General features: G+C 45.6%; 7 protein-coding genes and 2 non-coding genes across 14 annotated transcripts; 6 read left to right on the top strand and 3 right to left on the bottom strand.

Moving 5' to 3' along the window:
• The first annotated feature begins 16,540 nt into the window (after nt 1-16,540).
• On the top strand, nt 16,541-50,560 carry ARPC1A (actin related protein 2/3 complex subunit 1A). The gene is made up of 10 exons (XM_037028409.1): nt 16,541-16,678; nt 21,532-21,624; nt 26,098-26,202; nt 33,340-33,562; nt 37,351-37,458; nt 39,762-39,974; nt 42,152-42,227; nt 42,444-42,637; nt 48,298-48,388; nt 50,138-50,560. The coding sequence occupies exons 2-10, from the start codon at nt 21,561-21,563 to the stop codon at nt 50,174-50,176; spliced, it is 1,113 nt and encodes a 370-aa protein (XP_036884304.1). The 5' UTR covers nt 16,541-16,678; nt 21,532-21,560; the 3' UTR covers nt 50,177-50,560.
• Nucleotides 50,561-54,864: 4,304 nt separating this feature from the next.
• LOC118975483 (small Cajal body-specific RNA 17) lies at nt 54,865-55,005 on the top strand. The gene has a single exon (XR_005064075.1).
• An 86-nt stretch (nt 55,006-55,091) lies between these two features.
• Nucleotides 55,092-55,174, top strand: LOC118975482 (small Cajal body-specific RNA 18). The gene has a single exon (XR_005064072.1).
• Nucleotides 55,175-56,874: 1,700 nt separating this feature from the next.
• Nucleotides 56,875-69,302, top strand: ARPC1B (actin related protein 2/3 complex subunit 1B). Its single transcript, XM_037028369.1, has 10 exons — nt 56,875-56,981; nt 62,687-62,763; nt 63,545-63,649; nt 64,090-64,312; nt 65,050-65,157; nt 66,270-66,476; nt 66,561-66,636; nt 67,610-67,812; nt 68,644-68,734; nt 69,050-69,302. The coding sequence occupies exons 2-10, from the start codon at nt 62,700-62,702 to the stop codon at nt 69,086-69,088; spliced, it is 1,116 nt and encodes a 371-aa protein (XP_036884264.1). The 5' UTR covers nt 56,875-56,981; nt 62,687-62,699; the 3' UTR covers nt 69,089-69,302.
• Nucleotides 69,303-69,707: 405 nt separating this feature from the next.
• On the bottom strand, nt 69,708-81,553 carry PDAP1 (PDGFA associated protein 1). The gene is made up of 6 exons (XM_037028396.1): nt 81,444-81,553; nt 77,916-78,007; nt 76,529-76,639; nt 74,403-74,524; nt 72,282-72,433; nt 69,708-71,173 (listed from the first exon to the last, which is right to left on the bottom strand). Exons 1-6 carry the CDS (start codon nt 81,454-81,456, stop codon nt 71,115-71,117), a joined length of 549 nt encoding a protein of 182 aa, XP_036884291.1. The 5' UTR covers nt 81,457-81,553; the 3' UTR covers nt 69,708-71,114.
• Nucleotides 81,554-81,656: 103 nt separating this feature from the next.
• Nucleotides 81,657-93,358, top strand: BUD31 (BUD31 spliceosome associated protein). Its single transcript, XM_037028397.1, has 6 exons — nt 81,657-81,927; nt 83,455-83,588; nt 84,016-84,136; nt 91,145-91,267; nt 91,496-91,662; nt 93,113-93,358. The coding sequence occupies exons 3-6, from the start codon at nt 84,043-84,045 to the stop codon at nt 93,161-93,163; spliced, it is 435 nt and encodes a 144-aa protein (XP_036884292.1). The 5' UTR covers nt 81,657-81,927; nt 83,455-83,588; nt 84,016-84,042; the 3' UTR covers nt 93,164-93,358.
• On the bottom strand, nt 92,878-109,585 carry PTCD1 (pentatricopeptide repeat domain 1). Of its 3 annotated transcripts, none has more exons than XM_037028357.1 (9): nt 109,488-109,585; nt 107,069-107,561; nt 104,602-104,742; nt 102,167-102,385; nt 100,360-100,461; nt 97,913-98,620; nt 96,667-96,783; nt 95,665-95,847; nt 92,878-93,954 (listed from the first exon to the last, which is right to left on the bottom strand). In XM_037028357.1, exons 2-9 carry the CDS (start codon nt 107,537-107,539, stop codon nt 93,808-93,810), a joined length of 2,088 nt encoding a protein of 695 aa, XP_036884252.1. In that variant the 5' UTR covers nt 107,540-107,561; nt 109,488-109,585; the 3' UTR covers nt 92,878-93,807. The 3 variants fall into 3 exon arrangements, with proteins under 3 accessions (XP_036884252.1, XP_036884242.1, XP_036884233.1); XM_037028347.1 differs by lacking the exon at nt 109,488-109,585 and adding an exon at nt 109,372-109,481 and having other exon boundaries at nt 107,069-107,604; XM_037028338.1 differs by lacking the exon at nt 109,488-109,585 and adding an exon at nt 109,372-109,481.
• Nucleotides 109,586-109,674: 89 nt separating this feature from the next.
• CPSF4 (cleavage and polyadenylation specific factor 4) lies at nt 109,675-123,126 on the top strand. Of its 4 annotated transcripts, none has more exons than XM_037028381.1 (8): nt 109,675-109,934; nt 111,359-111,409; nt 113,305-113,457; nt 115,814-115,909; nt 116,777-116,870; nt 118,046-118,118; nt 119,643-119,813; nt 122,855-123,011. In XM_037028381.1, exons 1-8 carry the CDS (start codon nt 109,832-109,834, stop codon nt 122,921-122,923), a joined length of 810 nt encoding a protein of 269 aa, XP_036884276.1. In that variant the 5' UTR covers nt 109,675-109,831; the 3' UTR covers nt 122,924-123,011. The 4 variants fall into 4 exon arrangements, with proteins under 4 accessions (XP_036884276.1, XP_036884280.1, XP_036884282.1 ...); XM_037028387.1 differs by having other exon boundaries at nt 109,676-109,934; nt 119,721-119,813; XM_037028386.1 differs by having other exon boundaries at nt 109,676-109,934; nt 119,718-119,813.
• Nucleotides 123,127-124,746: 1,620 nt separating this feature from the next.
• On the bottom strand, nt 124,747-131,294 carry ATP5MF (ATP synthase membrane subunit f). The gene is made up of 4 exons (XM_037028402.1): nt 131,207-131,294; nt 126,911-127,018; nt 125,524-125,640; nt 124,747-124,882 (listed from the first exon to the last, which is right to left on the bottom strand). Exons 1-4 carry the CDS (start codon nt 131,217-131,219, stop codon nt 124,854-124,856), a joined length of 267 nt encoding a protein of 88 aa, XP_036884297.1. The 5' UTR covers nt 131,220-131,294; the 3' UTR covers nt 124,747-124,853.
• Nucleotides 131,295-135,651: the final 4,357 nt, after the last annotated feature.

Below are 135,651 nucleotides of genomic sequence, written 5' to 3'. Positions count from 1 at the left end.
TGTCAAGGACGGAATATGTAAAGCCTGTGTGACTTGGCTGTGCCCTAGAAATAATTATTTATGTGGACAATTTTAATGCCTTGTCCCAATGCAGCTTAAATAAAATAAATAGGAAAAATAGACTGACTGCAGATTGCTTTTAAGTAAAGAAGTTTTATTTTTCTAAGATTTCCAAATCCAAAGGCAATTTTTACAATATATCAGAGTTCTGTTGTGTCCCTATATCCTAATTCACAGACTTGTTGCTATAGAAACTATGAAAACAATGCAGCCTTAGTGCAGTTGTTTGCAAATTTTGAAAGGGTATTCTCAGAGATACGAAGACAATCTAGGTTTTATAAAGTTCAGGAAGTTATGGAATCCACTGAAGTGATGTTAAGATCCATCCAGGCCAATAACCCACAAGGCTTCCTAGTGATCCACCTCAGCATTTTCCAGAATGTTCAGACACAGGAAGGTCAGCTCCATGGAAGCAGGTAGTTTTGTGTGTTTTACTCACTGCTATCTCCTGAGCAGTTAGAGATCACCAGGCATAGGATAGCCACTCAGTAAATACATGGGAAGTGAATAAATGATGGAGAAGAAGTTGCTCCCAAGGTAGTCCTTCCAGACATTGGCCAGAAAGTTCTTCCTTAATCAAGCTGAGATCTGCTTGATTAAGGTGGTATCCCCTTAATCAAGTATCAAGATCTGCTTGATACCTGGTGGTATCCCCTTGCTAACTGTGGTTTTGATACTAGGACCCTGCAGAACAATCTTAATGCAAGACAGTTTTCATGGTCCTTCCAGGTTTTCTCTTCTCCAAGCCGAATATTCCTGGGTCCTTCAACCATTTCTAACACTATTCGACCCTGTTCCTCTCCTCAGTTTCCCAGCCTTCGGTGTGCATGGGGTGGAGGGGGCAACTCTATGCGGGCTCCTTGCCAGTTCACAGCCCTCAGAATACACCTTTCCTCAGCTATCTGGAAATGGTGTCTCCCCGTTGACAATTACCGCTTTGACCTTTCTCCAATCCATTGGCAGACAGAAATCACTGTTTGGGCTGATAGAAGAAGGAATAGTAATGCTGTATTGGTGGGTCCCTTTCTATATTCACATGGATCCTTGTCACCCTTGCAATGGGTCCAATTTGCTGTTCTCTAGGAAGTTCCAGAGAGAACCACGTTTGGTTCCTTCTGTGAAAATGGACCAAGTGTGAAGCCACTGCCCCCTAGTGGTAAAGTCTCTAATTGCTGTGTGTGAATTTCCTGGGAGACACCAACTCACAGACTCTTAAGAATTATGTTAGAATTTTAGGGTTCAAAGGCACATTCAGAGGGTGTCTAGTCCAACTCTCAAGCAGTTAGGGATTGCCCTTCATAACAGCTCCAAAAAAAGGGTAAGCCAATGTGTACCTGAACTCTTCCAGTGAAAAAAATGTAGTCCACTGCAATTTTGACCAACAACCATGGTTCAAAAGTCCTACCTAGTATTAAACTGGACTATGGACTATGCCTCCATCTATCTTGCCCTTATTTGGACCTAGTATTCACCTCTTTAATTAAGGCTCATTCCTATACTTTAAAGTCAGACAGATATGGGTTTCATCTTTCCCATTAGTATGACTTTAGGCAATTTAACCTATCTCGCCTCCTGTTTTCTCAACTATTAAACAGGGGATATTAACAGCATTTGCCTCATAGGAATGTGAAATCTAAACAAGGTAACTTGACATAGAGCCTATTGTGCATGGCACTTGGACTTTTGCCAAGTTTCTTCTAGCATTCCATAGGAATGTTAGAACACTTGACCTCCAAAGAGAGGCTTGACTGGGCTGACAGAAGCAGGCATCTTGCTAGAAAAATGCAAGGGGCATTCCATGAGCTTTCGAATTTTTTTACTGTTGTTCAGTTATAGTTGTCCCCATCCACTCCCCATTGCTCTCCCCTGCCCCAACCAAGCCCCACTACCAAAGACAATCCCCACCCCATGGTCCTTGTTCACAGGTCCTTTGTACATGTTCCTTGACTTGACCTTTCCCCTTCTTTCTCCTATTACTCCCTCACCCCTTTCCTCTGGTCACCATCAGTTTGCTTTTTATTTCCATGTCTCTGGTTATTTTTTGCTTGTTTGTTTGTTTTGTTGATTAGGTTCTACTTATAGGTGAGGTCATATGGTATTTGTCTTTCACTAACTGGCTTACTTCACTTAGCAAAATACTCCCCAGTTCCATCCATGCTGTTGCAAAGGGTAGGAGTTCCTTCTTTCTGCTGCATACAATTCCATGAGGTTTTAAGACTTCATCATTGTTTCTTGGAGGCTAGTCCACCCTGTAGTCCCCCACACTCACAGAATTCCAGTGCAGCTCCTCATTTGGGGGAAAGGAGTGGCAGAAGGAGATGTAACCAACTCAGTGACTTGCCCAAGACCATTCAGTTAACGACAGAGATACAAATTCTTTGTAGCATGAGATGAGGTTCGGTTTCTGACCCAATATTTATAAGAAAATGGACTTCACTTAGTCATATATTCTGTTTTTGCCTAAGGACATGTAATTTCAGAATAGCTTGAAGGTCTAGCATGATATAATCACAGCCTTTCAAAATAACATTAGTTGGTATCCACAATAATTAAAATCAGGGCACTGGCACCAAGCTCTGCAGAGTAAATGGATCAAAGACCATTTAAACAGTTTTGCTAAATGTTTTGGGCTAAGTTTCAAAGCTGCTAAATTTTGTGTCACTGATCATATTAACTATATTTTCTTATTTTCTATATTCTTCATGCTCTGGCACCTGGGGCCTCCCTAAGGAGACACTAAGGAGACACTGCCAATTCTTGGAAATAGCAAACAACTTTCATACACAGACCAACCCAATCCACAGCTCATACTCTGAACCACCTCTTCTACCTAGCTCTTATACTCTAGGAGGCAATATCTCCCTTCCCTGCTGACACAAAGCAAGGTACCAGACAACTAGAGATAGCCCCTATGCCACAGAACCCACTGAAATTAGTCCAACTAGCCAAATCCTAAACCTGCCTACCCTGCCTCATCCAGTCCTTCCCACAGAAACCAACAATAAAGGTTCATGCCCGTGCTCTCCTCTCACTCCTGCCTCCTGACGAACCCAGTGCTTTCCCATGTGGCACTGTCATGCCATGCTGTGCCTCCTGCTTCTAGACATGTGTCTGTGGATGTAAAGAGTCCTTCCTTCATGACAATCATTTCCATGTCTGTGTGTCTTACCATACCCTATTAAAACAAATAATGGGTACATTTGAAAACACCAATTACCTCCCCTCTTCTTTCACATGTGAAACAATTCTGGGTCCTTGAAGGGAACCTAACAGGTTCTGGGTCTCTCCCATGGAGCTTATCATTAAGTGTTTCCAGAAATCACAAAACCATCACAAAGACCCCAACCCTTCTACCCATAAGCTACCAGAAATTGGGACTAGAGATTTGTTGTGAAAAAGCCAAACTTCAGTTATGACAGAATCACAACACTGGGGCGTAACCTGCTGGCTACTATAAGGAACTATTCTTCCCTCTACTTCCTGTACTGAATTAGGCTAATGCAAAATGTATCCTGTGGCTTTGGAGCAGTGATTCCATAAAACTTTTCTTTACATTTAAAAAGCCAACTTTTAAATATAGGCAAAAAATAGTAACCAGACATGTAAACCAAGGAGAAAGCTGTGTTATGAGAATTAAATTAGAGATTAGGAAGGCTTCTGTGGGGTAAATACAGAATGCTACAGGAGAGGAACTCAGCCCTGTCTTGGAAGATAAAAGAATCTGTTCCACAGGAAATTAAGTAACAGGCATAAAGTGGAGGAGAGCATATGGAATGAAAGGCTGGAGGAGGGAGGAGCAGCTAAGAGCATGCTTAGTGACAATTAGCAGCACATGAGCCAATAGTGGTGCTACAGAGAAATTTAATAATTTTACACACCAACCCCTGCAGTCACAGTTTTAGAATTAGTGCAGCGTGAAAGACCCAGCTCTCTACCTTTCCATACCACTTTACCCTGGGTCTGTCAAGACAATTTCCACAGTTCTAACCATCATGTCTTCTCACAACCACATTCAAGACAGGAAAAGTATAAAGACTTTCTCAGTATCTTTTTTTTTTATCATGGAGCACATTTTTTCCCAGAAGCTCCCTAGGAGACCTCTTCCTGAGTCCTGGTTGGCAGAAATGGGTCACACATCCCTAAAACAATTAGCAGCATGTGGCAATGGGGTTGGCATAGAAGGCATGGACCAATTGTGGCTCATTCCCTGGAAGGGCCCTGCCTCCCCAAGAGCCATCTGAATAAAAGTAGGGACGCCGAGGTGAGAAAGGTAATGTGAGGATAGCAGGACTGCACACAGAGGATATGCTAAGAGATGAAATTGACAGCCTGAAAGACGGGAATGACTTGTTACGGAGCATGGACTATTGAGAGGGCAAGGGAGGTTTGTCATAAAGCTATTAAGGTTAGGCATTTTGGTCCCACTGCATCACACCAAAAGAACACGATGTCAATTTGTGCCACAAGTTGTGATGTTAATTTTCATCAGCCATTTATGGTGGTGCCTACCCCAACTGAAGATCAGTCTATAAAATAACTGGTGTGGGATCTTTAAAACTATCAATGTCATGAAAGGCAAAGAAAAAGAGTCTGAGGAACTGTTTCAGATCAGAATCAAGAAACACAACTCGGTGCAATAAATGGTCTTGGACTGGCTGTGGGATCAAGAAAAAATCGCTAGAAATGACATTATTTGAACAACCAGGAAAATTTGTATATGAACTTAAACTTATAATTATGTTACATAGTTAAGTTTTATAATTAATTATTATTATAGTAAATAACATTGAATTAATGTTAAATATCCTAAATTTGATCCTTGTCTTATGATTATATAAGAAGATTCTTGTTCTTCAGTGACACATAGTGAAATATTTAGGGGTAAAGAGGCATAATGTCTGTGACTTACAAATGCTTCAACAAACAATAATAATAATCATTATTGTTCTTACATACACAAGAGAGATAGAGCAAGTGAGACAAAATATTAATAGTTGGTGAATCTACATAAACAGGTATATTGATATTCATTAAATTAGTCTTGTGACTTTTATATTATTTTTGTTACTTTGCAAATGATTATGGTAATGAAAGAGTAGGCAACAGACAAGTAGCACACTAATGATAACTAGAAAAGAGGACAAATCATACAAAACAACTACTCAAAGATAAGAGAGAACTAATAAGGTAGTGAATACCACATCAATATTTAAGAGAAAAGAGAATATCAGAGAGTGAGCCCAGCATTTTAGGGCTACCTTACCCCTGATTCCAGAACAGCCCAAGCAGTACTTTTAACAGCCGAAACCACAGAGACAAATTTGCCCAAGGCCCTCCAAGAATAAAAGTCCTGGTAAATATCTGTTGTATTAATCAGGGTTCTCCAGAGAAACAGAACCAATAGGAGATTAGAGAGTTAGAGATAGACAGACATACAAGTAGCTATAAAGAGAGATTATAAGGAATTGCCTTTCGTGATTATGTAGGCTGAGGAGTGGAATATCAGCAGAGCCAATGGTCCAGTTCAAAGGCAGGCAGGAGGAATTCTCTCTTACTTGGGGGACATCAGCCTTTTGTTCTATTCAGTTCTTCAACTGATTAGAAGAGGACCACCCACATTATGGAGGGTATCTGCTTTACTTAGTCTACCAATTAAAATGCCAATATCTCATCCAAAAATGCCCTCACAGAAACATCTAGAATAATGTTTGACCAAATATCTGGGCATCCCATGGCTCAGTCAAGTTGACAAATAAAATTAACCATCACACCTGTGCTTGGGGTTAGGACTCTAATTGTAAGGATGAATTAGAAGATGAACATTCTTCCCAAGAACTAGAGCCCAACTTGGAGTCATCTGAATGGCCTGGGAAAATCTTAAATTCTAAAATTAAATTAAGGTGATCCCAGATTGATGACACCCTCAGACGCCTGGAAAAATAAAAATGAAAATCTTATCTGGGCAAAGATATAATCATTTTAGTTCTCAAATTATTCCTATACAATTTTAAAAATAAAATGTTAGACACACCCTGGCCATTGTGGCTCTGCTGGTTGAGCATCATCCCACAAACCAGAAGGTCGCTGGTTCGATTCCCGGTTAGGGCACATGCCTGGGTTTGGGTGCAGTCTCCAGTCCAGGTGCATACTGAAGACAACCAACTGATGTTTCTCTCTCACACTGTTATATCTATCCTCTTCTCCCGCCCTTCCCATCTCTCTAAAAATAAATAAGTATCTTTTGACAAAATGTTAGACACAACACTGATAAGCAAGCATATGATAAATGAGACAAAAAGATAAATGAGAACCAGTCATAACAACATGTTTGTAATAGACATAATCCCACAGAAACTTCATAAAAATGGCAAATATGTTATATTTACTATAGAATTAAAATGCATGACAAGGAAACAATATAACTAGGGAGAAGGGTAATAATAGAGTTAAGGTACTCTAAGGCCTTTGTATTATCCATAAAGAGAAAATACTGATCATTGCTGGTCTGGTAAATATTTCCTCAAAGGACAAAAGCCCTGCTCTGTAGCCATTGCTACCTTCTATCGTGTAAACATTCCCACCACGGCTGATTTCAAGCTGCCAATAGGAGGTTACTGAACATGGAGTTGTGAAGAGATGGGCACAATCGGCTCTTCTGAGTCAGTATAAGACAGCTCCAGCACATCTCTGAATTAGTTCTTGAAAACTAAATCGTAAAAAATAATCAAACCAAAAGAAGGGAAGAAAGGAGAGAGAAAAAACAGCATGGTAAGGACAAAAATGAACCATATAATAAGATGATACAGTTAAACTCAAATATATCACTAATTACTTAAACTGTAAATGATCTGGATATTTCAGTTAAAAGATAAGCATACCATAAATATAAAATGTAACTATACAGTTTATGAACAACACATCTAAGAACATTGTTTCTTTAGGCAAACACCAAAAAAAGCTGGTGTAGCTATACTAATATCAGAGAAGTAAACATGAAGATAAAAAGCACTATTGGAAGGAACATTTAAAATGAACATTCAATTCATCAAAAGACAAAATAATTTTACAATATAGAGGCACATATAACATAGCACCATAATATATAAAGAAAAAGTGGAGACTTCCACCAAGATGGAGGCGTAGGTGGAAACACTGTGCCTTCTACCACAACCAAGTTTGAATACAACAAAGGTTTGGTGAACAAACACGCAGCCAAAGAACAGAAAATTGAACTATACGGAAGTCCGACAACAACTAACCGTTCAACCGGACTGGTAAGAGGGGCGGAGCCAGCAGTGGAGCGGGGTCGGGCAGGACAGATCCCCTGACCCAGGCGCGCAGGCAGCCGGAGTAGCAGCAGGTGGCAGTGCGGACCCAGTGAGGGTTTGGAACAGGCTGGCCCCGGTCACACATTCGCACGCAGATAAGCCAGCAGAGGAGTGGGCAGTGAGACGGACCACGCAGGCCCCAGTGGGCGAACCCAGTGAGTGTGCAAAGCAGCAGGGCTGACCGTGGTCACACATTCACATGCAGTGGGACGGACGCGCGACCCAGCAGCAGGAGGTGGTAGACCGGACCGCCATTGCTTTCCTTTGACCCCGACCCACATACATTGTCACAACCCAGAGACTGAGTTGCCCTGCCCTGGTGAACACCTAGGGCTCTGCTCCTCATACGTCGTAACAGGCTTGAATAGACCAAAATATGGCTCAAGAAGAACTCAAAGCCCCAGAGCCGATAACGCTAAGCAAAAAAGAAATAGCGAACCTCTCAGATGCACAGTTCAAAACACTGGTGATCAGGATGTTCAAAGAAATGGTAGATTACAGTCACAAATTAGAGGAACATATGAAGGCTAAACTGATTGAAATGAAGGGAAATGCACAGGAAACCAATAGTGATGGAAAGGAAACTGGAACTCAAATCAAGGGAGTGGACCAGAAGGAAGAATGAAACATCCGACCAGAAAAGAATGAAGAAACAAGAATTCAAAAAAATGAAGAGAGGCTTAGGAACCTCCAGGACATTTTTAAACATTCCAACATCTGAATTTTAGGGGTGCCAGAAGGGGAAGAGAAACAGCCACGAGTGGAAAACTTATTTGAACAAATAATAAAGGAGAACTTCCCCAGTCTGGCAAAGGAAATAGACTTCCAGGAAATCCAGGAAGCTCAGAGAGTGCCAAAGAAGTTGGACCCAAGAAGGAACACACCAAGGCACATCATCATTACATTAGCCAAGATTAAAATGAAAGAGAGAATCCTAGAAGCAGCAAGAGATAAGGGGACAGTCACCTACAAAGCAGTGCCCATCAGACTGTCACCGGATTTCTCAAAAGAGACCTTACAGGCAAGAAGGGGCTGGAAAGAAGTATTCCAAATCATGAAATCCAAAGACCTACAGCCAAGATTGCTCTATCCAGCAAAGCTTTCATTTAGAATGGAAGGACAGATAAAGTGCTTCTCAGATAAGATCAAATTCAAGGAGTTTTTCATCACCAAGGCCTTATTATATCAAGTGTTAAAGAGACTTATCTAAGAAAAAGAAGATAAGCCCTGGCTGGTGTAGCTCAGTGGATTGAGCACAGGCCTGCAAACCAGAGGATCACGGTTCGATTCCCAGTCAGGGCACATGCTTGGGTTGCAGGCTGGTTCCCTGCAGGCCAACTCCCAGCAGGAGACACTTAAAAGGCAACCATACATTTATGTTTCTCTCCTTCTCTCCTTCCCCTCTAAAGATACATAAATAAATAAAATCTTAAAAAAAGAAAAAACATATAAAAAAACAGTAGTATTAAAAAAAAAGAAAAAGAAGATAAAAAATATGAACAGTGAAAGGACAGCAAACTCAGTTATTAACAACCACACCTAAAACAAAAGCAAACCAAGAGGACAAATAGATCAGGAGCAGAACCACAGAAATGAAGATCACCTGGAGGGTTAGCAACAGGGGAGTGGGAGGAGAAGGGGGGAGAAGGTACAGAAAATAGCATAGACAGTAGGTAGAAAATGGGAGAATAGTAGGGGAAATATAGAATCTAAAGAACTTGAGACACGTGGTCATAAACTAAAGGGGGAATGGTGGAAGGGTGTGCAGGGTGGAGGGGAATGAAAGGGGGAATAGAACAACTGTAATGGTATAATCAATAAAATATATTTTTTTAAAAAAAGAAAAAGTGACAGAGTTAGAGTAGAAATAGACAAATCCATAATCATTTGGTAGCTATTAACACCTTTCTTAGTAACTAAGAGAATAAGCAAGCAAAAACAAATCAGTAAGTAAACTGGAAATTTTGTAATTAAGGGAGAAATTAGTAACAAAAATATAACAGAACTCCATTTTAGAAATTAAGAAATGCCAACTCTACACAAATTCTTCCAGAAAATTGAAGAGAAAGAAATACTTCTGAATACATTTCATGAGACCAGAATTACTGATACCAAAACTAGAAATTACAAGAAGTAAACTACAAAACAATATCTTTCATATGCAAAGATTTTACATTAAATTTTAAATTGTTAAATTCTTAACAGAACTTTAGCCACTGAACACAATAATGTATAAAAAGAATAATACATCAAGACCAAGTAAGCCTTTTCCCACCAATGCAAGATTAGTTTACCAGTCTAAAATCAGTCAATGTAAAAACTATAAAACTTCTAGAAAAAAATAGGAGAAAATCTATATAACCTTGAATTAGGCAAATATTTCTTGATCATGACACTAGATGAATGGACTTCCTCAAAATTAAGAACTTCTGCTCTTTGAAACACATTAAGAAAGTGAAGAGAAGGCCCTGGCTGGTGTAGCTCAGTGGATTGAGCATGGGCCTGCGAACCAAACAACCGAGGTTCAATTCCCAGTCAGGGCACATGCCTGGGCTGCATGCCAGTTCCCAGCAGGGGACACACGAAAGGCAACCATACATTGATATTTCTCTCCCTCTCTCCTTTCGTTCCCCTCTAAAGATAAGTAAATAAAATTAAATTAAATTAAGAAAATGAAGAGAAGCCACAGACTGGGAGAAAAATACCTGGGGAATACAGGCCTACTCTGGAAATACTTCAGGTTCTGCTCTAGACCACTGCAGTAAAGCAAATACTGAAATAAAGTGATGTTTACATTACACTGTGGTCTATTAAATATACAATAGCATTATGTCTAAAAAACCAATGTACATATTAACTAAAAAATACTCATTGCCAATGAAATACCATTATCCAAGAGCCTTTGGAGACTTGTAATCTTTTTGCTGGTGGAGTGCCTTGCTTCATTGTCGATAAATATGAAGTATCTGGAAAGTGTAATAAAGCAAAGTGTAATAAAATGAGGTAAATTCTGTAATAAATTATAAAAATCATCTTGGTACAATATGTTCAAATAATAACTGCTACAATTTACAGAGTACTTTTATTTTATTTTGTTTTTATTTTATTGTTGTTCAAGTACAGTTTTCTGTCTTTTACTCCCATCTCAGCCCACCCCTCAAGTGCTCCCCACCTCCCTCCCATTTCCACCCCCCTTGGTTGTTGTCCATGTGTCCTTTATACTAGTTCTACAGAGTACTTTTAATATGCCAAGAACTGTCTAGTACTTTATTTACATTTTCTGTTTTATTTTTTAATACATTTTGATTATACTATTGCAGTTCTCCCATTCCCCCCTTTTATTTCCCTCCACCCTGCATACCTTTTTCCCACCTGCATCCCCCTACCCCTTATTCTTGTTGATGTCCATGGTTCATACACATAAGTTCTTTGGTTTCTACATTTCCTATAATATTCTTAACCTCCCCCTATTTTTCTACCTACTATTTATGCTACTTATTCCCTCTATCTTCTCCCCCATTCCTCCCCTTCCCTTCCCCACTGTTAACCCTCCATGTGATGTCTACTTCTGTGATTCTGTTCCTGTTCTTCCTGTTTGCTTAGTTTGTTTTTGTTTCTTTCTTTTTAGGTTCAGTTGCTGATCATTGTATTTTTTGTCATTTTACTGTTCATAGTTTTTATCTTCTCCTTTTTCTTAGATAAATCCCTTTAACATTTCATATAATAAGGGCTTATTGATGTTGAACTCCTTTAACTTGACCTTATCTGGGGAGCACTTTACCTGCCCTTCCATTCTAAATGACAGCTTTGCTGGATAGAGGTCTGTACCCTCATGACTTCAAATACTTCTTTCCAGCCCCTCTTGCCCTCAAGGTTTTTTTTTGAGAAATCAGCTGATAGTCTTATGGAAACTCCTTTGTAGGTAACTGTCTCCTTTTCTCTTGCTGCTTTTAAGATTCTCTCCTTATCTTTCATCTTGGCTAATGTAATCATGATGTGCCTTGGTGTGTGCTTCCTTGGGTCCAACTACTTTGGGACTCTCTGAACTTCCTGGACTTCCTAGAAGTCTATTGCCTTCACCAGATTGGGGAAGATTTCCTTCATTATTTTTTCAAATAATTTTCATATTCTTGCTCTTCCTCTTCTCCTTCTGGCACCCCTATGATTCAGATGTTGGAATGTTTAAAGTTGTCCCAGAGGTTCCTAAGCTTCTCCTCATTTTTTTGAATTCTTGTTTCTTCATTCTGTTCTGGCTGAATGCTTATTTCTTCCTCCTGGTCCAAACCATTGATTTGAGTCCTGATTTCCTTCCTGTTACTGTTGGTTCTCTGTACATTTTCCTTTATTTCACTTTTTATAGTCTTCACTTTTTCCTCTATTTTGTGACCATACTCAACCAATTCTGTGAACATCCTGATTACCAGTGTTATGAACCCTGCATCTAATAGGTTGGCTATCTCTTTTTCACTTTTTTTTCTGGAGCTTTGATCTTTCATTTGGGCCATTTGTTTTTTTGTCTCAGCGTGCCTGTTATGTATAAGGAGTGGAGCCTTAGGTATTCACCATGGCGAAGCAACCCACATCACTGCACTGTGGTGCTGCATGTGGGAGAGGAGTCTGAGAGGGAATAATGCCACTTGCTCAGCTCTCTGCTGGCTTTCAGTCACTTCCCCCACTACCCACAAAGAAATTGGGCCCTTCTGGTGCTGATTCCCAGGTGGGAGGGTTTGTGTACATTCTAGGACCCTGTGAGTCTCTCCAACAAACTCTCCTATGAGGCTGGGAGCTTCTCCCACCACCTCGACCTCCACAGGATTTTACAGTCAGAAGTTTTGAGGCTTTATTTCCCTATACTGGAACCCTGGGTTGTACGATCTGTCTTGTCCTCCAATTGTTCCTCCCAGTTTATCTGCATGCAAATATGGGACTGCTCAGTCTGCCAGCTGCTGCCTCGCCCGGTCCACCATCCCCACCTTGCCACTAGTCCTCTCTGCCCAGCTGCTCCTCCTACCCTCCTACCAATCTGGATGAATGTTTTTTCTTTAACTCTTTGGTTGTCAGACTTCCATACAGCGTGATGTTCTGTTGGTTCTGATTGTTTTTTGTTTTTAAATTTGTTGTTGTCCTTCTTTTGGTTGTGCAAGGAGGCACAGTGTATTTATCTGCACCTCCATCTTGGCCAGAGGCAGATTGCACATTGTCTATTTTAATCCTTAGAAAAACCCTGAGAGGTGCAAATTATTATCCTCATTTGACAGATAAATTTAGAAAAGTTGACTGGAAAAAAAAGTTGACTGACTTGACCAAAGTTAGTAAGCTGCAGAGTCAGAATTTGAACCCAGTTCTATTTATATTATCAAACTCAATAAACTTTCATACACACTCCATTATATTTTCATTAAAATAATGTTAAAATCAGTCCCAGCCAGTGTGGCTCAGTTGGTTAGGCATCGTCCCACAAATGGAAAGATCACTGGTTGATTCCCAGTAAGGGCACATGCCTAGGCTGCAGGTTTGGTCCCCAGTTGGGGCACATACAGAAGGCAGTCAATATTCTTCTCTCACATCAATGTTTCTCTCCCTCTCCTTCTGCCTCCTTCCCCTCTCTCTAAAATAAAAAATAAAAATAAATTTTTAAACATAATCTAAGATTGCATAACAGCACAGAAAATGTGTTAGAAACAAAATGTATAGTAAGAAGGGGCCCTGACCTCCAAAAGATTTACAGCCTAGAGGGCTACAGATTTCACTTATCAAGTTAGGAAAACAATACCTGGTATTCAAAAGTATGCTTGGGTGCTTGCCTTGTAAGTATGGTTTTTGTGATAGTATGCTATTTACATACCATCTGTGACTACCTTATGCCCCTACATACCCAATACACTGGTTTTATCTCCATGCTATGGAAATGAACTGGGTCAGCAGCCTAGAGCAGAAATATCCATAGCATTTTTCAGTCCCTCTGGCACCGAATTGTACTAGATCCTTTCCAGAGGAAACTTTTCCTCATTGGACCATACCATAGCAATTAGGACACAAGGATTATTATCTAAAACACAAGGATTATTAAGCATTAATACAGTATCATTTATGTTTTTGTTCTTTTGTTTACTTACAGCTTTCATAAGCATTGATTCAATGACATTACCAACAGTTTTTGTGGTAAGTAGGTGGCAAGCATTAACCCATGGAAGAAACAGAAATGGGAGATTGGCAGAGTGTTCACTGGCACAAATAAGAACCAATCTGCTTACTCTCCACATTTTACATACTAAGTCAAAGCTCTCCTGATCAGAAGGAAATCATTAGGCCTTTGAAAATATGTAGTCTTTCCAACCTATGATTGGTTATATTCTGATGTATCTATACAAGTTCCCACACCAATTAGCAGCTGGTGCAACCTCTGTGTTTTTTGCAATCCTAGACTATGTCCTTCATTCACTCATAGTATTATTTACTAAACATTAACTAGACCCCTCCTGGTTTGAGGCACTGTGCATTTCCTTATAGTGGAACGTTGGTTCTGGAACTTAATTTGCTCCCAAAGCTGTTTGAAAAGCAATTTGTTAAAAAACCGAAGTTTCTTTGTTTGTCACCTGAGAAATGCATAACTGATCATGTATGTGTCAGCATGAAAGGGGTATCAGGTCAAGAACTGAAGTTTGGTTCAACAACTGAGAATTTTTTTCCATGAACAACTTGGTCAAGAACATAATTGTTTGAGGTGGGAGACATTCAAGAACCAAGGTTTGACTGTATATTTAAAATTATTTGTGAACAGATCTTATCCTAGTCTCTAAGTTCCCCGAAGAGCAAGGGATCTTACTCAACTCTTTCCTACACTGCAGGAAATGGCTTAATACAATAGTTGGCACTTGGTAAGTACTCACTAAATATCTGACAACTTGAAACTTGACCAAATTCTAATTCAATCCTATTCCAATTCCAATCAAATCAATAAAGCCAACAAAAGTCATCCAAAGGCAGTATCCAACCGTTCACTTCCTCCCATTTACCATTCTAAGTGCCACTTACCCTGGAACAAATTTTTTATAAGGCAGAGTCCTCATTTTGGATACCAGATTGGTGTCATTATAAATCTAAAAAACAAACACTAAAATGTGTTCCTCTTTGGAACTCCAAGGGCTCTTACACAAGAGCATGTTGGAATAATGAGAAATGCTCTACACTAGGCATCAAGAGGCCAGACCCACCACCGACATTCTCAGGTCCTGTTCCTCAGTCACAGCATAAAGTGGATACACTTAATGGGCCCGCTTTAGAACTGAGGTCCTATCACCAGGAATGACTCACAAAATACAAAATGAAATGCACCAAATGGTAACTAACATGCAAAATACTAACTCAAAAGATAGAATCAGAGATTAATATTAAATGCCTGTTACTTTTATAAGGCTATTTCTTTTCTTGTCATTTATTATAAAGAATTATAAACTTCAAAGAAGGAACTATTCTTTGTAAACAGGTGGGATCTAAATAAAATGCTGTTGGTATTTTGACTCTGGGTACCAACTCTACATACTTCCAATTGGTTCAGGTAACTTGCAGACACAGGAATCCTTGCTTCCATGTGCTATCCTTCCTTTGCCGAGATTTTGTTTCTGGGAGGGAGGAATTACTTTAAAATGATTGTTCTACTCTCTCAGTCTGTCCTCAATCTCCCTAGGACCAAAGACTTTGTAGCCATGGGACAGAGTAAAACCAGTTACTTCCAATACATTAATCCAGTGCTCCACAGTCAACTTGATTAATTAACCCCAGAGAACATAATGTGGCTCTAAAACTGGGAAATTGACAAGGTCACTTCTGTGAGCATTACCTTAGAGCTAAGCGTGAGGGTCAAATTCACAAACCACTAGAAGGAACAAAATAGGCAGCAGATTAGCAATTTGCAGTGGCTTGGAGGATGGGAGTGCTACTCCTAAATTTTTTAGTCCAAAGAAAGCAAGTCTGGCTAGAAGTGCAGGGCATTTGTATCTTGAGGAAAGCATGTCTAAACCTAAAGAACAATTTTATATGAATCTGGGCCAAAATTTTGGGGTCATGCCTGGAAAAAGAATCTCAACTGAGCATGAGAAAATGCTCCAGAGAATGGCAGTTTTGCAGTTGTTTATAATTTATATTTAGAATCAAAGAAGAAAATGTAAGGAAGATTACAGGAAATCCATTGGTGGTAAATTAAGGAAGCAGCAGAAAGGAGAGTAGAGAAATGTCTAAGATTGGATAAAAAGCAAACTGTAGCACACATTTCTTTTACATTAATGGGTAATAGGATAGTTATAGCACATAGCTACAGTATGCAGGGAAACAAGACAACATGTTTTGTGGTCTCACGTACTGGTGCTGCAGGTTGTGCTTTCCAGGGTTCTGAAAAAGAAATTTAGTCTGACATCTCAAAAGTATGTTATCCTAGGTGCATAAGAACAATGGACAGGACTCGCTTAAAAATTGACTTTTGTTAAGGAAGCTGTAGGCCTGGAGCATGACTATCCACCATGACCTGCCCCATTAGGACTTATTATTATATCATGTAGTTCCTTTCCGGCACTGAGCTTGTTGAGCCTGCCAAGTAGCCTCCTGAACTTCTCTTGTCTACTACAGTCTCTTTTTCTTTAAAATTTGAGAAAGCACCTGCACAGCAAGCAAGCACTGTCTTCCGTGAAGGGGAGGAGGGGACGGCACTTTGCTGAATTCCCCCAATTTCTCCGTCCTGTGGCGCCATCTTGGGAGCAAAGAACAAGTAATTCTGATCCAGGACCGGCCTCCGGTGCTTTCCAGAGGAAACTGGCGGGGGTGGTAGGACGGCTCTCTAAAGGGAGAAAAACAGTCGTTCCTTGGGTCTCTGTGGCTGGAAAGGCCTCAAATCTCAGTAATTCATTTCCTGAAAGCTCTTGTGAATCCGACAAGGAAACACACTTTCAATCTGCAAGTCTGAAGAAGTTCTCCAGGAAAGGAGTAGGACGTCTACGCTGCTTCGTCACCACCTTCTAGCTGCTTTGCGACGACGCCACTTCGTGAGGACTACCACCACTTAAGAAGGACACTGCCCGACCACCCCAGCTCCGGTCCTGCCGTGCACCCGAACTTTGCGCAAGCGCGAACTACCCACACAGCCACCCTGCGCAGGCGCCGTGACCATTTCCGGAATCTGTCAGCCGCTCCCTCTGGGCTTGGGTCCTCCGCCAACACCAGCCGGAGCCTGTTCGCGTCGACTGACCAGAGTCCGCGAATTCTCCGCTCCGAGCCGTTCCACACCACCCCGAACTCAGGTAAGGGGAAGTAGGAGCGAGCTTCTGACCCTGTGGGTCTGGACTTGAACCTGCAGTGACGTTGAGGCAAGGGCTTAGGCCGCGGGGCCCAGAGGCTGAGTGGGGGCCGGGTCCCCCTGGCTGGCCTCCTAAGGGGCGGGGGAGCCTCACTCTCTAGGACCCGCCGAGCCCCTGAGTCCCCATAAAGATCGTTTCTCTCAAAATTTTCTAGTGCCAAGAGTCCTCTATTGCCAGAATTAACGGCTCCTTCTCCCGCGCTTCCATAGCCCTGTATGCACCTCTGTTGTGGCCATTTATCAGTTTGTAAAACTGGTAAATAGAATAATCTCATCCTAATTGGGAGTCACAAGAGACCTTTCGTTTCTTTCTTTAGCCTCAGGAATAGGTCCCTGCACACAGCGTTTGTGAACATTTGACTTCTATCTAGGGCAGCCCTCAATCCTTCATTTATTGGGGACCCTTCTAAACTCGAGGAAAACCTTTTCCCGAGTTCCTTAAGATTCCCCTTCTCAAGTGCCGCTGTCCCCTAAGTCAAAATTAATCATATTGTCTCCGTGGACCTTTGATGTAGCAGCACCTGTCACATTTCAATCCTCCAGACAAACTGCCAAAATCCTAATCCTGGCACCACCATTTCATTTGGATGACCCTGGGAAGATTGCAGTAAAAACATCTTAGGGCTTTCTGGAGAATTAGTAGGTGCTCTGGGGCAGAAACTATCAGCTATAAATATTAGCTATTATTACTGCTTCTGGGCATTCTCTGCATATTTATCTTCGCTTCCTCTCCTAAACCGCCCTCTCTCCTCACTTGAAGACCAGAAAAGTGTCAGATTGACTTATATTTTTGGCCCCAATCTGGTATTTAGTACACTGCTGGGAACATGGTAGGCACTTAAAAAAATGTGGCCTAGACTCTGATTATAAAGCCATCTGTTCTCATACCATGACTTTGGAGCCTTCTTTTATCTATCCCAACTCATTGCGTAAATTTGTCCTCTTAATCAATTTTATCTAACCTTTTGGTTTCATGCAGGCACTGGTTTTTTCAGGTATGTAAAAACAAAAGAGAGAATGTCAGGAGGGTGGTTTTGCCCTGTTAGGGAGTGGGTCTAAATTCTTTCCTAACAGAATTCTTTCCTAACAGAAAGAATTTAGAGAATTTCTGAGATTAATAGATCTACTTATCACAATTTAAGGAGGGGATCATCTTGGAAAAATTAAAACTGCTTGGACAGAGAGTGGCAGTATTTTGATCTATTGGTTGACTAATCCTATGCTGAAACAAATTCTGCATGAAGAAGTTCAGAATGCTCTGCTGGTGAGGCAGGTGCCAGGAGTTGGAACCTGTCTCTGAACTTGTGGAGGGTGTGGTGACCTTATTGGAGTACCTGATATTGCCAGGTTGGGTAATGAGAGCAATTAGAAACAGGGTGAATCACAGCCTTGAAAACTGACTCTAAACAGGGAACTGAAATTTCCACTTGTACAAATACTTTCAAGCTCCAGGGCCAAGTTCAGAAGATAGATACCAACTGGAGCGTACTTCAGAGGATATTAACTGGTGTAACTTCTTGGGATGATTCAAAAGTGCCTGGTCAAAGGAAGAGAGGGGTCTAACTTATTGAGCATCTGTTTTGAGTTAGGCTTTGTACCACATTCCTTCACATGTTATTTCATTTAGTCCTCATACAAACAGCTTTGAGATGTCAGTGATATGTCTGATACAACCATTTTAAAGAAAAAAAAGTGAGATTTAGTGACTTATTTAGTGAGACTTTAATCTCACTTATTTAGTGAGATTTATTAAGTGACTTTCCCAAGGTCTTATAGCTAGTGTATGTCAAAGCCAAACCTTCAAACCAGGGTTCCCATGGCTCCAGAGCCCATGGCAAACCAAGCATCAGAATGACTTTGTACTCAAAGTGATAGGTAAAGAAAGGAGTTTGAAGAGAGGGAGAATTCCTGGAATCATGCTATGCTATAAATCATCTCTCTTTCTCTCTGTGCTGGACAATAAAAGGTCATTAGTAGAAGCTTGTTAAATTTAATGTCAACGTTTTGTCCCTTTTTTCCTCTCTACCCTCATTAAAACAAAGGTTTTCAGATTTCACATAAATATTAATCACAGTTTAGAAATTATAATTATCACTCTATGACAGAGAGTATCTTTTTGGTACGAGAATCAAGCTGCTGGTGTTACTCATTCACTGAGTTTCATGAATACAGGCTGTGTTTACTGAGTGTCTTACATTTTTGACAAAAATATGAGTGTTGTTTTGGCCTACAGACTTAAAATAGCCACATGACTATGAAAGAATTATAGGTGTGAGTGTGTGTCCAAATATGGAGCTTGAATAATAACAAAATTAGAAATGTAGTTTTAGAAATAATTATGCCATTGTGTAAATGTTTGCCTCTTTTTAAGGCTTTGTCACATTGCCTGTAAAACTGAAGAATGAGAAAGCCTTTGTCTGCAGCTCTCCTCTTTTATGTGTACATGAAATATGTGCTTTTATTGCATATAGATTTCACATTGAATTATTTATTTACAGACCAATTTTGTTTCAGTTTAACAAATGAACTTATAAAGTGTGGCTTTTGAACTAAATTGCTTTTGATTAAGGAGATATTTGTGACATTACATGTTGATTTACTGTAAGCAAAACCTGTTGTGGTGGGTAAGTATCTGATATCAAAGATAATCATGCATCAAGTCTGAAAGTTTATTTTAAAAAACTACAAATTATCCGTCTCATTTGAATTTATTTAAAATTTTTAAAATTTTTCAGTCAGTCTTTTTCTTTGTGAGTTTCAGTTTGCTTTCTAGAACATGCAAAAGTAAAAAATTAATGACCTAAACATCTTCACCCTTAGGATAAAATGTGAAACACTGACATGTCTTGGCTAGTTCAAGATATCAGATGTTTTATTCACTTATCTCCCTTTGACCTTTGGATTCCTTTTAGAACAATTAGCAGAAACATTTTTCCTGCTTTCCACTAAGGTTGACTTCTGCTTTGTCTGCTGAACTTTGTTCACTTCACAACGTTCTGGTGGCCCTTCCATTCATTTCCTGCTTACATCAGATTCCTGTCTCACATTTCAGTCTCCACCCTAGGTTAACATGACTTGTACTTAAGTGTATTGAAACTTCAGGGAGTTGTGAGAGTGCCTCTTAGAAATGATAAAACGGGGTGTTTTTGAAAAATTTTCTCCTATTTCCGGTAATGATTGCTTTTTCAATGGATATAGATTTGGGTGCCTATAAAGTAGAGAATTTTATTTGATTTTTTAAGTCAATGATGTTTCACAGATTCCTGCTTTCAAAGTTTAAAGAGTAATATAACAAATGCTTATATACTCTTAGCCTGGACTTACCAGTTAACATTTTGCCACATTTGCTCTTTTATATTTCTTTGTTCTGAAGGACTGAAAGAAGTTATAGATGACATCATGATGTTTCACCCCTAAACACTTCATCATCTTTATCTCCTAAGAGTTAGGACATTCTCCTACCTAAGTGCAAACCATCATAGTTAAGAAATTAAAAATAATTCCATAGTGTTATGTAATATGCAGCCCAAATATAAATTTTCCCTACTGTACAGAATGTATCTTGTATGGCCATTTTATAAATACAGACTACAGTCCTGGCTGCTGTGGCTCAGTGGAATGAGTGCCAGCCTGTGAACCAAAAGTTCGCCAGTTTGATTACCAGTGAAGTCATGTACCTGGGTGTAGAGGCAACCAATCAGTGTTTCTCTCTCACATTGATATTTCTCTGCCTTTCTCCTTCCCTTCCCATCTCTCTAAAAATAAATAAATAAAATCTTAAAAAATAAAGAAAATACAGATTACAATCAAAGTTCATATAGGAAAATTGATCTTCGTAGTTATTTTAATCTACAGTCCCTGCCCCCAACTTGCCTTTTTTTGAATAGTCCAGGCCAATTGTTTTATAGTATGGCATATATTATGGTTTTAATTGTTTATTTCCCTTTGTGTTCTTTAATTCCCATATTTCCTATAAACTGGAAATTGGGTCTGGATCTTGTCTGGATTTAAATATGTTTGGCATAAATACTTCATACCTAGGTTGGCCATGTTACCAGTTTACTTCAGGATAGTCCTGTGACCTATTGTCACAGCATAATTATTAATAGTGCCCCTTTTTGCTCTCTTAAAAGTTGATAAATTAAGTGGTCACTACTTGTAAATGATGATGTACACTTCATGTTGCCTCCCATAAGGAGGCCCCTCAGATTATATTGTTGCACTATTTATGATACAGAATTTGATCACTCAGTTAAGGTGGTGACTGCCAGATTTTTTTTATTGTGAAGGTATGTCTTTCCCTATTTTTAAAAAAGATTTTATTTATTTATCTTTAGAGGGGAAGGGAAGGAGAGAACTATCAATGTATGGTTGCCTTTCGTGAGTCCCCTGCTGGGAACTGGCCTGCAACCCAGGCATGTGCCCTGACTGGGAATCGAACCGGGATCGTGTGGTTCACAGGCCCACATTCAATCCACTGAGCTACACCAGCCAGGGCTGTCTTTCCCTTTTTAATTAATAAGTGATCTGTAGGATAAACACTTGAAACTGTGAATGTCCTGTACCCAGCAATCTTTAACCCATGGTTTTAGAGTCCCTTGCTGACCCTTGACAGAATAAATTATATATTGATGGTTAGAATGCTAGTTGTATTTAAATAATTAAGTTTTGACATTGAGATTGATTGGGCTATTATAGGAAAGTAATGTTTTATTTATCCCCAAACCTTTCAAGATCCCCAGATAACTTAAATATTGGTTGCCTGCTATATTAAGTGCTTTTTGTTGCTCATTGTAGATTTCTGTCCTTTGAAAACACTAAGAATAATGTCCCTGCATCAATTTTTACTTGAGCCAATCACCTGTCATGCCTGGAACAGGGATCGTACCCGTAAGTATGCTATTAATTTTGCACCTTTATTTTAGTACTTATGATACTTTTAGATGTAGGCACTTTTAAGATTGCATACTGTATTTTGCCGTGTATGATATGCAACCACATTTTTGGCTCAAACTTTCAGGGGGAAATCTTTTGTTTTAATTCTTTAACTCAATTTTTTATCTATATTTAAATACTTTTTTTGTATTATAAAGGAATTTTAGCATGTATTTTTTAACATATTATGGTACAAGAAATTTTATGTAGCCTTGGCTGGTGCAGCTCAGTGGGTTGAGTGCCGGCCTGCAAACCAAAGGGTTACCAGTTCAATTTCCAGTCAGGGCACATGCCTGGGTTGTGGGCCAGGTCCCCAGTAGGGGGTGTGTGAGAGGCAACCACACACTGATGTATCTCTTCCCTTCCCCTCTCTCTAAAAATGATTAAACAAAATCTTTAAAACAACAAACAAACCAAGGCCTAGAATATTAGGAGGACTTTCCAGTGGTTATACACCTAATTAATGTCAGAGCCGTTGTTAGTACCCAAGCCTTCTGGCTACTTGTCCACTTCTTTTTCTATACTACTAATAGACAGTTTACATCAGAGACATCTTTCATTGCCCTAAGAATCCAGTATCTGCAATGGTTTCTGCAATACCACACTAACCCAGCATTTAGTCAGAATTTTAGGACCTAGAAATAAGCTGTTTCAGAGAATATGGTTTATTCTTGAGGTACTAAAAGCAGTAGTAACTAGTATTTACTCTGTTACTCATAACAAGCTTGAGTTTTAGTTGTCTAGCGCCAGCAAACTAGAAACGGATGGAGAAGACTCTTAGAACTAGGTATAGTTGTCAGAGTGACAGATAGTATGATAAGGAAGAGGTATAAAAAAATCTAGAAACAAGTGTAGTGTCAGACCCATGAGCTATTTTAAAAGTTTGAATTATGTTCATTTTTTTAAAAGAATAGCTTTATTAAGATACAGTTCACCTAACAAAATTCACTTTTTTTTTTAAAGTATACAATTAAGTGATTTTTTTTTTGTATATTCACAGAGTTATACAACAATCGTCACTGTCTAGTTTCAGAATATTTTTATCACTCTAAAAAGTGATACCCATTAGTGGTCACTTCAGTTTTCCTCAAAACTTCCAGTCAGAGGCAACTACTAATCTACTTTCTGTCTTCATGGATTTGCCTATTCTGGACATTTTGTATAAACGGGATCATAAAATGTGTGGCTTTTTGCATCTGGCTTCTTTCACTGAGCATAATGTTTTTAAAGTTCATTCATGTTGTAGTTTTACTCCTTTTTATGGCTGAATAATATTGTATAGACATAACCTCATTTTGTTTATTTATCAGTTAGTGGATATTTGGGTTGTTTGTACTTTTTTGCTGTTGTGAATATTGGAAATATGAACATTCACATACAAGTTTGTTGTTGTTGTTGTTGTTTTTAATTGGTTGATAGGTCCTCTATTTTCTTATTGATTTTTTAAAAATTTAATTATTGTTCAAGTATAGTTTTCCGTCCCTAACTCCCATCCCAGCCCACCCCCCTATGCTCCCCATCACATACAAGTTTTTGTGTTGACATATGTTTTCGCTTCTCTTGAGTGTATTCTCAGGAGTTGAATTGCTGGGTTATATGGTAATTATATTGAACACTTTGAGAAACTGCCAAACTATTTTCCAAAGGGCCACAACAATTTACATTCTCATTAGTAGAGGGTTCCAGTTTCTCTACATCCTTATCAACACTTGTTATTATCTGTTTTTGATTATAGCCCTATACCCATTATTATCCTAGTGGGTATAAAATAATACACCCTCTTATTGGCTTTTTGTATGTCTTCTTTGGAGAAATGTATATTCACATCCTTTGCCCATTTTAAAAATTGGGTTGTCTTTTTATTGTTAAGTTGTAAGGTTCTTTTTTTTTAATATATAATCTTTATTATATTTATATGTTCTGGATACAAGTTCCTTACCAGATATATGATTTGCAGAATCTCCTATTCTGTAGAATGTCTCCACTTTTTCGATAGTGTTCTTTGAAGCACAAAGTGTTTAATTTTGAAATTATCCAATTTTTTTGTTGTTGTTTATACATTTACTTTTATATCTAATAAACCATTGCCTAACTCGAGGTCACAAAGATGTATACCTATGTTTCCTTGTAAGAGCTTCATAGTTTTAGCTCTTACATTTAGGTCTTGGATCCACTTGTGTTAATTTTTATATATGATGTAAGGTAGGAACCCAACTTCATTCATCCTTTTGCATATAGACAGACAGTTGTCCCAGCACCATTTGTTAAAGACTATTCTGTCCCCATGCAATTATCTTGTTACCCTTGTTGATAGTCAATTGAGTGTAAGTTTATTGGACTCTCGATTTTGTTCCATTGATCTTTATATTTATCCTAATGCTAGAACCACACTGTCTTGCTTCCTATGTAGTAGAGCCTTATGTAGTAAGTAGAGCTCTCCTATGTAGAGTCTTATGTAGTAAGTTTTGAAGTTGGGAAGTATAAATTTCAACTTTATACTTCTTTCTCAATTGTTTTGGCTCTTCTGGATCTCTTGCAATCCCATAGGGATGTTAGGATCAATTTATTAATTTCTGCAAAGAAGCCAGGTGAGATTTTGAATCTGTAGAGTCACTATCTTTTTAAAAATATTATATTTATTTATTTTTAGAGAGAGTGGGAGAGAAACATCAATGTGTGGTTGCCTCTCATGTGTCCCCTACTGGGGACCTGGCCTGCAACCCAGGCATGTGCCCTGACGGGGAATTGAACTGGCAGACCTTTGCTTCACAGGCCTGTGCTCAATCCACTGAGCTATACTGGCCAGGGCAAGTCACTATGTTTTTAAAAGATAGTTCAGACATGTTTCTCATATTTTTAAATCTTTGGTACATAAACAGTACACACCAGGATATTGTCAAGTGAAAATCTAGATATGAGCCTCTATATTGGGTATTGGAAAATATGTTACATGCAAGATGAATTCAGAGCTTCCTAGTTGAGTTTCCTATATGTATCTCCACTTTCCCATCTAAAAATAGGTTTTTGAAATACTTCCAATTTTTAATAAGAATGCAAGTTGTTATTGCCCTCATTTAAACTACTTAATAAACTCAATATATTCAGATTTTTTGTTATGCTACATTATAATGTGAAATTTACAGTGTTTTCCAGGTTTAACTTTGGATTTGACTTTTGAAATCTCTGTATGCATCTTGGAAATATATAACTATTTTCCAGAAAGCATTGAAAGTCTTAGGATTTTAGAGCTAGACGTTTATCTAGTTCCACAGTTCATCCATAAAACAGTAGCTTTCCTAAGGAGGGGTGGGTAGGTAACATAATAGATGGGGAAACTATTAAAAGATTAACCTAAAATTTTGGTCATAGATCCTAATTTTAATTTTAAGAAATAATTTTTAATGGATCAACTTACAAAGGAAAAATATCCAAATATATTTAAAAATTTGTCATATACATATATAGATACATATATTAATATTTTGGATTGGTCCAAGAGATTTCTCTTGAAAACAGAATTTTATTTTGTGATTTATATTGACTTTATTAAAGGAAAGCTTTGATATAATTTATCAGCAGAATCAAGTTTTTTTGACAAACTGTGGTGGTACCAACATGGCTCTGTGATAGCAGTAATGAGAGCCTATGATCTATTTTCAGCATTTCTGAAAATCTAACAGAAAATAAATTGTTATTATAAGTAATGTTGTACAGAGGAGCTAAAATGTCAAATATCTTTACTATGGGCTAAAAGTACAGTTGCCCCTTGAACAATGCAGGGGTTGGGACACTGACCCCCCTGCCAATGCAATTGAAAATTCATGTGTAAGTTTTGACCCCCAAAGACGTAACTTCAGTTAACCCTTGGTATGGGAGGGGAGGGGGTTCCAGTACCCACCTTGGATACCAAAATCCAAGGATGCTTAAGTCCTTTATCTAAAAGGGTATGGAACAATGCATACCATCAGCCCTCCACATCTGCAGATGAAAAATAGTTTTTAGTCAGCAGTCAGTTGAATCCATGGATGTGAAACTTGTGGATATGGAGGGTGACTGTATTTATTGGGGGGGGGGGAATGCTCATATAACTGGACGTACATAATTCAAACCTGTGTTGTTCAAGAGTCAACTGTATATCAGCTAAGTATAGCAATGATGTTTATTTCTTACTGGTTAGAATCTTTAATTGCCAGTTGTATATGTCTCTGATTGAATGAATTTTTTTTAGCTTTTCTATAAAACATTTTAAAATATGGGGTCCAAGTAGAGGTAAAATTAATAAAAGGAATTCTTCGGGGGTGAATATTGAGAACCATTTTTTAAAAAGCAACTTTTCTGTTTCTTCAATCTGTTTTTTAAATGCCAACTATAATATGTCCCTTTTCTGTGTAACAGTTTCAAGTGTTAACTATTGACTTTGCTCTCTAGAGATTGCCCTTAGCCCCAATAATCATGAAGTCCACATTTATAAGAAGAATGGGAGCCAGTGGGTGAAAGCTCATGAACTTAAGGAGCACAATGGACATATCACAGGTAAAAGAAGAGAACTGTGAATTTAGCATAGCATTTTTAAATTTATCACTCTTTTGTTTAAATAAAGAGGCTAATAAGTAAATCTGCCATAATATTCAAAGTTGTACAGCATCTGCTGAGTTTTCCGTAGAAAATTTGAGAAAACAGCATAAGAGTGATCTCAATTTTTAAGTGCTTATTTTAGCCCATTTGGTACACAGCACTCTACTAGTGTTGTGGAAAACACTGAACCTAGTATAAGGACTAAAGAGCTTAGATTAGGAGATGGGACATGAAAGCAAAAACTGGAGAGCATGTCAGCTGTGTGAAAATGTAAGCCAAACTGTGTTCCCAGCTGCTGCAGGAACACAGTGTCTTCCACAAGTTTCTTCTATGTTGTTTTAGGGGCAAGGAAGATATTTCAAAATACTGAAAAGGACAAAGAGTAATAGTATAACAAACACCCATTTTCTGCCACCCAGAATTAACAACAAAAAAGATAACTGTCATTTTTCCTGTGCCAGAGAACTTAGGAAACAAAGATTTAATAACAAGGAATATTATTTTTAGATAATGGTAAAGTCCCATCTCACTACCACTCCTATTCCTGTACTCAGAAGGTAGCCCGTAGATCATATAAACTTATGACCAAGATGGAGGCGTAGGTAGATATGCTTCGCTTCCTTGCACAACCAAAAGAAGGATAACAACCAAAGAAAAAAAAAGCAGCCAGAACTGCCAGAAAATCAAACTGTCTGGAAATCTGACAACCAAGGAGTTAAAGAAACATTCACCCAGACTGGTAGGAGGTGTGGAGACAGGAAGCCAAGACAGTGAGGATCCCCAGCAAGGCTGCAGCTGATGGACAAGGGCAGGCAAGGCAGCGGATGGCAGACTGGGATATCCCACATTGGCATGCAGATAAGCTGAAAGGAACAACTAGGGAGTGAGACAGACTGCACAAACCAGGGTTCCAGTGCCGGAAGCTAAAGCCTCAAAACCTCTGGCTATAAAAATCTGCAGGGGTTGCGGCAGCGAGGGAAACTCCCAGTTTCATGGGAGGGTCCATTGGAGGGGGCCATGGGATCCTAGAACTTACCCACCCACCTGGGAATCAGTACCTGAAAGGGCAAATGCACTTGTGGGTAGCAGTGGAAGTGACTGAAAGCACGGTGAGAACCAAGCAAACAGAATTGTTCCCTTTCTGACCCCTCCCCCACATACAGTGCCACAACACAGTGAAGTGGGTAGCCGTGCCCTTGCAAATACCTAAGGCTTTACCCCTTACAATGTAGCAGGTACGCCAAGACAAAGAAATATGGCCCAAATGAAAGCAGATCAAACTCCAGAAAAAGAACTAAGCAACGAGGAGATAGCCAGCCTATCAGATGTAGAGTTCAAAACACTGGAAATCCAGATGCTCACAAAACTTTTGAGGTGGGTCCCACAATAGAGGAAGAAGTGCAGTCTACACAGAGTGAAATAAAGCAAGATATACAGGAAACCAACAGTGAAGGGAAGGAAACCAGGACTCAGATCAGTGGTTTGGACCAGAAGGAAGAAATAAACATTCAACTGGAACAGAATACAGAAACAAAAATTCAAAAAACTGAGGAGAGGCTTAGGAGCCTCTGGGGCAACTTTAAGCTTTCCAACATCTGAATCATAGGGGTGCCAGAAGCAGAAGAGGAAGAGCAACAAATTGAAAACTTATTTGAAAAAATAAGGAAAGTTTCCCCAATCTAGTGAAGGAACTAGACATTCAAGTCCAGGAAGCTCGGAGAGCCTCAAAGAAGTTGGATCTGAGGGGAAACACACCAAGACACATCATACTTACATCACCCAAGACTAAAGATAGGGAAAAAATCTGAAAAGCAGCAAGAGAAAAGGAGACAGTTACCTACAAAGGAATTCCCATAAGACTATCAGCTGATTTCTCAAAAGAAACCTTACAGGCAAGAAGGGGCTGGAAAGAAGTATTTGAAGTCATGGAAAGCAAGGACCTACAACCTAGATTACTCTATCCTACAAAGCTGTCATTTAAAATGGAAGGGCATAAAGTACTTCCCAGATAAGGTCAAGTTAAAGGAGTTTGTCACCAAGCTTTTATTATATGAAATGTTAAAGGGATTTATCTAAGAAAAAGAAGATAAAAACTATGAACAGTAAAATGACAACCATCTCAAAATGTCAACAACTGAACCTAAAAAAAAAAACCTAAGTAAACAACTAGAACAGGAACAGAATCATAGAAATGGAGATCACATGAAGGGTTATCAGTGGGGAGGGGGAGGGGGAGAATGGAGGGAAAAGGTACAGGGAATAAGAAGCATACATGATAGGTAGAAAATAGATAGTGGGAGGTTAAGAATACTGTAGAAAATGAAGAAGCCAAAGAACGTATATGTATGACCCATGAACATGAACTAAGGGGGAGGGGTATGCTGGAGGGAATGGGGGTGCAGGGCAGAGGGGGATAAAGGGGAGGAAAAAAAATGAACAACTATAATAGCATAATCAGTAAAATATACTAAAAAAAAAGAAGGTAGCCTGTAATTTAGTATGACATTGTCCTGTGTTTAATACTTTTATATATATGTGTGTGTATTCATAAGCAATCTGTAGTACTATTGGCTAGTATTTTAAATGCTACCAAAATAGTATCATATCATATATAACTCTTGCAGCTCGCTTTTACATTCCCCATTGTTCTGAACTCTGTGTTGGTGTATCTAGATCATTTGTTCCCAGCAAAACTTGTGACCATCCTTTTTGCTTTTACCAGAATTTGTATGTAATGCTAGTAAGCATGCTGAGCTGACTGATTTTATATTATCAAACCAGCACCAAAGACATAATTTCTATTTTTGTTGCTATTGCTTTCCCACATCCTTATTTCTATTAGGTTCAGCCTATTCTCATTAGTCTCTTTGCCAGTGACCAAAGAGATAGCCAAAAAAAAATGAATTATTTACTTATGTCCTTTTTTCCCTGCTTTGTTTTTGGAATCCTTTGAACTTGGCCCTGTTTTGTTTTGTTTTTTTTTAATTTATTTATTTATCTTTAGAGGGGAAGGAGAGCGGTAGAGAAACATCAATGTATGGTTGCCTTTAGTGCATCCCCTGCTGGGAGTTGGCCTGCAGGGAACCGGCCTGCAACCCAGGCATGTGCCCTGACTGGGAATCGAACCGTGATCGTGTGGTTTGCAGGCCCTTGCTCAATCCACTGAGCTACACCAGCCAGGGTGAACTTGGCCCTGTTTTTTGTCTAAATGCTCAAATGATATTCTTTTTAGGTCACAAAAAATTTTGTTGGAAAAATCTAAATATAATTCTATGGCAGGAGACCAAGGATCAAACTTATTTCCTCAGAAAGACAGTTAACTACATAAAAAGAAAAATTATCTTCTGAAGCTTTCTAGAAGAAAAAACTAGTTGGTACTGCAGAGAAAAAGAGTATGGCAAACAGCAGAGGGATATCAGAGTCCTAGTGTTTTTTCTGTGAATTTATTCTTTTGTGTTAAATGTTTAATCACTCTTAAAAAAAAACACCATTTTACTATGAACAGTTTTAAACAGATAACAAAAATAGACAACAGTTGTAATGAGCCCCTGTATACTCATCACCCAGATTCAACAATTACTAACTCACAGCCAATCTTGTTTTCAACTCCCTTCCTGTACTATTTTGAAGCACATCCCAGACATTGTATCATTTCATATTTCAGTTTGTATCTCTAAAAGATAAGGACTCTTCAATAACCAATATAATTTTTTTAATTGAGATTCTAAGTTGTGATTATTTGATGTGTCTAAGTCTTTTGTTTATAGGTTCCCTTTCTTTTCCTTTGCAATTTATTTGTTAACAAAATTGAAAATCAGATTGTCCTATGTAATATTCTCCACAGCTTAGATTCTACTGATTGCAACCCTGTGTTGTTTTATAGATTCTCTGTCCTCTATATTTCCTATAAATTGCTAGTTGAGTTAGGTTCTTCCATTGAGGAGGTACACAGTGTTTAGTCATCTTTCTTTCTGTGATGTTAGCAACTATTGATGATCAGTGCCCATATCCATTAACTTAGTAATGGATGCAACGTAGTGATATTCTAAATCTATCATTTCTTTTCTATCAGCTGGAATACATTTATGAAAAATGCTATCTCATCTTCTGTTTAGTTAGCCTGAAATGTAGTTAGTATAGGAAAGATAGGATAGATGCTTGATTTCCCTCTTTTTCTTTCAAGTCTTCTTATGACAGGAAAATGGAAAAAAGATGCAAAGCTAAATCAGTAAGATGAAAATTTGTCTTTTACTGAATAATTGCTCTTCACATCTCTTTAACAAATGTGTAAAGAGCTGAAGGCTATTCTCATCTAAAATATGACAGTTTGAGGCTATGACTCGTTTTACAGCTTTCAAATTCAAATGAAAAATATAGCTATAGCAGTAGACTTGGAACCATAAAAACCCAGCAGAAGGCAGTTCCTTATAATTTTCTAAAATAGTAAGGCTATACTGATTTTTTAATTAAGTACCTCATGTTTAAGCATCTCAGTAATTCTTATCAAACACATATGTGTTTGATTAGAGTGGTGGTTATATGGAATAAGGGGTGAAATTTGAGATTGTCACAATCATTGCAAAATCAATAAGCTTTCTCTTACAAGGCAACGTTCTGGATACTAGAGGATATATTAGGTTTCTATTGCTGTGTAACAAATACTAGAGACTTAGCTGCTTAAGTCACACATTTATCATCTCACAGTTTTTGTGGGTCAAGAGGCAGGGCCTGCCATGGCCAGTATGGCTCAGTTGTTTGTAGCATCGTCCCATGCATCAAAAGGTTGGGGGTTCAGTTTGTGGTCAGGGCACATGCTTGGGTTGTGTGTTTGTTTCCTGGTCAGGGTGTGTGCAAAAGGCAACAACAATGTTTCTCTAAAAAGTTACCAAAAAAAAAAAAAGCCCAGGGAGTGAGGGCCAGGCTTCTCTGGGACTCAGCTTTGGGTCTCACAAGCTATAAATAAGGTGTCAATCAGGTGATTTCTCATCAGAGGCTCAGTCAGCAAAGGATCCACTTCCAAGCTCCTTCAGGTTGTTGGTAGAACAATTCATTTCCTTGCAACTGTAAGATTCATGGTAGAACAATTCATTTCCTTGCAACTGTAAGATTCATGGCAGTGTGAAGCCCTGGCTGGTGTAGCTCAGTGGATTGAGCGCGGGCCTGCGAACCAGACGATCTTGGTTCGATTCCCAGTCAGGGCACATGCCAGGGTTGCAGGTCGGTTCCCTGCAGGCCAACTCCCAGCAGGGGACACACAAAAAGCAACCATACATTGATGTTTCTCTCCCTCTCTCCTTCCCTCTAAAGATAAATAAACAAATAAAAAAAATATTTAAAAAAAAAGAATGAGTGTGAGTATCTCTAGCAATAGGGGTGTGACACATTATGTTTTGTGGGGGTGTTTTTGTTTTGTTTTGTTTTTTTGCGGGGGCACATCCTTATGTAATCTTATACAGTAATCATGTACATCTTATCGCCTCTCCTGAATTCTGTTGATTAAAACCAAGTTGCAGGTCCTGCTCACACATGTGGGGAGGGGACTGCAGAGAGGCATGAACACCAGCAGGCAAGATCACGGGGACCACCCTAGTTCACTGGAACTGCCCACCACAGTAGTTTAAAGACTGGCTTCATGTGGTCAAGAAGCTTATAATCAAGTTAGGGAAACAATACATTCATAAAAATAATAACATTTTGAGTCACACTTCTGGGATTTTTATCATAAAGGATCATTTTAACCAGAGCAAAAAGAGATGTGCCTGAATGTTTATTCGTATTTTATCTATCTTAATAAATGATTGGAAACTAGGAAAATGTTCAACTCTGGGATGTTTGGGGAAATTATTACAATAAGATCAATGTTCTGAAATATTGAATAATCACTATTAATTTGTAAAAAGCAAGAGAATATGTTTGTTAAAATATTAATATTTAGGGAAAGGATGTATGGGACATAAAGAACAGGGGCAGGGCTTTATTGATTTTCCGAATGTTCCATTGTGATTGTCTCATAACAAAATGTGGATTTTGCTTTTGTAGTTAAAAATAAACTTTTAAATCCAGTAAAGAGGGCTGTAAAACTGTCCTGTAATGAATGGATTTATAATGAAAGTACATATCACTCAGAGCACACTCCTCTGTGTCTTTTTCTCTTCAATGGCGCAGAAAACTGCTGGCATTTCCTGTAGGTGAATAAATAAATTCTTCATACTGCTAAGTCAATATGATATATGACTAATGGAGTTTTTTATTTATATTCATCTTACCTGTTCCCATATAAATGTTAAGAATGTTAATTATCTTTAGGGAGATATCTATAATAAGAATTTATTAATATTTATATAACTTCAGTGTGAAATTATATTTATAGAAAATACCTTATCAGTAGCTGTAAAATGACTGAGTCATAGCAGCTTTTACTCTTGAGATATATTACAAACTGACTGATTTTGGGATCCTTCACAGAGGCACCAAGTAAGTAAAAGTCTAGTCAAAAAAGAAAAATAAACTTTACATTTAGATATATATGTAGGTCTCTTCCTTGTTTTAGATACAAAGATACCCAAGGACTCTTTCATATAACCTGTATCATACAGAAAATGTATTTAGGTTCATTTAAATGACCGAGACGTCAGAAGAATATATAATGGAACACAATATATATTTGTCCCTCTAAAAACTAAAAATTATTTTTATTCTGTATGTTGTTTTATTTGGATGTCATTTAGCAGACTTTAGTTAATATTACTGAATTAGGTGTGTTAATGAATAATAAAGGTACTTTCAGACAAAAGAAAAAGATCTTAGAGGGAAGACCAAGGTCCAGACCATATATCTTTAGATATATGTGTCCTCTCATGTGTCCCCTATGAATGGGTGGAAAGAATGTCCACCCATTAGTTTTGCAGCCTCTGCAGTTATAAAACGGTTCTGTTCTGCCTAGCCTCATGAAGGATCCCAAGTTAGAGAACTTTGCAAAGAAACATCCTTGCCCTTGTGATGTGATGGTCCCAGCCATACGAGTGCCTACCCGCCTGTGCCATGTCAGTTTTCATTGACCCAGGCAAAGCAGATGATGCCATGTCTCACTTTCAGGTATCGACTGGGCTCCCAAGAGCGACCGCATCGTCACTTGTGGAGCAGACCGCAATGCCTATGTCTGGAGTCAGAAAGATGGTGTCTGGAAGCCAACCCTGGTGATCCTGAGAATTAATCGTGCAGCAACTTTTGTCAAGTGGTCCCCACTAGAGAACAAATTTGCTGTGGGAAGTGGAGCACGACTCATTTCGGTTTGTTACTTTGAGTCTGAAAATGACTGGTGAGCAACATCTGAGTATTTTTTTATTTCTCTATACAATCATACATTTGGACTGCTATGTTCTTGGTGATGTTTTGAGACACTGGGTGAAGGGGATAACTTCAGTTTTACTTCACCTAGAGGTTTTTTTCCTCTAAACTTTTCCATTCTCTCTAATTGAGCATTTTTCCTTCCTTCCTTTTTTTTTTTTTTTTTTTAAGAGAGAGAGAGAAAGGGGAAGGGAAGGAGGAAGAGTGGGAGAGAAACATTAATGTGTAGTTGCCTCTCATGTGTCCCCAGCTGGGGACCTGGCCTGCAACCCAGGCATGTGCCCTGACTGGGAATCCAACCAGTGACCCTTTATTTCACAGGCCTGTGCTCAATCCACTGAGCTACACCAGCCAGGGCCATTTCTCCTTCTTATATAACACTTTGAGTCAAGTCTCCATCTTTCTCACAGAGAGCTGTGGTTTCCATGTTCCGATCCCCTAAATTGTTTGTCCTGTAAGCTATTACTACTTTTCTGACTCTCTACTGTCCATATTGCTGTTTTCTTACTCTGATACATAAGTTATAAACTTGAAAGATTCTCAGTATCCTGAGACACAATTTTTTAATCTCTATTCACTTAAAATATCTAGGATTCTTACAGATGACAGTGTTCTCCTTTCTTTAAAGTTCATTTGCTAACCAGATCTCTGCCTTGTATAATGATTTACTTGTTTAAGCTATTGAAGTAAAAATTGGCCAGGATCTTGGAAATATAATCAGCCCATTGTGCATTTTTTTATAAATTGTTTATAGCTAAGCTAGTCAAAATGCAGAGGTTTGTGTTACGGTTAAGTAACTTACTTTACTCCTTCTTGCTTTAATAAGAAAACAACTCTACTCTACCTGACATACATTCAGAAAGGGTAGTTACCACCCTTCTACATGGAACTGTCAGTACAAAACTGGCAGTGTGGATTTGCACTGAAAATAGTGCACATTACTCTTTGTGTTAGTGTTGCTGTTTGCCTTCTGCTGAAAAGGGATTATCGTATTATACTTTATAACTTAGTAAAAACCTTGGAAATTTTGATTCTTTGAACAGAAAGTCTGAATTTGCAGCAAGATTGAATTATGAATTTAAGATATGCATTTTTCTTTCAAGCATATATAAAATTAAGGTTAACAAAATATTGCCTGCTAAAAATCATTTAGAAAGTTCACTATAACAAATAGGTAAGAAACAATTTTTCCTTCTAAGTAACCAGTGTCAGCAATTGTTTACATTTTTATTCATTAAAAAGTAGTGTCAGCCCTGGCTGGTGTAGCTCAGTGGATTGAGCGTGGGCCTGCGAACCACACGATCGCAGTTTGATTCCCAGTCAGGGCACATGCCTGGGTTGCAGGCCAGTTCCCAGCAGGGGACTCACCAGAGGCAACCATACATTGATATTTCTCTCCTTTTCTCCTTCCCTTCCTCTCTAAAGATAAACAAATAAAATCCTTTAAAAAATGTAGTGTCAAATATAGGTAAATTGAGCTTTACTGTAGTACACAGTGTCATCATATGAATAAGCTGTCAGGTGAGTTTTTCAGCTAGGGAACAATATTTTACTGGTATGATATGACTACTTTAAAACTACCTCTATCTGTCTGGTGTAGCTCAGTTAGTTGGAGGGTCATTCCGTAGACCAAAAGGTTATAGGTTTGATTCCCAGTCAGGGCTCATACCCAAGTTGTGGGTTCCATCCCTGGTTGTAGTATGTACAAGAAGGCAACCAATCAATATTTCTCTCTCTCTCTCTCTCTCTTTCTTTTTCTCTCTCTCTCTCGCTCTCTCGTTCTCTCTCTTTCTCTCCCTGCCCCCACTGCTCCCTCTCCCTCCCTCCTTCCCTACCCCTCTCCCTTTCTTCCTCTCTCTCTAAAAGCAATGAAAAAATAGAAAGTGGGGATGGCTGGGGCTGGGGGAAGTGGTGGGGGGAAATAGAGATAACTGTATTTGAACAACAATAAAGAACTAAAAAAATTAAATTAAATTTTCTTATAAAAAATCAGCAATGAAAAAAATGTCCTTGGGTGAGGATGTAAAAAATAAATAAATAACACAGCTTCTGAGTCTTTAATTTAAAATAACTGTATTTTTAATATATTTTATTTATTATGCTATTATAGTTGTCCCATTTCCCCGCCTTCATTCCCCTCTACCCTGCACACCCTCTCCCACCCACATCCCCCCCTTTAGTTCATGTCCATGTGTCTTAAGTTCTTTAGCTTTTACATTTCCCATACTATTCCTGCCCTCCTCCTGCCTATTTTCTACCTACCATCTATGCTACTTATTCTCTGTACCTTTTACCCCTCTCTCCTCCTCCCACTCCCCTGTTTCTATTATTAAATAAGTTTTCTGTTTTTCAGAATGAAAATTTTCAAATGGGTTCTTAACAAAAAGATTCTATAGAAAAATAGCTTTCAAGCCCTGGCTGGCGTAGCTCAGTGGATTGAGCGTGGGCCTGCGAACCAGAAGATCGCAGTTCAATTCCCAGTCAGGGCACATGCCTCAGTTGCATGCCAGTTCCTTGCAGGCTAACTCCCAGCAGGGGACGCACAAAAGGCAACCATACATTGATGTTTCTCTCCCTCTCTCCTTCCCCTCTAAAGATAAATAAGTAAAATCTTTAAAAAAAAATAGCTTTCAAGAAAGGGCATTTGGTACAATATTAAGTCTCTCCTCTTGAACAACAGGCATGATTGATTTTTAAGCAGCAGTTTAAGGGCAGAAGTTGATTTACTTATGCCAGAATAATGACTGGTTTTAGACATAAATAAACTCTTTAAATGGACCTAGAGGATTACAAATTAACCTCCAAAAAGAGGTTCTGCTGATTTCTTGGTTGCGTTTTCTCTCAGAACATTTTTTTTTTTAATTTGCAGCTTCAGGAAGTTTATTATACTTAGCATTGGAAACTTAGAAAGGAAATTAAGCTATCTTACAATTCAAACGTAACCTAAAATGAAGTAACAAATCACTGAATATGTATAATAAAAATTCAAATAATTTCTGCCCTGGCCAGTGTTGCTCAGTTGTTTGGAATGTTGTGCTGTAAGCCGAAAGGTCTCTGGTTTGATTCCCGGTCAGAGCATGTGCCTGGGTTGTAGGCCAGAACTCCAGCTGAGGGAGTGCAGAGAGGCAACCAATTGTTTCTGTCCCACATTGATGTTTCTGTCCCTCTCTCCCACCCTCCCTTCTCTCCTCTCTTTAAAAAAATGGTTAAAGTCTCACAAAATATGAAACTCCATGGAACAGTACCAGAGTTTATCCATAAATAAGCTTGCTAAAGAGGATCCCCTGGTAACTGGAAAAGTTCAGAACTGGTTGCCCTGATGAGAATGTCAAAATGTAAAAGACAGGAAAATGGAAGGGACTATCTGTGATTCTTCCTGACTTCCTCTAGAAATGCACCTTCTTTCTGGCAGGAGGCATGGTAGCTACATAAGAACCATTCATTGGTGTTGCATTTTGTTTTATTTATTTATTGTTAAAGAGGGGGAAGGGAACGGGGAAGAGAGAAACATCAATGTGTGGTTGCCTCTTATGCGCCCCCTACTGGAGGTCTGGCCCGCGATCCAGGCATGTACCCTGAACTGAGAAGTGAACCCGCCAGTACTCAATTCACTGAGCCACACCAGCCAGGGTGCATTGATGTTTTTTTACCTATTTGTAGGTAAAAAACCTACAAATTTTACTTATTTGACATATTTGTAGGTCATTTGGGGATTGTTTGATTTGTGGATAAACTAAAATGGATTTTCTCCTTTTGTAGGTGGGTAAGCAAGCACATTAAAAAGCCAATTCGCTCCACGGTCCTCAGCTTGGACTGGCATCCCAACAATGTTTTGCTGGCAGCAGGATCATGTGATTTCAAATGCAGGTGGGAACATGAGAATTGAACAGACACACTTATGCTGTTCATTGTTCATCTTTGAACAGATATTTTAAGGTCCTTTTTTGCAAGTACTCTACCAAGCACGATAAGGAACTTAGAAATATGAAAGGAGCCTGTAATCTAGAAGAGGAACTTAAAGCAAATGCATAAATCACTGACATAGAAGTGGACTTGGAAGTTTGGTAGAAGGGAGATGCAAGAGTGGGGACAGGGAGGTTTTCCTTAAGCAAAACATCCGTGGTTTGAGCCCTGGCTGGCGTAGCTCAGTGGATTGAGCTCGGGCCTGCGAACCAGAAGATCGCAGTTCGATTCCCAGTCAGGGCACATGCCTGGGTTGCAGGCCAGTTCCTTGCAGGCCAACTCCCAGCAGGGGACGCACGAAAGGCAACCATACAGTGATGTTTCTCTTCCTCTCTCCTTCCCCTCTAAAGATAAATAAATAAAATCTTAAAAAATAAAATAAAATAAAATAAACATCCATGGTTTGGAGCAGAAGCAGTGTTCTCCTTCTCTCCCGCTCCCTCAACTACAATGTTATTTCTCATTGTATATCCAGGCAGCAGACTCTGTAAATGCCAGTATGAAAATAAGATTAACAACATAGCTGAACAGTATACTGCTGAGCTGTTACTGTGCTGTTCATTTTCAGTTAAAGCTTTTTGTTAGTAGCATGAGGCTAAAAGAAACACAGCCATTTGGCTAAGAGCTTTAAGGATCATAGAAGTAATTGCTTTTTTAAAAGTTATTCTTTATCAACAAGGCTTTTTTTTCCCTTTAGCCAAAAGGAAAGCAAATAAATGCTGCTTCATGTTGACTCTGTGGTGGGTTGGGAGATGGGATGCATCTTCCTTTAATAGGCAGTATGGAGAATATCCAGAAAACCTAGCTAGTGATTTGTATCCATGAATACCCAAGAATTTTTGTTTTGGATTGTTTTTTGTTTTTTAATGTATGAGGCAGTTTGACTGTGGGAAGGGGATTCAGTAGTGTCAAGGCACTTTTTGGAAAAATATTAATTCTTCTACCAAAGAATAAGTGTATCAGAAAAGATACATTAATATTCTCTAGAGTTTTTTTATATCTAAAACTTTTGTTTTTGTCATGTACCCCAAGTCATTCTAGCTTCCTGAGAAGACGGAGCTAAGTGTTAATGATACATACCACCTGGGTCATTTGGCTGTGTCTAAAAATCTGGTTGTGAAAATAGGTTACAATTCCTTTGTTAACAATAATTTCCAGAAATAAACTTTGCCTTGACTTGTGCTCCTTTGGGAATGGGTCAGTTCAATTCACACTCTCAAGTTTGCAGCTGAGAACCACCTGTTCTTTCCTGGACTCAGATGACTGTGCTAGCCACTGTGATGCTGACATAAAGCACAGTGATTCTAAAATGGTCACGTCAGCAAACTTACAGATAGCTCACTGCACCCTTTTCCTCTCTTATGCCCTGACTCTTCCAGAATGGCTGCTGCCATTGTCATTTGGGGGGGAAATATTCTGGATCATTTAGGGAATCTTTAGGTTCAGAAATGTTTGAAGAGAAGCTTTACAAAGTAGATAGAGCAAACAGGAATAAAAGGATAGATTCCTAGCTGTTCTTTATCCCTTTTGCTTCCCACCTCAAGGAATTAGAGAAAGAGACTGGTGAGCAGGCTGTAAAGGAACCACTTCATCTCAGACTACAGCTGCCACAAAGGCTAGACAGTAAGCCTCAGAGCCAAGTGAGCACAGCCCTCTGCCTGACAGCACTAGGGAAAGCCTGCCTGCTCTTCCCTCAGCCTCCTATGGCTTTTTCTTTGGGTGTCCCTTTAAGTGGGTGTATACCATCGGTTTATTGCAGAGTGGCAACTAGTTTCCTTTCTCCTACCATTTGACTGTGTGGGCTTCCTGGACTACTGTGTTGAGAATGATGGTGAAGTAGACAGAAAGGAAAGAATGCTGTGCTCATTTAGCCAGATCTCCCAGGGGAAAGGGAGAGCAGGACAGCACGATCCTCCCCTAGAATGTACACTCCTGGAGGGAAGGGCTTTTTGTATTCATTACTTCTGTGATGCATCATAAGCACTCTGTGAATATACGTTGATTGAGTATGGATTTACCAAACTTGGATTGGCCTGTAGGCAGCCTGGAACCATTCTGTGTCATTAGACGTTTGTGTACCTGAACTTGTCCATCATATTTTGCTGTTTGTATTCTGGGACACCTTATGGCAGCTGCCTGTGGCCTATTTCTATAGACATATATTTTCATTTACTTTTTCAATTCTCTCCCTGCCCCTTAAACTGCAGAGTGTTTTCTGCATACATTAAAGAAGTGGATGAAAAGCCAGCCAGTACACCCTGGGGCAGCAAAATGCCCTTTGGTCAGCTGATGTCAGAGTTTGGTGGCAGTGGCACTGGTGGCTGGGTGCATGGCGTCAGCTTCTCTGCCAGTGGGAGCCGCCTGGCCTGGGTCAGCCACGACAGCACCGTATCTGTTGCTGATGCCTCAAAAAGTGTGCAGTGAGTATTGCCTTTTGTTTTGAGTTAGGAAGTGGGATAGAATCTCTCACTAGCTGGACTAAAGCTGCCCTTCCCTGGGTACTTATGCAGGACATAAGTACCTGCATAAAAATCAAGCATAAAAATCTGACCGAGAATTACAAGGCAGCCTTTAAAGTCACAGACACAGTTAGTTTGTCCCCTCGGGGAAATTTTAAAGAATTAGGTCTCACTTCCAGAAACGAATTCTTAATGGAAATGCTGATAGTGATTTCTTAAATAGATTATGCTTTCTTGCTCTGTGTAGTCACTCTATTAGTTTAGGACTTCATTCAGTAATACCAAAACCATGAAGCCAGTTCCTCTGATAACAGGCTAGAAGAACTGGAATTGTGATGATTCATTGGTACCCACTCAGCCTTAAAGAGAGCATTAGACATCTTGTTAGACATCACAATTCATATTTGTTCACCATATGTTGGAAGAAGAATCTCCTTTCCTCATGCAGCCTTTTCCATTTACAGCCAAAGGTAACCTACTTTTAAAGGTCTCCTGACTTTCCCTGGTTAGGTGGCTCAGCTGGTTAGAACGTCGTCCCATACACCCAAAGGTCGCAGGTTAATCAAGGCACATACTCAGGTTGCAGGTTCAATCCTCTGTCGAGGCACATAGGGAAGGCAACCGACTGATATTTCCTTCTCACATTGATGTCTCTCTCTCTCTCCCCTATCCCCTCTCTCTAAAATTAATAAGCATATCCTCGGTTGAGGATTTTTAAAAAAAGTTTCCTGACTTAACCTATATACTGAGAACCTGTCACATCAGGTGACTCTGGCTCCCTCTGCTGCCCAGTGACAACAAAGTGACACTTAAGAGAAAATATTTTTTCTGAATGGATTGAATTGTATTTTTAAATTTTATGTTTCTTTAAAACACCCCCTCATTATAAATGGCATAGTCTTCTAGAAGCTTTCTATACACATATACTCATACAGCTTTTGATTTTTAACAGGAATGGAATTATGCTATACATTCTGTACAATAATTTGCCTTTTGTCGTTCAATAATGCTTTCATGTTATAGTTATTTAATTTGTATATAATTTATTATAATGTCTAATAAGCTCTTAGCATATGCTTATAGCAAGCCCCTGTCTATCCTTGTATTGATTTATATTTGGTTTTTCTGGTCCTGCAAGTCGGATAAAGTCTTCCATTCTTCCCTTTCTCAAATGTAAATATTTCATATAGTAACAGGCAGGTATGCCACAGTGAGGCCTCAAGACAAGGTATTATGGCAGCTGCCTGTGGCCTATTTCTATATCAGTGGTATATGAGGTAGAGAGGTTGTCTCTTGAGACAGAGTTAGTTTTCAAAATGCATCATCTTTTACATGAAGTTATATGACCCTAATTTATCAACCAGTGTGTTTTCCTGCACATACCTGTGTAACCTTTTGGCAGGGTACTGGAGCAGATTACTAAATTATATACTTAGTGCTTGTATAAGTTTGCATGTTTGTACATACATACACCTCTTGTATGCACATTCCTGGCTGGCTAAGACTTTGTCTTGTTCATCAGTAGTCCTACTTCTTAACCAGTACCTGGTGGAGCAAAGAGAATAGCCATTCATAACCGTTTGTGATCCCAGCCCTGTCAACCCACAGTGAGCACAGGCAAGGATAAAATAGTAGAATAAGGCATTCAGTCATGAGTGACAGTGAGAACTTTAGGAGGTCAGTTAAAGGAGAAGCCATTTTAGTCTGATGTGGCCCAGGAAAGCTTCATGGAGGTGATCAAATCAGAGCTGAGCTTCAGAGACTGGGGTAGACTTTGGATAAGTAAGAGGAGCAGAGACAGCATGTGGTAAAGGGGTGTGGAGGCAGAGATGAGATAGAACAAGGGCCTGCGGGGTCCAAGCTGTAGACGAGTTTGTTGTGATTTGGGGGGCGTTAGAGAGGAGTGAAGCATAGGCTAAAGATAAAAAAAGCAGAAGGCCTCAGTTCCTGCAGGTTACCTCAGGGCCATCTCATGCCTGAGATTCCTGAAAGACCAGGACATGGGGCTCCTTTTAAACATAAATAGTTGTTTATACTGCTGATGTTCCTATGAGAATGGGCCCTTTGTCATCTTCTGTTCCTATAAAGAAACTGAATGGTTTGTTCTATCTCCATTTAACAAGTGTTCTTGTGTTCAGGGTCTCAACTCTGAAAACAGAGTTCCTGCCCCTCCTGAGTGTGTCCTTTGTCTCAGAGAATAGCGTCGTAGCTGCTGTAAGTATTTCTCTTCATCTTTCCTTGTAATACACTGTATATAATTCTCCAGAACAGGAGTGATGTGTTCTCTAGCACTAGCACAAAGTGGAATGGCCTCTTAGAAGAAACAGCTAGCTTTTAGGAGTAAGAGATGGCTGTGGTGGTGAAAGTTCTGCTGAGGGGTTGGTAGGTAGGCAGTGTACTCTCCAGAGACTGATTAATATCTTGTTTCAGGGCCATGACTGCTGCCCAATGCTCTTTAACTACGATGACCGTGGCTGCTTGACTTTCGTCTCCAAGCTAGATATTCCAAAACAGAGCATCCAGCGCAACATGTCTGCCATGGAACGCTTCCGCAACATGGACAAGAGGGCCACAACCGAGGACCGCAATACAGCCTTGGAGACGCTGCACCAGAATAGCATCACGTAGGTGCCACCCAGCCGCTACCTGGGGCCCCGTGGGCTGGGATCTGATTTCCTGGATGTCACCTGTAATCAGGGCCCTGGCCATCTGGAAAGAAGTGTTTAGGTGACCAAGATGCCCTTCTTTTCCTGTTTTCTGACTGGGTCTCTATGAGAGTTCTGTAATCTGCATGCCCAGACATCCCTTTAGGAATGAGAGCAAGAAGTTTGTAGCTTTCCAACTTTAGGCTCTTTATTTTCAACTCATGATAGGGAGTGAACTACACCCACCCAGTCATTCTGTCCTTCAAGATGCAGACAGGACAAGGCATCCCACTGGAGGAGTGTGAGCTGGTGTGGACTGTCAGTGCAGTCTCTTCCTAGAGCTTGCTTTCTCAGAAACTTGATTGAGAATAAAAGGACTCTAATGAACAAAATAGAAACAGACTCACAGATACAAAGAGTAGACTAAGAAGCAAGGGGGGTTGAGGGGCTGGGTGAAAAAGGTGAAGGGATTAAGCCACAAAAAATAAACCCATAGCCCTGGCTGGTGTAGCTCAGTGGATTGAGCACAGGCCTGTGAACCAAAGGATCTCGGTTCAATTCCCAGTCAGGGCACATGCCTGGGTTGCAGGCTACTTCCCAGCAGGGGATACATGAGAGGCAACCATACATTGATATTTCTCTCCCTCTCTCCTTCCCTTCCCCTCTAAAGATAAATAAATAAAACCTTAAAAAAAAATAACCTCATAGACACAGACAGCAGCATGGTAACTGCCAGAGGGAAAGGGGAGTGGGAGGTGGTGGAAGAGAATGCAGAGGGGGATAAATAGTGAAGGAAGGAAACTTGTCTTTGGATGGTGAACATACAATACAATATAATAGTGTATTATAAAATTGTACACTTGAAACCTATATAACTTTATTAACCAGTGTCACCCCAGTAAATTCAGTAAAAATTTTTCATTCAAATGTCACATTCCTCTGGTAGTGAAAATGACAGAAAAGTTAGTTACATCCTGTTTGACAAGATAATTCTAGCTACCATTTCAACCATGAATTTTAAGTAATGTATACAAGTAAGAAGATTTTTTGAATTAACGAAACAGAATTCCTTAGCGTCATTATGACAAGTTGAAGAGTTTCTTATTTTTCATCAGGGACATGTGGTTATATAAGACAGTAGGACTGTGTTTTGTCCAAAAAGCTTAATTTTTTAAAACCTACTCAGGAAATGCAATATATTCTTTTATTCATATTTTATTTATGTATTTTTAAACAGAGTGGAAAGGAGGAAAAGAGGGAGAGAAACATCAATGTATAATTGGTTGCCTCTCATACACCCCCAGCTGTGGACCTGGCCTGCAACCCAGGCATGTGCCCTGACTGGGAATTGAACCAGTGATATTTTGGTTCACAGACCAGCATGGTACCATAAGATAGTCTCTTTTTGACTATACCTTTTATATTGAGAGACTTTTTTATTTTTATTTTTATTTTTTAAAATATTTTATTTATTTATCTTTTTAGAGGGGAAGGGAAGGAGAGAGGAAAGAAACATCAATGTATGGTTGCTTCTCGTGCATCCCCTGCAGGGAACTGGCCCCTGCCAGAAACTGACCTGCAACCCAAGCATGTGCCCTGACTGGGAATTGAACCGCGATCGTCTGGTTTGCAGGCCCGCGCTCAATCCACTGAGCTACACCAACCAGGGCTTGAGAGACTTTTTTAAAATATATTTTATTGATTATGCCATTATAGTTGTCTCATTCCCCCCTTCACTCCCCTCCCCCACCATTCCCCCCCTTTCATTCATGTCCATGTGTCACAAGTTCTGTAGGTTCTGTATTTCCCATAGTATTCTTGCCCTCCCCACTGTCTATTTTCTACCTACCTTCTATGCTACTTATTCTCTGCACCTTCTCCCCGCTTCTCCTCCTCCCACTCCCCTGTTGCTAACCCTCCATGTGTTCTTCATTTCTGTGTTTCCACTCCCAATCTAGCTGTCCTCTTAGTTTGCTTTTGTTTTAGGTGTGGTTGTTAATAACTGTGAGTTTGCTGTCCTTTCACTGTCCATATTTTTTATCTTCTTTTTCTTATATAAGTCCCTTTAGCATTTCATATAATAAGGGCTTGGTGATGAAAAACTCCTTGAATTTGACCTTATCTGAGAAGCACTTTATCTGTCCTTCCATTCTAAATGAAAGCTTTGCTGGATAGAGCAATCTTGGCTGTAGGTCTTTGGATTTCATGACTTGGAATTCTTCTTTCCAGTCCCTTCTTGCCTGTAAGGTCTCTTTTGAGAAATCCGCTGACAGTCTGATGGGGACTCCTTTGTAGGTGACTGTCCCCTTATCTCTTGATGCTTCTAGGATTCTCTCCTTCATTTTAATCTTGGCTAATGTAATTCTGATGTGGCTTGGTGTGTTCCTTCTTGGGTCTAACTTCTTTGGGACTCTCTGAGCTTCCTGGATTGCCTGGAATTCTATTTCCTTTGCCAGACTGGGGAAGTTCTCCTTTATTATTTGTTCAAATAAGTTTTTCACTCGTGGCTGTTTCTCTTCCCCTTCTGGCACCCCTAAAATTCAGATGTTGGAATGTTTAAAGATGTCCTGGAGGTTCCTAAGCCTCTCATTTTTTTTGAATTCTTGTTTCTTCATTATTTTCTGTTTGGTCATTTTTTTCTTCCTTCTGGTCCACTCCCGTGATTTAAGTCCCAGTTTTGTTTCCATCACTATAGGTTTCCTGTGCATTTTCCCTTCATGTCAACTAGTTTAGCCTTTATTTGTTCCTCTAATTTGTGGCTAAAATCAACCAATTCTGTGAGCATCCTGATCACCAGTATTTTGAACTGTGCATCTGAAAGGTTGGCTATTTCTTGGTCACTTGGAATTATAGGCTCTGGTGCTTTGAGCTGTTCTTGAGTCATAATGCTTGGTCTGTTTGCACCTGTTATGTTTGCGGAGCAGAGCTTTAGGTGTTCACCAGGGCAGGGGGACCCTGGTCGCTGGGTTGTGACGCTGTATGTGGGCGCAGGGTCAGAGATGGGGGGAAAAATGGCGCTTTGCTCTGGTCTGCTCTCAGATTTCTGTCCCCTCTGTGCCTTCCCACAAGCAAATTGGGCCCCTCTGGTGCCGGTTCCCAGGTGGGTGGGCCCATGTACTCTCCAGGACCCTGTGGGTCTCTCCAATGAACTCTCTGTGAGCCTGGGAGCCTCTCCCGGTCCCTCAACCCTGAGAAAGTCTTTCCAGTTGGTGCTTTGAGGCTCTAATTCTTTTCCCTGGGGCCCTAGCCTGAGCGGTCTGTCTTACTGTTCGCTCCTTCACTTGGTTTATCTGCGCTCAAATGTGTGACCACAGTCAGCCAGCTGCCCTGAACCCTCACTGGGTCTGCCCCTCACCACCCCACGCCTGGGATCCACCAACTGCCTCCGCTCCTGGGTCGGTCTGACCAAACGATCTTTCCAGCCTGACCCTGCACTGCCACTGACTCCGCCCCTCTTACCGGTCTGGCTGAATGGTTTGTTGTTGTCGGATTTCCGTACAGTTCAATTTTCACTGTTTTGGCTGCATTTTTGTTACTAAAACTTCGCTGTCTTTAAATTTAGTTGTGGGAGGGGGCACGGTGTTTCCACCTACGCCTCCATCTTGGCCAGAAGTTTCAGCTTAAACATAACTTCTTGGGGATGGTGCCCGACTCCTGCGTGGTGGGAGTGGCCATGGGTGCTGCCGTGGCAGGAGACCCCGCTCTATATTGAGAGACTTTCAATGTGGTGATGATGGCAGGAAGAATAATGGGAACCTCTAGACTTTCTCTTTGAGAGAATTATCAATTCAGGTTGTGCTTTTCATCATGTTCAGTGGAAGGGACCACTGGAACTAAATTAGGCTGAAAATGTCTGTGCCCTACTGAAAAGTAGCAGCTTGAAGAAATAGCAAAACTTTCTTCATACTTTCAAGCTTCTCTCTCTCAAATGACTTTCAAAGTTCTTTCTTGTGAATTTTTCTTAAACTCCTCTGCAGATTGTGTATCAGAAAGGAAACAGCTCTCATTGCCACTCTGATACATTTAGGTTAAAAATAAACTGATAGACCCTTGCAGATTGACATATTTACTTCTATTTGCAGATACTGAGTCCTCTTTGCCCTAGAGCAGGTTAGCAAGCTTTTTCTGTAAAGAACCAGATAGTATTTTAGGCTTTTTGGAGCTATACAGTCTCCATTATAACTACTCAACTCTTTCAGTGTGGTACAAAGGCTGTTATGGACAATGTGTAAATAAATGAGCATGGCTGTATTTCAGTAAAACGCTATGGACCTGAAATTTGAATTTCACATAATATTCACATGTCATGAAATAATATTTTTTCCAGTCATTTAAAATTGTAAAATCCATTCTTAACCTCACAGGTTGTACAGAAACAGATGGTATGTGCCCTTTGCCATCCCTTCCTAGAGGGAATGTTCTAGGCGTTTAAGAGGAGAAAAAGAAATAATTGTCTGAGCTATAGAACTGATTTTCTTGAAAGTCTTTCAGATAACTAGGCTGAGACAAATTGTTTCATTTATCTGTTCTTCTGCTTTGCCTGGTTGGAATTTTACGGCTTGTCTGACTGTTGCTAACATTTATGATGATTAATTTCAGATGTAAGGAGAACTGTTGGCTTATTTGCCCTGACTGCTGGAGAGTGATTTGGGAGTTTCTGTTTGACACCAATTGGATTTTGGTTGTAGTTCATCCTGCCTCTACAATTTTTTTTAATTGGTTTCCATTTCAGTTATGGCTGTGGTCCTGCCCCGACCCTGCTCCTGGGCAGTTTGCATGCTCTGGAATGTCTTTTCTCCATGTCACTAATTAATGCAGGTTCCTAACTTTACCCTCATTTCAGTCTTTTCTGGGTACCTGGCAATAAAATGCACTTGTGTATTTCCTTTCTTTTTCCCCCACTGGTTGTCAAATGATCTTTAAATATTTTCCTTTGTAGTTCTTAACTAGCCGGGCATTCCACTGCAACATGTTGATATCATCTGTGATGTCATGAGGGTGGCAACCATCAGCATTCCAGCCCACAGCCTGGGCAGTCCCCAGGATCTCTGTAATGGTTCCACAGAGTTCTCTGGCTAAAGATTGGTGCCGCATCTGTCAGGCAGTGTTAACAGTCTCATCAGTAGCGGTTTCTATTGCGCTTAATGGGTGTTTTTTTTTTTGCCTCTTTCTGTCCTGTGGTGGTTCTTTGAAGGTTTTGATGATCAGGGCACAGTCAGAAGGCACCACCTCAACCTGGACCTGTCTGTTCCAAATGGTCAGTTTCACTGTAATCTTTAGAGCCTTCTAATCACTGGTTGCTTTGATGATGTCATCACTAGCCTTTTTTGGAGACACGCCCAGGGGGGTGATGTTGGGGCCAGGACAGATGTGGCACCAACTTCCTTGCCTCATGTATACAACTTTGATTTCATTGGGATCAAACTTCAGTGGCACAGCGGAGGCGTGCACCTACGCCTCTTCCAAGCCAAAAGCCATATGTGTATTTTCTAAGTCAGATTGCTACAGCCTAATATTAATAGAAACTTGGTATTCAGGAGTTAATAGACAGTTTCCTTAAAATGCCTTTACACTATTATGAGGGCTGTGGCTCAGTTCTACCACATATCCTACAATCTCTTATTTTTGCCTTTTTTCAGTCAAGTATCTATTTATGAAGTGGACAAGCAAGATTGTCGCAAGTTTTGCACTACTGGCATCGATGGAGCCATGACTATTTGGGATTTCAAGGTATTTTCTGCCTTTCACAACAAATCTTGTTTGTGTTAAAACTCTTCCTGTGAGGAAAATGTATTTCATTTCTTGAAACAAAATATCAAAGCCAATACAAATCATAAATGTAGGACATTAGACTATAGTTGTCTTTAAAAACCTAAAAGTCATTAGCAGAAGGAAACCACACTTTTCCAATGAGATAGAATACATACTCCTTCCTAGATGGTCATCTATTCATGGAGGAGGTATTGGGTGCTGTTTCTATAGCAGGCCCAGTGTTGGGCACCAGTCTGAGTTGCATTATATAGATATATTTTCATGCAATGAAAATATATTACACTAATAATCTAATAAATATTCACCCAATGCCCTTCTGTGTGTGAGGCATGGTGCTAGGCATTGAGGATATTGAGATAAAGGAGTCCCTGAGGGGCAGTTGTCTGGTAGGAGAGAGAGGAAGGTGAAAGGATTGGGTGGAGCTCTGGCAGAGAATCCAGTGCCTCTCTTTTCACTTTGAGGAATTTAGAAGGATACATAGGCTGCCAGTGCTGCAGGGAAATGCCGCACCTCTAGATGCAGTGGGATTTCAGGACACATGGTTGGGGAGAAAGGGGGTGCACAAGCATTCTAAGCTGCAAGAACAGCCTGTGCGGATCAGGCCCAGAGCTCAGTGTTCGCACACTGCATTCAAGACACTGCCAGGGTTTTGGACTGTGGTGTGAGTCCTACAGAAGCAGAAGGTGGAACTAGAAAAAAAGAGCTGTGGCATGGTCAGGGAGAGGAAGCTGGGCTTTGTTTGCAGACAGCTAGGAGCTGTTCCAGAGCCAAAGTAAAAGCACCCAGCTGTAAGGCATGAGTGGCTTAGGCAACCAAGGGCTCCAGGCAGAGCTGTTGAGTCCAGTAAACAAGTGATGAGGATATGAACTGCAGCTGTGGCAGGGGTTGTGGCCAGGAAGCTCGGAACTGGAGAGAGATTTAGGAGGCCTAATAGAAGGGGGTAGTGATAAATCCGGGAGGACTCTGTATGCTCCAGCTTTACAGAATTTTTCTGTTATGCATTTCCATGATGTTTTATATTTTTCCCCCTCCTTGGGTCAAATATATAGTATGGGAAAGCTTCCAGAATATTCTGGAGAAACAAACAAAACAAACTGCCTTTCTCTAAAAGTCTTTCCACCCCCCTTTTACCTTCATATGCTTTAAGCCCTAGGCATCGTGGCTCCCATGTAGTTCCCACCACCTGGGTGGGTACAGCTCTGCCCTTTATTGTTTGATCCCTCAGGCCATGTCCTTTTCTCTTTTGATGAATTTGTGTAAGCTAGCAAGTCCCAGTGCAGTTTTCTCTTCAGTCCATCCTCCTTTGGGCACCTGCTATCTTGTGCAGCCCACTGGCTGCTGTGTGGCCTAGAGAAACACAGAAGCCCCTGCCATTAGGGCATATAGAGTATGGTGAACAGGCAAGGGGTGTGTGCACAGATGGCCCTGATCATTAAAAGCCAATGACATAGATAAGGAGGTGTGTGTCCCAGGAACACAGAGGAGTGTGCCCAGAGCCCATGGGCTAGGGTGGTGGGGACAGGGAATGTAGCCTGGAACAGCCACAGTCCTAGAGAATCTCTGCTGGACAGAGTCCTGGGGTGGGGAGGGGGTCAAGGAGCCTGCACCTCAGCTGAGGAGAGGAGGGGGAGTGGTATGGCACCATGGGGAAAATGCCAGGATGGACAACCCTCAGTAACCATTAGTGTTCTTCCTGCCATTTTCAAGACCTTAGAGTCTTCCATCCAGGGCCTTCGGATAATGTGAAGCTGAGGGAGCCTCCCAGATTCAGCATGACAAACTGACGAACTGCCCACGGCAGCTCCACCATTTGCATGATGGTGAGGAGAGCCAGCCACAAGGAAACACTGAAGACACATATCTCGCAAATGTTGTTTGTGTGTGGTTTTGTTTGAATATAATTGGTGAAAGTGTTGGTTTTTTAAGCGCAGTGACTGGGTTTTGTTTGTTTTTTGGGTTTTTTGTCCGTTTATTTTTGGGTTTTTTGTTTTTGGTTTTTTTTTGCTATTTCATTCCATTTTTGACCAAAGTTTCTCTTTTAGTAGTTTATTATGGAAAATTGTCACACTAACTTAAAAGGTGGAGAGATATGTAAATTGATAAAAAAATGAAATAAAAATACTGAATGTGTTTTGGTTTTGTTTCCTTATATTTGTTTTTAGTGGAAAAACTGGGCTAGCTCTTCTTTAGACTAGTTTTTTAGATAAAGTCTTAGATTATTAGTTTCTTAAATTGAATTCAAGTGTTTTTTCTTCAACCAAAAGAACAATTTATTGAATGCTATCTTCGGCATTGCAGTACTTTTGCAAAGTAGATGTACTGTCCCCACATTGCACACAAGGCCCACTGCCATTAAACAGCCAGGCCCAAATGGGAGCCTACTCAGAGACCCTGTGGTCTGGGCCCTGGGCCCACAGCAGGGGCAACCACAGAAATAGGCACCTCTAGGCGCACACTGGGAGGAGGGAGTGTGCAGTAGGAAGAGGAAAGGAACACTTTATCATTTTGGTTTAGTGATTACTGTGCCCAAGCTAGGTTATCTTCATCATAATTAAACATGGAGTTTGACATTCCAAGGCTGAGGCTCTTGAGAGATGAAAATATAAATGAATAACAAAGTAAACTAATACAGAGTTGCCTCAGGCATGGCCATATTCTTGACCTCACTGGCCCAGGAGAAGTAGAGCAGTGAATGAAACCCAACTCTAGTTTTAGGACACTGGTAACAGTGTTTCTCAGAGGACGTCATGATATTCTCTGAAGAGTTATGCTGCCCTTTTGGTGACTCGTGGACACATTACTTACTCCTCTCCAGGAGAAAATCCAGAGCTCCTGAGGTGCCAGCTCGGTGGGCCTGCCTCTCCTGTTTGCTGTCATGTTCTCTCTGGAACTGATGGCAGGAGCTCCTTCGCATATACGTGTTTGCCCCTGTGCACCAGCAAGGCTGTCCTCACAGAGAGAGGAAAGACACAGGCAGGCCAAAATTACAAATTAGCAGGCCCAGGGGTTCTTAGAGAAACATTGTATTCCATGAAAGAAACAGCCCGCAACAAAAAATATAATTTATGAACTTTGTTGGCAAGAACTTTATAGCCACAGAGTAGTCTTTTTCTTTTTGGAAACCTGAGTCATTTCTCAGCCATGGGAGGGCTCCGCTCCCATCACAATCATGGCAGCTAGGGTCTTAAAATTGTGGAAGCTCCCTCCTCTCACCCTACCTTTGAGACTCAGGCCAGGCCTGGGTCCACAATGACTGCCCATCTGGAGGGCTTCCAGGTGACCACCAAAGTCCTTTGATTCAAAGCTGTGGGATTTCATGTCAAATTATAGTTCTGCCAAGTTGTGTAACCTTGAGCAATCATTAACATCTCTGAACCTCAGCCTCCCTACCCATAAAATGGTGATACAGGATTAGTAATTCCCATTAGATAGCACAGCTGGGGTTTGCAATTGGCCTGGAGACCCTTAGTAGGCCTGGGAACAGTGTATGAAGGATTTTGCTAAAAAAAAAAAGAAAGAGCCCTGGCTGGTGTAGCTCAGTGGATTGAGCGCAGGCCTGTGAACCAGAGTATCGAGGTTCGATTCCCAGTCAGGGCACATGCCTGGGTTGCAGGCCAGTTCCCAAACAGGGGACTCACGAGAGGCAACCATACATTGATATTTCTCTCCTTCTCTCCTCCCTTCCTCTCTAAAGATAAATAAATAAAATCTTTAAAAAAAAAAAGGAATAGTTCATTCAGAATACTATGCTTAGAAAACTGGGGACCTCAGAACCAAATTGTTCAGGCATAACTCTTCAGTTTGCCCAAGAGCCATCACCAGTGGAGTAGTTCCCATGTGCCCCAACTCTGGAGGCAATGATGTGAAGTCCCAGGGTTCTCCCAGGTGTGTGAAAGCTACCCCATGTGGAATAGTCAGTACAGATCAGTATATGAATCATAAGGTTACGTTATTTAAATTATTGTCAGTGCATAATTTATATGAAGTGTGGTAGGTAGAATAATCCCTCCCCCCAAAGATGTCCAGGTCCTAATTCCCAGAACCTGTGAACTTTTCACATGGGATTAAATTAAAGATGTGATGGGGAGAGTATCCTGGGTGATCCAGGGGGGCCAAGATGATCACAAGGACCCTTACAAGAGGGAGGCAGGAGGGTCAGAGATGAAATGATGGAATCGTAGGTTGGAGGGCCATAAGGCCACAGATCCAAGGAATGCAGGGTGCGTGTGTATAAGCTGGGAAAGGCACCTAAACAACCTCTCCTCTGTCACCTCCAGAGGGAATGCCACCTGCCCGCTGAGGCGGGTTGTGGACTTCTAACCACAGCGTAAGAATCCATTTGTGTCACTCACAGCATCCCCGTTTGTAGCAATCATTACAGCAGCAATCAGAAACTAATATACCAGGTCAGCCCAGAGAAGGAAGAATGATCTGGAGCAGTGTTTTTCACATTGACAGAGCCCATTAGTGATTGTAAAAATCAATTTAGTAGGTCATGATGCATTTTTTAAATGGAACAAGAAAATAACAAATTGTGTATTACATGTAGTAAGAAAGTATTGTTTCACAATACTTATGTTTCAGATACAGACAAAGGTTTGTACTAGGTCACAATATATATCACTGTGGTCCTGAGCAAAAACAGTGTGAAAACCACTGAGGGAGACAGAGTCAGTCACCTGATGGGGTTCATGAGGAAGGGCGCTTGGACCATACCTTGATGTGTCACTGCAAGAGGAGCTAAGTATGCCAGGCACCAAGGTAAGCAACTGATAGGCTTTAACTGCTCACAACAGCCTTGTAGTGTTGGAACTGCTACTGCCACATATTAAAGATGACAAAACTCAAGTCCAGAGGGAGAGTGACAGCCCATGTTGGAACCATGACAATCTCAAGGGCCCCAGCCATAAATGGTAAGCATGCACCCGACTGGGCGAGGGCAGGGAGTGGAGCTACAGCAGTGACCAAGCTGTTCACCCATGCTCAGGAGCATGAAGGATATCACCGGCACCAATGGGAGAGGACCCCTCCCATGATGCCCTGTGCAGTTTCATCATAGACCTGCATTTCTCAATTGAATTCCACATAAAACCGTGTGGCTTGGGAGCAGGTGTGCTGCAACAGGGTGCCGGCCCCCAGCAGAAGGCCTGCCCCTGGAGCCAGGGCCAGGGGTGTGGAATGCTGAATGTGTTCTGAGGCTCAGCCCTGGTGGACATCTGCCCTCCCAGGCTTCGGGCACCTCACCCACATGTGTGGCCTGGGGGAGGAGGCACAGGGTTTTCCCTCATCCCTTCTGCTCACAGGGATCAGGAGGCAATCCCTTTATCTCAGAGACAGAGACCCATGGTCCACATCAGGGGTGGACACGCATTGAGACAGGAGAAGAACATGCTGGGCTCTTCTGGGAAAGGTTGGTTTTGTCCCTGGTGTCCCACTTCCTTGGCCATCCCACCGTGTCCTGAGCCCAGAGGTCTAGGGCATGGCTGCCCTAATGTGACAAGAGGTAGTAAGGCCAGTGCAGTGAGGAGGAAGGAGCAGAAAGTCCAAGAACCCTGATGACCTGGAGACATTGCCCCAGCCCCCAACTGGCTGCCCTCCGAGTCAGCCAGCCCCGAAGCCTGGGTGTGTAGCTGCATTCCTTAAACACCTGAGTAGGCCAGAGAGGACGGGGAGTACAGCCTCTTCTCCCCAGGGCACCCCGGGGGAAGGCAGCTTCCAGGAAGTAACAGAAAGCTCTGGCCTTGTTCTCAGAACTCTAAATGAAATTCTTCTACCCCCAGATCCCCCTCACCTAAGAAGTGGCTTCACTTCTTAGGCTTAGAAAACTCTATCCCCCAGCAGAGCCATTTCAAACAACATGCCTGCCACTTCCTAGTGAGCTGTGCTCTCCCACCCACTGGTCCTCCCTCCCACAGAGACCACAGGCCTGTGAGGGGGCAGCAGTGCTTGCTATGAGTCAGCCTCACAGATGCAGAAACCAAGGCACGGAAGGGAAGTTACTTGCCTGAAGTTACACTACAGATGAAGTGGCAGAGCCAGGATGGGGTTCAGTCTTCTAACACCACTTGTTTGTTCATGCACTCAGTCACTCTGTAGACACGAACTGAGTGCTTCCCGTGTGCTGGGTGCCGTTCTAGGCACTCAGGAGAGCAGACTGAGCAACACAAACATGGTTTCTGCTCACACTAAGCTTCTGAGTCGTCCTGTCATCCAGTCAGGCTGCCTCTGATCACTTTTCACAATGAGGAAAAGGGAGTCCAAGTATGCATATTTGTCAGGATGCTTTTAGTGATGAATAACAGGAAAACTCAACTCAAACCACCTTAAAAAACAGACTCCTGAGCAGACAAAGGACCCAGGGCCAGCGGCTCTGCCATCGGTGGGTGGCAGAGTATGGGCGGGGAGGGGGGTGTAGGGGGGATGCTGTAGGGGAGCCCTGGGTCTGGTTGCACCCCCCAGGATGAGCCTGCAGTATTTTCCTTATATGATTGGGCCCTGTGGCTGGCAGCATTGCTTGCCCGGAGCCTAAAAGGATTATGAGCCCACATCTGGTGAAGTGGGGCCAGGGAACCGGGGGGCGGGGAGATGAGATGAGGAGCAAGGGTTTAGGCTAGAGATGGGGGACATTTAGGGAGGCCTCTTCCGCTGTCACTGTGAGCCCTGGTCGATGATGATGAGACCACTGTGCAATCTGACTTCTGGAAACCAGGTGATGGAGTGTGTTCTGAGAACAGACTGAGACCGAAAAAAAACCCAAAAACCAGACTCCTTATTAGCTCATGTATCTGAAACCTCCAAATGGAGCAGGTTGGCTCAGGTGGACCAGAGGTTGACCAGGGTTCTGACCCTTTCTCTGGGATTCTCTCCATCTGAGCTTTAACTGGGTCATCTGGCTTCCTTTGTGGCTGTTCCACTCTTGTGTTCAGATTCATGCAGCTCACCCAGAGGGGGTTTCTTTCCCCTCTGTCATATTCCAAAGTCCTGGCCTTTGCTTTGATCTGGCCGTCTGAGGTCACAAGTTCAGGGCAGGGGACACCAGGAGCTGAATGGGCTAGACCACTCAGTGCCCACACACCACAGGTGGGTGTCAGCCCCACCTGGGGTAATGTCCTGGGCAAATACAAAGCTGTGGAGGTGTGGAATGAAAGCCAGAGGTGCCACAGGTGCCCCATGGCTGTCCCCTCATAACTGCCTTTGTCCCCATGGGAAGGGGGTTGCTGGTACAGACCATCTGAAACTTTTTTCTGGTGAGACTAAAAAAGTCTTTTTTCTGCCATCACCAGGATTTGACAAGGTTACATGGGGAGCCCTGGTAACTGCCCCTCAGTGTTTCCTCAGAGCCAGGAAGGCTCGGGATCTTACAAATCTTAGCTAAAGTTTAGTGAACACTTTGCTTGCTACCAGAAGTGCTCCGTGTTTAGAGACATTTAATCCTGCAGGAGTGGAATTCAATGAAATAGGAGCTGGGGCTGGTGAGCACAGGATGCGAGTCCAGTGGACACCTCTAATGCGGAAGGGGTCTGGGTGAATGTGAGCTAAGATGCTCAGCCACACCTGAAGGATAACTGAAGTAGGTCAAGTGGGAAGAGGGTGGAAAAGCGTTCTAGGCAGTAAGAACAGTACCTGTCAAAGCCCCTAGATCTGGACCTCCAGAGACCATGGAGATCCCACACCCCAACCTACCCCTTGGTGCTGCTTGCTGCCTGGCTTTCTTTGAGTGAAATGAGTCAATCCTAGGGAGAGGGGCCAGAATTGAGAGGGTACAGGGTTTTCACCAAGGTCTCCTCCATCTGTCAAGCCACCTAGCAACATGTCCAAGGATCAGACAGAGGGTAGAAATGGAAAGACCCCTGGGGTCTACCTGGCCCAAGATCCAAATTCAGGTGGCCGCAAAAGGAGTGAAGCAGTCTGCGGTGGAACAAAGGTGCAAGAAATCAGCCCTGAGAGAAAATGCTGGGCCAGCCAGGGCGCCGGCTTGCACTCCGCCCCCACCCCCATCCCCGGGTTCGTAGTGTGGACGCTGAGACTCGGGGAGGTGGGGGCGGGGCTGTCTGCCTTGGAGACGCCCTATTGCACTTTCGGCGCCCAGCGTGTACAAGCTGGTGATGGAAGGGGCGGCCCCCGAGGGCTGGGGACAGAGTTCTGCATAGGATCCCCAAGGTGCGGGGTCACAGTTGGTATGAACCCAGAGGCCGCCCCGCTCTTGGCGTGGTGGTAGGACTTGGGTGGTGGTGGACATGCACCTACCAGCCTCCCATTTCCCGCCAGCTCGCTGCTCAGGCTGCGCACCCCTTTCTGAGCCTCAGTGTCTCTAGCCGTAAAGTGGTGAGAAGCGGTAGCAGACAGTGTCCGGGGGCCTGGGCCCTCACGGCCCCCGGAACCAGAGATGTGGGCGGGGCCTTGGGCCTCCGGACCGCAGCCCGGAGCCCCGCCCCCGCCCGGGGGCGCGGAGGCTGCCAGGCCCCGCCCTCCGCCCACGAGGAAGTGGCTGCGGGTCCCAGAGCCGGTTCGGCGCGTCGACTGCCCAGAGTCCGCGGCCGGGAGCTCTGAGGTAAGGGGGCGAGAGGCGTCGACGCCCCCCGGATGGGGGTTCGGGGGGGGCCGCCTGGAGAGGAGGGGCGCTTGAGAGGCCGCGGGGATGAGGGGGGCGCCTGGAGGTGAGGCGGGGACCTTCCGGGGTGTGTGGGGGCTCCTAGAGGTGAAGGGGCCCGGCGGTGCGGGTGGCGGACCCTCCGAGGGGAACAGCGCAGCGCTCCTCGCGCCCAGCGTCCTCGGGGTGGCCGAGCCCCCGGCCACTGCGCCCGCTCCTGCCCCGTCCCCGCTTCCCCATGTCCGCGGTTTGGCCCCGCGGCCGATGTCCCCCGTTATTTCGATTGGCGACGAACCCACGCCCAGCCACTTCCCCTCCATCTTCCAGCCTTCCGGGTTGCTCCAGAGGGAAAACGAGCTGGCGTCCCCGCCCGGCCCCTCCCTCCTCCGGGCCCCAGCCTGCCCCCTGCCCCCGGGGCGGGGGCGGAGGGGTCTCCACTGACGGAGCCAGACAACGACGGACCTGGCCGGCCTCGCCTTCCCCAGCTGCAGAGCGGACGCGGGCCTCACGGGCGGGGCGGGGCGGGGCGGGGCCTCGGGCAGGGACTAGAATACGGTGATGACCGGTGCGAAGCGCAGGGGAGCTGTCTCCCCCACCCGTCCGCTGCTCCGGGCCGTGCGCAGGCAGCTCTCACCTGGGGGTCAGGACTTCCCTTTGGGTAAGGCGGTCCATTGCCTGCGAGGTCTCAGGGACCCGAGGTAAGAGTGCCGACTTCTACCTTCACTGGCTGATGACCTGAGCAAGCCGCCTAACCTCTCCGGGCCTCAACTTGCCTTATCTGAAATACGGGATCCTTTCAAGTCCTGAGGCATAAATATGATTAGGTGTGTAAGGCACTTGACAGTGTGCCAGGCACACGCAAAGTATAAATTTGAGCGCTGCTGTTGTAAGGCCTGCCCACATTTACCAAAGTTTCTGTCCCGGTGAACCTAACCTGAGATTTGGGATCAGAATCTGTTTGCCTTTTAAGAGCTGTGTGATTGTGAGCAAATTTTGGCTTTTATCCAAGTCTCAGTTTCCTTCTGTACGAAATGAAGTTTAAAAAGAAAACTTCTTCGGCTTGCTTTATTTTTTTCTCTTTTGAAAGTGTAAACAGGACCTCATAATTGTATTACTTTTTTTATTGGCTTGCTTTAGAGAGAATAATGTATGTAAAAGTTCTGGGAAATCCTGGGCATTTAGAGATGGCAAGTAAAGTTAGTTTATTACATATGTGTTTGTAATATTTAAATACAATCCATGTTAATATCACATGTTCTTATTCCATATCTGTAGTCGTCTGGATTTTTTTACCCTGTCCCCATTACAAAGAGGGTTATTATAAATGTGTTTGCTTTAAAAAAAGTCAGAGGTTATTTTCTTAGCCCTAAAATGAATTTATGTCACCAGAGAGTGTTAACAATCTTTTTTTAAAGCATTTTTAAAATACTGTATTTATTTATTTTTAGAGAGGGGGAAGGGAGGCAGAAAGAGAGGGAGAGAAACATCGGTCAGTTGCCTGTGGGACTTGCCCAGACTGGGGAGGGAACCCACAACCCAGGCATGTGCCCTGACCGGGAATTGAACTGGCAACCATTCACTTTGTGGGAGACACCCAACCAACTGAGCCACAGCAGGATGCGGTAACAGTCTTAGCTTCCTGTTCTTGTCATTCTGTTCTGTTACTAATCTGCTGTTGGAGAAAGCGTTATCACATTGCTCTTCAGAAAGACAGAACAAGTTAGCAACAGATGAGAATTTCTCTACAGCCCTGCCAGCATTGAGTGTTATGTGGTTTTGATTTTTGTTCTGTTTGAGTTACTTTAACTGGGGCTTTATGGTGCCTTATGATTGTTTTCATTTTTGTTTCTTGACTTAACTTTCTTTGCCTGATTTGTGACTTCAAGAGCAGAATTGGGAAGAAGGGATTGGCTGGCCTGTTTAGGGTGGCAAAGGCTGCTCCACACACAACAGGAAGTTGAGTAATTGCTAAGCATGCTGCAAAATGGCTCTCGGGCTGCTCTCTCCAGCCAGCCTCTGAGCTGGGTGGGGACTTCCCTGAGTGCCTGTAGAGCAGAGATCCTTGCTCCAGGCCTCTCTTGCCTGGATTAGCCTCAAGTACAGCCAAATGTCTGGAGTTAGAGAAGGCTGGGCAAGCTTCTCTGAAAGTAAGAAAAAACCTACAGTGGGTGCCTTGTCCAGCCCCAGCCTTTTCTGGATGGAGATGTGAGGAAAGCATTGTCTAAGGGCATCCAGCCAGCGTGGACAAAGCCAGAATTTGAACCTGGCACTGTAAGAAAGGAGCACAGAGGCCTGAGACCGTTGGCAGGGCAGCCTGAGGCTTCACCTGACTTGGTTTGCCTCAGAGAGGAGCTTTATTCCAAAATTCTCAAAAGTTACTCTGGACTGTGGGTTTCCAAGCTTTTCTGATCATTGATCCTATCTAGAAAAGAAAATTTGAGTACATGCTCTCCAGTAAATATTTATAAATTGTATCCACGTGCCACTGAAGTCATATGGCATATCCCTTATAGACCGTCCCCTAAAGACAGACATGAAAGGATATGATTCATTCATTCAGGCACATTCAAGGGATATTTATTGAGCACCTTTCATTTGCCAGGTACCCTAATTGGTACTGGGGATACATCAGTGATCAAATAACCTGTGGGGATTATGTCCACACACCAGTATCGGTCTTTGGCACTCCCTGGATAGAAACCCACACCTCACCTTGGAGACCGATACCCGCTTCTGGCCCCCATGTCATTCTTTGCCCTCGCACCCCTAGCCATGGATGCACCTGATTCCAAGTATACTGAGCCCTCTGCTGTGTGTGATGTGGGGGAGGTGCTTCTGGGACCACAGAGATCCTGGCTCCAGGCTGGGGGACAGCAGGGATTTTCAGGCTTTGGCCCATGTTCCCCCAGTCTCACTCAGTTTCAGAAGTGATGGGGGCCTGGGGGCACAGAGCCCTGGTTGTATACTCCAAGTCCCAATGCCATCCCCAGGGGTCCCTCCTCTCCTTGTCTTTAACTGTCAGGTGGGCCCAAGGATGCTGGCTCCCAGAACCATGTGACAAGTGGGTGGGTGTCCCAGAGGCTACAGCCTCAGCCTGCCATTGTCTCTACCAGGAACCATCACTGAGGCAACACATGGGCCAAGGAGCTCCAACAGCATTTTCCCCAGAAGGAGGTTGACTGGCAGTCAGCCTATCTCCCCACCTCTGTAGGTAGAGGTTTTCCTAGGAATGATCAAGTCCAGGTTCCCAAGGTGGGTGGCTCAGTGTGAAGGCTGCTTCCCTGGGTCTGACCACAGGGACAATCTAATGATTCCTGAGCTAGGAAGCTACAGTGGCTAGAGAAGCCCCTCCCCTCTCTAGGTTCCCACTTCCTCCTTAGTAAGTGGGGGTTGGGAGTCATCACTGAGGCCCTGCTGGTTTCAGTTGCTTTGCAGAAGTTATGAAAAAAGGGAAATGCATCTTGCCTACTCCCACTGCCTTCTGCCATACCCTCTGTTCCCCTTAAGTTGCTGGTTCAGTGAACTAGGAAGTATTTCTGTCTGAATTCATGTTAAAGGGTGAGTGACTGCTCATGGATGTAGTCTGAACCTCCCTCCCCTGTCTGTCCCACTGTCCATGTGGTCGTCTTTGACAGCCCCTCCCTCTCCCACTTGACAAACTTTTGGTCCCAGGAAAAAGTGGTGAGGGCTCCCTAAGTCCTCTCAGTTACATGGCTTGCTAGTATGGGGGCCACTGTCCTCAGCTGACACAGACTCACATCTTCACTGTCTGGAACTCTGGAACATCATGCTAGACAGGCTTTTCCATGACTGGACACTCTTGCCAAGACCTCGCAAGGGGCAGAAATGCCTGGCCACATGGCATCTCAGTGACAGTTGGAGCTGGGAAATTGGGTTCTGCTGTCCAGGGGCCCTCATCCTCACCCTGGGCTGCAGCCACAAGGCTTCTTCTCTTCTCTCTGGGCCTCCTGGGACTGTAGGGGTGAGGAGTGGCTGGCCTCCACTGGACTCCAGAGGTTCGGAAGTGGGTTCTGGCCTTAGCCCTGCCCCTGTCCTGTTAGAGACCTTGGGAAATGGGGATGGACAGATGAGCACAATTTAGCTGTTAAACAGGCCTAGAGCTCCCACTCCTGAGTCGGCATCTGTAGTGAAGACAGTGATGACACCCTGCCCCAGCAAAACTGGATGTCAGCTCTGGCCCATTGCAGATGCACTGGAAGCTTGGAGGAAATCCCCATGAGTCCTGCTGACCTGGGCTGACAGCTCGGTCGCCACTTCCGGGGCTTTGCTCTACACAAAGAGGCCTTATAAGGAGAGAGGCTGGGGAGGCAGCCATTGTGGGAGCGGTGTGCTTGTGTGCATGCAAGGCTGAATGTACGTGAGTGTTTGAGGCCTGACCCTGGGCTGTTGAGGAAGTGATCTTCACTTTGGTATTTACAGATGAGTAGGATGTTGCTGAACAGAACAGGGGTGGGCATTGAGTGGCTGGAGAGAATGGCCTGCAGGTGTGAAATGTGGACAGAACTGGCCCGGAAGGTACATGAGGCACATCCCCAGGGAGCAGTCTTCCCTGCAGAGGGAACAGCATGTAAGAAGGCCAGTTCTGCATGCCCCAGGCATAGAAATGGCTGAGGGCAGCAAACTCCATGTAAAGAACTGGCAGGGGGGCCTCACCCACCCTCACAGCCAGGAGTGAGGGGGTGGCCTGAGAGGGCAGTTGCTGGGAGGAGCCAGCCAGTCTGGGGTGGAAATGTGCAGAGCATGGTGAAGTGGGGTAAGGGCAAAGAAAGGCTGTGGGTGACCCACCCAAATGTGCACACCACCCCTCCTCAGGCCACTCAGGTTCCCTGCAGCTCAGCCAGTGGTGGGAGGAGGCTGGGGATGTGCAGGGACTGAGCTGGGTGGGAGAACAGTGGCTGGCCCCTCCCCAGGCAGGATGCCAGTGGCTGTTGCTGCTGCCAGTACTGAACCTTCATTTCTGAGTCCAGTCTCCCTTCTCTGGGCATCTAGCTGCCCTCTGGACTCTCCTTCATTTCACATTCAGGCATATTTATTTTTAGAGAAGGGAAGGGAGGGAGAAAGGGAGAGGGAGAAACAGCAACGTGTGGTTGCCTCTCGTGTGCCCCATACTGGGGACCTGGCCCTCAACCCATTGAACCACAACCCTTTGGTTTACAGTCGAGTGCTCAGTCCACTGAGCCACACCAGCTGGGGGTGCAGATGGATTTTCTTGATGAGAATGGAATCTGTCTGCCTGCCTGTGCACCCCCTACAGGTGCCTACAGACCAGCCCCCTCCCCTCCCCTATGTCTTCTCTCCACCTGGAAGAGAGTGAGGAAGACCAGGGCTCTGGATGTGGAGGGCACTGGTTTCCATTCTACGTGGATGAGCTCCATCTGTGAGAAAACTGAGGCACAGATAGATGATAGGTGATAGCCTGTCTGGCACAGGGTCCCAGAACACCCCACTCAAAGTAGTGGCTTCACCCACGCCCCCGTACCCCCACTCACCATGCCATTCTCTGTTCCCTGGAGCCTCAGAGTGAAGTAAGGCACCAAGCCAGAGTTGGGAGGCAAGATGGCCCCTGCTGCCCTCCTATGAGGTCAGCTGGGGCCTAGTCTGTGGAGGGGCAGAGCTGACTTGGCTTCTCCCCCTCTTGGGCACAGGAGCTGAGGAGCCATGGCCTACCACAGCTTCCTGGTGGAGCCCATCAGCTGCCACGCCTGGAACAAGGACCACACGCGTGAGTGCCCTCTGTCCTGCAGAGCACATGTGGGCATTAAAGCAGCCAGGTGCCCTGGACTATGGGCTCTTTGGGGGCCAGTTGTCCCCCCCCTTCATCCCCAGTACTGGGTGCTTAGGAGGGAAGGGATGAGCAGCTCCAGGACCAGCAGGGGCAGCCAGGCCAGTGGTCACTGAAGGGCGGGGATGAGCGCAGGACCTGTGTGGGCTGGGCTGTAAGTGCAGGGGCTTCTGGGCTGGGAGAGGGGCTGGCGGTGGGAACCAAAGACATAATCTGCAAGGGCAGATAGTGAGATGAGCTATGAAGACCAACACATAGGGTAAGGGAAAGCAGTGGAGGCAGAGGAACTGGTTTAGAAAAGGTGGCCAAGGAAGGCCTTTCGAAGGAGGTGACATTTGTACAAAGAACCTAAAGGAGGGGAGGTAGGGGCAGGTGCAGAGGCCCTGAGTTGGGACAGCATGGAGACCTTGGCTGGAGTTGAGAGGAGAGTTCAGTAGTGGGGGACCAGGAAAAGTTCCCAGAGGTCATGAGACTGCTGGGACGTCCAGGGTGGTACAAGTGAAGGGTGGCCAGTCCCTGGGGAAGTGTCACGGGGGGCTCAGCCGGGCCTGAGGGACTTCAGGAGACCCCTCTGAGGCAGAGGAGTCTGAGTCTCAAAGGACAGTGTTGCCCAGGTGGCCTGTGAAGGGAGTTCCTAGTAGAGGGGAGTCATGCGGGCGGGAGGGAACCTGGGAATGCATGCATCCTCCAACTCCCTACACCCCTCTCGTCTTTCCTGCAGAGATTGCCATCTGTCCCAACAACCATGAGGTGCACATCTACGAAAAGAGCGGGGCCAAATGGGTCAAGGTGCATGAGCTCAAGGAGCACAACGGGCAGGTGACAGGTGGGTCAGGCTGGCTGGGACTCCCCTCCTGAAAGGAAATAGGTTGCCATGGCCAGCCAGGGCCATTCATCCACTCACTGTTTTGGTAAGGATAGTTTGGGTTGTAAGTAACACAGCCCTGATTCAAAGTAGCTTAAGATATAAAAGGGTTATGTTCGTTCCTGTTACTGTAAAACTCAAGAGTTTGGGGGTTTGGGGAAAGGTTTGATCCAGCAGCTCAGCATCACAATGGATGCATTGCTTTTCTCTTTTGGTTTGGCCTTCAAGCATCTTTGGTGATAGCTGTGGGAGCTGTAACACCCTCAGTAAACTCTAGTAGCATTGCCAAAAGCAGCTTTCATTCAGATTGTGACCTTTGGAGCCCTCCTGCATAGACACTATAGAGTCAGCCACCTCTGTTTAGTTCACTTCAACCTGGTGTCCCCCTCCCTATTCCGCAGGCATTGACTGGGCTCCTGAGAGTAACCGCATTGTGACCTGTGGCACAGACCGCAATGCTTATGTGTGGACACTGAAGGGCCGCACATGGAAGCCCACGCTTGTCATCCTTCGGATCAACCGGGCTGCTCGCTGTGTGCGCTGGGCCCCCAATGAGAACAAGTTCGCTGTGGGCAGTGGCTCTCGTGTCATCTCCATCTGCTATTTTGAGCAGGAAAATGACTGGTGGGTGCCTAAGTGGGGCCTAAGTGGGCTGTGAGGTACCCTGGGCTGCAGACCAACAGATAGTAGGACTAGAGTGTCCCAGAAAGCACCAGGTGGGGTTTTGGCCCTCCTGTTCACACAACCCTGGGGAAGTGGGTTCTCTCTGGACCTTGTAGGTGAGGTGAGGGGCTCTGCACACCACCGGGTACTCCCACAGCCCTATTTCAGGCACAGGCCACTCCAGGTCGCCTCTCTGGTGATCAGAGTAAGCTCTGTACATATATTGTCCATGACTTCCCCACGGTTCCCTGGACTGGACATCTGTTGTTGTCCGTACTTCACAGGTGAGCAAAAAGTAAGGCCCTGGGGCAAAGCCACTTGCCCAAGGTACCCAGACACAAGCTTCCAGCCACATCATAATCTTCTCCCCTGAGTCTCTGAAGGTACAGGCTAGGCAGGAGCTCAGGCTGGAGTCTGAGAGACCCAAGTTCAAATCCCACTCTAGCCAGTTAGCATCTCTGCTGAGCCTGCCTGGGTTGTGAGGTTTAAAAGATACCAGGGATAGAGTTCCCACACATTGCTGGCCTGAACTTGGCCCTGACAAGCCCATGGGCTGACAGTGCCCAGACCCCTCCCTCTTGAGACCTCAGTGGTCTGTAGGACCCAGTGGGAACCTGGAGTTCCTGGAGCACTGAGGCCAGTGGGTTGCCCACCTGCTTGTCCCTCTCTCCCCTTACCTGTCTGACTGCCATATCCAGGTGGGTATGCAAGCACATCAAGAAGCCCATCCGCTCCACCGTCCTCAGCCTGGACTGGCACCCCAACAATGTGCTCCTGGCCGCAGGCTCCTGTGACTTCAAGTGCCGGTGAGAGGGTGGGGCCCTGACATCCATGCAGGAACAGGGACTGGAAGGTGAAGGGAAGCCTCTTCCTGGGAGCCCCATACCCTGCCTTCTAGACCAGCTACAGACCAATTCTGCTGCCAGCATGGTGACCTGGGGCCTCATTCCAGCGTCTTTGAGGTTTTGCTCTTTTGAGAATCACCAGTGAGTCCTGTATCCAGCCCTTGGAGAGTCTTAGCCTCTTTCTACCTCTTAATGTCAGCAAGGTTTCTTTCCTAGGCCTTCCTCTCCTGCTTCATTAGAACCTCCCACCTGTTCAGTTTGTCTCCTTCTGTCTGAAGGAAAATGAATGGGTGTGCTTTTTCACACAGTATAAATGACTGATAAGCTGGGACAGACCTGCCTCATTATCTTAAGGCCTGGAATGTAGTCTCCAGTAGCCACTGGCTGTTTTTTACTTCTGGGTTCAGCAGCCCCAAGTCTCCCCAGGCCTCCAACTCCCAGTTCCAGGCAGATGGCCTGGGTCTCTGAATTTGTGCCTGGGATATGAGGCTACTGCAGGCTCTGGAGGTCCCTTTGGAGGCCCTGGGCACAGGAAGGATGATGTCCTGATGAGGCTCTATTGGTGGGTAGGGAGCTGGTTTGTCGGCACCCTGATCTGTCAGTTGACCCCATGCTGCCCCTGGAGAGAAGATTAATGTGTGAGAGAGCAGCGGGGCCAGAGTAGAGCTGGCAGAACAGGGGGTAGGATTGGTTCAAGGTGCAGAGTAAGAGGGAGGAAGGGCACCGAGGGGCTGGCTGTGGAGTAGTGGCCAGTATGATGGAGACCAGGACACCCCCTTCATGTCATGTCACCAATGGATGGTCAGTCCTCAGGTAAGGTAAGGGTTCCAGGAGTTCACAGGACAGTGAGCTGGGAGACTTCTTGGCCCCACTTTATTGCACAGAGAGGGCACTAAGGCCCAGACTTTACTGTGTATGAATATGCAGGTCTTGAAAAGCTGGCTTTGGTACCATGAGCTCCTAGCCAGATGCTCTGACCATACCAGGCTGCTTCGAGAAAGGGTCCCTCTTGTTCGGGCCCCTCTTCCACTCCCCAGTCACCTTTTTACGGGGATGGGGTCCTCTCTGGGCAGGATATTCTCAGCCTACATAAAGGAAGTGGAGGAACGACCAGCACCCACACCATGGGGCTCCAAGATGCCTTTCGGGGAGCTGATGTTCGAGTCCAGCAGTAGCTGCGGCTGGGTGCATGGTGTCTGCTTTTCAGCCAGCGGCAGCCGTGTGGCCTGGGTCAGCCACGACAGCACCGTGTGCTTGGCCGATGCCGACAAGAAGATGGCGTGAGTACAGGCCACCCAAGGGGAGGACAACAAAGACATAGAGCAGGAAGGAGCCGGTGTGGCTAATATCTCTCTCTCACTCAGAGTTGCAACTCTGGCTTCTGAAACGCTGCCACTGCTGGCCCTGACCTTCATCACAGAGAACAGTCTGGTGGCTGCGGTAAGGAAGGAGGGAAGCAGTGACCCTTTAGGGCAGGTCTCCCAGTGGGCCCAGAGATGCCCGATCAGTTATATACACTTGTTTGCTCTTTCCCTTCCTCCCTTCACTTCCTTTCCCTCCTCCACCTTCCCTCCCTTCCCCCCTTCCTTTTATCCAACCATCCATCTATCCTTTCATCTATATATCTGTATTGATCAAAATAGGTTGCATTATGCTATGGTAACAAAAAGATATCCCAAAATGCAGGGACACTTGCTCACTTTATATGCCCAGTGTAGGTGTGGTGAGGGGGTGTCTGCTCAGTGCAGATGGAGCCTGTCACCAACATGCTCCCCCAATTGCCATGGAGGGAGAAGGGGGAAGTGGACTACATGCCCTGGGTGGATCCTAACATCTCTGCTTACTTTATTGGCCAGTAGAAATGACAGCTATACCTAACTCTGAGGGGGTGGTGTGGGGGGAGTGCAGTTCTGGCACATGTTCTACTACTGCTCTCCCTCCTTCTGCCTGTCTGTCCAGTCCCTTTTCACCCCTCAGCAAACATAACAGTGTATGCTCTCCCAGAGGGAGAGCAAGGTCGTTTGACTTAGAGAAGATGTAGCTGTGGGGGTCTCTTCCAGAGCAAATGTAACCTGCTGGTTAGGACAGAAGGCCCCTGGCTCCTATAGGAGACCCAAACAAGCCTTCTTATCTAATTGCTGGCCTTGCTGAGGTAGGAGCTGCTCCTGTATGTTCACATCTAACATGGTCCCTGTCTACCTGGGGTTGGCCTGGCTTTGTCCACAAATGGGTATGAGCTTCCTTATAGCTCCTCCACCCAAGTTATGCATCCAGCCAAAGGGGTCACCAGACTCACGGCCCAGTGTCTCTTGGTGGCATGCCTTGCCTCCAGCTTCAGTTTCCCCTTGCAGAAAATGGGGGTGCTGCGCCTGCCCTTGGTCCATGCTCAGATAGCACCCCTCACTCACTGCAGGGCCACGACTGCTTCCCAGTGCTTTTTACCTATGACGGTGCTGCAGGGACGCTGAGTTTCGGTGGGCGGCTGGATGTGCCCAAGCAAAACTCGCAGCGTGGCTTGACAGCCCGTGAGCGCTTCCAGAACCTAGACAAGAAGGCAAGCTCTGAAGGAGGTGTGGCTGGAGTGGCACTAGACTCACTGCACAAGAACAGCGTCAGGTGAGGGTGGGCCTGGAGGGGGGCCTGAGCTTACTGCCCAAAAAAAGGCAGGTGAGGGTGGGGCTGAGGAGCAGAAAGGGGGCTGGTGGAGGGTGGACCTGGGAGTGGCTGATCTGGACTCATCCCAGCAGCATGAAGGCTTGAGCCTGATACAGGGACCCAGATCGACCCTTACAGGTGGCATAAAAATAACATCCAGTGAGGGCAAAGCAGCCAGCCTCTCTGCATTTGTAGGACATGGCTGTGTGATCATCACAGGCCTGTGGCCTGTAGTTCTCTGCAGGCGGCAGCAGGTGGCCACGCAGTTACCAGCCAGCTTATGAGTGGGGCCATAGCTGAAGCAGGCCTAGTGCTGGAAACTGGGCATCTGGTAGTGGAATTAAGGGTCAGGCTACAGCCTTGAGGAACTAGGGTGGGATGAAGGGAAGACCCTCCAAACAAATCCTACCAGCCACATGCATCCAACCCATGGCAAATAGAGAAAAAAAATGTGGCAAGACTTTAGCCAGTTCAACCCTCCTGTGGCTGCCAAGTCCAGTGTTGTCTTCAGACCAAACACCTCTGCCCGGGCTTTCAAAACTCTTCCAAACTAGTCCTTGATCTCCCAGCCCCATCCTTTCTTCCCATTGCGCCACCCTGCCATCACTACACACATTACTGCTGTTCCTAAAGCAGACTTTTAAGCCCCATGCACAGCCTGCCTTCTAGGTTCTCCCTTTCAAGCACACCCCAGCACTTGTCCCTGAAGTCAGGAGCTCCTGGAGGGCAGTGTGGACTTGAGTCCAGCATAGGCACAGGCTGAGATCCATAAAGGCCTCATCCTCTTTGCAGCCAGATCTCGGTGCTCAGCGGAGGCAAGGCCAAGTGCTCACAGTTCTGCACTACTGGCATGGACGGCGGCATGAGCATCTGGGATGTGAAGGTGAGGTTCCCCATCCCCACCTTTCTCCCTGGCAGCTGCCCTGGATGCCCTGTCCTTCATTCCTGCAGGAGAAAGGCACTTTGATGGAATGAGGGTGGCAGGGATGAGAGACAACCCCTTGACACCTGGGCTCAGCAGGCTCTGGAGCAACTTTCTAGGGCTGGGATTCAAACCCAGTTCTGCTGGTCCCCAAAGACCCAAGTTTTCAGTCCTCTGCCTGGCTGGGGCGGGGCAGGTGTGGGCCAGATCCTTGCAGGTATGAATGATATCTGCAGGACAGCTGAGAACCAGTCTGTTCTGTTCACCTCCTTCCAGAGCTTGGAATCAGCCTTGAAGGACCTCAAGATCAAATGACCTGTGAAGAAAATGTTGGCCTCATCCCAGCTGCTGGGGGAGGGACCAGGGAAGCTAAAGCTGGCTTTGCTGAATGTTTCTAGGGTACCAGTTTGGGTCCCCAAAGGGGAAAGGGAGGGGAGGGGTAGGAAGCTTTTCTTACCTATTTGAAGGAACATGTGCCTTTTTCTTGAACAAATACTTTTCATTTATTGTAAAGAAATGTCCCAAAGCACTCTGCTGGTCATGAATTGCTTCAAAACATGGGAGGTTACAAAAATATAATTGTAGACATGCTTGCCTGTGTTTGGAAGAAGTTAGTTTTTGCATGGACACAGGTAGCTAATTTTTCTTGCCAGTAAAATTGATTGGTAAACTGAGCCTTCCCCCAAATGGTTCCTTTGTCACTGCAGTCCAGCCTGGAGGCTGCCAGGACCCGGTGTCTTTCCTGTCAGCCGTTCAGTGGTCAGATTCTTAAGCAAGTGGTTGCACATTCCAGGTTGTTTCTGGGCTTTAATGTAAATTCACCTCTACTCTGTTTGATGTTTACAGTGGGTTTCTGGTAAATACTCATTATTTTTTAAGACATCTTTTCCCTTATTTTATTCAGGGGGTTATTTTTATAACCCCCTGAATAAAAGTATAATCACATACTTTTTAGTTACCTACTTATATAAATCATGGTTTTTGTTTTTTAATCTAGACAATGAGCTTTCTGCAGGCCAGGGTGAGCTAGATGCTGGCAGCTGTGGTATCCCTCCTGGGGTGCCCAAGGCTGTTGACTTCCAGCATGCTCAAGCCCAGGGGTATGATAGAGATCTCTCAGAGTCGGGGGCTAGCTTCCATCTCTGCTACTAAATCCTGTCTGACCTCAGGTCAAACCCCCCTACTGGGCACCCAGTCACTGATCTCTGAGGACCACATACAAAGAACGCTGCTGTTCACGAGGCAGAACTGGCAGTGTGGCCAAATCCACAGGCAACCCATGTGACTGCTAAGCCCGTGTCCTTGCTGCCACCCCCACCATACTGGGTAATAAAGACCGAATGGGGTGTTGCCTGGTGGTCATGTGGGTATTGGCTATTGGGATGCTTCCTCTCAGCACGGAAATCCTGAGGCTGTCACCACCAAGGGGCACCTGTAAGACAGGACAGGGAGATCCAGTACTGATGCCAACCTGCTGTGGATATGAGCAGGTCCCTGGCCATTCTGGCCTAAAATCCCTACTTGGTTAGAGGAGGTTGACCCCTATACCCTAAGGTCTCCCCAGTTTGGATGCCTGGGAACCAGTCCCCAAACTCTGCTCGGTGTCAACTAAACCTTGTGGGGCAGGCCTGACTTGAGTATCAACATGCCCTGCTGAATGAAAATGGCCCAGGCACAGGGGACCAACGATGGATCACAGAAGGATTTACGATAATGTCAAGTTTAATCTGCCAAATATACAAGTTGGATTTGTGGAACATGTTTGTCTGGGTGCTGCACAGTAAACAGAGTTTCTTGAAATGATCCGTGGATAGGGTTAAGAACAGGCCCTGGCCAGAAGGGAGGGAATGGGGCAGAGAACTGCACAGGGGAGGCCATGGGACAAGCCTTGACCCTCAGGGACCCAGGGGTACAGACTCCCATGTCACAGGCCCTGAGTGAGCACCCAGGCAACATAGATGGGCCAGCTGTCAAAAACTCACCAGCACCCCTTACCGTGCAATCTACTGGACAAATGGAAGCTCTTCTTATCCCACCTCCCAAGTACCCCCAACAAGGGTTCTGAATTCTAAAAACAGCAAAAACATTTGAATGGTTACATATGAAATGCTGTCCTGCATCTTTCTGTCTCAAAGATAGCAGCTGCCCCCTCCCCCGAATCCCCCCCCCCCACCATCCCCCAAACAATTTCTGTGCCAAGATGAAGAGGAGGCCCCAGGCCTTGAAGGACTCCTTGTCTTGAGGGGCTGCTGCAGCGGCACCAGGGCACAGGGTGGGTCAGACACAGCAGCAGTCCTGGCCGTCGTGGCCCAGTTCCCTGGTATCTCCTCCTTGGGCCACACTACTTATTCAGGGATAGCGACTGCATTCGTTTTCCTGACAGGGTTGCGTCATCTTTTGCTGAGGGTGGAAAGGAAAGGAATGGGTAAATTAAAATCCCTCTACATATACATCCCCACTCCCAGAATCATAAAACTTAAATCTGAAAGGCCTCAGAAAACATTTGTGCAACTGACTCACTGGGGAGATGAAAAGCCTGTTGTCCTCCAGAGGGAGAGGATTTCTGCTGAAGCCCCTGAACCCAACTGTCCAGATATCGGCGGAGTTTGGGGGCCACTCCTTAACCTCCCACCAACACGTAATCCATGACACAAACAGAAACTCTTAGCACCCCCCTGCCCCTGCGGGACCCAATAATTCTAATCTCTCCACATGGATTTTGAATTCTCTAAAATCAGCAACAGTGTTCAAATAGTTATACAGAAAGTCCTTTCCTGCTTGGGATTTGTGAAGCAAGAGCTGCTAGCAGGGAGTTGGGATAACCAGGTATCTAACAAGTGTGGTAACAATGTCCCTGGGCAACTGCTTTCCCATTTCTAGGCTTCAATTTCCTTGCATGTGGTAAGGAGGCAGGATAGCAAGATCCCTACGGGCTCTCATGGTCGCACATGTGGGAGTACTAGAGACCAGGAGACAGGAGGACATGAGTCAAACACTCCTATAAACCAGACGAACTCCCACAGCCAACCTGGCTTACAGGAGTCCTCTACCACCTTTGGCCCCACTGGAGAGAGGACATGGGAGAAGAGGGACACATGCCAGATTTCATCTGAGTCTGCACCATGAAATTCAGCCCACCCTACACTACCTCCCCAATCCCCCAGACAGCTCTCCCAGCCACACAAGGCACCAGACTTTGGTGGGACTTCTCAGACTTGAAGGTCTGCACTGGGGACATCCCTGAGACCTCCCTCAGATGCCATGGACAGAGAGTGCTGAGGGTCAAATCCATATCTGACTCCATGCTTCTGCTGGACCCTCCTAAAACCCTGAAGGGGAGAGGGCAGAATGCCCACTTCCACCTGACAGTAAGGAAGGCAGGCATACATTCAGGGTAGGCCTCTACCAAACAACCTGACCCCATCCCATTTCACAACCAGGACAGTGAAGTACAGGGTTTGCTGCCCAGAACCAGAGTCAGGCAACGCTCTAGTGACTCAGGACTTACCTTTCCTCTCTTCTTCTTTCTTCCTGGCAGCCTCCTCCCGCTGTTTTCGAATGATCGCCAGCCGGGCAAGGTCAGCCTTGGCTTGCTCTGTCTTCCCAGCTAAATGCATTTTCATGTAACGTTCTTTTGCTTTCTGCTTCTCGATTTCTTCTCTGTTTGGATAAAATAGTGTCACAGGGAACATCTTCCCACCATTATCAGCTGGATATGGGAGCCAGAATAAGGGCCAAGTACTCAGGTCCAGGGCCCAGGTGGTGGAGAGCACCCTGGTTAGGGGAGGTGCCCTGGCTCTATGTGCCCCCTCCTTCCTTGATGGACACTCACCAAACACACAAGAGGGACAGATCTGGACCTCTGCATAACAGGCTCAAGGGGCTGAGGGGAGTTCAAGAGGTGTACTTATCATCCTCAGATGGAAAACACAGCATAGGGGTGAGCTCAGCACCAGTGACCTTTGAAAAGCCTTAGCACAGTGTGGACCATGGGGTGGTGAGGGGATGGGCAGGGTGTCACTAACTAGGATCCGGTGTCCACAGAGAAACAAGAACCAAAACCAAGTGAACTGTGTGTCCAGAGAAGATGACCAGGAGGAGGAAGGCAATTCAAAACATTGTGTAAGGAGTGAACCAAGTGTCCACAGATGGGAACCGGACACGGCCACTCAATAAGTGCAGCTCAGATGTGCATGAAGCTGCCACCAAGGGAGTGAGCCCCCATAGATGGGGGTGTGAGTAAGAACTGGATTCCCATGGAACAAAGGTGACTGCCACCAAGTAGAGAGAGGTGAGGGTCCTTATAGGATTCCCTTTGAAGATCTTCTTAACAAGATTGAGATTCTGAACTAGAGAGGGTGCCTTCCATGGTGTGAGATTAGAGTGACTCATTTACACCAGGTTTTTAGAAGAGCCAATTTTGGAGGTGACAGGGAAGTCCTGCCTGGTAGGAGCTTGGGGAAGGGAGTGACTTGGCATCCAGAGGCCCCATAGCACCCAGCGCTGAGGTGTAATGAAAAACAAGCCATGGAACCTGGCCAACAGGGAGGGAAAGAAACCCAGCAACCAAAGTCGGATGAACAGATGTCTTGCTCAGAAGACCGTACAATACACTTCAAAGATGAAATGGGAATACCCGTCAGCCCAGCAGATCCTCCCCTGAGAGGGAGGAACAGGGCACAGAGGCACCTGAAATGATAAGCAAAGCTGCCTGAAGGCTCTGCAAGGCCCCCTCAGTGAAGTGCCAGGCAGGGTGCAGGCCTCTCACTCTACAACCCAAAAGGCCGAAGTGGCAAAGGCTGCCTTTCACATTGGTGGGAAAGACGCTATTGGAGAGTGACAGTCCATCACAGCCTCCAATTACACCCCAAGCTCATGGGCCTTATGGGTTTTCATATATTTTGTGGGATTTTCAGACACCACCACAGAGCCAGCACATAAAGGTGAATTTAAATACTAGCAGCCTAGTCAGAAGAGAAAACAGGGCCACTTTCACCAGTGGCCTTCAACTTCTTGTAAGTCCTGTGATGTCAGCTGGTGTCTATCAAAAGCCAGGATACTACTTGTGGAAAACAGGTTATGTGTAAGGCCCTTGGTTACTAGACTGTGATCCTCACACAACCTATGCTGAAGCTATCTATACCTCTATTTTCAACTGAGACTTGGAGAAGGCTGGGGCAGCCAGCGGATCTCCCCACACTGTGCTACCTTCTAGACTCCACAGGCCCCAAGTCCCCTCCCAATCTCCATGGCCATGACATTATAGACGGTTGAAATGATGATACCAGGCTGGATAAGGGAAGTGTCCTTACCACAGAGGTAGGAACTACAGCATAACCCTAGGCAACCCTGGGGATTACTTCAAGTGCAACACTCAGGTCTGAATCTGCTTTTATGTTTCTATTGGTGAGTTTAAAAATTCTGATTTTTGTTTTTGAAGAAGCTTCCACAGAGCCTTTAGGGAATGACGGGAAACAGAAATCAATACCACAGCTGGAGCCCCCACGTAGCCAGTAAAGACCTCAGAGCCCAGGAAGTTAGAGCCTCAAAGGAGGTGAATACCTCAGCCCCCTACAGGTCAGCCCCTGGCCTATGTACCCACATCAATAGGCCCAGCAGCAGAGGTTACCGTTCTCTCCTTGAAAGCTCCTTGGGCCCATCCAGGTCCAGTTGTGTGACCTTTTTGGTTGTCTGTGCCACTCGGTTGGGGTTCTCGATGTCGATAAGGCCTTCCACACCTTTGCGCTTTTGCTAAGATAGGAAAAGAAGCTGACCGTTGGAGAAGTTTAGGTGCTGCAGAGCCCCTGAAGACCACTCCCAACATCTCCCAACAGTCCATCTGGATGGGGACAAACTCCTGTGCCACCCCCAGCTCAACACAATGCTTGGCCCAAAGTCTCAAACTGGGAATAGCACTCAGGAGTGTCCTCACCAGTCTGGGAGGTGCAAGGAGAGCAAGTACATGTAACTAGGGCCCAACTTATGCTAAGTCCCAGCAGCCAGGGATTTTTAACCCACTTTCAAAAGTGATACAACAGAGGCAGAGGATTCAATACCTTGCCTAAAGCCAACCAGTAAGCAGACAACAGATGAGATGTAAATTCAAGCCCATCACAAAAGCTCTCAACACAGAACACTCACTATGCCACCACTTTAAGCTCAGCCCCCGAAAGCAGTTTTCCATAGAATCTCACACCTGACTGAACAAGCAATGCTGGATCCTCAGAGTAGGGTAGGCCAACAATGGTCTCAGGACCAATTCTAATTCCCAGCCATCTAAGCTTACAGGAGGAAAATACAATTTGAATCATCAGATCATAATCTACAGGTTTTGAGAGCTGGCCCAAGAACCTGGAGCCTGCATCTCCCACACGCCTGGAGAAGCTCAAAGAAATGAGAGCACAAGTTCTTGATGTAGCAGATTTGGTCAGTTTCAGACCCTGTCAACTCCATCTATTCTCTTTAATAAAGTGACCAGAAAGACAGCTGAACACCACTCAATCTGACCACCATACAGAGCTACAGATACCTATATCCAATCCAGATGCATATATATCCCTCAACTTGGATACCTGACATTGCAAAATTAATGTCTAAAACAGAACTTGAGATTCACCCTCAACCCACCCCACTCCTCCCCACAGCCCTAAGCATGGCCTTATTCATTCCTTCTTCCCTCAGCCGTCTCACCCAACCCTCAGCAAACCCCACTAAGTCTATCTCTAAAATATGGCTTGAATCTGCCCACTTTTCTGTACTGCCATTACCACCACCATAATATGTCATAAATTCTTGCCTGGATACTCTCCTCCTTCATCCCTAGCCACTCTACTTCTTACCCACCAAGTCACAGTCCCACCAACCTCTGTTCCTTACACATGCTCATGGTGTTCCCACCCCAAGGCCTTAGCATTGCTAATTAATCTGGCTGCCTTAACCACTGTGCATGGCCGACTTCATCTTGTTGTGAGATCTCAGTTTAAAAGTCACCTCCTCTCCACACACCCTCCAAGTACCCTGAATCACAGTCCACTACTTGAAATTATATTGTTCATTTACTCTCTTATCGCCTATACAATCATGATGCATTTCTCACATTCTGAGAAACGATGATTTCATCATTGTTCAAATATTACAAAGTATACTTACACAAACCTAGATATAGTATAGCCCTCTACTGCAATTGTATGTGCTATATATACGTTTTGTAAAAAAGATTTTGTTTATTTAGAGAAGTGGAGAGAAGAGGGGGAGAAAAACATCAGTGTGCAGTTGCCTCAAATGTGCCCCTTGTTGGGGACCTGGCCCGCAACCCAGGCTTGTACCCTGACTGGGAATCAAACCTGCAACCCTTTGGTTCACAGGCCGGCACTCAATCCACTGAACCACACCAGCCAGGGCTCTATGTGCTATATATACTTTTATATAACTGACAGTACAGTAGGTTTCTTTACACCAGCATCACCACTAACACGTGGGTAATGTGTTACACCACAGTGTTACAATGGCTATAATGTCACTAGGTGGTAGGCAACTTTCAGCTCCATTATAATCTTATGGGACCAACAATGTGGTCCATCATTAATGAAAACATCGTTAAGCAGCATATGACTTGACTATCTCCCACCAGAATACAAACCCTTAAGAGCAAGGTCTGCGTCTGCATCTAAAATTGGCACTGGTAGTCAACAGGCACTTGATAAACGTTTGTTGAATGAGTAGGTCCAGGTCCCAGGCCCCCACCAAACTCAGTACCTGGTAATCATCATCTTCATCCTCACTCTCATCTGAATCTAGTGACTTCTTCTCCTTTTTGGGGTCACCTGCAGCCCCATCTCCACTTTCTTCTCCTTGCTCCTCTTCTTCCTATTTCAGAAATGGACAACCTGTAGAACTAAAAATGCAAAACAAACCCCCAAGACTGTGACCCCTGCCCCAAGCACCTCCAGACTTGAGAAGACTGGGACCAAGGAAGACAAGGGTGCTACTCTAAGACCCTGGCCCCCCATGGGGGACCTGGGTCAGAGGCAGCCTCTCCACTTGACTCTACAGCCTAGAAGCCATCCCTACAGTCCAGCAAGCCCCTCACACAGCCATAAAGGCCCTGTTCCCCTTCTCAGGGTAGGTACATCTTCCAGGATCAGAAGGGTTCAGCTGTGAGGCTAGAAACCATAGACCTATTCAGCTCCCACCTTGCTTCCCCAACTGCCAGGTGCAGCTGCCAAATTATACTCACTTTCTTGAGCAAGTGCTCCCCCACCTTCCATTCCCAGTCAGTGGCAGGCCAGTCAATCCAACCTGCCCATGCAGATGACCTGCTACAGCAACTTTCCAAGACAAACCCTGGCACACCACTTCCCTCCACCTTTCTTGCCTCCCCACCAAAGAGATCTCTTACAAAAACTATACATCCTTGCCCCTTTAGCGCTGGCCCACACATTCTCCAAGATCTTGCTCAGTTGTCAGTACCACCAGGCAGGCCCTCCTTCCCTCTACCACAGCCCCTCTACCCCAGCCTGACTGTGCTCCTTCAGCCCTTATGCAGATGATCTAATGATGTGGTAGGGGACAGGAACATCAACGACAGAAAAATATTTTGTTTCCTAACAGTGGACTGGAAAAAGCACTGTGGAAACAGAGTAGAGGCAACTACTAAGCTTGCACTGGAAGGGGAAGGGTAGGTACCATCAGTGAGAGTCAGAGAAGAGGTGCCATTGAGCAAGGTCTGGGAGAACAAATGTTACTTTGTCTGGTAGGCTGTGGGAAAGTCAGGGCATCATGTTATGCTGGGTTTGGCAAGCAGTCTTGCATGGCTAGAGCAGACAGGGGTGGTGCTGGGAACTCAACCTGGGGATGAGCGGAGCCTGGCCGTGGGAGAGCTCCTGGAAGGTGGGAACACAGGAACAAGAAGGCACACTAAGGCGACCATTTCTAAGTGAACAAAAAAAAAAGCTGTAATTGATCCAATCAAAGGAAGGCTGGCACTGGTTGTTCTGAGACTCCTACCTATTCCTTGCTGCTCCCCCAAACTCCAAGTGTAGATTCTTCCTGAGAACGGGTGATCCTTGCCTGGCTTCTTTGGGTGCCAGAGGCAGACCACCCCCCTGGGGCACTGGAATGGCCTAGACAGGCACATACTCACCCGAGCCTTCTGCTTTTCAGCCTGGAGCTGTGCATCGATCTCCTCGGGACTTGTGTACTGCCGTGCCCGGCCTTTGTGGCCTCCCTTTCTACCTGCAGGAGGATTGGCAGTTTAGGAATGCAGGCAGGAAGTACCTTCCTTGACTGCTGAGCTCCAGAGGGTTGTATCCTGCTGAGGACACTCTCATCAGAGGTTGCAGACCTCACTCACCAAGCACAACCCAACCTATACTCCCCAACCCTCACATGTTCAAAAGGACAAAAGAGGCAACATATGTCCATCTAATGCAACATCGGACTATGTGCTGGACTCAGTCTCCCACAAACAAGACCTGAGGGGAGGGTACAGGGGAGGGAATATTCCATGTAGTAACTGGCTAAATCCCCGGGTCCCTTAGATTCCAAACAGCAGATTCAGACGTAACCATAAAAATATGAAACACATCCCTGCTGTCACTACAATTTTTTACTTGAAATATTGTCAGAGCCATGGGCTCATTTGATCCGCAAAACAAACTTATGGTACAGGACAGTCACAGCTGGTCCCGTTTTATAGACAAGCAGACTTAAAATCAAAACAGAGCTGTGAGGAACACAAATGTTGCAGTATGACCTTGGGATTCAAATCTCAGCTCTACCACTTACTAGCTTTATTTAACCTCTAAGAGTCTCGGCTTTTGCATGTGTCCCTACCTCATAGCATTGTCATGAAGGATTTAATACACTTAAAGCTGTTGGGACAGGGCCTGATATGAGATAAACATTATAAAAATCTTTGTTCTGATTGTCACTTTTCTCTCTATACAGTATTTGGGGCAGGAGAAGGAAACAAAGTCACATAGGTGATTTATGACACATGTCAGGGAACGCAAAATATTAGGTTAGCCAAAAAGTCTATTTAGTTTTTTTCCATAAAAGACACATTTTTCATTATCATCAATAACTTTATTGATTTAGATATTTTGAGTATGTCGGCTATCGCCCACTAGTGGCTTCTAGTGGGTAAAGGCCAGGAGTGCTGCTAAATACCTTCCAATGTCTTATACAGCTGTCTTATACAGCCCCACAGCAAAGAATTATTTGGCCAAAATGTCAATAGTACCAAGAAACTTCACAAACCACTTTTGACATATTTAATCAGTCACAGCACGTTCTCTGTACACTGCACAAATCTTTTTTTGCATTTCAGCTGTTTTCACCTTTCTAGAAATAATAATAATATGCTGAAAATGTGTATCTTCTTCCATCTTCAATATTCAAATGGCTGCACAAAATTCATCAGTTTTAATGTTTTAAAAAATGCTCAGTGCTATTACAGCTGTCACAATACAATCATAGAAAAATTGTTTTGAATGAAGTTAAAAACAACTAAGCACTACTAGAGCCACTGTACAGAAAAAAACAACCTTTTTGCCCAGCCAAATACTTCATGTTCACCTAAGTGGTATGATAGAAAGAGAAAACTTAAAACCTATTGGGGAAAACTTTCTTGTGCTTAGAATAAGAAACATAAAGTTGAAAATAAACCTGACTAATGCCTAAGAGTTAGAGTTAAAAATATGACTAGCAATTCAAGTTCATCTGGGAGTATCAGTTTTATAGACTGACCCCTACTAAAGCCATCTGTCAGTTTTATAGCAAGGTGGCACCCCTTCTGCTGGTCCCAGAGGACACTGGCATGGCTGTGGTCTTGACCCATCCCTGCGTTTCCTGAGAACTATGGTGCACCTGACTTGCAGTAAGGCTCTTATTGGTAGCAGAGGAGACAACCAGAGCTGCTCTGAATGCCAAAGACAGTAACAAAGATACTGGCCTCCCCTGATTTCCTAGACAGCAGCTGCAGAGCCATAATTGGGCTGCTACAAAGTACACCACCCTCTTTTAATGACTACCTTGGTTCCCAAGAGTATCTCAGTATACGCTCATGAATGTCCTATTGTGAGAGATCAAGCTTGCCATTTTAAGAAACCAACACCTTTCTTGCCCCCTTAATATTCCAGGCAATAGCAACAACTCAAAATTGGCTATAACAGGCTCCTATCCTGCACACTTGACTGTGGGGTGCTGACCTTAGTTTGGTCTATAATAACTTTTATCAGAAGCCTTTAAAAATGCTTCAGTTATAGAATGGAAATAAATTTGGTCTTTTGCTCATGGAGAATTTGATACCTTAACATCTTCACGTTTTTTACTTTTGAAGCAAATTAACACAATCAAGAAATATAAATCTTGTTTACATAGAAAGCTTTTCACAGGTCAAAAAGCCGTATCATTTAACTAAGAGTTCAATTCTAGGACTTTCTAACTAACCTCCAACTGTAGTTCAAAGTATCTCCAACAGCCAGAATTCTGGAGTCAGAAGGGCTCACTTAGTATCCTCTTTGTGCAGAAGACTAAGGAATATAGAGACATGGCTCTTCCTACCACAGAACAAACAAGAAAGTAGCTAGGTTTAAATAGATACAGCTCTATAAAGGCAACTGTCTCCGGAACTAGAGTCAAGAAGTCACTTATTTGAAAAAGCTCCAAGTGGATTTTCCTGTGGGTGGATACACTCCAACCAACATAACATATGATCTACCAATATGAACTGAACATATGTTCTGTGCCAGGAGCTAACCAGGCACCTCAGGTGCTATCATTTTAGGACCCCTGACTCCAACTCTCCAACCTCAGGGTTATCAGCCAGGTGTTTCAGATCAGGAAAACAAGCTGGAAGACGTTAAATAACTTGTCAAAGCCACAGGATGGACTTCAATCGAGAACTAGTGACTTACAAGAAAGAGGATGGAGGAGGGTCGACAACGTACTGGGAAACCATAGACTCTTTACCTCCTTGGCCAAGGAAGTGAAAAAGTCTAACAAATAACAATAGCTAACGCTTACTAGGCACCTGGCTGCCCCTCACTGTATTGCGCGCTCCACGTGAATTACCTAGTTTAAAGTATAGCATCAGGTAAGTACTATGAGGTAAGTACAATCATTACCCCCGTCAGCAAATGAGAAAACCGAGACACCGGGAGATTAAGCGCCTGGCTCAAAGGCACGCATCAAGCCGATGCTGAATATGGCACTCAAAGCTGTCTCCAACGCTCAAGAGCATCATGGGGCTCGTCTCATCCAGCAGGCCTGCCTCGCCCAGGGCCCGAGAGGGCCCACGATTTACACGCGAAGCAGGTGGGCCCTGCACAGGCGCGGGACGCGGTGACTCAGTCCACGGCGAGTCTACAATGAAGAAAGCTCCGAACTCCCCCATTCCAGGAGAAGCGCGCCCTATATCTGGCCTTGTGCGTCGGCGAAAACCCGGAGCCTCCGAGTTCCCTCAGACCCCCAAGGGAGTGGGCTCGAGGCCACGATGGTCCTCTCCCCATCGAGACAATTAGGCGTCGAGGCCCAATCTTGGCTCTCAACCGGCACGGACATCCTCCCTCTGCGCCGCAATCCGAGACGGCCGCGGGCTCAGTGGGCAGCAGGAACCAGACTCCAGCCACCCCTCGAGGCCCTCCGGCCACGCGCGCCCGCCCCTCACCTCCTTTAGGCATCGCGACTCCGGCGGCGGCGGCGGCGGCGGCGGCGGCGCCTTGCACTGACACCGGAACCGGAAATACCTGGGGATGGACGCCTTCCGTCCAGCCCAGTCCCTACAGCACGCCGTCGCCGCCGCCCCCGGAGCCGCCGCGGGGACTGGTAAACACAGGGAAGCCGGCACACGGAGCTAAGCTGTCCCACGCGCCGCCTGATTCCAGGCTCTCACGCGTGTTGCCGGGCAACAGCACCTCCAGTCGCCCCTCCTGGGGAGACGGGTATCTCGGCTGGTCAACCCCTGGAAAATAAAGATAAAAAGGCAACAATGATTCTAATATTCTATACTGGCCGAGCTGCGGACACCTAAGATGACGCAATATTTGGGCATTGTGGGGCGGGGCTCCGCAAGGACCTCATCCTGAGGGGGATCACCTGGGAAGCGGAAGCAGTGGAAAAAGAAGCGGCGGCCGGCGGCGTTAAAGGTTCCGGTGGGTGTCTTAAATCTTTTTCTCGAGTACGTTGGTAATGGCTGGGGCCAGATATTGGAGGTCTGCGCTGGCCCAAAGAGCGATCTAAGCGGCTGGACTGGGGTGGGTCCGGGCCTCTAGAACGGGAGGTCGGAGTGAGATCCAGAGAGGAGGCGGCCCCTCGGTCGTTTTGCAGAGGGGTTGGGAGACTTGGGGCTTCTCTTGTTTCTGTCTCTCCTCGCTCCCATACTCGCTGTTTTTTCTGCCGAGTACGTCTTCCAACAAACTGCTTGTTGTAAGCCTGGTTCAGATGCCGTCCGTCTATATTTAAGCCTTTATTCCAGTCCTGGATATAATGTCTTTCCTCTTTTCCTCCGAAAGCCTTCCCACTCGACGCCTCTCCCGAGCTCTACTGCCTCTATTATATCTCTTGATCTAGTTTACCTCCTACCTGTACCTCTCCTGGGAGGTCTTCTCTCGACTCCAAGGCTGGGCCAGGGCCCTCGAATTTCCCTGGGTGACAGCAGAATGGTTATTCTTGTGTCCTTGTATTCCCAGTCCTTGCGCGATGAGGCAGGAACCAGATTCCGTCCATCTCTATCTTAAACGTAGGGGAGACAAGTGCAAAGACTACTGATTTGGGAGTCAGGAGACCCCAGGGAGAGTCAGACGGTGCCAGTTCCCAGCTGTGGAACCTTGACTTTACCATCTGGAGTTTAACTCCTTATCTGTATGGTTGTTATGGAGAATTCGTGAAAGGAAGCTGTGAAAGTTGTAGGTACTTTGTAAACTGCCTTGCGTCCTACGGAAGGGAGGGGCTGAATGAGGGAGAGAGGAGAGGAGTCTGCTATCTTTTTTTTTTATTTTCTTTTTAAGATTTTATTTATTTATCTTTAGAGGGGAAGGGAAGGAGAGAGGGAGAGAAATATCAATGTATGGTTGGTTACCTCTCATGCGTCCCCTGCCGGGAACTGGCCTGCAACCCAGGCATGTGCCTTGACTGGGAATCGAACTGCGATCGTCTGGTTCGCAGGCCCTCACCCAATCCACTGAGCTACACCATCCAGGGCAGTAGTTTGCTATCTTAGCCATGAAAGATAACCTAAGTTCTCTGCCAACTAGAAAACGCTATGAGGTTTGAGAAAAATTATTTTCTATTTGCATTTGGGCTGGACTAGTTTTTGTTGTTGTTTTAGTTCTTGTTGTTGTGTTTAAGTACAGTTGTTTCCATATGGGCTGGACTATTATATGGGCTTTACATGATTTGTCTCTGGGTTGTATGTTTATTGAGTTTAAAAAGAGACCTTGGCACCCTTATCAGGTGGTTCAGTTGATTGGAACATTGTCCTGTGCACCAAAACAATTGTAGGTTTGATTCCCGGTTTGAGCACATATACTTAGGTTTTGGGTTCAATCCACTATTGGGGCATGTATGAGAGGCAATCGATGTTCCTCTCCCGTCCCCCCTCAAATCAATGAAAGCATATCCTTGGATGAGGATTAAAGAGACCTTGGCAATCCAGCTAATCCACCACCCTCACTTTACAGATGAGACTGAGGACCAGAGAGAGAATGTGACTTCCCAAAGTCACAGAGTATTTGGTAGAGCTGGACAAGAACCTGAGCCTGTAACTGAAGAGACCAGAGATCGTTCAGTTACAATCTTGGGAAACAGCCCTAAGGTACTTTGGTTTTACGTGGTCTTTTTCCCTTTTTAAATGCTCATCCTTTCAGCTCCTTCCATAGTTTTCACATTGTATTTGCTTTTTTGCTTTCTATCTCCTTCCTAGATTGTCACCTTCTCAAGGACAGAGGTTATATTTTATTCTTTGTTCTGTATTCCCAATATCCAGTACAGGTCCAGGCTAATAGTTAGTGTCAGTAATTAATGACAACAGCAAAAACCTATTAAACTCTCATTAAAAGCCAGGCATGTTACATACAATTATAGTTATATCTTCACAATGACTCTATAATGTAGGTTCTGTAACCCCATTTTACAGATGCAGTAACAGTGTTAGAGAAGTGAATGTGCCCCACAGTGGAGGCTGGTGAGGGCCTTTGGGTAGCTGAGATTCCGAAACTAATTTACTTAATTTTTCCTCCCAGATCTTTGCAAATTATCTTGTGGAGAAAATGCCTAAAGTCAAAAGAAGCCGGAAAGCTCCCCCAGATGGCTGGGAGTTGATCGAACCAACACTGGATGAGTTAGATCAAAAGATGAGAGAAGGTGAGTAGGGGAGTTCCTGTCTTGGGGGCTGCATCCAAGGGTCATTGGATGCTTCTATGGGCCAGGCATAAATGTATGTCTAAATGCAAAGAGACGGCACTAGTGTGGCCGCCTGACACTGACATATTTTGTTTGCTTATTGATTCACAGGAATAGAATAAGTGCCAAAAAGTAAGATAACACTAATGAAAAGGGCCTCAAGAACATTTTGGGGCCAATTTGCATATATAAATTTTAGGGAATATAGAACAAGTAGTTTGCCTGTAATTACTTACTATTTGGGGTTGGGTGTATATTTAAAATTATACAAAATGTATTTATTTGGAAAGCCCTGTTATTTTCACTTTTTTCTGAAACATTTTTATTCAGATTTTTCCTTATGGGTTTCTGACAATCTTTTCATCGTCTTTGTTTTTGCATCATCTACCAGGTTTCTAAAATGCACCATCTTCACTTCCCTTTAAATGTATAATCTTGCACTTTCAAATCAGTGTAGTGTACTGTTTTTGGAAAGTTTATTAGAAGCCACAAGTATCTGTTGGCCTCATATGATTACCCATGTAACCCTTTATTAAATTGCCTTTTTTAAAAAATCCTCACCCAAGGATATGTTTATTGGTTTTAGAGAGGAGGGGAGAGAAAAAGAGAATCATTGATATGAAAGAGAAACATTGATCAGTTGCCTCTTGAATGCACCCCAACTAGGGGGTCGAACCCCCAACCTGTTTATGTACCCACACCCTTTCAGTATATGAGACAATGCTTCAACTAATTGAGCCACCACACCAGGGCTTAAATTGCTTTTTAAAGTGATTTTTTTAAGTTTGAGGTAACTAACCATTGTTACTGTGGAGTTATACTTCAGCAGTAATTACTAAATCAATGTTAAATTACTTTGCCTCTTTTTCCAAAACCTCTATTAAATTCCAAAACTTAAAGTAATCAAGATCATTTTGGGCTGAGAGATTTCTTCCCCAAATAGATCCTTGTTCAAAATAAAGGGACTTGGAGAGTACTATAGTAGGTGAGGTTTTGTGAGTCCTTAAAAATAAGTCTTCCTTTCTTAATGGATGACTTTTGCGGGGAGAGTATTTAAACATGTGTGATCTTCTTCACCTCCAAAAGAAGAATTCTGCTGCCCTGGCTGGTGTAGCTCAGTGGATTTAGCGCAGGCCTAGAACCAAAGGACCGTGGTTCGATTCCTAGTCAGGGCACATGCCTGGGTTGCAGGCCAGTTCCCAGCAGGGGATGCATGAGAGGTGACCAACCATACATTGATATTTCTCTCCCTCTCTCCTTCCCTTCCCCTCTAAAGATAAATAAATAAAATCTTTAAAAAATATATATTTTTAAAAAAGAAGTATTGTTTCTCCCATTTTTACTTAACCGTTAGCCCTTCAGCATTTCTTCACTTGTCCAGTTTACTCTTACTTCCACTATAAAGAAAACAGAGTAGGTGGCAGGTGGTACCAGACTTGGCTTCAGTGTTGGGAACCATAGGGAGCTCTGGGAGTGTGGCAGACTGAAGAGGGCCAGAAGCTGTTCCTTCTGAGCCCATTTTACCGTACTGAATGCAGCCTGAGTATTGCCCAATTTGCTACATTTTTTTTCTCCCAAGAGAAGCAGGAAATCCAGCTGTTTTATGTAAACTGTTTAATTTAAAATTCAGATTTAAAAAATTTTGTGGGAGGAGCCAAACAAAGCCTACCTTTAGCCTGGCTGGGGCTGCCAGCTTCCAGTGCAAGTTTGTTTTAGTAACAGTTTTCTTTTATTTTACTTATTTTCAGAGAGGGGAAGAGAGGGAGAGAAACACTGGTGTGCAAGAGAAACTTCAATAAGTTGCCTCTTGCACACCCCCAACTGGTACCTGGCCCACCACCCAGGCATGCGTCCCAACCAGGCATCAGACTGGGAACCAAACTGGCAACGCTTCGGTCTACAGGCCAGCACTGGAGTCACACCAGTCAGGGCAGCCAGTGCAAGTTTTACCTGTGGAATCTGTGGCCATGCTTTTAGGCTATGAAGACCCCTGTATGGCCTTTGCCACAGAGAGGTCTAAAGCCAGTGGCATTTCTACACCTGTTGTCTTGATCTGAGGACCATTTATAGAACAATTCACACTTACTGAAGCAGTGTCAACTGTTTATCTTAGAAGGGAAGATTTCAACACAACTTCTTGTCTCTTCATATGTCTCTTAGCTCATTATTTAAGTTTTTGTGTAGCCACTCTTGCCCTATAAGTTCCTCCAAAGATGGCCTGATAATGGAGACTGAAGGGCAGAGGTGGGGGAAATTATGTGTGGCAGGGGGTTCTATGGGGATTGATAAAGGCATTGTGTCTATGGACTGTAACCAGGACTTGAAAATAACTTGGTTTTATAAGGACTTTAAAGTAGTTGAAGCCCTGGCCGGGAGGCTGTTAGTTGGGGCGTCATCTTGTTCTTGCGGGTTCAGTTCTCAGTCAGGGCGCATGTGGGAGGCAACTGATTGATGTTTTTTTCCCTCCTCTCTCTCCCCGCCTACTCCCACCCACTTCTCTCTCTTTAAAAAAAAAATCAATAAAACATATCCTCAAGTGAGAATTTAAAAAAATTATAAACCAGTTGAAAATTGAGTATAGTTAACACTTGCATAATAAACACTTAATTAGACTTTTTAAGAATAGAACTTTAAAAGAATTGTTGCCCAGAAGGAGTTTTGTTTTATTGTAACTGATTTATTTTTAGAGAAAGGCGAAGGGAAGGATAAAGAGGGAGAGGAACATTGATGTAAGAGAGAAACATTAATTGGTTGCCTCTCATACGTGCCCTGACGAGGCACCGAACCCTCAACCCAGGCATGTGCCCTGACTGGGAATTAAACCAGCAACCCTTTGCTTTGCCAAGATGACACCCAAACAACTGAGCCACACTGGTCAGGGCTTCTTGCCCAGGTTTTGAAATTAGCAGTTTGTGGCATTAGCAGAGACAAAAACCTAAGTCTAGACCATGGCATGATGTCCCCTACCTCTGGCCTCTTCATATTCTCATAGTGACAGAACTTTGCATTGCCCACTGAAAGCTGTCTTCTACTTTTGTGTGAACCTATACAAAATATCCAAAAATGTTCATGTGATCTTGTCAAAATGGACCCAAAAGGAAATTTTTTAAATGCATTATGCTATGATTAAAAGATTGAGCAAAAATTCAAAAGTGTAGGAATGTTCCACTTCCAAGATGTCATCTTAAGGAGCTCCATGCCCCTGCTCTCCGCCAGTGGTCTCATCTAACCACATTGCTTTCTGCACTCTCTACCCAGGTGACCAAATGACGTCTCTAGCCTTGACTCCCCACTAGACTCTATACTGGTGGCCTATTGGATGGCCCCATGTAGGTATCTAAAAACTTGTCAAACTTAACATGTCCAGAACTAAATCCTCATTCACCCACCCCAAAGATGCTTCCCTTCTCAGGCCACAAACTATGAAGTTGTCCTTCACTCCCCTCTTCCTTTTATTACTTACTATATGAGCATCGAAGACACCTAGATTCCTACAAAGGGTGGCAAAATAGAGAGGGAAAATTGTTACAGATAAATAAGACTTGAGACAAATCAACCAAATGCAACATCTGGATGTTGTTTAGATCTTAATTCAGACACATAATTGTGAGTTATTTTTGAGGCAATCAGTGAAAATTGAGCATGGGCTAAATATGGGATCCTAACAAGGAATAATGATTGGTTTTATTGGATTGGATATTGGCATTACAGACATTAGTATGTAGAGACACATATGCATTTATGAACACATTGCTCGATATTTGAGATTCATTTTAAAATACTCCTATCCCCCCATTCCCAAAAGTGGGGACAACAGGCCCTAACTGGGAGCTGGCCTGCAACCCTCACTGGTGTAGCCCAGTGGGTTAGGTATTGTCCCACAAACCAAAAGTTTGCCAGTTTAATTCCCAGTCAGGGCACATGCCTGGGTTGAAAGCCAGGTCTCTGGTTGGGGACATATAAGAGGCAACTGATCAATGTTTTTCTCCCTCTCCTTTCCCCTCCCTTCCCCTCTCTCTAAAAATAAGTAAATAAAAAAAATTTACATATTAAAAAGATAAACTGCAGTGTGTCTTTTTTTTAAAAAAATGGGGAGAACAGGACAAAATTAAACTAGCTATTAGTAATTCTTGAAGTTGAGTGATAAATACTTGGGAGTTCAATAAACTTTTGTGTATATTTGAAATTATAGTGAAATCTTAGAAAGTTCATGTATCTAAAATCTGACTTTTTTTGTTGTTTTTAACCTTTTTTTAAAGATTTTATTTATCTTTAGAGAAGAAGGAAAGGAGAGAAATATCGATGTATGGTAGCCTCTCGTGCGTCCCCTGCTGGGAACTGGCCTGCAACCCAGGCATGTGCCCTGACTGGAAATCGAACCGCGATCGTCTGGTTCGTAGGCCCACACTCAATCCACTGAGCTACACCAGCCAGGGCCTTAAAAGCTGACTCCTTTTATCCCGTCCACCCCTACCACCTGGGTCAAGCTGCCCTTACCTCTCATCTGGATTACTGTAATAGCCTCCTCCTTCTCTCCCTACAGTCTTCTCCACAGGGTAGCCAGGGTGATGATTTTAAGTTCATAGTCACATTGTAACTAGTGTCTGCTCAGGACCCTCCAGTGGTTCACCTCCTCATGTCCTGTGGCCTTCTACGTCAAACATACTCTCATTCCCAGCTCTTGACCTCCATCACCTACCTCTCCCTCCCTTACCTTCCAACGCCCCAGCCACTCTACTGTTTGATCCCGAGGTACAGTCCTGCCTCGGGGCCTTTGTGTTGCAGTTGGCTCTGTCTCTCAAGCATGTTTGCCTTCATTATTCTTTTTTTTTTTTTAATTCAGATACTATTAACATAAAACATTGGCTTTAGTTGTACAACATGATTTGATACATGTATACCTATACTGCAAAATGATTACCACGATATATTTAGTATTAATAATTATCCATCTCCTCAGTTTCATTTTGTGTGTGTGTGTGTGTGTTTGTGTGTGTGAGAGAGAGAGAGAGAGAGATAAGAACGTTTGAGATAAACTCTCCTAGCAGCTTTCAAATGTACAGTGCAGTATTGCTAACTGTCGTCTCCACACTGCACATTACATCCTCAGGACTCATTTATAACTAGAAGTTTGTACTTTTTAAAAAATTTTTTTTTAGATTTTATTATTTTTAGAGAGGAAAGGAAGGAGAGAAGGAGAGAAACATCAATGCATGGTTGCCTCTGGTGTGTCCCCTGCTGGGAACTGGCCTGCAACCCAGGCATGTGCCCTGACTGGGAACCAACCTCAATCGTGTGGTTTGCAGGCCCATGCTCAATCCACTGAGCTACACCAACCAGAGCTAGAAGTTTGTAGTTTTTGATACCTTCACCCATTTTGCCCACCTCCCAGCCACCCCCCCCTTGTTTCTTAAGGTATCTGATCAGATGTCTCCTTCGTGCTTTCTTATATCACCCACGTAAAATGTCCCTCCTTTCCCCACTTGCCCGTCCCCTCACATGTTTTCTTTTTCTCTGTGGCCATTACCACTTACCACCAGGTATTGATCTGCTTCCCTCCTCTGGAACAAAGCCCTGGGACTTCTCTGTCTTCCTCACTACTGTGTCACAGGCTCCCAGAGCAGGGCCTGGCCTACAGTGGGCACACTTCCTTGCTGCATCCTCAACACCTGCCTTTTGGTTCAATCACAGAAACCAGTTTGTTGAGCTGAATTACAAATCCTAGGTAATAAAACAGCCTCAAAGTTGGAGAAATAGAAGTATAGTTTGTTTTATAGTATTTGTTTGTTTTAACCATTCCTTACCTTTTTTTCTTTGCCCTATAAACCAAGAGGAGGTGGTAGGCAGAGATCAGCTTGTGCCTGCCAGATTGCCTGTGGCAGGTGCAGTCTGCCGCCCGACCCTGTGTACACTGATGGAGCAGTTACTTCCTGCAGCCTGCCACGCTGGGAACTTTCAGACTTGTTTTTTTCCTTTTATCTCTAAAGGACTGTGGTTGGGAAATGAAGTTAGAGGTACCTTAAAGATGATTAGGATGCCCATCAGTGAGCCCAAAATTATGTTGAGAAATTATTATACTGTAGGAATACGTCTGGAAGGATAAAGATCAGGGCATTAAATAGAGGTTATCTTTGACTTATTTTTCAAAATCTTTGATTTCTAATGTATCTAATTTAAAAGGCATTTTAAAATTAGAACAATTATGTTTAAATCATGTGGCTTACTCTTTTTGCTTTATTTTTTTACACATAATGTAAAATTTGCCCTTTCAGAGTATTAAAGTAAGGGGTGTTTAGTATATTCACATAGTTGAGCAACCATCACCATAATCAATATTACATTTTATCACCCTGGAAAAGAAATTGCATACCTTTTAGTAGTCACCCTCCCCCTCCACATCCCCCAGTTCTCAGCAATCAGTAATCCACTTTCTGTCTCCAAAGAAAAAATCATACAGTAGGTGGGCTTTCGGGGCTAGTTTCTTAGCGTAATGTTTTCAAGGTTCATCCATGTTGTAGCATGCATCAGCACTTCATTCCTTTTTATAACCTAATTATATTCCATTGTATGGCAAGTTTACATTTTATCTATTTATCAGTTGGTGGGCACTGGGGTTGTTTCTACTTTTTGTGTGTGTGTGCTTCTACTTCTCTTGAGTATACACCCAGGAGTAGCATTGCTGAGTCACGTGGTAACTCTTCTGCGCCCTGAAGACCTGCTGGACTGGTTTTCACAGCAGCCACACCCTTCCACGTTCCTGCCAGCAGCAAACGAGGATTCTGATTTTTCCACATCCTCACTATGTGTTGTTGTGTCTTTATTTTTTTATTGTCATTTTGATTGTAGCCACCTTAGTGGGTACAAAGTAGGATATATTCTTTATTCCTAGTCATTTAAAACAAAAACACTACAGCCTGTGCTGAGTAACCCTACCTGGCAAACAATGAACGCGTACCTTTTTCTCCCCAGCTGAAACAGAACCTCATGAGGGAAAGAGGAAAGTGGAGTCCCTGTGGCCTATCTTCAGGATCCACCACCAGAAGACCCGCTATATCTTTGACCTCTTCTACAAGCGGAAAGCCATAAGCAGAGGTAGTTGGCTAGATTCTCTGGTGGCCTTTCCAACTTGAGTAGCTTTGAGATCTAATTTAAGTAATGGCTCTATTCTTGCAACCCCAGCAAGTTTCATGATTTTTTTTACCACTAGAAAGGGGGGAAGGAGCCAATGTTGGATACTCTGATGAAGAGTAGTGATGGGCTAGGGGTGGGGCAAGCTTTGTTACATCATGGTTTGATGCCCTTTCCCCATCTTTTTGACAGAACTGTATGAATACTGTATTAAAGAAGGCTATGCGGATAAAAACCTGATTGCAAAGTGGAAAAAGCAGGGGTATGAGAACTTATGCTGCCTGCGGTGCATTCAGACACGGGACACCAATTTTGGGACAAACTGCATTTGCCGGGTCCCCAAAAGCAAGCTGGAAGTGGTAATGTCTCTCTCCTTATTGTGTCTGACAATTAAGTCTGATGTTACTTTCACTTCAGAATTCTGTCCCAGTTGACATCAAGGGAGTTTATATTCTTGGGGCTGGAAATAATTTGGTTGCTATGTCTAGCTGGCTGTATCCCCCACCCCCCCAGCCCTGAGTGAGCCCCTCTGTTCAGGAAGCCATGCTAAGCACTTTAGCAGTCATCATATTTGCTATGTCTGGGGGCCAACCTCAAGTCTGCCTTGGGGCAAGTTATTGAACTCCATGCCTCATTTATGAAATGGGGGTAACGACACATACCCCTAAGGTGGTTGGGAGGACTGAGTCAGGGAAGGGTAAGCCAGTCAGCAGTGCTCACTCTTCCGCTGCCCTTTTTCCAGGCCTCCTTTTCCTCGGTTTGACACTTTAATTACACTGTATTTCTTCTGTCTTCAAAACCTGTTCCAGACTAGGCTGGGCAGCTCGGGAATGGTGCTGGGTATGCAGTAGCTGAGCTGAGGGCACAAGCCTCTCTGAACTGAAACTGCAGGAGGCAGAGACGTTACATTAGGGGCCTTTGAGTGCAGGCTGACTTGTGAATCCAGTTGGGAGCTTAGACCAGATTTTCCATCTTCCAGCTCAGCCTTTCACACAGTCATCACAGGGACCCTTTGCAGACTGGTTAGTTTGTACAGTTTTAACTCTGAGCCAAGGGCTTTAGCTTAGTAGGATCATCTGGAAAGTCAAGGACAGGCATTCTGAGCAGTGGGAAGTGAATGAGGGTTGCCTCACCCAAGGAAGGTTCTGGGTGTTAGTTTCCTGGGGGCAGAGCAGCAGGAGCCCCTCTCTGAAAGCACCAGGATTCCATGGCAGTGTCCTGTCGGGGGTCCTGCCCCAACCCAGCCCGCTTTGGATTTAGTTGGTTTCACCATCAGATCTTGTTTGCCTGACCAAGTTTTATTCAAAAAAAAGAGGAAAATAGATATAAACTGTTCTGGGGTCTTCTGTCCACTGGACAGGCCCCTGGCCGGGCCTCAGGCCACACACCTGGCCTGGGGGACAAGACTGTCTTGTACCGCAGACTCAGGTACACACCACTCTCCCCAAGCCCTCACTGGAAAGTTCCCCCACCCAGAGGAGGCCCTGAGCAGTGGAAGAACCCCTCCCTGCCCCCAGGTGACAGCAGGGTATGTCATGTTCACTTGGCACAACAAAAAGAATTACACAGATTTTCCTGCCCCTTTTTAGGGGAGAAAGTTTAACTTGCATAAGTTAAATACATAGTATCAACAGCAGCTGTTTCATTTTCGTGATGGAACCGAATTTTTGCCATGCCAAACTGTCATTGAGGACTTTCTGAGGGCTGTCCCATAGGGAATTGCCAGCCTTCTCAGAGGGTGGATTATTGTGTAGAGGGGAAGGGGTGGAGTGCAGTTGGGTGCCCTGTCTCAGCCGTCCTCTGTTGCAGGGCCGGATCATCGAGTGCACGCACTGTGGCTGCCGTGGCTGCTCTGGCTGAGGCCCTGGAGCCCTGACCCCTCTCCACCCAGGACTTTGGACTACCACAGGTTTCTGCCTGTCGTGCCACCCCTTTCCTGAGCACAGCTCTTCTGGTAGAGCAGTGCCCCAGGCCCAAGCTGGAGCATGGTCTCTACATGTGAAGGCATTGTTGTTCATTAGCTGTCATTTGTAGAAATAAAACTTTTAACCTTGGGCCCTGCATTAGTTCTTTCAGAGAGCCAGCAATCTTCCAGCCCAGTGGGAGAGTTCCAGGCCCTTGGGACTCAACCCTTAGGTACCATGGGACCATGACCAAGGTCACTGTCCTGATCAATGACGGGGTTGACAACCTCGTAAGTGAGGATGGCCTGAGATGATGTGCCAAGGTGAGCCAGCTGCCCTGGAACCTGCTGTGAATTTGTCAGGTACCCGGGGCCCAGCACCTGTCCTTATACTATTGCCATCAAAATACTGCAGTTCTCACTGTGGCTGGCCCTGTGCTTGTGTTTGAGGCTACACCAGTATATTCACGTATCTTTAATATGAAAGACTCCTAGAATTCCCACAAAGCACTGTGAAGGCTATGTACTTAGTTCCAGTTCTGCTGGAGGTCCTCCAGGGCCTCCCCATCACCTGTCCCCAAGGCCTCTGTCCACATCAGCCTCAGAGACTGTCGTCTTCCCCCTTGGGCTTGGTCCGGAACTTCTGCCATGGGTGAGGGATTTCCTCTGCTGGCATCATTTTCAGCCACTGCTTATAATAAGCTCGAAAGCCATCGATCTTCTCCAAGTAGGTGTTTTTCCCTTTGTACTGTAATTAGAAAAGCATGGAATTCAGAGATTAGAGAAACCACAGTTAGCATCACAGCCACTACCTACAGCTAATCCCTAACCACAGCAGATGTCAGGGCCTCCGGGAAGCTGTGGAAAAGGGAGAGGGCACTGAAGCTGAGTATACTAAAGAAAAGTAAAGTGTGAAGTTGCTGCACCATGAGGCAGATCCAGATTGCCACCTGCAAACAATCCTTCCTAAGTGTGTGGTGGTCTGCCACTTCACCCAGGGACATCTTCCCAGTCCCCCAAGCCAGAATCACTGGGTCCCAGCAACTGTGCCTCTGCAGTCTGCTGAGTGCCTCCACCTCAGCACCACCACTGTCTGCCTTCTGACCATCATCTCAGCACTGCGGTGGTCTCCACGGAGACGGGGAAAGAAAAGGAGGAAACTAGCTATACCAGGCAGATACCAAAAGAAAGCTGGGAGAGGAATGATAGAAAAAACTATCAGATTAAGACTACATGATTATAAAAGGGTTAATTAAAAAGATTTTAACAATTCTAAACTTGTATATATCTAATGTTATCTAAAAGTACATAAATACCTGCACAATCCCAAAGAAATAAATCCACTCTCATGTATGAATGTATGATTTAAATACAATAAACTCTAAGCACTTTGGTAATCTGGGGACTGCTGACCCCCTGAGAAGACCCTTAGTGGGCCCAAAACACAGAGTGAAGGGATAGTGTACTGACTAGTACATACTTGCCGCATGCAACCAACAGGACTAGTATCCAGAATATATAAAAATCCCTGAGGAATCAATAAGACTAACAACCAACTGCTCAGAGATGGCCAGCTATGCCCTCTGCTTGGCATACTCTCCACTGCTGCCTCACGAATTCTTAACTAAGCCTTCGAAATGGCACTCAAGCACTGCACCTGCACAGCTGTCCCAGACCCCATGCCCCCGTAGTTTGGTGTGTCCTTGCCGACTTGTCTCCCCACTCATCAAATGGTGCTCCTCCAAGCCACAGCTGTCCTGGAGCTCAGCACAGGGTCTGACTCGGCCAACCTAAAAACTGAACCCCCAGAGCCGGATGTCCTCAGAACAGCATGGGGAGAAGTGGCCATTACAGAGCAGGCTCTGTCACTGCCCTACTGCCAACTCCTTTCACTCAAAAAGAGTTGTATTTGGCACATGCAGTGGGCAGGCTCCAGGGATCCAAGTGAGCAAGGCAGGCAGTCCCCCCATCTAGGGGCTCTCAATTTCATGAAGATGAGTTACATGCGCATATGTGAGCATAGGCTATGAAACATGGTGAAAAGGACCAGTGCTGTATGTAATGGGAAGGGAGGCAACCAGCCAGGTATCTTCTGAGAAAGAGGCATTTAAGCTGAGACCTACAAGACAAAAAGGAGCCAGTTATATAAAAAAAAACAGGGCAGCCTATTCAAGGCAGAGTGAATGCAAAAAGCCTGAGGCAGGAAAGAGGCTGGTGTTATCTAGAAAGGACAGAAGTCCAGTGGGACTGACAGCCAACAAAGGGAAGATGGCCTGAGATGAGAGCTATGTGGACAGGGGCTTGCAAGCCACGGTCTAAGGAGTTTGGGATTTCTCCCTGCTAAGGGAAACCACTGACAATTTAAAGCAATGTAATGCTAAGCCCAGAAGGCCAGAATCAGGGGTGGGGCAGCACAGGCTAAGAAGACAATGGGCACATTAGAGCCCAGTGCACATACCCGGTCAAAGGTGGGTGGGTACTGGGCTGCAAACTCCAGTTGGCGGATGACCACTTCATTCACTGGGACTCTGTTCTGCCTCATGTCCTTCAGGATGTTGATGAGATAGGTGTAGTCCAGCTTCTTGAGGGCCGCATTGATGAGGGTGCTGTAGATGTGGGTGTTGGGGGTCATCTGGGATTTCTGGAACATCACAGACATACAATCAGTGAGATGATGCAGATCGTTGGGGCAGAGCCTGCTGTGGCATATCCAGCTTGGTGAACTGCCCTGCCAGTCAAGTCTGTTCTGCAGACCAGCAACTGGGGACAAGGAGGGCAGAATCTCAGCAACAATGGGCTTCACTGTCCCCTCCAAAAGCAAAGACCAGGTGCCCCACTCTGTGGGCCCATTCCATATGGCCGAGAACCTTAACCTCTCAGTCCTCGAGAACTTGGAGAGAGATGAGGGGAAAATGGAGACAACTGTATTGGAACAGCAATTAAAAAAAACAAAAACTTGGAGACAACGTTGCTCTCAGAAGTCAAGGGACTCAGACAGTAACCACAGGCAGACCACCTCTTTGGTTCTTGACTGTGGCTTTATTGCATCCCTTGCCATGCCCCCACCCCCCTCTCCAAAATTCTGATACATTCCTGCTCTAGTCTACCCTCTATCCCTCCAGAGTTTTAGGGCCAAGACCCGTCCCCACCCCTCAATCTCACCTGCTGTCACCACCTTCAAGATTGTAACATCCCTGCTCTCAATGCCCAGTCCTGCAGCAGCTCACCAGGGTCACCTCCCAAACTGAGACAATGATCATTCTACACTTGAAGCTCGAGTGACCCCACTTTCTCTGTCCCTGCCCCCGTCCCCCACCACACACACACAATTTATCCTATCTCGGTAGAGGTTTGGGGTGTTTGGGAGGAACCCCACTTCCCCTCACCCAGATTTCTTCCTGAGCATCCCTGGAGTAGTGCTCAGCACCATGGGTCCTGCCCAGGCCTGGGCCCCACTCACCTTCATGTCTGCCAACAACTGCAGACCGTCCTGTGGCCTGTGGCACCCAATGGCTAAATTACAGAATGTCTGGAGGTTGGGGACGATTCCTCTCTTTGCCAGGACTGGTAGCAGTGCCTGTGGAAACAGATGTGGCATCACCATTAGCCCTGACAAGAGTCTTCAAGCCCTTGGCAGAACGCTGGCGACCCCACCACAGGGCTCTGCTCCAAGGCCTCACGCTCCCTCTGCTGGCCACACTGGGCACTGGCCTCGGCCCAGCATTCAAGGTCCAGCAGGGTCCTACCCAGCCCCCTCTCAGAGCTGTTCAGCCAGCTCCCCAGAATTCAGCCGCTCTACAAGTACAACTTGCCTTTCAGCTTGCCTCTCTCCAACATGATGTCCCTTGTCCCTGAATGCCTTTCATATCCTGTCCCTCTCTACACCTCTGTTGGCCATCCTTCCCTGCACTTGGGCTTTCAATGTCCATGGAGCACCAGGAGCCTTAAAGTCTCAGGTCCTGCGGTCGTGAGAAACACTGACAACAGTGTGGTAAGTGCTGGCTGAGGAGCCTGGGCAGGAGGTGAGGAAAGGCCAGAGGACACCTGCTCAGCCTGGCTGCACCAGGGAGGGCCCCGGGGAGAGGCTCTGTCACATTTAGCATATGTAGAGAGAGGTGCACCCTGTACTGTAGGCCTGGAGGCAGGGCTGTGTCTTTGTCACCTTTGATGTTCACAAATGCCCAGGTTAGTGCTCTGGCAAAAAAGCCATCCCACAGAAACATGTCATATGAATGGACAAAATCCCACGACGACCCTGGGGTCCCCATCTGTGAAGTAGGGACCGCCACATACCAGCAGTGCCTCCAGGTGTGATCAATAAAGAAACATATGGTGTAGAGATCTCAGCATCCAGCACAGAGTAAGTGTGATGTTAGTGAGGTGGGGATGGCTGAAGGGTAGGGGTGCTCAGAAGCCACCAGCCTCTCAGGCCACATGCACCTATGGCCCCCATGGCCCTTGTCAATGTGATGATATGTTTGGTGTCTGCTTCCAACCAATCTGTGAGCTCTCTGAAGAGGGCAGGGAGTGCGGCTTGCTCACCTCCCAGCTCCTCACCCGAACCCGGCCCAGAACAAGGACTCTGGACAGTCTGCCCGCCACCTGTGGAAGTGGACGGCACAGCTGGCAGGGAAGCCAGGTCCCAGTCGGAGGGTCAAAGGAGAAGGGGCTCCAGCCCAGAGCCCGGAGTCTGCTTCCACACTCACCTTCGCTCCCTCCAGATCGCCCAGCTTGCTCTTCTTCCTCATCAGAGTGTTGAAGAATGTCACATCGGCCTCCACCTGGTGCATGTCCAGGATGGTCAGCAGCGAGGACTCTGCAGGGCTCCCAGGATCTACCACCTCAGCCAGTAGCGTAAGGGTTTTGATGTCAGGCCGGAGCCCGTGCTCTGCCATCTTGCCCAGGAAGCCCTCCAGGCCCCCCATCAAGGCCAACCTGTCAGCTGGGGTGATCACAGTCCCAAAAGAGACCACAGCTGGGGGGACTGCCCCGAGAGTCAGGAGGTTGGCCTCCCGCCCCCAGAGAGGCGGCTCTAAGGCCACAGGGGCAAGGGCCACAGTGTGCTCATAGTCCACCTTAGTTTCCACCTCAGGCTGGGCCTCGCTGGGGACTCTGGCCTCTTGAGGCTCTGGAGGCCTCTCATGTGCCTGAGAAGGTTCTAGAAACAGCTCTCTCTCCAGGGTCTCCACATGCAACTTGGCTGACATGCTGTCAACTGTCCCAGCCTGGGCTTTCCTCCTCGCCCGCTGTCCACGTGCTGGGGGCTGGAGTGACACCACCTCTTCCCTGGGCCTCAGGAGCAGTGCTGAGGCCACTTCTGGGTCTCCCAGGCCGCAGTCCCGAGCTGCCCCCAACAGTAGGTTGTAACCATGTCGGCTTGGCTGAAGCCCAAGACTCAGCATTTGCCTCCACACCTGCCAGAGAGAAACAAGCCTCAGCTCCACACTCCCTCTAAGAAGGGAGCAAGCACTGAGTCAGCCACCAGCTGGCAACACAAAGGGTACGGGAAGAACCCAGAGAGTAGTATCTGACCCCACATCAGGCTCTGGGTAACTAAGAATCCTAAGAATCAGGGGACTCCCCGGGAAACTGCAGGGGGATACCACTCCTTTCTTCCCTTTAGCTCATCCCAAAAGTCTTATCGCAGTTCCATCCCTCTGCCCTCACTCCCTGCCCCTGTAGGAGGGAATAGGCTTTGCCCTAGGGCCCGGCCCACCCCCATACTCCCCTGGGGATTAACAGCCAGAGATGCCAGGTCTGGAAGAGTCTAGGCCAACTTAAGGATTGGATTCAGCTGCACTTCCTGAGCACCCACTGCGCACCCCTTTCTCACACTAAAGAGCACGAGGCAGATGCGGGTGGACGGGGGCTCAGCCAGGCTGTGGGCTGAGGCTGAGGCAGCCCCATTTCCTCGTGAGATGCAACCAGTTTCATTCCCACAGCACAGGGTCTAGTACGTTCTGTGTGTTCTCCAAAAAGCTCTGCTCTGATCACATCTGCTGACAGACCCTGAGACAGCACCATAGGGACTCAAGGTGTCACTTGTTCTTCTCTGTCTCTGCTCAACAGAAGGCCATACTCAGCGGACCCAGGGCTCTGATTTCCTGCCCTCAACAGGGACCAGTGCGCAGGTGAGGCAGGGGCTGGTAAGGCCCAGGTGGGCACAACTAGCAAAAAGGCTGCTATCCACCGGACAGGGTCCTGGCAGGCACCTCCCCATGGAGCACCGACAAAACCAAGTTTTAGCAGGGACCCTATTCCACAGGATCTGTGACAGGGATTCTGACTGGAGTCAGATGAACCTCAGTTCAAATCCCAGCTCCACTGCTTGGTGGCTGTGGGACCTTAGACAAATTACTTAACCTCAGGGAGCCTCAGTGTAAGTAAAACAAAACTAATGGTGCCTAGCTCAAGCACTTTAACGAGTCCAAGACACTGTGCACAGCTGCTGGTATTACAGACTATTTCTAACTAGAACAGATCTAGGCCAAGAAAGAAGAACTAGGTCTTGGCCACTTTTCACTATAAAGCTTGCTGATGGCCAAAGCATGGCCAGTGGCCACTCCTTCCAGGAAGTCTGAATAGGGGAGGCAAACATTTGGCCCAAAGCTGTCCCAGATTCGTGCAGCTTGACCTCTGTGCAAATGAGCTACCCGGGCATCTTGTTGAAATGCTGATCTGGATGCAGAGGAGGGGTGGCAGTTCTGAGACCCTGGCAAGGCCCAGGTGAGGTTGGTGCTGCTGGTCTGCAGGCTGCCCCTGAAGTCGGAGGCTCTGAGTGAGCTGCAGGTCCTTCCCCACTCTGAAAAGCTAGAACAACTGTGCATGGCACCACTGCTAATATCACAGGCTGGTAATACCACAGGCTGACTGCACAGAGGTCTTCTGAGCAGAGTGGGAGAGCGTGGGCTGGCTGCGCCCTCGCTCTCAGGGCAGCGTGCCTCCAGACCATCTCCAAGGTCCTCCTCTCCCCATCTGTAAGGTGAGGTGAGACAGAGGAGCACTGTGCTCTGGGAAGGCCACAAACTGCAAATATAAAAACACTCAGCAGGAGCTCAAGAAACTCACACGGGATCACCATCTGCACTGGACACAGTGCTGGGGTGGGGGTAGAGACAGGAGAGGCAGGAAGGCAGAGCCAGAAGGGACAGACCTGCAGGGCATATCGGAAGCCTGTCTTCTTGTCCTGGATGCAGCCCATAAGCAGCAAGCTGAAGGTCTCCTCTGTGACCGCATGCCCTTTATGAACAATCTCCTGGGAGAGGGAACAAAGAAGCCCCATTGGAAGTCTGTGGCAGAGCCAAGACCCACCTGATGGGTCTGACTCAGGACAGATACTCCTGGGGAAGGCCCAGGTCAACACTCCATGAACAGGCAGGGCCTGAGTCTGGCTCTGGCTCCTGAGCAAAGCTGTCCAGCTGCTGCCCGCACTTCCTCCCCTTCTCTTTCCTTGGTCTCTCTTCCCAGCTGTTCCTACCACTTCCATACAGCGCCTCTGCAAAGGCCACCATCACTTTTAGCTCCTGTATTCGAAGCTTTAGAGCTGCAGGGCCAGCATCAAGTCCCAGCCATGGGAGAGTGGCCAGGCTCCCTGGCCTGTTTCCTCACCTGTGGAGTAGGATCACAGGCAGGGTTTGCCTTGGAGGGTCCTTGGAACAACCACGTGGAACAGCGTGGCAGCTGCACAGAGCCAGTACTCAAGGCACCAGTCATTGCCGGGTCTCTCAGGCCAGATGGGGTGGGCCACCCCCCCTACTTCTCAGCACCTCAGGGTCTCCTCCTCCAGCCTGTCTTCCTCTGTCTCTCTAGCCCCCACCCCACTGCTGCCACGTTCCTGCCACCCACTCTGTCACCAACCACCCACCTCAGTGAAATTTCAGTCTGTGTGCTCTCTCTCACACACATTCGCAGCTTCCCCCATCAGCCAGAGTAAACTGCCTAAGATACCTGACCACCTGACCGCTCTGCACAGGTCAGGCCAGAGGCCCATCGGCCACACTTCTGCCGGAAGCTTCAGGTACTGGCCTCGCCCACAGCACCCTTTGGAGGGATCTGTCCCCCACAGGGAGGTCTCCAGGCTCAAGACCCCATGATCCTGCCTCTCCAGCAGGGCAGGACCACTCAAGGTAACCAACCCAGGGACTGGCCAAAGGCTGCTATGCACCACATGGTGCCTGGACAGTCCACCAGGCCCTCTCTCCTGGGAGGTGCAGGTGGGGCCTCACTATAAGCAGTGAGGAAGAATCAGTGATGTGAGGACTGAGACAGAAAGTAGTCAGTCACTCTGGGTAGAGGGTAAGAATGGAGAGTGAGAAACACCTGAAGGAAGAGTATGAGGAAAAGGCTGCCGAGGACACTGGTTCTCCTAAGGTTTGGTTGTGGCAACCCAGAGCCTTTCCTGCTTCCCATGAGCCTTCATTTCAGTGTTAACTCACATCTGTCTTGCTTCCTTGCAACATAGGAAAGCAGAGCCACCACCCCGCTCATGGTACTCCCTGCTCAAACCCCGTCCTGGTCTCCTCTGTAAATGGGAAATAAAAAACCTTGGAAGGTCCTGGCCAGGAGATTCAGTTGGTTGGAGTGTCATCCTGTACAACAAAAGGTTGTGGGTTCAATTCCCGGTCAGGTCATAGGCTTGGGTTGCACGAGCTAGGTCCCCGGTTGGAGGTGTATGAGAGGCAAGCAGTCGGTGGATGTCTCTTGCACACATTGACGTTTCCCTCCCTCTCTTCCTCCCTCCCTTCCCCTCTCTCTAAAAATAAAGAAATAAAATCTCTAACAGTAAAGAAATCTGACAAGCAGGGTCTCGTCAAATTCATCTGTGAACCCCAGAGCCCAGTACAGGGCCTGTCTCACTGGTCTCCACACCTTCTTGTGTGAGGGACAAGGATGGCCACAGCCCCGCACCAATGCACGGGACAGGTACCCAGGTGGGAGGCAGGAAGGAATGGCATCCCCACCTTGAACACATCGAGGCACATCCTAAGGTCTGCACACTTGGCAGCCATCTTCAGCAGGGCGTGATACGTTTTCAAGTTGAGCTGGAAGTTTCTGGCCTGGAGCTGCTGCCGTAACTTCAGGGCACTCTGCAGGGCAGAGTCCTTCCAGGGGGACTCAGCGCAGACATTGAACAGGGCTGTATAGGTGGCATCTGAAGGCTCCAGGTCCCGCTTTTTCATCTGCAGAGATGGGGAGAAACGTGGAGGTGGCTCTAGGATCAGCTGGACCCACAGGTGACAGCCAGCCCAAGAAAGCTAGAGAGGACTCAATACTGCATTAAATAGGCCTGGGAGCAGGGCCTGCACTATGCAGAGCCTAGCCTTGTGACACAGCAGAGCTCAGCTTTCCAAACCCGACTCAGCCGGAGGGACTCTGAAAATGGACACCACACCGCAGTTTCACCAAACAGGAAACCATCCTCCCCATGGCCCTGAGGTGCTTTAGGCAAGGTCTCCCTGGTGCTCCCCCGCTCTGGCCCTGGGGTGGATCCAGCCTGGGAAAGGGTGGGAGGTAACAATCAAAGCCCAGTTCCGGAAAGCATTATGCTGAGCGAAATAAGCCAGGCGGTGAAAGACAAATACCATATGTTATCACCGTTAACAGAAATCTAAACAACAAAACAAACAAGCAAGCAAAATATGACCAATGACACTCAAATACGGAACAGGCTGACAGGGTCCAGAGGGGAGAGGGGAGAGAATCATAGGGGAAAAGGGGATGGACTCACATGAACAAGTATAAAGGACACATGGACAATAACTAAGGGTGGGGGGTCGAAAGGGGAGGGAGGCGGGGAGCACTAGGAGGGCGCAGGGCTGGGAATATAAGACAGAAAACTGTACTTGAGCAAGAATTAAATAAAATTTTTTAAAAATAACAAAAAAAAACAAACAAACAAACAAAAAAGAACCCAGTTCCAATATTTACTAACTGAAGGGTACAGGCAAGTTAGTTCCTCATTGGAAAAAAACCAGGAATGACACCCTCACCTGGAAAGGTCGCAAGGGTAGGGTAGGGGAGTGGCAGCAGTCAGGACCAGTTACTGCGACACACCTCAGGGCCCCCCACCTTTTGGAGCCTCAAACCCCAGGCTGGGTCCAACACTGTGCTTATCAAGCCCTCCAGGTGACTGAGCTCCTGGTAAAGTCAAGTTTCCCTGAACCAGGACCCCAGTGTCACCATGAGAATGTACAAATTCTCAAATGAAGGACACTCTACAAAACCCCTGACCAGTACTACTCAAAACTGTCAAGATCATGAAATACAAGGAATCTCAGAAAATGTCCCAGACTGGTGGATCCAGCACGGGCACTGGATCAGACACGGAAACAGGAAGAGGGCCTCGCGGGAGCACTGCCCAAATCCAAGCACAGTCTGCAGTGCCGTCAGCAGCAGTGAACGGACAGGGTTTCCCAGTTTTGACACATGCACCATCACGATGAAGGATGTTAACATGGAGATGGGGAGGTGGGGGTATTTGGTAACTTTCTATACTACCTTAGCAATTTTTCTATACATCTAAAATTATTCTAAAATAAAAAGTTACTTGGGAAAAAAGAAAGCAGCAAAGTAATAGAAAATAACTAAGGTTAAATAGAGTGGCCTGGGCTTCACTGAGGAGGTGCCGCGTGGGAGCCTCCAAATGTCAGGAAGTGCTGCTGAGGATCCATAACCAAGAGCCACGATGAACATGCCACGCCCACCCCAACCCCCTTCACTTGGCTCCTGAATGCTCTTTTGCTGGGTGGGTGTTCCCGGCAGCCTCTCGTCTGTCTTTTAAAGAATGTTACTACATCATTTGTAAGTATGATCCCGCCCCCTTGCCCCCAGCTAGAGATTTTCGGGCCTGGAGTAGCGGTATACCAAAGGACAAGACAAGCTCCCAGGAATCCTTGCTGGAGTAAAGGATGTCCCAGCTTCTGGCTGCAGAAGATGGATCATCTCTGCGAGAGTCCACGAATCCCTCCTGACTCACAAAGGAGATAGCTTCTTGGCTCTGAGAATAACAAGTACAACACACCCTGAGGTGGGTGAATATAAAGTAAAACCATCTTCCAAGAGAAATAAAAGCCTTTTTCAAAGGACCAACTTTGGAAGAAAGGTGTATATGTGTGTGCACGTGCATGGGGTGAGGACAGCAGTGGAAAAAGAAGGGATGGGTGGGGCCTGCCACAGTCCAGGCAGACACTGGAGGACTTCCCACGTAATCTCGTGTAATTATCCAAGATCACTCCCATTTTGCAGATGACAAAACTGAGGCTGGGGAGGTTAAATCATCTGCTCAGAGTCAGGTACTAGCAAGTGACACATTCAAGTTCTACACCTGGCCGTTTTTGGTCCCCAAACCCATGCCCCTTAAAGCCTGCCCCTGCCACCGCTATGCCCCCCCACTCACGTCATTGTAGAGCCTGAAGGCCTTCTTCAGGTAGCCAGCCCGCCCGCAGCCCCCAATCAGCACCGTGTAGTTGCACTCGAGGGGCTGGAGTCGCTCTTCCTTCAGCATCTGCCTCTCAAACAGGTCCAGGGCCTCCGCCAACTGGGGAAGGAAGGAGCAAAAAAGGGAGGAGGCTCAGGGTGGCTTCAGAGACCCTCAGCAGAGGGAGGGAGCTTTGAGATTGAGTGACCCTCACGGAGCCCAAGACCAGATATCCCCAGGAGCCAAACACCCACCCTGAGCCTCCGCCACCAGCCTCTTGGTCCCTGCGCTCCGTGGCACAGGAGCTTTGTGGTAGCCAGGAAGGAAAGCCCACTGGACTCCCACCACCTGGGGGAGCTCTCAACCCCACTGCCATGGCTACTTTCCCTCTAGCCACGGGCTGAACTCCTTGAGAGCAGAGACCAAAGATGCCTTGGCCTCTCTGTGGGGCTACTGTGGAGCCAAGGCCTGGCACTCAGGAAGCCTCAAAAATGCTAATTCTATGGATCTCAGGACCCATTCTGCCCTTGCTTCCTTGGTGACCCATCCATAGTGCCTGCCCCCTGGGTCTGAGCGGGATGGGAGGCTGGGCTCTAGTCAGTTTGGTGGGCATGCTCAGAGCCCCTGTCCTGTACAATCGCAAGGGGCCATGCACAGCAACAGCACCCTGACATGGTGCAGAGCAGCAGCCCTGGGTGACTAGCTTCTTCCAACTGCAAACTCCCTTGGCCCACAGCTGTCTCTGCCACACTCCCATCTATAAACCCATTCCCCTTTGAATCTTCAGTCACTCTTTTACTTGTTTTTTCATCCATTCATTCAACCAGCTGTTACTGAGTCCTACTACATGCCAGGCAAAATCTGTTTGCTGGGAGGGAGCTCCCTCATGGAGCTCATCTTCTAATCTGGAAAGACAGAAACCAAATGAGATAACTAAGAATGATATCTAGTATGTCAAGTGGTGGCAGGTGCTATAAACACAAAAGCAGTGAAGTGCTAGAAGAAGGGTGTGGGAGACTCAGCTCTAGAAATGACAGCGAAGCAGGGCCTCAGAAAGTGACAGGTGAACAAAATCTGAAGGTGGTGAGCGAAGAAACACCATGGCTGTCTGAGAGAACAGCCAGTGCAAAGGCCCTGGGGCAGGAGTGTACCTGGGAGTTGGAGGTGCAAAGTGGAGTCTGGGGTGGGTGCAAGAGGGTAAGTGGGGGGATGAGGGTGGCAAGGTACAGGGGGTACATGGAAGGGTGGTGGCGGCAGATCTTGCAGGTTTCATAAGCCATTGTAAGGACTCTGCTTCTCTTTCTTTCTCAACTTTCATTATGAAAAATTTCAGAAGTACACAAAAGTGGAAAGAACTGTGTTAACACAATGAATACTGACGTTTGGCCAATCTTGTTTCATCTATACCTTGCACTTCCTCTCTAAACAGAATTTTTTTTAAAGCAAATTCCAGACAGCCTATCATTTCACTTACAAAATCTTCAACACATTCCTCTAAGAGAATTTTAAACATAAATGAAATGTCATTATCAATATCTAANTTTCTCAACTTTCATTATGAAAAATTTCAGAAGTACACAAAAGTGGAAAAAACTGTGTTAACACAATGAATAGTGACGTTTGGCCAATCTTGTTTCATCTATACCTTGCACTTCCTCTCTAAACAGAATTTTTTTTAAAGCAAATTCCAGACAGCCTATCATTTCACTTACAAAATCTTCAACACATTCCTCTAAGAGAATTTTAAACATAAATGAAATGTCATTATCAATATCTAAGAGAGTGAGCATCTTCAGTGTCACTGAATACATTAGGAGCTTGGGAGGAAGGAGTAACACTGTCTGCTTTCTGTTTTAACAGAATGGCTCTGAGCTGTGAGCCAACATCTGGGCAAGAGGTGGCACGAGTGTGGGGAGCCCTGGGACAAGTGGAATAGCTGAGGCGGGCGAGGAGAAGGCTAGGCCTGGGCGCTCAGCAGTGCTGTTGTGAGAAGTATTAGGACTGACAACATTCTGCAGTTAGAGCTGGTGAGAGAAAGAGAAGAGTTAGGAATGATCTGAAGGCATTGGCCTGGGCAGATGGAATATGGGGCTGCCATTTAGTGAGATGAAGGAAGTGTAGGGAAACCAAGGTTGGGAACAAAAATTTCAGGTCACTGTAACTGTAAGGGAGATGGTGAGCAGAAAGCTGGGTACACAGATCGGGAATCCACAGGAAGTCCGGGCTGGAGATTCAAATGCGAGAGCTACAGTGAAGAGGGCACTGAAAGCCAGAAGGTCGGCAGGTCACCGGTATAGTTCCCACAGTGTGTAAAGACGGAGGAGAGAAGAGCCCTGAGCATCCCTGCCTTTAGAGATTGAAAAGGTAAGGCGGCCGGCCCCTCACAAAGTACTGAGCATCCAGGAATGTTGGAGCCAGAAGCAGCAGAATCCAAAGGTTCCCTCACCTTTCCTTCCTTGATCAGGTGTTTGCACTGAAAGAAGTACCAGTAAGGGGTGTTTCTCTGGCCCTGCCATGATTTTGGCTCCAGCTCCCTTTCCTCATCTTCACATTGTTCCCTGAGTCGTAGGTTATACAACTGGTCCGTCGATTTGCGGAACATTCTCCGGGAGGAGTATTTATCAGAGAGAGTCCCAAAGTTCTCTTCCTCCTCTTCCTCCTGGGTGGCCACAGAGCTGGGCTGGCTTGGGTCAGAGCTGAGGCTACGTGTGTTCTTCTGGCTCCCTTGGCTGAGGGGCAGCTGAGAGAAGGAACTGCTGAAGGCTGCTGGTGTTGGCCTAGTCAGCCCCACGGCCCTCAGCCATGCAGGCCCATGCCTACCTCCTGTGCCCCTGGCTCTGAGGTCAAGGTGTTGCAGGATGGACAGTCCCAGGGGGCGGGGACTGGAGAAGAGCCGGGAAAGTCTCACCAGGTCCATCTCTGGCTTTTACCTCCAAGGCCTGGCATAGATCAGAAAAATGATGAAGTCAAATCATGTTCATACTGCAAAAAGGCAGAAACAAGATAGAGAAGTGGTTACAAGCCAGGAGCCCTGAGGTCAGAAGCCTAGGTTCTGACTTAAGATTGGCCAAAAATAATCCACGAGTCCCTAGGCACTCACTGCTCTGGCTTCAGTCTCCTCATATGTGAACTGGGATTAACTATAACATCACCCACACAGCACTGTTTGAATAAAGCAATGATTGAATGAGGTCTCAGATATATAACATTCAACACAGAAGACACTTAAAGATGTTAGCTAGTGATATTACCAAGCCATAATCTAATAGCACAGTGCTGAAATGAGATCTGAGATTGAGACCTGACCAGAGCTGTGTGACCACAACCATTCCTTGACCTTTCTATGCATCAATTTCTTCAGCTGTAAAATGAGAATAACCCCACTCACCTCACCACAAAGTTATAAAGATTAGCTAAGGTTTTCAGCACAATGCCTGACATTTAATAGGTGTTCAAAAATTGCAGCTATTATCATTTATTATTAGGAAAAATGTTGGCATTTTGGGTCACTGCCCTGGAAAGCTAATTCAAACACTTCTTCTCTGCAGAAACTTGTGGACAAATGAGCTAGAGCTGTGCTGTCCAATACAGTAGCCACATGTGGCTACTGAGCACATGAAACGTGGAAATCACACCAGATTTCAAAGACTTCTCACCAAAAGATGTAAAATACACAATTATTTTACATGTTGAAGTGATAATATTTTAGATACATTGAGCTAGAGAAAATTTAATACTTCAGAGTTTCTTTTTATTTAATGTGGCTCCTTGAAAATTTAAAATTACAAACATGCTCTCACTATATTGCTTTTGGATAGTGTGCTAGGCTAGAGGTCGTGCTCTGCATACTTGAAACTGTTTCATAAAAAATATCAAAATAACCTGCATGAAAATACTTTAAGGTCTAGTTAAATCAGATGACTGTAGGAAAGATCTCAGAGGTGACAGCAGATTGAACAGATTAATAACCAAGGCCCAGAGAGGAGTGACTTGCTGGGGGCCCTGCACCAGTGTCCTGGGCCAGGCTGGTCAGCTGTGGAGATGAGCTGGTTTTGATTCCGGGTCAAGGACAGCCTCTCTTGACCAGCACCCTAGTGATTAGTGCAGAAGACCTTTACCTTTTCCATGTCTGGTGAAGCCTGCAACTCCAAAAGAAACATAACAGGAGCACATATGTAATTTTAAATGTTCAAGTGGCCACATTAAAGTGTTTACCTACATTCAATGCAATACATAGGATTACAAAAAATATATCGAAATATGTATCAAATGTTTTAAAAACAAACTTATGCTATAGTAATATATGTGCTTTTTTTCCCAACATACTAAAAACAAGATCCTGTCATGTCCAAGAGTGATGAGTGAAAATGACAGCTGTAGTAGTTGCAGATAACTTTATCATTTACACTCACTTGAAATCACGACTTAGTTTTGGGCACTGCTAACGCTACTCGTTAGTCATGGAAGGAAATGCTCAATTTCGCAGAGGCAATAGAGGTGTAATTTTCTTCCTACCCAAGTCCATTAACCTGCCCAGGCTAATACTAACTCCTGAATTAGAAATATAGTCTCTCTCTTCCCTCTCCCCAGGGCTCCAAGCCACCCCGACCCCTCCGCATTGGCCTTCAGAGAGAGCCTCGGTTTCCTCACCGCACGCCCCGGGCTTAACGCTGGGTGCAACACTCGTTGCCCCTCCGGTTTGTCCCCACCCGGATCCTGGGCTCCTGTGAGGGTCAAATAAGAACTCACTCCGAGTCCAGCCAGGGAACACGGGCCGAGTGCCGCGTCGAACCCGCCCGGGCCCTCGATCGCCTCGCCTCTCAGCGCGTTGAAACCCGCTCTCCTTCCCCTCCACCCTCCGCTACCTCCCGGAGCAGAGCTCGTGCAGACGCAGTCTGCATTGCAAACTCCCCGCGCCTGGTTACAAGTTAGACGGACATTCGGCTGGCAGATAGCCGAGCCTAGCAGAACGGCTTAGGAGAAGGAGCCCTACTCCGCGCTCGATTGGCCGGGTCTGAACAGGCGGAAGGCCGGCGCGGGCTCCGGGCGCTCCCGGCATACCTCGGGCGGCGGCGGCGGCGGCGGCGGCGGCCAGGTTAGGCGAGGCGAGGCGGAGGAGTGCGCCGTGTCGGCAGAAGGTGGCCGGGGGAGGTGTGAGAGTGGCAAGGTACTGGGAAGTAGCCAGGCCGGAGGGGCCGCCGCCGCCGCCATGCAGGAAATCATCGCCAGCGTGGACCACATCAAGTTCGACTTGGAGATCGCGGTGGAGCAGCAGCTAGGGGCACAGCCGCTGCCCTTCCCGGGCATGGACAGTGAGCGTGGGGCCGGGGGTCGGCGGGCAAGGGGCGCAACTGACTCAGACTGGGACCCGTCTCCCTCGGTCCTGGGACTCGGACTCCGTAACCCACCTTCTTCGGATCTTTGAACTCCTGGGGCTAGCTTAAGACAGTCTTCTGGAGGGCAAGATCATGTCTGGCTGTTAAAAGTAATTACTGAATGAAGGCGGGTATCCTGGGTTGGAAAACCTTCCTCTACCCCCACACACTCGCCAGCTACAGGAAAGTACTGTATAACCCCCTTTCTCACATTCAGCCCCCACTGTGATCCCCCTCTTCTTGCTTTCGTCAAAACTGGGCTGTTGGGAGAGTCTGGCCGAGAGAACCACCTCTCCTACAGAAGACCCCCAATTAGGCTTTCAAGCTCCATTCCCCTGGGGTTCACACTCCTGGGAGCCTATCTCTCGCTTGTTTTCTGGACTCCAACTTTGGGTCTTTTCATCACACCCTTTTCATCTGCCTGAGCTCCCTTTTTTGAAATGCAAACGACAGACACCTCCAGGATTCTCAGTTCCACCACCTTAAGTTCGTCCTAGCAAAATCTTCCTGCTCCCCAGGAACCAAGGAATCCCCTGCAAGTTAGCAAGTGGAGGCACGAAAGTGGCCTTCAGAGGTGCTGGGTTTTCAGCAATTCTGAAACGCTTGCTGATAGAATCCCCTGCAAGTTAGCAAGTGGAGGCACGAAAGTGGCCTTCAGAGGTGCTGGGTTTTCAGCAATTCTGAAACGCTTGTGAAACCGGGGGTTTATTCTGGTAGCCATGGGCGGTAAATTACTGGGCTCATTGAAACAGCTTGTCCTGAGCTGACCGACTTCTGCCGCATGCAGTCAGCCTGTATTCTCTTGCTCCCTTCACCTGAACCAGTTTCATGTGTAGAAACAAAAGATTGCACCTCTAATAATTGTGTTGGTATTGCATATTAAGAGCCATCCTGCTTGTGTTTCTTCATTTACTATTTCCCCTCCCTTAATAGCTTCTCCTGGAGCCTGTTCCTCCTTAGAGTCCCCATTCACTTGTTTCCTGTGAGATTTCCCTCTCTCTACCTCACATTAGCCCTCTAGAAGGTCCAGGTACAAAGTAATTAATTTTGGTGATCTTGTGCTCCATTCTTCCCCACTCACTTCTAATTCCTTGAAAGCATCTTTATTAGAGGAGGCTCTCAGAAAGCCTTGAATAATGACTGGTCTCAGCATGTATGTCTCGTTTTGCAGGGAATAACTGAAATAAGCAATTTTTTTCTTGTTTTGGGGGTTTTGCATTATTTTACCCATTTGTTTGTTGTATCCAGAACCCTTCATAGGTCAAAGGTCAGAAGCATTTCCTCTCCCTGTCTTGAGATGTCACTGGTAGCCACTGTGCCTTGCTTTGTTTGACCCCTCTCCTTTTCCCTCCTCTCTGCAGAGTCAGGGGCTGCTGTGTGTGAATTCTTTTTGAAAGCTGCCTGTGGCAAAGGTAAGAAACCCCTGGTCCCTATATGTTCTTCCTGAGGGGCCATCCACTATTCTGCCCCCTACCAGACTTACATGTAGGCCATCAGGACTCTGGGTTACAGTGCTCTCTCCACACTAACAGTGTCCCAAGATGAAACTGTGGTTTGGATAGCCTAAGAACATGATGGGGTATTCTGCCTAAAACCTAGAACACCATATTTAACCAGCATTGAGTCAGCCTTCTCACCTCACTTTCCTTAGGGCCAGAAGCTGACCTATATGACATGAACAGAAGTTCCTAGCACTGAGATGTTTGGGAACTTTCTCAAGGTCAAAGAATTAGTGAGTGGCTGAGCCCACTACTGTCTGCATAGGTTCACTGTCCTCCCTGTCCTCTCGTCAAAAACCCCCCACAGTAGTCTTGTCTCATGGAGTATTGTTCATACTCACCAGGCCCCCACAGAGGCTGCATGAGCCAGACTATTCATAAGGAAAAGTAAGGTCCAGCTGGGCAGGACCTTACATACTGTAGATAGGTCTTAGCATTTTTCTTTCTATAGGCAAATTTACTTGGAAACTAAATTTCAATTACAAGCTTGAATAGGGAGCACAGAATTAGAGCACGGTTGGTTTTAATGGCTGGTTTTGGCAAGTTTTGGTTCTATAACTCAGTCATTTACCACTCCATTGAGCTAGTTGGAGCATCATCACCTCTGGTCTCACTCCCATGTCCTTACTCAGTACTTCTGCCTTTCTGACCTGCCACCTTCAGTTACCAAGCTGTCCTTAACACGAGCCATCTCTTCATTGACTAATATAGTAGTCACTAGCCACAAGTGGCTATTCAAATTTAAATCATTTAAAATTAAATAAAATTTAAAAATGCAGTTCCTCAATCATAGTAGTCATATTTCAAGTGTTTAACAGTCACACGTGGCTATTATTGGGCAGCGTAAATGAAGAATATTCCCATCATTGCAGAAAGTTCTGTTCGACGGGGCTGGTCTAGATCTTTTCCGGTCACAACCTAATTGTGGTCGGGCCTTCTCAGTAGTCCCACCAGGCCACTGTTTAGAATTATGACTGTCCCAGAGTATGGTTTTCTCCTATCTGTGTGGATGATCACTCAGATCCTGCTGCAGAAGACAGACCTCCCCCAGTTTCTGTGCTATGCATTTCTTTAATTTTGTAGTTGATCTTTCTTAGTTATTAGAGGGTATGTAGGCAATTTAACTGAAGATGGAGCCCACCTGAAGTCCAGCCTTCTGCTGGTGCTCCCCTTTACCTTCTGTCTTTTAGGGCTGTGTTCTCCAAACCCATCTTTCTTTAACTACCCCTACAATTTTTGCCATGTTCGTGGGTCCTGGAACTATTTTTTAATTTTTTTTTTAAGATTTTATTTATTTACCCTTAGAGGGGAAGGGAAGGAGAGAAGGAGAGAAATATCAATGTATGGTTGCCTCTCGTGAGTCCCCGCTGGAAACTGGCCTGCAACCCCAGGAATGTGCCCTGACTGGGAATTGAACCACGATCATGTGGTTCGCAGGCCCGCACTCAATCCACTGAGCTACATCAGCCAAGGTCTATTTTTTAATTAAATAAAGAAATAAACTTACTGCTCCTCCACACCACCATTGGGTTTGTCAAGTCTCCATCTTACAGTAAAATCTGTGAAATCATGATGTTTTAGTTAGATTTTACTGAAACACAGTAAAATAAAATACATATCTATTTAAACTTAAAAGTGTGTTTCCCTGTACTGCCGAAAATCACATTGCCTTCTTCCAGGGGCAACTGGCGCCCTCTGGGACATGCTGCTTTTTGGTGTTTCAGGGAGGTACTGGGAGAAGGCACCTTGGCTCCCCCAGGCCCAATGCCCCTGGGCTCAGGGCCACATCTCTCTCTCTTCCTCCACAGGGGGCATGTGCCCATTTCGCCACATTAGTGGTGAGAAGACAGTGGTGTGCAAACACTGGCTACGGGGGCTGTGTAAGAAGGGGGACCAGTGTGAGTTCCTGCACGAGTATGACATGACCAAGATGCCTGAGTGCTACTTCTACTCGAAGTTCGGTAAGGCAGTTCTGTCAGGGGTGTGGCAAGGCCCCTCCCTGCACCCAGAATCCCCCCACATCAGGAGTCCTGAGGAGACTCCACCAAGAACTAAAATCCAGAGCAGTTAAGCAGCTGCTCAGGCACCCAGAGTATCTACCATCTCCCATCCTTCCAGCTCCAGATGAGAACCTTAGGCATTGCCCTCCGACCTCAGCTGGACCATTTGTCATGGGAAGTTATGATTATTCTCTAATAATTCCTACATCTTTTTACTGCTTCTGTTCTTTGAACACTTTCAGGTACTTTTGGGAATTGGAAACTAATGAGGGTCTCCAGGTAGATGGGTGAATAGTGCAGCTGGCTGGAAGCCTTGTTTCTGCTCAAGTCAACCATCTCTCTTAAATCAGCTTCTAACTGTGTGGCAACTGATTGCCCCCCAGGCCAGAGTTCTGTTTTCTTCTCTCTGGGCACATGATCCCAGGTAGTAGCTTATCAGTCCTAAATATCCCTTAAGAATAGCAAGTTTGGGGAGATTATATTCTGGTGACAGATAGCCCTACTCTTCACCTTGCAACTGAGATTGCCTTCATCACTGCTTTGAGGACGTGTGGTCTGAGCTGTCCTGAGTGAACTGCATGCGGAAATGGGGCTGGCACAGGCCTCGGCCAGACTGTTGTGCACTCTGATAGAACTAGAACCTCCTGGCTCTGTGCTCTGAGTGAGGCTGACCAGGAAAAGGCCTTGCTGGTCAGAATGAGGGCCCGCTCTGGCCTCAGGACTGCTGACTCCAGGCCCTGTGCAGAGGCCCGGTGGGAGGCTGGAGACCTGCTATATCCTTTGTGGTAGGCCGAGGAGTGCCAGACCTGCTGAACGCTCTGAAAGCAGTATTGTCAGAGGAAACGCTAATTATTTCAGCAGACCAACAGGCTTGGCCGGCTGGCTTATTAATTACAACTGTGGCTCTTTTAAGAGGCAGCACAAGCTGAAGTCACAGCACAGACAGAAATAGGACTCAGGCTTCCCAGCCCCTTCCCCTTCCCAGCAGCACTGGAACCAGCGTGGAAGGAAGCAGTGGCTTCTCCATGGGAGCCTCCTCACAACTGGCCCCAAAGGCAGGAGCCAGCCCTCATGGGCAGATTTTCAGGGGTAGGTCTGCAGGCGGGCCTGGGTTCCCTACTTCTCTGCTGGTGATTCTGGATCCAGCACCCCTGGCTAACCCCCCCACCCCCTCCCCCAAGTTACCACCCTTGCGACAAATCCATGCCTGCCATTCCCCTGCAGAGCCTGACCTGGTACAGACATACTGTCTGTAGCTCCTTTCACCTGTGACACAGGTGAGGGTCCCTCTTCCAGGCCCTGAAGAGATAGTGGTGAAGAAGACAGACACATTCCCTACCCCATGGTGCTTTTGCTCCAGTAGCCCAGGGAAAGAGGCAGCTTACATGCCACTGAGACAGATAAAGAAGAGAATTGTGCACGATAAGTGCTCTGAAGGAGATAAACAGTGATGGATCCACATGAGGAATTTCCTTTGGGTAGAGTGGTTGGGAAGGCCTTTCTGAGGATGTGAGACCTGAGCTGGGATCCAAAGGCTAAGCAGGGCCCAGTCCTGGAAGAGGACTGTCTGTCTTAGAACAGCTAGGAGGCCAGTGTGTCTGGAGAAGAGGAGGAGACAGGGGGTTGGTGAAGCCACATGGGGACTTGTGGGTCTGAGAAGGAGTTTGCATTTTCCCAGACTGGCCTTTTGTGAGTAACATAGACTGGAAAGGAAGGGCAGGCATGGAGGTGGCTGGACCAAACTGGGTGAAAGGTGCTGGTGGCAGCTGGGCTGATTCCTCCTGAGACAGCTCCTGTCATAAAGGCTTCATTGCCTTCTATCACAGGGACCCAGCCTTGAGTTTCCAAATCTGCCCTATTTTTGTCCTAAAAGGTAAACTTTTCCCTTTTCTTCAGATCTTTCCCCTGTCCCAACTACTGCATGTAGTTGATCAGAGTAGAACAGTAATTTCCTGGCCTCAAGTGGTACGTGTGCATATCTGAGCACACCAAAGTACCCAGGGCACCATCTTTGGGTAAGGGACGGAGCCATGAGTTATTTGATACAATAAGTGTATACCCTTTGCCCACCTTTGTCAATGTCATTGACCCTGTGGCAGAATGGACACATGAGGGGAGAACCTTCCTAGTGCATGTACAGGTCAGGAAACTGAGGCTCTGAGGCACTCTTCTGAGTCTCAGGCTTCACCAGGCTGGGACTGGACGCCAGAACCACCTGGCTCTCTTTGCCACAAGCCTGGGAGAAACTGAGGTGGGTCTGGGTCCACCTCTTCCAGAGCTGCCCCAGGTGGACACATGACTGAATTTCTCCCTGCAGGAGAATGCAGCAACAAGGAGTGCCCCTTTCTGCACATCGACCCCGAGTCCAAGATCAAGGACTGCCCTTGGTACGACCGTGGCTTTTGCAAGCATGGTAGGTGTCAGGGTGGTTGGACCCCCTTGCAAGAAGCCAGTCTTCTTTTCCTCTGCTCACATGACCCTCTACCTGTCCTGCCTATTCCAACAAAAATGGTATTAGGCATTTGGGGAGTTAGTGAGGTTTTTTTTTTTAAGATTTTATTTATTTACTTTTATTTTTTTTTAAGATTTTATTTATTTATTTATCTTTAGAGGGGAAGGAGAGAGGGAGAGAAACATCAATGTATGGTTGCCTTTTTTTTTTTTTTTTTTTTTGTGCATCCCCTGCTGGTAGTTAGCCTGCAAGGAACCGGTTTGCAACCCAGGCATGTGCCCTGACTGGGAATCGAACCGCGATCGTCTGGTTCGCAGGCCCGCGCTCAATCCACTGAGCTACGCCAGCCAGGGCTATTTATTAACTTTTAGAGAGAGGAGAAAGTAGGGAGAAAGAGAAAGAATCATCAGTATATGAGAGATACATAGACTGGTTGCCTTTTGCACGCCCCCAGCTAGGGACCTGGCCGGCAACCCAGGCTGTGCCCTAACTGGGAATCGAACCGGTGACCTTTCAGTTCACAGGCCAGCATTCGATACACTGAGCCGTATCAGCCAGAGTTAGTGAGGCTTTTTTACACTCTCAGCTCACTTGAACCTCCCAAAGCTCCTGTGTGGACTGCTTTTTCGATCAGGAAACTTGTATTTGAGAGGTTGTGTGTCCTGCCTAGTGTCCCCTATGAATGAGAGTCAAAGCCAGCATTTGAAGCCCTGCTCTTGCTCTCTGTGCCACACACAGTGGTCTGAGCAGCACTCTGACTGCCAGAGGGGCATGAGGGCATGCCCTAAAGAGGGGATGGTGTGAGTGACCTGACGCTTGGCTCCACAGGTCCCCTGTGTAGGCACCGGCACACGCGGAGAGTTATCTGTGTGAATTACCTCGTGGGATTCTGCCCAGAGGGGCCCTCATGTAAATTCATGCAGTGAGTAGCCAGCCCCTGTTCCCCCAACTCCCACACTGCTCTTGTGCTGTCCTGTACATCTTCCCTGAGCTCAGCTGGGCTTTGATCACTGGGTGGTGCTAACACAGTGCCTAGGACAAGGGTGGAAAGTTGGAGAGGGACCCTTGCTGCTTCTTGAGGCCAGAGGTGGCTCTGCCTGGACCAGCAATTAACCTTTATTGGTCACAGCCATCAGGGAATATGATGAAAGCTATGGGCCCATGTTCCAGGCAAACTCATGTACACTTAGCCTTGCATTTTTATTTAGGGCCCTCAGGCTAGGAACCTGTGCCCTAAGGGAAGGAAACTATACAGTGTCAAGGCCTCCTGTGTGGGAGATACTGAGCTTAGGGCTTCACATATACTAGTTCTTGTAACTCTCACAAGTATGGAAGAGAATGGCTTGTTTCACACAGGAGAGCACTGTGACGGCTCAGTCACTAGCCAGAGTTGCGTGGCAGCAGGAGGTGGTACCTGCTCAAAGGCAGGTCTGCAGGCCTCTAAAGCCAAGTTCTTGCCTATCGGGTACAGTGCTCCTCTCATGGGCCTCAGCACACCTGTCGCTTTGGGTGGTTGAGGGGATACAGAGTACTGTCCCCATCCTGTGCTGCCTCCACCTGCACTGCCAGCACCTGTATAGGAGCAGTGTCCTGGTTGCTGCCACACGATAGGCAGGTGGTCAGTGCTGTTGACTTGGTCCCACTCCCTAGATGAATGCCCAGGAGCCCATAGGTGGCCCAGGGATTCCTGCTTGTTGGGTAGGCAGGCATGTCCCCCAGGGAATCTCTGTTGTCAGAGAAAGTTAGACTTTGCAGAAGAAGGTATGTGTTGGAAGGGGTTTCCATGTTCACAGCCCCTTGTGGAGCAGGCTTGTGCCCTCTGATGATACCAGTTGCTATTTCATTCATTCTCTGAGCATCCTTTGCCCAGGTCTCAGCCAGGTTATATAAGCAGAACAGGCGTGTCAGCTCGTCTTGCCACTGTCCTGTGGCCTCAGAGGCAAAGCTGAGTCCAGGTGGTTTGTGGTGTTCTGTGCTTGGGTAGAGAGAGAGTGACTATGACAGTCCCTTAGCCAGAATTTGAGAACGCCACCTGACCTAGCTTCTGTCATCTTTTCTTCTCTTTTTCTTGCCCCACCCTGGCTGTTGGGTGACCAGCCCTAGATTTGAACTGCCAATGGGAACCACCGAGCAGCCCCCACTGCCACAGCAGACGCAGCCTCCAACAAAGGTACTGTGTCCTGGCCTCTCCTCAGCCCTGTGGCACTGCCGGCCCTGGCGGTGCCCTTGCTTCAGAGAACTTGGTGCTGCCATCAATGTGTGGTCTGTCACAGACCCAGCTGGAGGCTTTGTGAGAGGGCTTGGAGGATACAGGACAGGAGGGGAGTCTTCCTGAGTTCCAGCAGAAAATTCAGGAAGCAAAGCAGTTTGCATCTGCCTCTAGAGATGGAGGGTTGTCTGCTGGAGCTGAACACCCATTTGGTTTCTCCTCCCTTGCCTGACAAGTACCTTGGTGGCTCAGCAGTGCCCTCCTCGAGCCCACCTCGGGAACCAGAGTGGAAGGCAGCATGAATGCCGCGTGTCTACCGCTCTTGCGGTGGAGGGAAGGGCTTGCCTCAGGTACCACAGCTGGGCAGGAGCAGATCTGGGCACAGAACCAAGGCTGGCTAGTTCTCTGGCCAGTGCTGTGATGGCTCTGTGTGGATGTTCCCAACTGCAGGGAAGGCTGGGATTAGAGGGCTAAAGGACCAGCTGACTCCAGTTGTCTAGGCAAGGCAGGTCTTAAAACCCAGCTGATTCCTGTCAAGCAGGAGGAAAGAGGGAACTGCCATGGACAAGTGGGAATCTGCAGCAGCTTCTCCAAAACCAAGTGCACCCTGGGGTTGGTTACTGGAGTGGGTGGGGGTGGTGGGTGGGAGCCCAGAGATAGTGCTGGCCAGTGAACTAGGCAGTCTCAACAGGCTGAGTAAACCCACCCACCAATCTTGAACCTTATCTCTTACCTGGCTGGACTCTGAATCTGTGTCCGAAGCCCCACCAGGTCCTCCTCGGTGCTGGAGGCTGAGCAGCCAGAAGAAATGTCTGCACTTGCTACACTGACCCCCCCCACTCTCAAGAGGTTATGGGGCAGATCAGATAGAATTCCTATTCAGCAAAGCTGGGAATTCCTTGACGTGGGTGCAGCCTTGACAACCTGGGTGTTTCTATTTCCGGGCATCTGCATTTATAAAGGCCAGAGCCAGAAACCACTTGGTTGGGAGGTGGCCTTGCTGTCCAGTCCCCAGCCCAGCAGTCCCCATCCCCCTTGCTCACACAACTCCCTAGTGGAGGGCCCTCTCAGCCCCTAGACCGCAGGTCAGCGTGTCAGCCTCCAACTGTTTTTCTGTGACTGTCGCTCGCCGTGTAGGCTGCTAAACATCTGGCTGAACCAAGCGTTCATCCTGACCTGAAGCTAGAACCTCAGAAACAAAAGTAAGGCCTGCTCATGCCCTCGCCCCACTGCCCCAGAGACCTCCTCGTCTCTTTGGTGTTTTGTTTTCTACTTTTATTTTTCGTTTCTGTGTGTCTGCATGGTATTTTCGGGCAGCAGCTCCTGCCATCATCACCAGATGTTTCTTTTCTGCCTGCTCTCCTGAGCGGGGCCACTGCAGAAGCTGGTTATGCGGGAGCAGTCCTGCCCTTTTTTCCTGTCCCCGTTGGTAGTCTGCGTGCACGTGTTTTCCACAGTAAAACCGTGTTGTGTAACTCTTTCCAGCAAAGTAACAATCCGCCATTACAAAGGTCGTCCTCCTTGATCCAGTTAACGAGTCAGAACTCTTCTCCCAATCAGCAGAGAGCCCCGCAGGTCATCGGGGTCATGCAGAGTCAAAACAGCAGTGCAGGCAACAGGGGACCCCGGCCGCTGGAGCAGGTCACATGTTACAAGGTGAGTCTTGGGGTTGGGGGGCAGGGAAGGGTCTTCGCAGTCAGCGGCCATTCCCACACTCCCCAAATAGTTCATTTTGAAAATGAAAAGTCTTTGTTTTTGCTGACTGTAAAAGTAAGAGTAGGCCACTGGTGGGCCATTGGACTTTGCCACAACATACCAAGACCAGGTGAACGATTAAACACACAGTTTGGTGAATGGGATGCACTTGAAGAAAAGAGAGGGAAATCTCTGAGGCTAGACACAAAGTAGAAGCAGGAATCCAGGGATGAAGGTGAGCCCTGGAGCCTCTGGTCGTCCTCAAATCCCATGTGGGCATACTCTCAAGGGAGCCGTGCAAAGCTTTAGGCCCACGCAGAGAAATCAGAATACCCTTCTCACGCCCTACACACACACACACACACACACACACACAAAATAGTACACTCAGGGAAAGAGTAAACTTTTTAAAACCCCACTCGGAAAGTTGTTATTCTTGGCTCTGGATGGAAAGGGGTAGGGGTAATCCCTTGAGAATTTATCATCACTGGTGAGTGCTGAAAAGCTCATTATCTAAGCTAAAACAGTCCCAGAGTGGCTCCTGGCACCTGGCTTTTTGAGGAATTTATTCTCAGCCCAGGTCACACAGAATTCCCACAGCTAGAGTTCCGAACAATGAGTGCACAATTTAAAATCCCAGAACGTAGGAGGAAAAAAGCACTACCAGTGAGTCAGTAGAAACAACCAGTAATTGAACAAGACTTAACAAAGACTTCAGATTGGGAATTGTTAGAAGAAATACAAAGTTAATACATGCTTTTTAAAAAAACATATTGATGACACAAAAGTGTTTAGGATACAAAGTGAGTATTGTCCCATATTCCCACCTTTATAAAACAGCTGTGTTATTCAGTATATTCTCTTCTCACAGTTGTTGTGTTGTTGTTTTTTGGTACCCCTTTACACCTCAAAACCGCTGAGGGGGGCCCCACCAGGAACTCCTGGACCCCACTTGGAAAACTGCCTTTCTAAACTTTTATTAACGCAAACACCAGGATAGTATGTATTTAATATAAATGGGGCCGGCCCTGGTATGTGTAATGTTCTGTACCCTTTTTTGTTTGTTTGTTTTTTCCTTTACAATATATTGTAGATCTATATCGGTATGTGTAAATCTTACCTTTTTCAATGGCTGTATAATATAGCTATAATTTATTTTACCAGTTGTCTCTTGATAGACAATTAAATTATCCTTTTTGCAGCTAAAAACAGTGCTGAATCTGATATCTAGATATTTGTCAGCTCTTGTATGATGGTGTCAGGAGCATTTGTGCCTGCAAGTACAAGATCCAAGTCAAAAAGCATATATTTAAAATATTCATAGAAAAGCTGACCCCCTGGTTATTTCCCAAGGCGGTCAGACACTCACTGGGCGCATGCTCTGTGCCAGCTCTGCTGGGGGAACAATGACTGCTCTTCCCCGGGAGGGGTTCTTGTTTTAAGGAAAGGGGAAGGCCAGTGCCAGGAGACACTAAAGTTAAAATACACCTGGATTCAGCGAAGACCTCAGGTTTCTGAGCTTGAGCCAGAACAGGTGAGGAGAGTACAGAGTGAAAGTGAGAAAGGGATGTGAAAGTGAGGTAGATGGGGGCTCCTGCCCTCTGCTGAGCAGCTTCCAACCAGTCAGTTCTCAAGTGCAGTAAGGAAACTGAGATGTCCTGAAGCAGTATAGCTGTCATCTTGCCTCCCTGCAGGACTCTTCAGCAGGGCTTCTGTGAAGCAAGCTCTCCTAAGTCCTGGAACCTTAGAAAGCTGGGGTGGGGACCTGCCAACCTCTTCTAACCGGGGGGCACTTTACAGTCACTATTAAAGATGCCATGTGGGAATCCTGGGTTACCCAAGATCAGCAGTGGAGGCTGACAGACATGCTAAGTGCTATGAACGGGCCCACATAGTCTCCCCCTCTGGTCTGGTCATCACATCAGCCGAAGAACTAACTGGCATCTACACAGGCCACTCTACCAGACAGGTTATTCGTAGAGACAAGAAAGACTTGAAAACACGAGGATGACAGGCTCAAGTGTAGAGCTGCCAAGAATTCTGGGTGGTAGTGATAACTAAGTAGAGCCCCACAGTCCAGGCTGAGGAAGCAGGGCCTGGGAGGGTACTGGGTGGGTTTGTGCAGGATGGGTGCTCCTACCACCTCTGGACCCCTTTCTAGTTCTGTGCTTGAGGCTGCCATTCACTTCCTTTCTTAGAATGCTGCTTTTGAGTAGCAACAGGATTGAATGAAGGGAAGTTTTAAGGCAGACTGGATCTTTAGAGCTGGCAAAAATCAGGGTCATTGATAGATTTTTGAGGTGATTTTACCAGGTCTGTTCACCCAGTTCTAACTATTGTCCTATCTCTGACCCTGTGACTGAAACCTGTCCCCATGGGTAGCTTAGGCAGATGTGCAAGAACTGAGAGGGGAAATCTGGGTGCAGCGCACACTCAGTGTCCACAGCAATGAATCCCTCCTTGCACTGGGGAAGGAGCCAGGTGGCTTCTCTCTCCTCGTTCCTTCCCATCTCCAGGGAATCCCAGAACGGTGCCTCAGAGGTAAGTGACTGGTCAGCCATGCAGAATGGCTTGATTCCTGGACAGGTGGGGGAGCTGTGGAGCCATGGGCTTCTCTCCATCCTGCCACCCACCATGGAGCCCTTCTGTGGGCAGGCCCCTGTGCCCAGCTGGCTGAAGGGGCTCCCTGCTATGTGCTCTCAGATCATCCTCTTGGCTGCAGGAGTCTGTCTTCCACCTGACAAGTTGTTGGCTACCGTTTCTGTTCCATGTACCTTCTGTAGTTCCATTCCCCTTATATTTGGTTTGCAGGCCCGTGCTCAGTCCACTGAGCTACACCAGCCAGGGCACCATTTCCCTTGTATTTGAATGAAAATCTGTACACAGAGTTTCGGAGTCCCTGTTCCCAACCTGGTATTTGGTGAGTGCTGCCTTACCTGAAAACTGCATTTGAAAACTTTTTTTTTCTTTTTTTTGTCTTCTTCCTTTCCTGCCATTCCCAGTGTGGTGAAAAAGGACACTACGCCAACAGATGCACCAAAGGGCACTTGGCCTTTCTCAGTGGACAGTGACAGCAGCTGGAGACAGCTCAGAACAGCCCAAGGGGCCCCATTTTGGAGACCACTGTGGGCCGTCCTTGGGAGTGTGCGTTTAACTGTTCAGTGCCAGTGTTAGTGCAACTCTGGCTGGAGCTGGCAGGCAAGCACACTGGGGTTTATCAGTATAAGGGGCTCTGTCTATCAGTTTCCCTATCATTTTGCTATAATTTAAAAAAAAGGGGGGACACATGCTCCATTTCTGTCCCTCAAGTCAGCATCATGTTTGTTTAGGCATCAACACGTCCTGTCTGGGACTTCCTGACCACCACCCTCTGGAGAGGGGAGGAGGTTGCAGGGAAGAGCTTGTGCTAAGCAGTTATGTATGAAAGACGGCCCTTCCTCTCAGTCCTCATTAAACACCAGTTCTTGGTGACCCCAAGGTCTGGTGGATCATTAAAACTGCAGCTAGGTCATGCCTGCTTCCTCTATGTCCTGCTGAATTTAGAAGCTGTGCCTATCAATGTGATTTGAACAAGGCAGCTCTTCAGGGCAAACTCAAGCGGACTTGTTGCCTCAGCCTGGTCCTGTTCCAAGCAAGGTAGGATTGAGAGGTGCAGGGCTCTCAAGTGTGAGGGTCTTTCCTCTGGGCTTGTTTTCTTGGGGCACATATTTGACAGTGGTTAAGGTACACCTTAAACTGGAGCTGCAGACAACCCTTTAAATAGATTACGCAGTCCACCTTTGCACCTACCTCCTGCCCCATCAAGTGTCTGCTGTCACTTGGACACGTTTGGCCTATGGAGACCACCCTGAGCCTGGAAATGTGAAACCACCTGGAGCCTGCTGGGCAAGGGGGCCTATCCAAGTTCAATTATAAGAACCATTTTTATGAGGTTGATTAAAGCTTGTTTTTTAAGTTGTGTCTCATTACTTAAGACACTCCATGCCAAGGAAAGGATCTTGCTAGTGACTGCACTAGCTGCCTGGCACAAAGCTTTGGCATTGGTGCCCGCTTGTCCCCTTTCAAAAAATGAACCTCCAGAAAGGAAGTGAGGCTACCAACAAAAGGCCTTTTTACTGACAACTACAAGTCTGGAAGCCTGGATCTCGGAACAGCCACCTGGCAGGTCTCATTTCATTTCAAATGTTGGATGACATTCAGATTCAGGTATCGTACCCTCTTCTACTCTGTGCAGCGTATAGGCTCACTATACACCCCCTCAATGAGAAACTGGTCATGGTCTTCATGTCACTTACTGAAGACCTTTGAGGAAGATAGGTAAGAGTTCTGGATGCAGGGGTGTCCAACCTTTTGGCATCTGGCCACAAGAGTTTTGATGTCTTGAGCTACACATTAAATACACAGAACACAAAAACTGATGAGCAAGATAGAGGTTTTAAGTAAATTGATAATTTTGTGTTGGGCTATATTCATGGCCACCCAGGGCCACATGCAGCCCATGGGCTGCAGGTTGGACACCCCTGGATAGGGCTTTCAGGGCCTGCACTTTCCTCCTGTGGATCATCCCACTGACCTTCCTTCAAGCATAATACTCCGGGGTAATGCAGAACATGGTGGGAAAGGCAATCTTGGAAGTCTGAGCTTCTGCTTTATACAGTAAAAGTGTCAGGTGACAAAAGGCCAAAAGTGCTTAGGACACTAAAGGCAAAGAGTAGGGAAACACTTTGAAGTGTGCTAAGTGATCCCCCACCCGCTGAGCTGATGAGTGTGATGTAGGTGCCCAAGGCATCATGGCTCAAAGCCCAAGACTAACAGTCCCCCTTTGGGAGTGGAAAGCAATCATCCCACCCTGTGGAAGGGGACCTCCTGGAGAGCAGGGAAATGGCCAAAGCAGTGAAGCGGCCCAGTAGTCATCTTTTATTACGTGTTACAATATGAAAGGACTGAGAGGTGCTGTGCAAAGATAATGGTCAGGAATAAGGAGTCCACACTGGGTCCTCTTCAGTGGTACTTGCGTCGCCGCTCATGTTCTGAAGTTAGAAAAGCAGAATGGTAAGTTTCTTAAAATGTGCGTCAGTGAAAGCACAAGATGAGGAGAACATTAGGCTACTACAACCATATAAATGCATCCTAAGAACTTTCAGGAAATGACTCAGAACCCAATTGCTGACCTGGAGACGAGAAGGCATCTCAGATGCTCATCTGCCCCCCCTGGCCAGCCTCTCCTTTCCCAGAAGGAACACCCACTCAGACAAACAGCAGCCATAAACCCAATTGGGCCACCAATGACCCTTTCTGGGACGGCCAACTGGACAAGCTCCTCCTGGGTCTCAGGACCACAACAGCTATACTTCCAGAGCATTACACAGACATCAGACTATCCCACTTCTTTCCCTCTCTGCTAAGAAAATGAAGCCAAATTTCCCTTCAGCCTTTGCCAGAATGCTTCCTAAGTATTACCTTTACCTCGGCTTCATCTTATTTTTCCTGTGTATGTTCTCTTTGCCACAATTTTCTCACTTAAAATAATATCCTAAGTACTATATTCTGACAAGTCCCTCCACTTCTTCAGCTGTCAGTAAAATGATGGACTTCTAAATCTGACAATGAACCAATGCCACTCCCTCATGGGAAACCCCACTGAAGACAAGGTAACACAAGAGACACTTACTGAGTTCCTTATAAGAACGGCAGTAGTTAAAAAGCACGTAAGCTGCCAGCACCATAGAAACTCCAGCAACATTCCCCTTCTTCACATTGACATACTTGTTGTAATACCGGTAGTAACCTGCAAACAGAGAGGAGGTCACTATCCTGCTTTGCTGTGAATGTTTCATTGTGTGCAAAATCCAGTCTGGTAAATTCACACCCAGTCCTCTGGCTCTTTAAGCCACTGACCCCATATTCACAGATTGACAAAGGGAAAAGCACAAATGCCCACAGTGTCAGGTCCCCACAAGCCCAGGTGAAGCCCCACCTAGGACCCCCTTGATTCTGCCCCTACCCTTTGGCCTCAATCTTACAGACTTGGCTCAGCCTGCCAGTCTTGGACCCTATCTCATCCTTACCTCCAGCCTGGGAAAGGTTGAGAGAGAGAACATCAGGCTAAAATCACATAAAGCCATCCTGAGAATTTCATTCAGGAAATGACCCAGAACCTGTGTGCCAGCACCTTACCCTAAATCTGAGTGAGAATCCAAACCTCAACATGGGCCACCTGGGAGCAGGGAAGGCTTTATGCATTTCTCTTTATTAGTGCGCCCACCAGTGAGGAAGCAATATCTGCCCTCTTGGGTTCATGGCCCAGTAGACAGAAAAGGAATGAAATGGTCATAGAAGGCCATAGTTTACAATAGTGAGGAATGCCTTGAAGGGACACTGCAGGTGGCTGTGGGCATGAACAGGCCACTTTCACCTCCACTGAGTCAGGGACTATTGTAACTGAGTGAGGGGAAAACGCAGCTTATTCTATTCTGGGGACACTCAGGGTAGGAAGGGGGCACACAAAACAGCCACACGGAGGCCAGAATTAGAAAACACAGGAGGAGAGCCCCTGAGGAGGCTGGAGACCATGCAGGCCCCCATGGGAGGATATGGGTCTTTATTCTTGCAACATGACATGGGTTCCACAGGACTGACCTGACTAGCTATGCACTTTAAAATACAAAGACCTGGAAGACAGATCATTTCGAATATTCATCATAGAAGTTCTGCCTGGCAGGAAGATGAGCATTATACTTTAGACTGATGTTCACTATGCTTCACTCATTATCCTCCTAAAGAAGTCTCATGACATGAAAGTGCTCATAGACCTTTCTCTAAGATGAAGGCAAAGATACCAATTCCAAGCAATAAAAAACATTTTCTTGGCTGAAGTATCTCAGAGCCAGTCTGACAGGACCAAGCATGGAAATTCAAGAGCTAATAATCTCTCTCTGTCCCCTACGTAACTTACTGGTCTGAGACAAGGCCTCTACTACCCAAATTAATTCACAGGAAAAAGAAACCCAAAGAACCAGAGATTTGCTTTTGTTTACATATATCCATAAGGCTCTGACCTCTTTGAAACGCTCCACCAATGCCTTTAGGGGTGAAATCCCGCATCAGTATCCAGCTTGGCAGCTCCCCTAGTTTGACATCCATGAGTCTCTTCTCCTTCAGTGGTACTGATTAGGAAAAGCAAAACAAAAAAAACACATACTGAAACATCTCCCAATAACAAATAGCATCCTTTCATGTCACTCATTTCAACCATTCAATAAAGAGGCATTCAATAATGTCACTACATAGAGGCTGGACATAAATAACATTAGGAATAAATATGTCACACCAAATCCACTGTTTTTTTAAATCCTCACCCAAGGACATTTGTTATTGCTTTTAGAGAGAGAGGAAGTGGAGGGGGGTGCACATCAGTTGGTTGCCTCCTGCACACACCCCAACTGGGGAAAAAACCCTGCAACCTTTCAGTGCAAGGGACGACATTCCAACCGTGCATGATTCGTTAAAAACAAGATTTTTTTTTTTAGATCTTATTTATTTTTAGAAAGAGGTAAAGGGAGGGAGGAACAGAGAGAAACATTGATGTGTAATACAAACAACTGGCTGCCTCTCACATCCCCTCAGCTGGGGACCTGGCCCACAACCCAGGCAGGTACTCTGGCCAGGAATCGAACCAGCAACCTTTCAGTTCACAGGCTGGCACTCAATCCACTGAGCCACACCAGCCAAAGCTAAAAGGATTTTAATTAAGAGCTTGCTGAAAATAACTATGTAAAAAGAGAACTAAGGGCCATGAGGAAGAAAAAAATAAAGTGGAGGACAAAATAGATTACTGCAAACTAATACTAACGTTTACATGTATTAGTTCATTTAATCTTTCAAGCAAGCAGTTGATGCCTTTATTTTATAACAGGGGAGCAGGGTAAGGAGGGCTCACAAAAGTTGGGCACCTTGGCCAAAGTCACTTGGACACAGCACTGACCACAGAGGAGAACCTTGCTCTCAGGAGCCACCATTCTGTCAGGGAAAACAACATACCCACTCATCTTCTTGGGTATGAAGATGAGCCAAAACCCTTTCTGTTTTCATACGCAACAGAATTATTTCACCTGAGTGCCCCCTGTTCCTCACAAGGTTATCTCAACTTAAATCTCATCTCCCAAAAGGCCTCTTTCCCTGCCCTCCTGATCTCAAGTTCCTAAACTTCCTTTCTCTGTAATTTGTGAGCTCATTTCTTTTTCTGTAAAATGGTTTATTCCAAGGACTGAATGAGACTCTATACAAAAGCAACTGGAACAGTGCTCAGAATTGTAAACTGTTATTATTACTACTGAAATTTCATAAGGTTTATATGAAACATTTTTTTGAAAAAAAGGAGAAATGAACAGTGGGGGAAAAGCACATAAACCATACTTTAGGACATTTTAACCACATAGGACTTCAGGGATTAATCTCACCCTTTAGTTCTTTTACAAAAAGAAAACTGATTAGTAATATTTTTGAGATGTCAGGTAGTCTTAAATGAATTTTAAGATACGTTCCAAATCTCTGTTGGAGAGCTTAGTGTCAAATGATATTAGGCTCAACACCAAGCAGTGTCTTCCAAAAATGACCTATACTTTCCTCTGTAAACTTGCCAGTGGCATTTTTTAAAAAGTTTAATAAGTACGTATTTTACAACACAGGTTTGTCTCCATTTGAATCGGTAGACTTTTAGTCCACGGATTACCATACCACATTTATTCTCAAATAAGAACATAGTAATAGCTTTGCTACACTCTCAAAGCATTCTTGCATGTGGTAAGGACTGCAACCATGTCATTCTAAAACCAACTCGGCTTTAAATATAGCATTGTGGCGGAGAGTGATGATGAAGGAATAGATGGATCTAGAATACCACAATGTTGCTAACTGCTGACACTGAGTAATAAGTACAAAGCACTGATTACATTATTTTGTTTCCTTTTTATTTTAAATCTTCCATAATAAAAGTTTAAAAGTGCTTTTGAAAATAGAACTATGTTGAGGGAAATAAAAGGAGAATAGTATTTTAAATCAAAATATTTTTGACTGGTATAAGGCTGGTGACTCAAAAAAAAATCAAGCTACTTCTGGGTCCACTGAAGCTATCTTTTTCACATTCACAAAAACTATGAAAACACATTCCACATTCTCATGACCACATTCAGAAGATGGCATGGTGCCTTGGCATATCAGAGGAGGAAAAGAAAGCCAACAATCATTTTCTACATATTTCTATCTCTGTACTACAAAGACAAAAGTGTTTCCTTAATCAAAATTAAGAAATTTATAGGCACAAAACAAAAATCACATTCATTTTAAGGAGAACAAGTACACCACCATCACAAAACTCCAAGGGGCAATCAGATTCATTAGAGACATACCTACATTTATTCCAAGAATTTCTCTTTTCGTGGAAGACAAAGGCCTCAGTGCTTGGCAGCCATCCTGGAACCCTCCCTCAGCACCCCTCCACAGTGCTGCTCAGCCCTCTGCAGTCGCTGGTTCACACCAATGGAGTGCGGTGATAACAGGGCAGACTCTACAGTACAGTATTCTGAATTTTGTGCCACTTTATAGCTGTGTGCCCTTGGGCAAGTTACTGCTCTCTCTGTGCCTCAGTTTCCTCCTTTGTAAAATAAGGGTAAGAATAGTACCCACCTTGGTGCTTGACTTTAGGTGCTGTGTAAATGGAAATTATTATTATCTGTCTTTCTGTCTACGAGCTATCTGAAGGTGGGAACATCTGCATACACAATTCCTGGTCATGAGAGACTTTCAGTGAAGACTGTGCAAGGACCATGGGTCTAGTCTGATTTTTTGACTTCAAGAAGCATACTGCTCCCTTATATGAAAAGGCATGGAAATGCCAAGTGTCTTCTACATGCTAAACGCAACCCAGGGGTTTGCCAGAGAATAAAGAGTTTAGGATTTGCAGGCCACACATGGCCTCTGTATAGTCTTTTTTTTTTATTCTGAATGATTTTTTTAAAAAAACAAAAACCCTCCTTAGCTCACAAAAAGAGGCCTCAGGAAATCCAGCCTATTGGCCTTAGGATTGGCCTGCCCCTGATCTCATCTACTGCTATTAATTCATATTTTCATCACTTTATTTGCTAATGAACTAGTGGCTTTATGCTCCAGCAACAGACATCATCTACAAGATCATCAGTACTTAAGAGACTTGGACTCCAATTCCCTCTCCCAGTATGATGCTGCATGTACTAGATGTGACATGACCATGCCCCAAGGTCAGTGTTTAAGCTGGGACAACCAGCACTCACCTGGGTGCTGGGCAGCGTTCCAAGTACCTTACATGTACTAAGTTGTTAAATCCTTAGTCCACAGTTCTCTTCACAACCCTCTGCTTAAATAAGATGCCAAGTCTCAATGCTCCCTTTTCACATTTTGTCTTACTTCAACGACACAACCACCTGTGGATAAGTACTCTCATGCCCATTTTTACAGATGAGAACAGCATCATTCTCATCTTTTCTGATCTCCTTTTCATTTCTCCGGGCTGACATTAAGACTGAGGTAAGACGCACATAGGTTAATCAAAACCCTGCCACTATCATGCTGTGTGATCTCAGGCAGGCCACACCACATCTCCAAAGATTATTTTCCTCATTTTTAATAGGAGATCAACATTCAGTACTGACTTCTTGACAAGGCTACTTTGAGGATCTACTTCTTATACGTGGTTTCCCTACTATTCCAAAATCAAAGTCAGTGTGTACAGTGTGTATCGTTCGATGACTGCAGAAATTTATAAAACGTGTCACCAAAACGCCAGCTACTCCTAAGGTCATTCTTGCAATTCAATTTCAGTTTACCACAGAGCTTCAAACTCCTAGCTTTGAATCCCAGCTCAGCTCTCACTAGTTGTGACCTTGAATACGTCACTTCACCTCTTAAAGCCTATTTGGCGCAGTCAACATATATGCGCCTAAAGTTTCGTTGTCTCAGGCACTGTCCAAGGCATTAAACTTATCCTGAATCTTAATTTTAACTTCAACCTTAAAAAGAAGGATACAGTCTGTACGTTAGGGTTCAAGTGCACAGCGCCTGGGTCGCGGCGGGGACGAGAGCAGCTATCCCTTCGTGGGCAATGGGTGGGAGTCCCGAGGCACTGCATTCCAAGCCCGCAGCGCGGCCCGGAGAGCAGAGAAAGGTCGGCAGGCGCAGGGCCCTTGGCAAAGAGCTCAATGGGCCTCGGTTGAGGTCGCGGCGAAGGTGTTCAGCGAAAGACAAATAGCTCCCAGCTCCCTCCCCTCCCAGGGCGTCTCCACTCCCAACATGACCAGCCCTAAGAGATTCCCGATACTCACCGACTGACGCCATCTTGGAGTCCGGGGTGTCCCCTCTGCGGCGCGCGAGGACTGCTGGGTAGGGCGCCTGCGGCCCAGTGTCGCGGAGAGCAAAGTCTCACGGGAAGCGAGTCGTGACTGGTGCTCTCAGCGGCGGCTGCAAGTGCACAAGGTGAAGGGTGGAGTGTCTGGAGGGCACATCCCTGGGACCCTCTCAGTCAGGGACAGGGGTAGAGAGAGTAGGTTCAGCCTGGGTTCCCCATCCTAGGAGGAAAAAGAATCTCCTGGCTGTCTTACTCTGTCTCCTTAAATTTGCTGTAAAAAGTTACAAGAGCATACCAAGATCCTCCCTCCCAACTGCGCTGGCTGGGAGGTTAAGTTCCGACTCTTAAGGAATTCACAGTCACCGGGAAAAGCTGTGTCCAGGCTTAGGCTCCATGTAGGTATGATTTGAGAGTACCTATGTGTGTCCCAGCTCTGGGCGGGGCTCTAAGTACAGAGGTATGCAAGGTCCTAGGGATTCACAACTCCAGCCCTTCTTTTGCTAGTTCTTTTCCAGGCACTATTACGCCTGACCACCTTCTTTTTTTTTCTCCTTTTTTTGGAAAGGCTACGTTAACCGTTGTTAGTTAAGCAATTCTGACTTAGGCGTGATGCTTCGATTCCCTGAATCTCAGTTTCCTTCTCTGTAAAATAGGAATGTAATGCTTACCTGGTATCCTTGTGGTAGGAATTAAATGAAACAATGTGTGTGAAAATAAAGACTTAAACACTGGGTGGATAGTAGGAATTGGACCAGTAAACTGATAGTTTCATTAGGAAAGTGACATGGGGAAGTTAGGAAACTTTTAATCAGCCATTTATTCATTCACCAATCATATACTGGTATTACTGGGGACATAGAAATCAATCAGACATGGTCTCTGAGCTCCAGGATCTCTGGTATTGTACAGAAGATAAAAGTGTAGACAGGTGTGAGCACAGCGATAGTGAGCACAGCAGAGGACCATGGACGCCTTAGGGGAAGGACTTCAGAGAAGAGGAGCTTATCTGGGCTGGCTTTTGAAAAAAGAGGTAGTTGTGGGGTTTTTTATTTTTTTATTTTATTTTAATTATTGTTCAAGTACAGTTTTCTATCTTTTACTCCCATCCCAGCCCACCCACGCAGCTCTCCCCGCCAAGAGGTAGTTGTTAAGTAAACAAAGTGCCCAAGGGCACACCAAGCACCCGGAACTGCAAAGGCAGAAAGGGTTTAGAGCCAGGTGGTGGATTTGGAACAGAATGGTGGCAGTTGGGGAGTTAGTGTTAAATAGGCACAGAGTTTCTGTTTGGAATAATGAAAACGTTCTGGAATGAACAGTGGTGATGATTACACAATAATGTGAATGTACTTAATGTACACATAAAAATGGTTAAAGTGGTAAATTTTGTTACGTAAATTTTACCATAATAATAAAATAAAAAAATAAAAGGTAATGAGATAACAGATGAGTCTGGGGCAAGCAAGGTTCAGAATACAAAATGCTGTGAATGCTGGGTGAAGAGTGGAGCTTATCCTTGGAGCAATGGGGAGCCTGTGAGGCTTAAAGAAAGTGACATGATCAAATTTACATACCCAGCCTGCTTTCTCGTAGAGAATAGATAGGGGGAAGATAAAGACTGGAGGAGGCAGGCCAGCTATGTAGGAGGCTCACAGTTCTGTAGGGTGCTCATGTGAACAAGTATTGAGTGCTATGCTGTTTCAGTTACTGAAGATCCTGGGAAAATAAATAGAGTAAAAATCTTCATCCTCGTGGAGCATTTGTTTCTGAAGAGAGGGATACAATAAACAAGTGAAATCTATAGTCAGGATGGACTAGGTTTGGCTGCAGTAGAAAAACACCTCCAGCTCTGACTGGTGTGGCTAAGTGTGTTGAGTGTTGTCCCCCAAACTGAAAATTTACCAGTTCGATTCCCAGTCAAGGCACATGCCTGGGTTGCAGGCCAGGTCCCCAGTTGAGGGCGTGCGAGAGGCAACCACACATTAATGTTTCTCTGCCTCTCTTTCTCCTTCCCTTCCTCCCTCCCTTCCCCTCTGCCTAAAATAAATAAAATATATATGTATATGTATGTATATATATGTATATATACATATATTTATATATAATACACATATATATTTATATGTATTTATATTTATACATATATTTTTACCCCTCTGCCTAAAATAAATAAGATATATATATGTGTGTGTGTGTGTATGTATGTATATGTATGTGTGTGTATGTATATGTGTGTGTATATATATATATATATATATATATATATATATATAATACCAACAAGTAGAAAACTGATATGAGATCCTTTGGAGAAGTACACCAATAACTGTGATATTTCATCCAACTAGCCACTTTTTATAAAAGGTGGAAAAGAGATAAGACTCTTATTAGAGAGGTAAAAGAATGTGAGCTGACTCCAGAAAGCAGAGAGCTTATTCAGGGTTAGATAGTGAGATATAGTGAGAGTAAGGGACAGACACTTGGCGTAGTGCGTAAGAGAATAAAGTTAACCATAACAGTAATAAAGCTCAGGAAGAGAATAAAATGGACCAACACCAGGGAAGGGTACTTGTGGGAATTGGAACAACAATAATATGGCAAGAAAAATATGATCTGAATAAAAAGTAAAAGACCAAGAGTAGTGTGTTATTGGAATATTAGTGAAGTGATGGAAGAGAAATCAAAATGCAATGTGAAAGGGAAAACAAAGAAAACCAGTAAAACAATGAAATCAAACAAAACAAAGAAGACCAAGTGGAAGAGAAATTTAAAAAAGAAGAAGAAGAAATAAAAGGTAAAAAATAAAATGCAAGTTCTGTAGGATAGCACAGTGAATTTTGTCTGTTATTGGCCATTAGCCTTCTGATCTCTCTGGATCTGTCTTTGGTCCTTTCCCAGATCCAGGTCTTATTGCCTTACACTAGGGGGAAAAAAAGCCTCCTGCTGACCTTAAACCCGCCAAGTGGGTTCTGCTGTTCTTCCAGGATGCTACAGGCAGAGGGGGGCTGGGCTCCATTTTTTCTCCTTTTCTGTGGCTTTGCATTGGGAGCTTGGTCTGGGCTACGATATTAACAGGTGTCCAGCCTCTGGCCCAAGCCCTCGGAGCACTGTGCAGCACTCACTGTCCATATGTGCCTGGCCCGTGCCTTTAGTCCACCTCATTGTGCCACCCTTTGATTACTGCAGGAGGTGCTCCAAGTAGGGGCAACTAGCACCCCTCCTCCCTCTTTGCTGGCCTGGGTGCTGCGCACTCTCAAATTTCCTTCACAGCAGTTTAATTCCCCTATTAAATTAAGTCCCTCTTGGGACTGCTACCTCTCTGAGCCCCTGCAGCCTCACTTTAATCAGTCTGTGAGGCTCCCTGATTTGGGGCAAATGGCACCCCTCCTCCTCCCTCTTTGCTGGCCCTGCCACAAGGCGGGAGAGTTCCTTACCCAGCAGCTGAGAGTCCTTTTCTTTCTTTCTTCTGCTTCTTCAGGTCTGCCAGCCATGTTTTGGGTTTTTTCTTTTTTTTGGGGGGGGTGTGTGTCTCAGTTTTCCTATTCCACTTGCCCAGACTTCTCCTGTCTTACTATCCTGTCACAGTCCTACAAACAATTACAGTTGCCACTGTTAACTAGTCTTGTGTTGTGTCAACCTTCAAAACAAAATGGTAAAGGGCCAGGAAAATCAAGTTTATTTGGGAATAGCAGAGGAATGACAATTTGGGACAAGCAAGCTATGACAAACCATAGGTAAGTCCGGAGAACAAAGGAGAGGAGCATGTTTATATAGAGGAAGGTAGAGAGTTGGGAGAGGTATTTTTAAACAAAAGTTCATTGGCGTAGAGTGAGAGGTTGGGATTATGGCAGCTTCTCATTAGTAAATCATTTCTAATCAAGGAGAAAATCTTACTTTTCCCATCCAGCCTGTGTAAACTTCTTACCTGCTATGGTATGTACATGAGAGACTTTTGTTCATGGCTTCTGGAGTCTGTTTTGAATGGGTTTTCCTTTTTTTCATTTTCACAGTTGCTTTAAATAACATCATTCATCTAATAGAGAAGTAACTCCAGCCCTGGCTAGTGTAGCTCAGTGGATTAAGTGTAAGCCTGCGAAGCAAAGGATTTCGATTAGATTCCCAGTCAGGGCACATGCCTGGGTTGCAGGCCTAGTCCCCCGTTGGAGGCATGCAAAAGGCAAACCACATGTTGACATTTCTTTTCCTTACCCTCTCTCTAAAAGTAAATAAATAGCGTGTTTTTTTTTTGTTTTTTTACGAAAAGTAACTCCAAATAACATAATTTCAGGTAAAAACCTATTTTTAATGTTAAAATAATAACACGTATGTGTATAATAATTCGACATATTTTTCTTGTTACGTATGGCAGATTTGGCTCTCTAAAAAGTTGGTCACTCTACATTAGACTCGCAGGAAGAACTTTTA

Source organism: Sturnira hondurensis, unplaced genomic scaffold (genome assembly GCF_014824575.4).
Source record: "Sturnira hondurensis isolate 20B ecotype Veracruz unplaced genomic scaffold, ASM1482457v3 Scaffold0001509, whole genome shotgun sequence".
NCBI lineage: Eukaryota > Metazoa > Chordata > Mammalia > Chiroptera > Phyllostomidae > Sturnira > Sturnira hondurensis.
The sequence above is the reverse complement of the archived record's forward strand: the minus strand, read 5'-3'. Positions and strand labels throughout refer to the sequence as shown.

Excerpts from the sequence above, each read along its gene's own strand:
- ARPC1A (XM_037028409.1), top strand. The coding sequence starts at position 21,561 with ATGTCCCTGCATCAATTTTTACTTGAGCCAATCACCTGTCATGCCTGG. Across the intron at positions 42,638-48,297 it reads CTGCACCAGAATAGCATCAC|TCAAGTATCTATTTATGAAG; the intron begins GTAGGTGCCACC and ends GCCTTTTTTCAG. Across the intron at positions 48,389-50,137 it reads TGACTATTTGGGATTTCAAG|ACCTTAGAGTCTTCCATCCA; the intron begins GTATTTTCTGCC and ends GCCATTTTCAAG.
- ARPC1B (XM_037028369.1), top strand. The coding sequence starts at position 62,700 with ATGGCCTACCACAGCTTCCTGGTGGAGCCCATCAGCTGCCACGCCTGG. Across the intron at positions 63,650-64,089 it reads GCACAACGGGCAGGTGACAG|GCATTGACTGGGCTCCTGAG; the intron begins GTGGGTCAGGCT and ends CCTATTCCGCAG. Across the intron at positions 64,313-65,049 it reads TTTGAGCAGGAAAATGACTG|GTGGGTATGCAAGCACATCA; the intron begins GTGGGTGCCTAA and ends TGCCATATCCAG.
- PDAP1 (XM_037028396.1), bottom strand. Across the intron at positions 76,640-77,915 it reads CTGAAAAGCAGAAGGCTCGG|GAAGAAGAGGAGCAAGGAGA; the intron begins GTGAGTATGTGC and ends TTTCTGAAATAG. Across the intron at positions 74,525-76,528 it reads ATGAAGATGATGATTACCAG|CAAAAGCGCAAAGGTGTGGA; the intron begins GTACTGAGTTTG and ends TTCCTATCTTAG.
- BUD31 (XM_037028397.1), top strand. The coding sequence starts at position 84,043 with ATGCCTAAAGTCAAAAGAAGCCGGAAAGCTCCCCCAGATGGCTGGGAG. Across the intron at positions 84,137-91,144 it reads AGATCAAAAGATGAGAGAAG|CTGAAACAGAACCTCATGAG; the intron begins GTGAGTAGGGGA and ends TTTTCTCCCCAG. Across the intron at positions 91,663-93,112 it reads CCAAAAGCAAGCTGGAAGTG|GGCCGGATCATCGAGTGCAC; the intron begins GTAATGTCTCTC and ends CCTCTGTTGCAG.
- PTCD1 (XM_037028357.1), bottom strand. The coding sequence starts at position 107,539 with ATGGACCTGGTGAGACTTTCCCGGCTCTTCTCCAGTCCCCGCCCCCTG. Across the intron at positions 104,743-107,068 it reads ACCTGATCAAGGAAGGAAAG|TTGGCGGAGGCCCTGGACCT; the intron begins GTGAGGGAACCT and ends TTCCTTCCCCAG. Across the intron at positions 98,621-100,359 it reads GCTTCCGATATGCCCTGCAG|GTGTGGAGGCAAATGCTGAG; the intron begins GTCTGTCCCTTC and ends TCTCTCTGGCAG.
- CPSF4 (XM_037028381.1), top strand. The coding sequence starts at position 109,832 with ATGCAGGAAATCATCGCCAGCGTGGACCACATCAAGTTCGACTTGGAG. Across the intron at positions 115,910-116,776 it reads CCGTGGCTTTTGCAAGCATG|GTCCCCTGTGTAGGCACCGG; the intron begins GTAGGTGTCAGG and ends TTGGCTCCACAG. Across the intron at positions 119,814-122,854 it reads AGCAGGTCACATGTTACAAG|TGTGGTGAAAAAGGACACTA; the intron begins GTGAGTCTTGGG and ends TGCCATTCCCAG.
- ATP5MF (XM_037028402.1), bottom strand. Across the intron at positions 125,641-126,910 it reads TGGTGGAGCGTTTCAAAGAG|GTTACTACCGGTATTACAAC; the intron begins GTCAGAGCCTTA and ends CTCTGTTTGCAG. Across the intron at positions 124,883-125,523 it reads CCGTTCTTATAAGGAACTCA|AACATGAGCGGCGACGCAAG; the intron begins GTAAGTGTCTCT and ends TTCTAACTTCAG.